The sequence below is a fragment of the Durio zibethinus genome, chromosome 26 (assembly GCF_047325235.1).
Source record: "Durio zibethinus cultivar Kanyao isolate XHJ-2024 chromosome 26, ASM4732523v1, whole genome shotgun sequence".
NCBI lineage: Eukaryota > Viridiplantae > Streptophyta > Magnoliopsida > Malvales > Malvaceae > Durio > Durio zibethinus.
In genome coordinates this window covers 6694918-6832472 of record NC_143187.1, presented here as the reverse complement: position 1 = coordinate 6832472, position 137555 = coordinate 6694918, and the positions used below count along the sequence as shown (strand labels likewise).

At 32.5% G+C, this 137555-nt stretch overlaps 21 protein-coding genes and 2 pseudogenes across 36 annotated transcripts in view; 13 read left to right on the top strand and 10 right to left on the bottom strand.

Moving 5' to 3' along the window:
• The window catches only part of LOC111318650 (fe(2+) transport protein 1-like), a 2365-nt gene extending 2147 nt beyond the window's left edge, over positions 1 to 218 (top strand). The window contains 2 exon segments of the mRNA XM_089755298.1: positions 1 to 60; positions 62 to 218. The exon segment at positions 1 to 60 is cut by the window's left edge and continues 207 nt beyond it. Coding sequence (XP_089611424.1) covers positions 1 to 60; positions 62 to 100 — 99 coding nt within the window. The 3' untranslated portion in view covers positions 101 to 218.
• A 1665-nt stretch (positions 219 to 1883) lies between these two features.
• On the top strand, positions 1884 to 5616 carry LOC111274796 (E3 ubiquitin-protein ligase RSL1-like). 4 transcript variants are annotated; one of them, XM_089755033.1, is made up of 6 exons: positions 1963 to 2180; positions 2260 to 2342; positions 2429 to 2523; positions 2662 to 3158; positions 3513 to 4273; positions 4898 to 5616. In XM_089755033.1, exons 4-6 carry the CDS (start codon positions 2739 to 2741, stop codon positions 5277 to 5279), a joined length of 1563 nt encoding a protein of 520 aa, XP_089611159.1. In that variant the 5' UTR covers positions 1963 to 2180; positions 2260 to 2342; positions 2429 to 2523; positions 2662 to 2738; the 3' UTR covers positions 5280 to 5616. The 4 variants fall into 4 exon arrangements, with proteins under 4 accessions (XP_089611157.1, XP_089611159.1, XP_089611160.1 ...); XM_089755034.1 differs by lacking the exon at positions 2260 to 2342; XM_089755031.1 differs by adding an exon at positions 1884 to 1936 and having other exon boundaries at positions 2056 to 3158.
• A 1477-nt stretch (positions 5617 to 7093) lies between these two features.
• On the bottom strand, positions 7094 to 9933 carry LOC111274798 (O-fucosyltransferase 23-like). 2 transcript variants are annotated; one of them, XM_022859712.2, is made up of 2 exons: positions 9262 to 9933; positions 7094 to 8731 (listed from the first exon to the last, which is right to left on the bottom strand). In XM_022859712.2, exons 1-2 carry the CDS (start codon positions 9369 to 9371, stop codon positions 7414 to 7416), a joined length of 1428 nt encoding a protein of 475 aa, XP_022715447.2. In that variant the 5' UTR covers positions 9372 to 9933; the 3' UTR covers positions 7094 to 7413. The 2 variants fall into 2 exon arrangements, with proteins under 2 accessions (XP_022715447.2, XP_089611161.1); XM_089755035.1 differs by having other exon boundaries at positions 7094 to 8925; positions 9262 to 9831.
• Positions 9934 to 20124: 10191 nt separating this feature from the next.
• Positions 20125 to 22527, bottom strand: LOC111318648 (pyrophosphate--fructose 6-phosphate 1-phosphotransferase subunit alpha-like). 2 transcript variants are annotated; one of them, XM_022921521.2, is made up of 3 exons: positions 22389 to 22527; positions 21232 to 21396; positions 20125 to 20582 (listed from the first exon to the last, which is right to left on the bottom strand). In XM_022921521.2, exons 1-3 carry the CDS (start codon positions 22425 to 22427, stop codon positions 20460 to 20462), a joined length of 327 nt encoding a protein of 108 aa, XP_022777256.1. In that variant the 5' UTR covers positions 22428 to 22527; the 3' UTR covers positions 20125 to 20459. The 2 variants fall into 2 exon arrangements, with proteins under 2 accessions (XP_022777256.1, XP_089611990.1); XM_089755864.1 differs by lacking the exon at positions 20125 to 20582 and adding an exon at positions 20789 to 21096.
• A 129-nt stretch (positions 22528 to 22656) lies between these two features.
• On the bottom strand, positions 22657 to 23478 carry LOC111318647 (egg cell-secreted protein 1.2 pseudogene; annotated as a pseudogene).
• Positions 23479 to 23778: 300 nt separating this feature from the next.
• LOC149511286 (uncharacterized) lies at positions 23779 to 24913 on the top strand. Its single transcript, XM_089755520.1, has 2 exons — positions 23779 to 24271; positions 24357 to 24913. The coding sequence occupies exons 1-2, from the start codon at positions 23914 to 23916 to the stop codon at positions 24482 to 24484; spliced, it is 486 nt and encodes a 161-aa protein (XP_089611646.1). The 5' UTR covers positions 23779 to 23913; the 3' UTR covers positions 24485 to 24913.
• A 5239-nt stretch (positions 24914 to 30152) lies between these two features.
• Positions 30153 to 34737, top strand: LOC111274794 (protein argonaute 2-like). Its single transcript, XM_022859703.2, has 3 exons — positions 30153 to 30741; positions 30974 to 32153; positions 32810 to 34737. Exons 1-3 carry the CDS (start codon positions 30288 to 30290, stop codon positions 34269 to 34271), a joined length of 3096 nt encoding a protein of 1031 aa, XP_022715438.2. The 5' UTR covers positions 30153 to 30287; the 3' UTR covers positions 34272 to 34737.
• A 549-nt stretch (positions 34738 to 35286) lies between these two features.
• Positions 35287 to 40054, top strand: LOC111274795 (protein argonaute 2-like). The gene is made up of 3 exons (XM_022859704.2): positions 35287 to 35722; positions 36236 to 37403; positions 38250 to 40054. The coding sequence occupies exons 1-3, from the start codon at positions 35392 to 35394 to the stop codon at positions 39691 to 39693; spliced, it is 2943 nt and encodes a 980-aa protein (XP_022715439.2). The 5' UTR covers positions 35287 to 35391; the 3' UTR covers positions 39694 to 40054.
• A 5306-nt stretch (positions 40055 to 45360) lies between these two features.
• On the bottom strand, positions 45361 to 48580 carry LOC111274793 (uncharacterized; annotated as a pseudogene). The gene is made up of 5 exons (XR_016334148.1): positions 47335 to 48580; positions 47074 to 47224; positions 46011 to 46978; positions 45776 to 45923; positions 45361 to 45562 (listed from the first exon to the last, which is right to left on the bottom strand). The product of XR_016334148.1 is annotated as an uncharacterized LOC111274793 (transcript).
• Positions 48581 to 57765: 9185 nt separating this feature from the next.
• LOC111274791 (BTB/POZ domain and ankyrin repeat-containing protein NPR1-like) lies at positions 57766 to 62684 on the top strand. Its single transcript, XM_022859699.2, has 4 exons — positions 57766 to 59148; positions 59526 to 60279; positions 61027 to 61221; positions 62137 to 62684. Exons 1-4 carry the CDS (start codon positions 58600 to 58602, stop codon positions 62397 to 62399), a joined length of 1761 nt encoding a protein of 586 aa, XP_022715434.1. The 5' UTR covers positions 57766 to 58599; the 3' UTR covers positions 62400 to 62684.
• Positions 62425 to 63670, top strand: LOC149511285 (uncharacterized). The gene is made up of 3 exons (XM_089755844.1): positions 62425 to 62563; positions 62699 to 62749; positions 62928 to 63670. Exons 2-3 carry the CDS (start codon positions 62729 to 62731, stop codon positions 63285 to 63287), a joined length of 381 nt encoding a protein of 126 aa, XP_089611970.1. The 5' UTR covers positions 62425 to 62563; positions 62699 to 62728; the 3' UTR covers positions 63288 to 63670.
• A 1399-nt stretch (positions 63671 to 65069) lies between these two features.
• On the bottom strand, positions 65070 to 67386 carry LOC111274790 (Mitochondrial transcription termination factor family protein). Of its 2 annotated transcripts, none has more exons than XM_022859697.2 (2): positions 67149 to 67386; positions 65070 to 66981 (listed from the first exon to the last, which is right to left on the bottom strand). In XM_022859697.2, the coding sequence occupies exon 2, from the start codon at positions 66948 to 66950 to the stop codon at positions 65214 to 65216; it is 1737 nt and encodes a 578-aa protein (XP_022715432.1). In that variant the 5' UTR covers positions 66951 to 66981; positions 67149 to 67386; the 3' UTR covers positions 65070 to 65213. The 2 variants fall into 2 exon arrangements, with proteins under 2 accessions (XP_022715432.1, XP_022715433.1); XM_022859698.2 differs by having other exon boundaries at positions 65070 to 66852.
• A 7865-nt stretch (positions 67387 to 75251) lies between these two features.
• On the top strand, positions 75252 to 75771 carry LOC149511284 (uncharacterized). The gene is made up of 2 exons (XM_089755141.1): positions 75252 to 75398; positions 75448 to 75771. Exons 1-2 carry the CDS (start codon positions 75252 to 75254, stop codon positions 75769 to 75771), a joined length of 471 nt encoding a protein of 156 aa, XP_089611267.1.
• A 4258-nt stretch (positions 75772 to 80029) lies between these two features.
• On the top strand, positions 80030 to 82246 carry LOC111318646 (putative aspartyl protease At4g16563). Its single transcript, XM_022921518.2, has one exon. The coding sequence runs from the start codon at positions 80147 to 80149 to the stop codon at positions 81578 to 81580; it is 1434 nt and encodes a 477-aa protein (XP_022777253.1). The 5' UTR covers positions 80030 to 80146; the 3' UTR covers positions 81581 to 82246.
• On the bottom strand, positions 82158 to 86243 carry LOC111274789 (ras-related protein RABF2b-like). Its single transcript, XM_089755302.1, has 7 exons — positions 84809 to 86243; positions 84005 to 84082; positions 83748 to 83915; positions 83202 to 83250; positions 82960 to 83037; positions 82606 to 82695; positions 82158 to 82516 (listed from the first exon to the last, which is right to left on the bottom strand). The coding sequence occupies exons 1-7, from the start codon at positions 84845 to 84847 to the stop codon at positions 82416 to 82418; spliced, it is 603 nt and encodes a 200-aa protein (XP_089611428.1). The 5' UTR covers positions 84848 to 86243; the 3' UTR covers positions 82158 to 82415.
• A 1533-nt stretch (positions 86244 to 87776) lies between these two features.
• LOC111274788 (uncharacterized) lies at positions 87777 to 90582 on the bottom strand. 3 transcript variants are annotated; one of them, XM_089755300.1, is made up of 2 exons: positions 88887 to 90581; positions 87777 to 88467 (listed from the first exon to the last, which is right to left on the bottom strand). In XM_089755300.1, exons 1-2 carry the CDS (start codon positions 89572 to 89574, stop codon positions 88121 to 88123), a joined length of 1035 nt encoding a protein of 344 aa, XP_089611426.1. In that variant the 5' UTR covers positions 89575 to 90581; the 3' UTR covers positions 87777 to 88120. The 3 variants fall into 3 exon arrangements, with proteins under 3 accessions (XP_089611426.1, XP_089611427.1, XP_089611425.1); XM_089755301.1 differs by having other exon boundaries at positions 87787 to 88443; positions 88887 to 90582; XM_089755299.1 differs by having other exon boundaries at positions 87787 to 88483; positions 88891 to 90582.
• Positions 90583 to 92258: 1676 nt separating this feature from the next.
• On the bottom strand, positions 92259 to 94769 carry LOC111274787 (signal recognition particle 19 kDa protein). 3 transcript variants are annotated; one of them, XM_089755814.1, is made up of 4 exons: positions 94617 to 94769; positions 93862 to 94054; positions 92967 to 93066; positions 92259 to 92599 (listed from the first exon to the last, which is right to left on the bottom strand). In XM_089755814.1, exons 2-4 carry the CDS (start codon positions 94036 to 94038, stop codon positions 92466 to 92468), a joined length of 411 nt encoding a protein of 136 aa, XP_089611940.1. In that variant the 5' UTR covers positions 94039 to 94054; positions 94617 to 94769; the 3' UTR covers positions 92259 to 92465. The 3 variants fall into 3 exon arrangements, with proteins under 3 accessions (XP_089611940.1, XP_022715428.1, XP_089611941.1); XM_022859693.2 differs by having other exon boundaries at positions 94595 to 94747; XM_089755815.1 differs by lacking the exon at positions 94617 to 94769 and adding an exon at positions 94222 to 94374.
• Positions 94770 to 96148: 1379 nt separating this feature from the next.
• Positions 96149 to 106305, top strand: LOC111274785 (protein ROOT HAIR DEFECTIVE 3 homolog 2-like). 2 transcript variants are annotated; one of them, XM_022859689.2, is made up of 22 exons: positions 96149 to 96586; positions 97269 to 97335; positions 97478 to 97580; positions 98054 to 98124; positions 98989 to 99052; positions 99141 to 99206; positions 99320 to 99367; positions 99484 to 99546; positions 99651 to 99707; positions 100034 to 100192; positions 100278 to 100346; positions 100434 to 100525; positions 100854 to 100932; positions 101613 to 101778; positions 101926 to 102050; positions 103844 to 104106; positions 104195 to 104291; positions 104370 to 104537; positions 104624 to 104728; positions 104841 to 104935; positions 105272 to 105368; positions 105744 to 106305. In XM_022859689.2, exons 1-22 carry the CDS (start codon positions 96433 to 96435, stop codon positions 106029 to 106031), a joined length of 2496 nt encoding a protein of 831 aa, XP_022715424.1. In that variant the 5' UTR covers positions 96149 to 96432; the 3' UTR covers positions 106032 to 106305. The 2 variants fall into 2 exon arrangements, with proteins under 2 accessions (XP_022715424.1, XP_089611886.1); XM_089755760.1 differs by having other exon boundaries at positions 96149 to 96692.
• On the bottom strand, positions 105585 to 110369 carry LOC111274786 (Haloacid dehalogenase-like hydrolase (HAD) superfamily protein). Of its 3 annotated transcripts, XM_022859691.2 has the most exons (11): positions 110044 to 110354; positions 109587 to 109636; positions 109389 to 109452; positions 109136 to 109184; positions 108964 to 109032; positions 108663 to 108721; positions 108460 to 108540; positions 108125 to 108279; positions 107942 to 108026; positions 107117 to 107260; positions 105585 to 107023 (listed from the first exon to the last, which is right to left on the bottom strand). In XM_022859691.2, the coding sequence occupies exons 1-11, from the start codon at positions 110304 to 110306 to the stop codon at positions 106921 to 106923; spliced, it is 1122 nt and encodes a 373-aa protein (XP_022715426.2). In that variant the 5' UTR covers positions 110307 to 110354; the 3' UTR covers positions 105585 to 106920. The 3 variants fall into 3 exon arrangements, with proteins under 3 accessions (XP_022715426.2, XP_022715427.2, XP_089611887.1); XM_022859692.2 differs by lacking the exon at positions 105585 to 107023 and having other exon boundaries at positions 107122 to 107260; positions 107804 to 108026; positions 110044 to 110369; XM_089755761.1 differs by lacking the exons at positions 105585 to 107023; positions 107117 to 107260 and adding an exon at positions 107472 to 107602 and having other exon boundaries at positions 107804 to 108026; positions 110044 to 110369.
• Positions 110370 to 113912: 3543 nt separating this feature from the next.
• LOC111274782 (transcription factor JUNGBRUNNEN 1-like) lies at positions 113913 to 115278 on the top strand. 2 transcript variants are annotated; one of them, XM_022859688.2, is made up of 3 exons: positions 113913 to 114143; positions 114344 to 114651; positions 114758 to 115278. In XM_022859688.2, exons 1-3 carry the CDS (start codon positions 113939 to 113941, stop codon positions 115139 to 115141), a joined length of 897 nt encoding a protein of 298 aa, XP_022715423.1. In that variant the 5' UTR covers positions 113913 to 113938; the 3' UTR covers positions 115142 to 115278. The 2 variants fall into 2 exon arrangements, with proteins under 2 accessions (XP_022715423.1, XP_022715422.1); XM_022859687.2 differs by having other exon boundaries at positions 113914 to 114143; positions 114341 to 114651.
• A 598-nt stretch (positions 115279 to 115876) lies between these two features.
• On the bottom strand, positions 115877 to 121884 carry LOC111274781 (nucleotide/nucleic acid binding protein). Its single transcript, XM_022859686.2, has 15 exons — positions 121696 to 121884; positions 121484 to 121591; positions 121270 to 121384; positions 120420 to 121108; positions 120180 to 120311; positions 119329 to 119418; positions 119101 to 119224; positions 118360 to 118683; positions 118046 to 118110; positions 117568 to 117742; positions 117382 to 117486; positions 117192 to 117293; positions 116932 to 117105; positions 116401 to 116532; positions 115877 to 116321 (listed from the first exon to the last, which is right to left on the bottom strand). Coding segments are annotated over exons 1-15 (2511 nt in total). The 5' UTR covers positions 121698 to 121884; the 3' UTR covers positions 115877 to 116147.
• Positions 121885 to 126806: 4922 nt separating this feature from the next.
• LOC111274193 (phospholipid-transporting ATPase 6-like) lies at positions 126807 to 133225 on the top strand. Its single transcript, XM_089755413.1, has 11 exons — positions 126807 to 127553; positions 127667 to 129144; positions 129253 to 129363; positions 129503 to 129779; positions 130444 to 130532; positions 130692 to 130776; positions 131129 to 131338; positions 131637 to 131702; positions 131986 to 132084; positions 132174 to 132365; positions 132494 to 133225. The coding sequence occupies exons 1-11, from the start codon at positions 127167 to 127169 to the stop codon at positions 133142 to 133144; spliced, it is 3645 nt and encodes a 1214-aa protein (XP_089611539.1). The 5' UTR covers positions 126807 to 127166; the 3' UTR covers positions 133145 to 133225.
• A 752-nt stretch (positions 133226 to 133977) lies between these two features.
• On the top strand, positions 133978 to 137116 carry LOC111274780 (uncharacterized). Its single transcript, XM_022859685.2, has 4 exons — positions 133978 to 134198; positions 134289 to 134391; positions 136034 to 136217; positions 136710 to 137116. The coding sequence occupies exons 1-4, from the start codon at positions 134115 to 134117 to the stop codon at positions 136864 to 136866; spliced, it is 528 nt and encodes a 175-aa protein (XP_022715420.1). The 5' UTR covers positions 133978 to 134114; the 3' UTR covers positions 136867 to 137116.
• Positions 137117 to 137555: the final 439 nt, after the last annotated feature.

The window sequence follows — 137555 nt, the reverse complement described above, 5'->3', positions numbered from 1 at the left end:
GGTCCAAAGTTGCAGGCTAGCATTAAGCTCGAAATAAAGTCCTATGCTGCAATTCTTTTAAGGCGCTGGTGGCATGTCTCTCATGGCCAAGTGGGCTTGATCATGGTAAAGAGAGAGATTTGATACAGATATAGGAAGAAAAGAATGCAAAAAGAATAAACCATCTTACCGTGTTTTTTGCAAGTTGACCTTTCCAGGTAGTTAGTTTCACTGTTACATTGTGCGCTTTGTTTTTTGTGACCCTTTCATCATGTATAACCACCAACCAAGGAAAATCAATTCCTCTCTTTCAGTTTGTTCTTGCTATATTAAGATCTTTCAGTTGACTTTTTATTTTATTTATTTCATTTTCTTCGTGCCTGGCTATATATATCTACTTGCCTTTACAGGAAAAGAAAGGTCAGAGACCAAAGCCTTATGATTTAGGTTCTTCAAAATAAACTAAGCTAGCATGAATGGAATGAGTTAAAGTTCGACTTCAATATATATATTTATTTGATGGGTAAGTGAATCACTTCAGGTTCTTCAAAAAAACCTTCATAGTCAAAGGTACGCAGGTCAGCCAAGGGAACCGAGCCCAGGGGATATGAACCCACACTGTTTTTCCAAGTTGCTGCATTCAGGCCCATTAATATGGTCAAGTTTTTTGGATAAATACTTTGTGACCCGCAAACAGGAGCTTGGGCCACAAATTTTATGGTTGGCGAAGGGATCTAAACCTGCCCAACATTCACAATTTGACATTCACATCAGAAACTCAACATAATTTTATCGGTGATCTGATGATATGCAACTCAATCCAAACGTTTAAATGGCCACAAGCTCATGCTACTTTCATACACAAAAAGCAACACCCAGTTTTCTATTTTGTATGATTTTTTTTCTTGTCGATTATAGAAGTAAATTTTCTACTAAAATCCAAGGAAGGGCGGTGGATTATGATTATTTTCTCATTTTTCAACCCTGTTGCAGTCACTTTTGCAGATTTATTTATCCCAAATATAAAAAATTGTATTGGGGTTGAAAAAGTCAAAGCAGAGTCACATTTTTCTCGTCAAACGGACAAAAACCGTTTGCATAGATTTCTTAAGCCAGCGTTTTCTCTTACTGGTTGAGCATCTTCATCCTTGTTTATTGCATTATCCAATAGCTTTTTTTTTTTCTTTTTCTAGGAGAAAATGACATTAAAATCTTGATTTTATTTGGTGGATTGAGAGAGAATCCCAACAAAAATATTGAAAGCAATGCTTTCATTTCCTATTTTTCATCCTTTGTCAAAAAGAATAGATACAATATTTTATGGTACCATTTTCTATCCTTTTGAAGTAAAAAATACTAAAAAAGATGCTTAGGGAATCATTTGAATAAAACAGATTACTACTAATACAAAACTTTTATCATCCACCAAAAAATGAAATTTGAGATCAAAATGGTATAAATTCTTACTTGATTCTCTTTATATCTTATACACCATTTTATATACTATACATTTTAAAAAAATAAAAAACACCACAAAAAATTATGACAAGATGATCATTTTAATGTAATTTTTATATAAAAATATTGCGATTGAAAAATAAATTATAAGTATTAAATTTTTAATTTTTAATTTTTAAAATATTATTTTTAAAGATAATTGTATGAATTAAATATGTAATATTTTTTAAAAAAAAAATTTATGAAAGAATTTTTTTATGCAACAAAGAATATTTAATAAAAATCAGATAATTAATTAATAATAAACCATAAAACAAAGTTTTAGTAAATTTTAACCTTTTAAATGTGACTTTGTTTTTTTTTTTATTTGAAATATGTATATGTGACATTATTTAATGTTATTATATGGGGATTCTAGAAAACTGAAAAAAAAAAAAAATTGTATCTAAATCAAGCAAGAACAAAAGCATGCCAGCAAAGCAAAAATCCCAAAGAAAAGGTCTTTCCTTTTCTCTTACGCCATTTACACCACAACAAATTTGACCGATGGATTCTTTTATCTTTTTTTTCTTTTTTTCTCTCCACATAATGATCTTTCCTTAATCTAACTATTATCAGGAAAATAAAAGGTAAAAGTTTTTTAAATGCTTTGGCAAGCGGTGGTTTGTCAGAAATTAGGGTTTTTAATGACCTTTCGCAAGGCGGCCCATAAATTCCTGTTCCAGATAACGTTCCAAGCCATGGTATGGAAGTTTCATTTCAAGTGATTGATACCCTTTTATTTGTTTATTATATTTTTTTGTAATTTATTTTACCCTGTAGTTTTGTAGAAAATAATGGACAGGTATCGCTTTGTCAAGAGACTTAACCTTTTTTTTTCTTACTGGGGTTATTGGATTATTGAGGTTGGTTCTTTTAAAAGTGCCAAGTTTTTATTTTTTTGGGTCCGAGCCTGGAGCTTTGAATTGATCTGTTGATGGGTATTTGTTAGATTCTGACTTGGAATCAGGAACTAGAAGATCAGTTTTTTGTTTGTGGATCTCTTTTCTGATTCAGCTGGATTTTGGTGATTAAATCTGGGGCATGGTCAATTTCCTTGATGGGTTCTTTTGGATTTTGTTTTAGAAATATGAGCCAGAAAAGATCACTTTTTTATTTCTTTTTTTTTTTTTTAGTGACATGCAAAATTGAGATGGATTTTTTATCCTAATTGGTTTTGCTTAGGTTTGGTATCAGTAATTACTTGAAGTGGAAAGATTAGCAGATTTCGTTTCAATTATCTGGAGGAATTGGTCTTGAAAATGGAGGATCAAGAAGTTTTGCCTGATGAGTCTTCTTTATCCTTAGTTAGGGAAGTTAGACTAGAAGAAGATGAGGAAGACTTTCGGAGCTGTTGTGAAGATGAGGAGGTATGGAAAGAAACTGAAGAAGTGATAAAGGAAGAACAAAGGGAAGAGCTTGATAAATTTTCAGTGAAGATGTTTTTCAAGGGCATCTCTTTAGCAGAGACTGGGGACTCTAGTTCTGGCTTTTCAGGTATTGGGGTGGTTATGGAGAGATCAGCCGGTAGTCCTGTTATTCAAGTGCAGAAAAAACTTGACTTTTATGTAGAGGAATCTGTTGCTGATTATTTAGCTTTAATGGATGGTTTGATGGAGGCTATGCAGAACAAGATCCGCCGTGTATATGCTTTTACTGATTCCGGATTGTTATATGATCAGGTCAGTGAAGATTGGCATCCCCATGATGTTCTTTTGGTATCAAACATTAAAGATTGTCTCGTTTCTTTGACACTTAAATAGTTACTTTCATCATATGATATCACAAAACCTTTCTATAATGTGAATTTTCATTTTGCTTTCTGCCTGGCTACATTTATAAATCCACTTCATATCTGAAGAGCTAAAGATTCGAACCTCCCAAATCCGCTGTATCCTTTTTTTTTTTTTAATTTGGAGTTATAGAATATGGCTTTAGCTAATTTTTTATTTCCTGATTTTAGACTTAGAACTTTCAACTATGCTGAAAATTTTTATTTCCTTAATCTGTGCTTTACTGAAATGAATTTCTGGCAGATTATGTGCAAGGAGAAACTTGATAATCCACTTTTGATAGCACTGAGGGAAAGAACCCTAGAACATACCCACAATTTGGAAGAGTTTCTTCTGAAACTTGTTCCAAGCGGCAATGTTTTGAGGCCATTGCAGCTAGCCCAAGTAGCCATAGGAGTCATATCTTCTCCTGCCAAGGGAGATAAATCACTTGAGAATTGTTCTATCTGCTGTGAGGACAAGCCATCATTGATGATGATCACCATGAAGTGTTCCCATAAATTCTGTTCTCATTGTATGAGAACTTATGTAGATGGTAAACTGCAATCGTCCCAAGTCCCCATCAGGTGCCCTCAGGTAAGATGCAATTATTACATTTCCACTGCTGAGTGTAGATCTTTTCTTCCACTTGCTTCCTATGAGTTTTTAGAAAGAGCCCAAGCAGAAGCAAATGTTCTTCACTCTGATGGAATCTACTGTCCTTATGCAAATTGTTCTGTCTTACTTGATCCTCGTGAATGCTTGTCAACTAGGGCAAGTTCATCTAGTCAATCAGATAGTAGCTGTATCAAGTGCCCAGTTTGTCAAAGGTTTATTTGTGTGGAATGTGGAGTTCCATGGCATTCGTCAGTGAGTTGTGAAGAGTATCAGAACCTCCCTCTTGAGGAAAGAGATGCTGCAGACATTACCTGGCATCTCTTGGCACAAAACAAGAGGTGGAGGCGTTGCCAGCAGTGCCGTACGATGATTGAACTTACCCAAGGTTGCTATCACATGACATGCTGGTAAGATCCATCTTCTTGTAATAGCACTTTGTTTATTGGAAAGAAATTAATTGAGATTGATTAAATAAGGGGCTGATTGAACCTTGTGAAATGAAATTATTTGATGCTGATCTCTTTCCTGCATTGGAATTTTTTACATTGATTGCAATTTTCTTTGCTTGCTACTGAGGCACAATTTTAATTGCTGCACCTGAATCTAATTGCAGGCCATGCAGTTTGTAGCATCTTTGAATTGTAGTTTTTGTTTTGTGCAGCGATCTAATCATATGACCAACCGTATGGACTTTTTCTGAATGGTAATTTGGTTGGAACTATGACGTGAGTGGGTGGGCTAGAGAGACAATATATGCTTAGAGAGTCTCTTGATGTTTGGACTTAAACTTTGTTGTGTATATTTGGACTTTATTCGTTGTCCCATGATATAATCAAGTTATCCTTGACTTAACTTCTTGGTTAATGGAGTTGATCATCCTTTGATCATGCAATTTTGTATGCTTGCGTCGAGCTCTTGTTTGTCCACATGTGAAGAAGTGTATCTGTATGTTTTGCACGCACATGTCCTATATGAAAGTCGTTTCTTATATGGTCCTCGAAGCCAAATTTGCTTCCATGTCTCCTTTTCAGGTGTGGGCATGAGTTCTGTTATTCTTGTGGTGCCGAGTACAGGGGCGGTCAACAGACCTGTCAATGCGCCTTTTGGGATGAAGACAACACTGAAGACTCGGTCACCCATTCTGTACAAGAATCAGAACAATGGGCATGGGAGACTTTCAATTCACTCCCTATGATCATGGACGCATATTCAGACCAAGAAAGATCACAGCTTACACTAATCCAAAGGTTCCTCGCTGGGGGTTTTAGTCTGAGTGACCATCATCCATATCAATCCCCACCCCGCTGTACAGATTCCTATGTAGATGCGATGAAGGACATCCGTCAGCTTCCTTGGCTTGAGAGATTCGTCTCTGTAATAAGTGACAACTACGACGAAGACTATATCCAATGAAGCTAGTGTAGATCATTCCAATGTTAGGTAATAGACTGTATCAGTCCAAGTCCAACAAGGTTTACAAGAGAGGCAAAGAGTTTCTCACTCTATTGGCTCCATTTTCATTTACACAAATTTCTTGAGATCAGCATTCCTCCCACTTTATGTATTTCTTGTCTGTCATTAGTTACATGCTGGAAGATAAAATACCCTGGAGGTCTTTGCATAAGATTAAAGGGAAGATTCTATGCATGATAGTTGCTTCTTCGAAAGAAAAAGAGAGATGATAGGTTTAACATCTTAGTAATGTCACCAAATTAAAAGAAAGTTAATGAAACAAATCTTTTCATTTTGACATGCTCTCTCTCTCTCTCTCTCTCTCTCTCTCTCTCTCTCTCTCTCTCTCTCTCTCCTATGAATGCCCTGGCATTATCAGTGCCAAGAATACTGTTTTGATGAAACGAGTACCATGGACTTGACTAGTACCATGGACGCACAGCATCAATTATGCCAAACGAGGCCCATCACAATCTAGGTATATCTCAAGAAAAAGCAAATCCAAATTTTTGCAGGTTTGTGTTTTTTGTTCGTATATTCTGCATATTATAGATTCTTAATTGGGAATAATGAACATTGCATAGCCTTCCAAGGTCGTTCGAGCTAGGCTTGGAGACGGGGGCTAAGCAAAACCACATGCAATTTGACTATCCTGCAGGAATCACTCTCGAGATCACCCTTCAGTCATTCATCAGGATTTATCTTATAAAAGGATGAGAAATGGGGCTAGACTTCCTTAGTTTTCTGCAGATTTTTTACCATAAAATAGTATTTCTGCTGCATACAATTCCCACTTTCTTTGGCTTGATTATTGCGTTTATAATTTATTGAGGCTGTTCATAGTAAAAGTTGCAACAGAGCTTCTGTTTTTTATAATTTATTTTTCAGTGGGGTGGCACGTGCATTTTGACTAGCTCGCCTAGCCTAGTAATTTATCCACCACCCACCATTTCCTTTTTCTCTCGACAGCACACGAGATTCCATGGAGTCGTTGACAAAGTGCTCTCGGCAAGGATAGCCTGAATACTTCGAATCCAAAATCATCTTCTGATAAAGTTTTCCCCATAGTTCACATGCAAATCAACAATTCCATGTGGCTCAAAAGTCAAATTCTGCAGTAGAATGCAACCAATATGTACTAGATTTGGGATTCTATTTCACTTGTTTTGATTACAGGCCATCGAAGACCTTTTTTCGGGTATATATATGGCCATGAAAATACATGGACAAACACATATTACTATGTTAGGAGGCAAAAGAGAAAAAATGAGAAGATTCATTAAGGACAAAAGAGGATTTGACAAATGAACTTACCAATTAATATTGAAACAGAAGAGAGCAAGAAAGTCATAAGCAATGATTTAGACAAGACATTAATGAAAACCCTTAAACACTCGTTCAGTGTACAACTCATCCCATCATAATTCATAACTGAATTACGCGGATTAAGCCAAAAAGAAGGACTAGTTGTGCCAATTTGGACCTACACAAAGAAATAAAAAAAGAAGACCAATTCTTTGATTGTTGTGGAGGCAAGTAGGCAACAGAGGTTGGTGATTCACTTCACCTTTCCACTCTGTTCCCATCCTTGAATGGTGGAAAGAAAAAAAGGAATAGTAATAATAACTAAACTAAAGCAAACGACCCCCAAAAAGCTCATAATTCAAGTCTTATTAAGGGAAAACATTTAGTTTGAAAAAACAGGAAACCAACATAATAGAAGATTAAGACAATTTATAGCATTAGTTTGGAGGTAATCCTACAACGAGACTAGGTGAAAGCTTATCCATCTTTTCATTTGTCAATATATACCAAGAACAAGTAACCACAAAGTTTTGTGAGGATATTAATCAAGATGAATATGTTCTCTATGAACAAGATGATATATCAAAGAAAAGAGAGCAAAACACCAAGATTACAAAAATGATAAACTCTACCTATTTCGGTATTCAACTGTATCTTGATATTCTCTCCTATTGCTTTTCTTTACTATATCCTTCAAGCCATTCAACCAGCAGTTCAAAAATGCTGGAAATGCAGTGATAATACCACCTGAAACTTAGGAAGTGCAGCAACAAATTATATGCGACAAACTTCAACATGAGATGGCATTAGAACCGTAACTAATTGCTTTGAGACTTGAATCAGACATATTAGTCATCCATATCTGAGGACTATTTGATTCCCCTGGTATATTGTATGCATAAGATGGCCACCGAACATCGATGTCACATGAGCTTGTAATGCCCATTCTGATCATCTTTTGTGTTCTCTCAAGAACTATGAGGCTAGAAAATGTGGAAAAACTATTGCCTACAAAAACATCAGCCCTTGAGCACACCTCATAGTCAATTGCTGACTGAATGAGATATGGATGCTTCTTGTAAATTCCATCAACCCCTAATTTCTTCTTCTCAAATGGATGCAATCCTTTCTTCCAACCACCCAATACTGAAGAATCATTAAGGAGGCTATCGGCAACAGCAAGATAAACTACAGTTGGAAATTCTAAGCCGACAATGTTCCCCACTCTTTCCATAATTTCTTGCTTGCTACTACAAATTTGGCTTATGCCTGATCTTTGCTCTAAGTTCTTACAATGAATCATCCAGTCTATTTCTACCCTCATATGGACTGCTACATAAGGAGCGGGTGGCAGCGAAGAACCCTCTGCATCAAAATTGTTTTGTACTGTCTCAGTTTTTCTCCTAAGCTTTCTTCCTATCTGCCTAATCTTGGACACAACTCTATCTGCTTCTTTTGCTATCTCATCAACCAAAACTAAGCACTCAAAGACCCTTGCATAGTCCTTAACAGGCCAATGATCATGCCAAAGAAATGGATTCTTTCCAACAATTCTAATCACTTCATACTTATCAACAGGACCTCTGCTGCTTTGCTTCAACTGCTCCAGGTCTCTCTCAACTGTCCACTTTCTTCCACTTCCCTTTTGGAGATCATATACTGGTGTTTGATTCTTAAGATCCGAGTAACGACCCAATCGCACAAACCCATTACAAAGAGAATTAAACCTTTCAAATTGGAAGACTTTATCAAAGGAAATTGGCTGCAAGCGGTAAATTTCTTTGTAGAAAAGCGACGCACTTAAGCTAGGCATCAAAAGAGTTCGGTTCAGCATTCTAGCAGTTAGACAAGCTCTTGCAAATGCTATCTTCTGATTATTTAGTCCCCACACAATTTGAGGAACCTTCAAAAACTTATCTCTACGAATCCCAACATCAGAGTTCAACAACAAAGAACGGCTTAGAATCAAGTCCAGATTGTTCCATTCCATCACACCATAGGCAGAGAATGAATGGAGCAAGACAGCTCTGAAAAACAGAGCAATAGTGACCAAAGCAAGAAGTTTGCATGTTACAGAAGTCAAATGGCAGCCGAATAACCTCGAAAGCCTACAGTTAGAGGACAAGTCCATTTACAATTCAGAAACTTACAGCCTTCTCATAACCAACCTCATTAAAAAGAGACCATAGGACAATTTAACAACAGATTTAGCACATAGCAAGTCATATAATCACTATAACCGTCGAAATTACAGGTATCTAGAGTTGAGAAGACACAAAAAATGTTGCTTTGATATTAGAATCTGCACAACTTGGAAAAGAAATTATCATCAGAATCCATTTATGACAGAATTGTATGCTTGATTGACATAGTTGTAAAACAAGCTCAATTCAACTCTAAGAAGAAGAAGAAAAGTAAAAACTTAGATGCGAAATGCAAGCCAAGAGGAAGCCCACGTGGTACCATATAATAGGAGTTCAAATAAGAACAAAAAACCAATGAAGCTTATCTCTATATCAGCCTAACAAATTAAAAAAAAAAAGAAAAAACAGATAGTCCAAAAGAAAATACGCGTAATACAAAATCAAAAGCAGTGTTGAGAGAGACAGAAGATAATGAAATTGGCTAAAGGTGTTACCTTGCTTTGAAATCTGCATTTGCCTGCCACGGGAAATCCATATGATGACCAAACAAACCTGAATTCTGAGCAAGACCCAGGAAGGAAAAGAAAAAAAAATTGATGATCATTCATGAGAAAGAATCCAGAAAAGACTGAATTCCCTTGAACCAAAAGCAAGCCAACCCATGGCCATCACCATCATGACACCAAGAAAACCTCATGAGAACATCAACAGATGATTAAAAAAACATGTCTTTTTTCTTCTTAGTATTATATTTCAATAATAATAATAAAAAGAATGAATTGACGACCATAATAACTTTTAGAAAAAAGGATGGGAATCTAGTGGGATAATTGTGGGAAAATAGCAAACAAAAAGACTAAAGAAGAAGGAAGAGCAAAGGAGTCAGAAGAGATCAGGTTTTGCAGGCTGGGGAAATTATAGGATCATTGATAAAATGCACTTTAACTGTCCCACAGGTAAAAGCCAAAAGAACATTGCGAACAACATTTGATTCATTTGTTTTTCTTTTTAGCCTCTCAATATATCAATACATATCGGGTCCAAAATGTGTGTAACAGAGCTATAAATGAAAATAAAATTGGGAAAAAAACGGACACTTCACCAGTTTTTCATTCTTTTACTTTTTCCGAAATACTCATTTTTTAAATCATCACAACCTGTCGAGTGTACAGTTGGGATCCGGGGAAGGCCTTTGTGTACATTCCCCGTGAGTTCTGAGTTGGAAATTGAAATTGCCAATACTACCCTTTTCTTAGGAGTACTTTTGCATTTTTTTCCCTTTAAAAATACTCTTTGATTGTACGATATTAAGTTGTGGTGGGTAAACTATGGTTTAGTTGCAAGTTGGAATGAAATTCCGAAGCCATGAAAACATTTCAACGCAAGTGGCAGGGGTAATAAACTGGGTTTATTCAACGCTAACTTCTTGCTAATTGCAACTTGGATTAGTTGGGTAAAGAGTTTAAACATTGAGAATTGAGCCTAGCAGCTTCCACTTCGACTTTTAATTCTCTGTCAGGTAGCATAACCAATGTAGTTTCCGTCTGTTGTTGTCAGATAGAACAAGGGGTATTTAGTTGAATTTGAATGTAGATTATTTGATCGTGTCACGTTTATTTTGAATTTTTTTTTTATAAGAAACAAAAATAAATTAATTATAAAATATTACGATACATAGCATATCTAATTTTATCAACGATGATTAAATTTTTAATAAAAAAATTCATTAAATATTATATAATTAATCTTGTAATGATTAAAATTATTATAATAATTGTTATTATCAAATCAGACAAGATATTTCATAGAAGAAACTCTTATTCTTAAAATAAATAAATAAATAAAATTCAAGAGAAATGGTTTTCGATAATACAATTCAAAAATCTGATCTAAATAGCAATTTCTTTTACAAAAAGTATGTCGATCTAAAAATAATAATAAATGTTAAGATTGAAATTTTATATTATATCATCTTTTATACGTAAAAGTATAAACTTCAAAACTATTAAAAATGAATAACATAAATATTTTTTATAAATTTAAAGAAAAAAACAATTTTATCTTTAAATTTCTAATTTTTTTTCTTTATGTAATAAAAATTATTTTTCATTAAATATATAGCATTTATTAGTTAATTATTTAAATTAATCCAAAAGTGTTAAAAGTGAATAACATAAATATCTTTATAAATTTAAAAAAATAAAAAATTTACTTTTAAATTTTTAGCATTTATTCATTTATTTAATAAAGATTATTTGTCATTAAATAAGTAGTTTTTATTTGTTAATTATTTAAATTTAAATCAATTAAAAATTTAAAAATAGAATTCATATCAAATTAAACTATATTAAAAATTTATTTGTGAGATATAGTGAATATGTTATCAAAAATTAACCCAAATTTACTATTATCTTTTTTTTTAATGATTTTTTTGTTCAAATTCATAAGTAATAATTTAATTAAATTCATATAAAACACATTTATCATCTTATATGGTCTATTGCATACTATGAGTCCGTGATATTAAAAAAATATAGACAAAACCTATCCTCTGTTGCTCAATTAATTATTATTTTAATCTAAATTATTATATCATCACGTTTATGTCCCAAAAATATTTAATTTTATCTCAAGTAAAATATATAAATTTTTTTTCAAGATATAATCTAATTTACTCTTTATCTTCTTTAATAGTACATATATAGAGTCTTAAATATATTTATATTTTTCATTTATTTAATTTAGATCAATTAAAATTAAAGTTCAAACAAAATTATTAATTAAATTATCAAAAAATTTTAGAGAAAGAGTAATACATGTATTACGGTAAGTTTGTATGTTTGATTTTTTTATTTTTTTAATAATAAATATACATTTATATGTTTAATGATTGCAATAGTTAATTTATTTTGCTATAATATTTCTAATCACTCTATGCAATCATGCCTTAACATTACAATGCCTAAATAAATATTTGCTTTATGAGCATAATCTCCCGTATATGTTACTAAACTTAGATTTTATTTTGTCTTCTATAGATTGATTCTATATTACATCTAAATTAATTTCAGACAATCCTTATTTTTTTTTATTTTTAATTTCAAATATTTTACACTTAAGATATTTTTATGAAATTATAGTCAATATTGTTAAAAATCATTAATCTTGAAGAAAATAAATTATTTGATATACTATTAGTCGAGTTTTTTTAATTCCACAAGTGGATTAAAAAATTAATACATCACCTACTTATTTTTTCACTTAATTTTTTTTTAATATCACTCACTTATTTTTTCAATTATATTTTTCTAATATATTTTAAAGCTTAAAGGGTACGTATATTATGCTACTAATTTCAATTGTAAAATTTAAAAACTCTACTATCAATATATTTTATAATTTTTTTCTTGAATAATATAATTTTATTTTTTTCAATTAAGAATGCTCTAAAATATAAAATTATTTTTTTCAATTAAGAATGCTCTAGAATATTTTTGTATTCTAGCATTTATTTATTTATTTATTAAAGATTATTTGTCATTAAATAAATAGTTTTTTATTCATTAATTATTTAAATTTAAATCAATTAAAAATTTACAAATAGAATTTATATCAAATTAAACTATATTAAAAATTTATTTGTGGGATATGATGAATGTGTTGTCAAAAATTAACCCAAATTTACTCGTATTTTTTTTGTAGGATTTTTTTTGTTCAAATTCATAAGTAATAATTTAATTAAATTCATATAAAACACATTTATCATCCTATGGGCTATTAAATACTATGAATCCATGATATTGAACAAAATATAGACAAAACATATCCGTTGTTGCTTAATTAGTAATCATTTTAGTTTAAATTATTATATCATCACGTTTATACCCCAAAAACATTTAATTTTATCTTATGTAAAATATATAATTTTTCTTTTTCAAGATGCAATCTAATTTACTCTTTATCTTCTTGAATAGTACATATCATGAGTCAATAAATATATTTATATTTCTCATTTATTTAATTTAGATCAATTAAAATTAAAGTTCATACAAAATTATTAATTAAATTATAAAAATATTATTGAGAAATAGTAAGACATGTATTACAGTAAGTTTGTATGTTTGATTTTTTTTATTTTTTATAATAAATATACATTTATATGTTTAATGATTGCAATGGTTGATTTATTTTACTATAACATTTCTAATCACTCTATGTAATCACACCTTAATGTTACAATACCTAAATGAATCTTTTCTTTATGAACATAATTTCCCGTATATGTGAATTATTTCTAAATTTATATTTTATTTTATCTTTTATAGATTAATTTTATATTACATCCAAGTTAATTTCGGCCAATCCTTATTTTTTTATTTTTAATTTCAAATATTTTATACTTAAGATTTTTTATAAAATCATAGTCAATATTATTAAGAAACATTAATCTTGAATAATATAAATTATTTAATATACTGTTAGTTAAGTTTTTTTTTTTTTTAATTTCACAGGTGGGTTAAAAAATTAATACATCACTTATTTATTTTTTCACTTAACTTTTTTTTTTTAATATCACTCATTTATTTTTTCAATTAGCTTATTTTAATATACTTTGAAGCTTAAAGGGTATGTGTGTTACACTACTAATTTCAATTGTGAATTTTAAAAACTCCACTATTAATATATTTTATAAGTTTTCTTGAATAATATAATTTTCTTTTCAATTAAGAATGCTCTAGAATATTTTTATATTTTGATAGTGAAAAATATTTTAATCACATAATTAATTATGCACATTTTGTTGAATGATCAAAGTTTTATTAGTTCTGTAACCAATTATTATATTCTTTAAATAAATAATGTTATAGTTTATTTTCTGTTATTTGTTTATATCTTTAAGTATATGATTATTGATTTGTACTCTTATCATGAAGGCATCTATTTAATAATTATTTATATTTTATGAGTATTTTTATTATAGATAAATACATGTATCATCTATGATATATACATATAAAAGTGCAAACTCCAAATGATATTAAAAGTGATTTTTTAATTTGTTAGACTTCTATTAATAATACACTACATGCCAATTATGCATGTTCAACGGATTATTCAATTTATTAAAAAAGGAAGACTTACAATTAAACTCATTAGTTGCACGATAAAAATTTGAAGTATGAGGATGCGAACTAAAATATATTTATTTATACAATCTTACAATTAAGATAAAAAATTAATTCAATTGATAATGTTAAATTATATATATACATAAATAAAAGAAATTAATTAATTAATATTTTAGATATATCCTAAAATTATTAAATTAGTCTTTTTATTACCTAATAGGTCAATGTATCATAATATATATGAAAATGATAAAAAAAAAAGTGTTAGATGTCAAATAATAATGTGACCTTTATTTATTTTTATTAATTAATGTGTAAAAAGTGCTCCACTTGGAATTTAGCCAATTTTATTATAAAAAACATTTAAATTTTAGCTAAATATTTAAAAAACTCACAGATGTATACATACTTTAGATTTTATAGCCTACCTTGACTAAGATATTTTATAATTAAGAAGATCTTTAATATATATCTATATTATATATAAAATTTGATAATTTGTTAAATTATCTCTATTTATTTTTATTTAATATTTTCTTATTAAAATAGTTTTTATTGGTTAAGTCATTCATGCCTCAATTAGCACAAGCAATACGGATAGAAGGCTTAAAATAGTTTTTCTACAAATGAATAATTTAGTATTTGTAATATATTACACCTATCAATATGATTTACACAATCAAATTAATTATAGAGGATTTACTGGTAAATCAATTATAGCTTAGTGATAAATGTATAATAATATAATAGTAAATTATTGATAATTTTATTATAAATTAGTGATAATTTAAATAAAATCAATAATAAATTTATACTAAATCAATGATAACAGTATAGTAAAATATGAATAACTTAATAATAGAATAATAATAACTTAATTGTAAATAAATAATAATTTAATAGTAAATAATTAATAAAATAGTTGTACGATAACATAATAATAAATACATAATAACATAATAGGAAATAACAAATAACTTAATAGTAAATGATTTATACATAATGGTAAATGTATAACACATAGTAGTAAATTAAGGATAACTTAATAAAAAATAAGTGATAACTTAATAGTTAATTATTGATAACTTAATGATAAATCAATGATAACTTAATAATAAATAAGATTCAATTTAATATTCCCTCCATCCCAATAAAATTGTCACATTTTTATTTTTGTTAGTCAATTTTTTTCAATTTTAATCACCTATTATTGTTTACTTATTATTGATAAAAATATGAAAAAAATATTTTAAAAACTTTAAATGAAGTGGTTTCTAAATATATTTTTGTAAAATTTAATTTATTAAAATATTTAAAATATTTAAAATAATAGATGTCAAAGTTAGAAAATTTTAACCAAAAAAATCATAAATAGCTTAGTAATAAATAAATGATAATTTAATAGTAAATAATTTATAACTAAGTAGTAATTAATAATTAAAAATTAACAGTAAATCAATATAACTTAATAATAATCATCAATAAATTAATAGTTAATCAGTAATAATATAATCGTAAATGCATAATAACTTAATAATAAATCAATTATAACATAGTTGTAAATACATAATAACAAAGTTGTAAATTAATGATAACTTCATAAAAAAAATGATAACTTAATAGTTAATCATTGATAATTTAGTAGTAAATCATTGAAAACTTTGTAGTAAATTAGTGATAGCATAATATTAAAATTAATTTTAGTTTAATAGTAATTAAATTATAAATTTAGTAGTAAATCATAAATAATTTAGCGATAAATTAATAATAATTTAATAGTTAATCACTGAAACTCAATAGTAAATCAATGATAACAAAGTAGCAAATGCATAACAGTGTAGTAGTAAATCATTAATAATTTATATGTAAATTATCGTTAACTTAGTAATAAATCACTAATAACATAATAGTAAAACACTGAAAACTTAGTTATAAATCAGTGATAATTTAATTATAAATCAATGATAATTTAGTTGTAAATTAGTTAATTATTAATAACTTTATAGTAAATCATCAATAACTTTATAGTAAATCATCAATAACTTTATAATAAATTATCAAAAACTTAGTAATAAATCATTTATAACTTAGTAGTAAATCATCTATAATTTAGTGATAAATTGATGATAATTTAATAGTAAATTAGTGAAAGATAGTAGTAAGTGACTAGTAATTTATTTGTTAATTAGTAATAACATTTTTTTTATACTTAAAGTTACCGATGATTGAATCTTAGTTATTAGAAAGAAAAAATGATTAGGATAAACCTAACATAAGCTTATTCATTTAAAAAATTTAATAAAAAAATTCTAAATTTGAACGAAACAATAATGTTATGTTATATAAAAAGAAAATTATCACATATATTGTAATTAATTGATAAAATTAATAGTAAATCATAAATAACTTGGTAGTAATTCAATGATAAATTAGCAGAAATAATTGATAACTTAATAGCTAACTATTGAAAACTTAGTAATAAATCAATGGTAATTAGTAAATGCATAATAATATAATAGTAAAAAATTGAATTTAGTAGTAAATCATTAATAACGTAATAATAAGTCACTTATAACTTAGTTGTATATTAATGATAATTTAGCAGTAAATTTATTAATCATTGATAATTTTGTAATAAATCATTGATAATTTCATATTAAATTAGTTATAACTTTATAATAAATTACTAATAATTTAGTACTAAATCATCAATAACTTAATAATAAATCATTCATAACTTAATAGTAAATCATTAATAATTTAATAATAAATCATTGATAACATAGTAATAAAACAGTAATAACTAAATTGTCAATCAATGATAAATTTTTGTAGATTTGAAGTTTTTAGGGATTGAACTTTGGTTGCTAGCAAAAGATAAGTAAAAACTTATTAATAAATTATTTATACTAATAAATCATAGTTAACTTACTCATAATTTATTGATAACTAAATGCTAAATCACTTATAATTTAGTTGCAAATCAATGATAATAATAAATCAATAATAATTTATTAGTAAATCAATTTTAGCTTAGTAGCAAAGTCTAGATAACTTAATAGTAAATTATTCATATTTTAATAATAAATTAGTTATATAACTTAGTAGCAAATCATCGATAACATATAATAGTAAATCATTACTAACTTAATAGTTTTTTTTGTTGAATATTGATATAGAGCTATATTTTTTAATATGTCTAACATATTTAATTTATTTAATAAATTATACTAATTGCCATTTAATACTAAGGTATTGAGTTACAATATTTGTGGATATTGTACACATATATAAATAATTAAAACAATATTTATGTACCAATTACTATAACAACATATTGTTATTAAAAATATCAAAATTTGAAGTGAAAAATTGGAATAATTTTATCTATATTTGTATGTTATTGATTGTCTATTTGATAAGATATTAATAGTAGCTAGATTAACACTATATCTTTACTATAATAAATTGTTGTGTTTTATGGTATTATTTATAACATTGATAGCAATTATACAAAAATTATTGTTTTTAAAGATATTTTTAAAATGAAAGAGAAAAATAATGAGTATAAATTTATTGGAAAACACTATAGAAAAACTACCAATTAGTTATTTTCTCAGGTACATAATATTTTAAATTAAAATATATGATCTAATAATACTAATAATAGTATGAATTCTATAAATCATAATTTTATAACAATATCGTTTGAATAATGAATTTTTTATATGATTTATACTGGATATATAATGAAGTATTTATCGAATAACGAAATTACTCCTTTTTAATTAAAAAAGAGTTCAAATATTAAAAATATATTCACTATCAATTTTAAAATCTAAGATTTAAAACATAGTTTACCTTCAAAATATATCTTTTGATATTTGTCTTAAATACGTTATATCTTATTAATTTTAAAATTATGATACTTCATTATTTAACAAACAATAATAATATTGAACCAAAGTTAATTGAAAAAAATATTTCAATATTTAAAGAACAACATAAAAAACTATTTGATTATGATAAGGTATGCCTTTAAATAAAGTTTGTTATTTAAACTCTTAGTATAACATATTTTAATAAGTTATGTATATTTAATGGCTTTTTAAGAGATTAGTATTCGATACTAAAAGTAATTTTAGTCAATATCCCTTGTAAATACATAACTAAATATCATTGATTATTATATCGAAATACTAATAGTTTTTTATTACTTCATATATATATTTAGAATATATTTATAAATTAATTTTTTAATTAGTAAAATTCATGTAAGTATGCATTTTTTTACTATAAAATGAAATTATAAAATGATTTATGTTACATAAATAAGTACATGTTAAAAACAAAAGTTAGTAATGAAAAAAATATATATATATGTACTTTATTTCTAGCAACAAAAACTTTACAACAAATTGGTTTCAAATCAAAATAAAGAATTTAAATTTTTAATAGCAAATAGATGAAGTAATAGTTTAAATTAGTTCGGCAATGATCAATTGCCTAAAATTTTATAAAATTGAAGATAAAAATCCACCATTAAAAAAGCTTTAAAAAGCTCAAGAAAAAAACATAAAATAGAGAAAAAAAAATACAAAATCTAATTTGATTGTGATAAAAGACAATCTTTTATAGTCGAATAATTAAAAAAAAAAAAAATATATATATATATATATATATAATGAAGATGATGACTTAACACTAGAAAACTTAAAAGAAAACTTCTAAAAAGAATCAAAATAAAGAAAGATTAAATGTTTATTTTTTATTGGAATTTTAATTTTAATTTTTTGTTATATTTATTTTTTTAAACTTAAATTTACATTTTCAATTTAATTTACTATGATGATAATTATTTTAATTTTATTATTATAAATTATTAAAATTATTACATTATATTATAATTATAATTTGGTTAACAATCATATGCATCGCCTTTGAAACAAAACTAGTATTAATTAAATTAAACTCTAAATTTTATAAATGGTATGACAACTCAAGGTTCAATGTCTAAAGCCAAAAAATAGTGTTAGGAACTCTTTATCATGTCCATTTTTGACATCTCAAAATTGGATATCTATACTAAATCCAAAAGCTTTTCATTATTATTAATTGTGTGACAGTTGCATTGATTGTCACTAGAAAAGGATTCAGCACTTCAACTTATTTTCGAGATATCATTAATCATTTTGAAGTTATTCATTTCCAAATTGTTCAATATGAGCAAGATGATGGGGTACATATCTATAATCTGAATATTTTCAAGTTATATACAAGTATCAAAATTAGAATGGTGTGGAAAAAATGGAAATACACTTTGGGGGAAGGGGGGCTACAGTATTGTCCTTTTATAGGGTAAGGGTAAAAGAGAAGATGCTTTAGAGTCTATTCTTTATTGTGACGACAAGCACAACTGGACCATTGAGAAAGGGGGAGAGGAAGGCCCTAAACAAGGACACATAAAAAGGATATTTATCTACTCATTAGCTTTAAGAAGCATTGAGGAAAAATGAAATGAAAACGATCGGTGTCCCATGTGAGGCTGCTGTCCATTTTGGGATGTCGCCAATATAAATGGGCGCACACTCGTGGGGTATTTTCCGGATGAAAACTGACACATCCGAACTCAACTCTGCAGCAGCCGGCATGTGCTTTGGTTTGGTTTGGTTTAAGTCTTAGGCCTCTGTGTTAGGTCAGCCAGGGGCATGTCCTAAAAGCTACAAAAGCTAAAACTCTACATCCGAGAAAACTCGGCTCACATTTTTAGACCGTGGCCTGATTATATGCCCCCAAAACTGGATGTTGGGGGCTGCGGGCCCCCTTTTGCTTGGGTATCCCCCATTCCTCCGAATTTTGCACTCATGGCCCCTCTTTTCAGTTTTCCTTTTCTCCTTGGCTAAAGAACCTTTGCTCTGTTCCTGGTAAATCATACTTCCAGCTAGTCCCTTCGTCCTGGAGTAATGGATTAGTTTTTGGACATTTGATGGAGTAATACTATAGTGCTATATATCCTATTCTGGCACTCCAAAAAAAAAAAAAATTCTACTTACGTACCTTTCATCTTTATCTAAAGATTTGGTTCTTTGAGAAAATTTCTAATCTTAATCCATTTGAAATTAAAACTGTTACTATCATTTGCACCATTATTAAAGGGAATATTTTGAATATTAAAACTCACCTCTACCTACCCCTCACCAAAAAGAGAGAATAAGTTGCTCCAAGGAAGACAGCAAGACAAGTTACTACTCTATTTATTTCAATAATCGGTGATAATTGAACAATAATCAACTATAACTCTGACAGCTTGTGATGCATAATGTTGTGTGCTGACAACCAATGTTCTTGGATGACGCTAAGCATCTTTGAAAATATCTTTGCTTCTTGGATAGAGTTTATTGTAACTTGATCTAGACCTCTGGGAGACTACAAATGGTGGAACATAAAGTTTAATACGGAGATACAGACATGAAAATCGGCAACATGCATTTTCATCTAATGGAATTGCCGGGCAGATTCCTCCTTTGTGTACAACAAGACGATGGGGTTGGATTAATTCTTGTTCAAAGCGAGGAATGGAGCTTTGGAGAGGACATGTAGGTAAGTATGCTTACTAGCGAGGATATGGAATTCAACGCCACCTTTAACACTTCTTGTGAACAACCTGGTTTAACCATCCTCTTCACCTGAGACATGCCAAGCTCCAGGTTAACCTCACGTTTAGACTTGTCTTAAGTTACAAAGGTTTTTAATATACACAATTTGATAATGTATCCTCACAAGGAACAAAACTAGATATGCCCAAATATTTCAAAAAAAGACCTAGATATGCCCATGCTGTAAAAATCAGAACATTGCAGTCAAATCTTGATATAAAAGATAGACAGAGATATAAGAAACTAAGCATTCTCAATAGGGAGTAATGGAAAGAATCTCATTGAGTTTAAAGAGCATGATCAGTCAGACTGTGGACCCATTAACTAGAAACCTTATATTAAACATACTTCCAAGCTGAAAATATTCATACTTAAACTAAACATGGTAGTACTCCTAATCAATGGGATACTTCTAGCTACACAAATCTTCTTTCTGCCCGTCAGTTGGGCCAAAAACTGTTTGCCTCGCAAAACTTATTTACAGGCTGTCCTTCCTCGCTAACTTTGTGCAAATTCTCAATTTCTCATGTGTGATCTCAGAGGCCTTGAAGAAAGGTAGAATTCATGTTTGTTAGACACACACATTTACCAACTAGCCACACTCTGAGAATTAACAGAATTTTACAAACGAAAATTTTAAAAGATGAAAAAAAGAACAGGTGAATGAAAAAAAAGGTACCATGTCAAAATAATCCTGAAATTCCTTTATCTTTCTGATGTGATCTTCATCCTGTCTGTGCAGATCCATGAACACCATACTGGACTCTGGTTCCTCCAACAATGAGGATCCTGCTCCTCGATAGAAGTCATCCATCATATTGCTTATGTCTTCTGATTCTTTTTTCTGCTCCCAGGATAGACAATAGTCATAGAAAGTCTAACAATGGTATATTGCATTAATCACAGTATTTTGGCTTTTATCTCGTGGATTTAGGCAGAGCTAGTGCCACCAAACTACATATGCTTGCTTGCTATTGATTAGGAATAGAAGAAAAGGCAAACCAAATAAATAAAAAGTGAAGAAACAAAGAAAGAGGATACACCTCAATAAGGATTGTGTGCGAGTTATGTCAAGAATAAGACCATACTCCATCCTCCCATGCATAGACTTAGTGAAGGAGATGTTTATGTCTATTTCAAGCAAATTTGCGACTTTGGTTTGCTTGAGAAACACAGAATTTAGTTCACTAGCTCAAGGAGTTGCACATATTATTAGACGATACCTTATCAATGAAAACCAAAAAATGAAAAATCTGTTCTTTCAGCTTAGCAAGTTGTCCAGCCTAAGGATTTATGAATTATGACCCAACACAGAAATCTCCCTGTTACTGCAAATGTGGACTATGTACCAAACCATCTTACACCAGAGAAGGTCACTAAAATCTCCCATATCACAACAATTATTCCAAACAGGCCAAAAACTCACCTCAGCATCTACTGCATCAATGGTGTTCCATGTTCCATGGTAACATGCTAGTTAAATAGTAAATTTTTAAAAACCACCATGAAATCCTCAGATTCTAGCATAAAACTATGTAAAGGAATAAAAATCCCATTCAAGTTAACTCGTGTAGAATGGTCTTTATCTTAAACTAACTCAGTATCAGAAAACAAATCAGTCAAACACCTTGATGCCAATAAAAATAAAGTACCATGCTTTGCATACGCAGAATAGGTATGCATGATCCAGATTAAATAAAACCCAATTGAGGAAAGTAAAGATTTGGGTTCTTTCTGCTTTGCACCGTTGTATCAAACTGATAGAGAGAAAGTTTTTAGATAAATAATTAAATTTACCAATTAAACTGAAAATTTTCAAGCTGAATGAGAAAGTACCAGCTTCGTTGAAGAACCAAGAGTTTCAAAGGAATCCATTTTCGTTTAAAAGACTTGAACTTTCTTCAAATTCGGCAATCCGCCCCCTCCAGCTCCACCATGTAAAAGGCTCAAAGCTGACAGTTTCATGTCTTTTCTTTTCTTTTCTTTTCATATTTAATCTTCCCCTTAGCCAATCACCACGTAACACGGGTAAAATATCAAATTACAAGTTTATCCCTTATTTGAGTGGGCTTGGCCCAGGAAAACTCACCTCGAGACCATATTGGGCTTCATTTGAAAGCCTTCTGTAAATGCAGAAATTTCAAATAAATGTGACAGGAAGAAATAATATTCATATTCAAAGCATGCTTTATTAAGCATATTTTATTCTTAACATTTGCTAATCATCAAATATTATCAAGAGAGAAACTAAATCCACTTAGGGAACAAGTAACTTTGAGGAACCAACGGATCGTGGTGACTGATCATCTTCATGGTCGCAGTAGCCTTCAAGAACGTGGGTCTCTTCCTTGGTAAAGCCTAGAGCATCGATCATGCTCGGCCAGCATTGATGGCTTATGGTACGAATTGCTTGGCAGCAGCTGTGTCCTAGGTCGGTCTCACCGTTCAGGAAAAACATAATGAGCTCTCCAGTGCATGATTGGAGCTGAATCAACGAGTCCCAGCAGTTGGTTGATTCCTCATCCAACTTCAACCGAGCCATGAGGTCGGTTGTTGTTGTTGGCTCGAAGTCGTCCACTTGCCTTGCGTTGGCCATGAAAAGCAAGCTCAATGCCAGCAGAAATGCAAAAAAGAAAACCCTGAAGGAAATGGAAGCCATTTCTGAGACTGAAAAAGATAGAGAGGTAATGAGATAGATTGATGTGGGAGAGAGATGCGGAAAAGACCATGTGAATTGTTTTGGTTTATATAGGGATGGAACCATTTATGAAGGAAAACTCAGGAGTCTAAGGAGATTGTGCTTGTGTTATTAGAAGCTGATGAGACTCATCAGTTTTGCTTCATGAATGACATCTCACTACATTGCAATTGAAGATGTAAAACCTTTTAATTTAACCAACAGTTACTCAACTTTTTATCTATTTGAACTGGAAAGTTATGGCATGAACAAAATAAAAGAAACTATATTTGTAAAAGAAAATTTGGCGTGTTTTTTCTTAAATCGGAAGGATCGCATTGAGCTGCTTAGAGCCAACATCACCATTTCTTTGGTAAGTCAGTCTACGTGACATGATGGGGTTGTTCCGTAAATCGATACAGAATCTTTGTAATTTTGAGCCAAAAGCAAAGCAGAGGACGATCTTGTTGGACTGTTTTTTCGGATTTTATTATATTTCAAAAGAAATTAAAAAAAAAAAGCACAAGCCAATTAAAAATTAAAAAAATGAAGAAAAAAAAAACTTATATTAAAAAGGTTTTCGTAAACAAATAAACAAATGAAGTTTTTTCACAGGCAAAAAATGTACTCACCAGCTTACTAAAGTAAACAAAGAGAGCTGGCACGTACTTGTCTGAGTGAGCAATGTGGGCCACAAGTCCATCGACATTTTCATGTCATTGGTTATTTCGCCTTGGCTTGCGTTATCTTTTGCACTTTACAAGAAAGACCATTGCTGCAAGTAAAGAGGATTGTAAGACAAGATATGAGCTCCTCCATGGGGGAGGGAGCGAAGCTAGCCACTCTTGTCTTCCAACCAATTACAGCTTCAAAGACGAGCTGCAGCCTGCAGGCTTCGGGCCAGCCGCTCATGTCCCTCCTTTGGGGGTTGGTCCCGCAGCGCCAGGGTTCAAATCCTGGGTCCTGCTCTATCTTGCGGGTTTATCCCCTATTACCATAGAAGTATGGGGGTCGATCGGTTGCTCCCTTGTTTTGCCGAGAAGTATGGCGCTCTTCGTTTCTCTTTTCTGATTTTATTTTAAGCTCGATGTAATATTCATCTTTTCCTTTTTAATTTTTGGGTATAGGAATATATTTCCAAATTTTAAGTAGCATGAAATTTGGAGATATGAGGCTGACCATGAAAGCCCACCCAAGCCAAGCACAGTTAAAGAGTTTGTGCGTGAATCTAATGTTTCAGAGTCAAGACAGTTGATGCGTGAATCTAATGCTTCAGAAATTTCTATTATTTCTGCCCTTCCGTTTGTTTCATACATGCAGCCTGAGGATCAGATGACATCAGATAACTCATATATATATATATATATATATATGTGTGTGTGTGTGTGTGTGTGTAATTCTCTTTATTTCGCATTCAAAACTTTGGGTTTTGGTGATTTTAAAGAGGAATCTTGTCTGTTTCAAACAAAAGTATCACTAGAAGCAGGAGATCTAGCCAACTAGGTTGTCATTGTGGAACAAAGAATGAGCAATGAGAAATGGAAAAACCAAGAAAAAAGTATATGTGTTTGATTATGTATGTAATTTCAGATTTCTCATTTGATCATGGTACTTTTGATTGTATATTTGATGATATCTTTTACTTTCTTATTAGAAAATTTAAGAAACGTAATTTGAGTTTCTATATGTCAATGGTGAAGTGAAATGAATACACAAGTGAAAGAAATTAATCACGTCCTTCATGAATAAATATTGGGGAACACCGATAACATTTGTTGAAGAATATCACATATATCATTTGTTGGAGAATATCACAGCTCTGATATCATTTGTTAGAGAACATCACAGCTCTGATACTACTTGTTGAGCTAAAAGCTTTCAATTCAATCACACCAGCGGAAGTGAAATCAAACAATAAATCAAACATACAAGAGACAACAATTTAACGTGGTTTGATCTAACTGATCTACATCCACGAATGAGAAACAAAATTCACTAATTGTAGAGAATTACAAACATACATCAAATCATCAATCTCACTCAACAATCAATACTCATAAGACACTCTCAATCTCCTCTAGTCTTATGAAGTATTCTCAACTCAAACAAATACAAACCCAAACCATTGTGCACCCTTTCAACATAACCAAACACATACCCATATGCTCTCATACATCATACCTATGTGGACCCTCTCAGTCTCATCTAGTACACTCACAAACAAACATATACATCCATAAGACGTAAAGCTCCAATACTCCTATGAGATGTCTATCCCATAAAATCCTACAACTCTCTTACATTTTTTCTCATACCTAATATTGTAGAGACTTCACCTATTTATAACCATACAAATTTGCCCATTAAGAATCCCTCTCTTTTTAGAATTCTTTTTCTGTAAGTAAAATTGCCTATTAAGAATCCCTTTCCTTTTAGAATTCTTCTCTTTCAAGTTAAACTTACCTATTAAGAATTCTTTCTCTTATAATTCTTCTTTTGCAAGTCTTTTTATCCATCAAGCAATATCTGACAAATCTCAAACAAATCTCTAACAAATCACAAACAAATCTCTTATGAGATTTGAGTTAATATTCTCAACATAAAACACTTATATGTTTTAACAGGACAAAACAATATTTTCATATTTAAAGTTAGAAGAAAGAATCTGTATTTTGTTATTCATGTCTAAATTAAATTTTAGGTCTTTTTTTACTCCTTTTTATTTAATAAATATTAAATATATGTATATTGAGTTTTTTTTTTTTTTTTTTTTATAAACTTAAGAAATATATTGTGATTTAAGACGCAATGATTTAAGGAGAATTGAAAATACTTTTTAAGGTTTAAAATATGACACATAATTATTATCTTTTTTTTATTTTAAATCGTTATTGTTTTTTTCAAATTTTTTCTTTTATTGCTTTTCTTCTCCTTTGTCAGCAATCCCCTCTTTCTCTCTCTTTTTTTTTCTTTTATCTATCAATTGTTCCAAAGTAATTCTCTGCAGCTCATGTTACGTCCACTTGAAAAAATTTTGAAAGTTTTGTCCTTCACTTGAAATTCACCATTTGTAAAACATCCATTATGACCTGCATCACTACCAGGATGTTTTTTATTTTTCTCGTTTTCCTTTTGTTAACCCTTTTTTTTTTATCTGAAGTACGGAAAAGAACACAAATAGAGGAAAACACAATGTAAGACAGCTGTAAAATGTTCAAAATCCCTGGTGATGATCATATAAAAAGGAGGAAGAGCCAACCTTGGTATCAAAATTTGATAAGCCTATCAACACTCCATAAAAAGATTACTTTTTTTAGAAAGAGAAAATAATGAAATGCTGACAGAGCAAAAATCGAAAAAAAAAATGATTTTCAGCATAAAAACAATAAAATAATTCATAAGACATTTTTAATTTTAGAGTGCACTTTCATGCCTTACTAAATCATAGTGGTTATTTATGAAGTTAACCCATTTTTTTTGTATGACTTATAAATGGAGTTTATAAGGTAATTGAATGCTTTAAAATTATTTTTAACTCTAAGCATCATTTTTCAAGAGAATAGTCAGAAGGCAATCAATTATTGGTAAAACTAAAAATATGTCCATTTATTTATTTGGTGCTGTTTGATATTATTTTTATAAAACATTATTATAATAATTTAATCACTGAAATTTTCTTATTGCTAAGATAATCTTATCATTTATAATATAAAATTATTTTATTTTGTTAAGAATTATTAATTTTAAATAATTAAAAATTACTTTGTTTACTATTATTAAATATCAAACATTATTTTATTTGAAAATATTAAAATAATCATGCACATTATAATAGTTAAATAAGTTAACGATTTCAATATTATTTAAAAATAATAATTTATAAAATATTAATAATATTTTATTTATTTCATAATAAAATATAATTAAATTATTAAATTAAAAATATATATTTATTAATAGGTAAACTAGTTTTTATATTATAAATTATGTTAAATTATTTGAATTAAAAAAATAAAACCAACCTATTAAAATCAAAAGATTATATTTATATATAAATTAAAAATTAAAAAAATACACAAATTATTTTTAAACTTTTTATAATGAATATTAGTTTGTAAATGTAAAAATTTATAATATAAGATATGTACAGTTAGTTTTTAGAAAAATCAAAATTTTAATTCACATATTAAATGAGTAATATTAACTATTATTAATTTTATAAATCACTTAACCATAATAATAAAAGCTTCTTACCTTTTTTTTTTTATATAAAAATTATATTACTTTCCAAGGTAATGATCTAATCATTTTCAATAATCTAATACCACTATCACGTAATAATAAATAATTGTAAAAAATGATAATCTAATCACTATATATAAATTTACCATAATTTTCTGAATGATTACCTCATACCAAATAATAAAGATGATCCATTTAAATTTTATAGTAATCTACACTTAGTAAATAAATCATCGTATTTGGTAATAATTTATAATTTTTACATGAAAATGATCTTAAATCACTTAGGTGATAAGATCACTATGTTAGAAAGTAATTTAATTTATAATCTAAGGTAATATTTGATATCATTTTCAATATTACTATGGTGATTTAGTTACCAAGATGATCTATAATCACTTTGTTTGATTATGACTCATTAATTCGTAGTAATTAAATATCATTGCATTTAGTATTACTAAAAATCAAATATTATTTTTTTAAAAGTACCAAAATAACCATTCATATTATAATAGTTACAAAATTAATGATTTCAATATTATTTAAAATTAATAAATTGTATATAAAATATTAGTAATATTTTATTTACTTCATAATAAATAAATTAAATTATTAAATTAAAAATATATTTCTTGATAGTAAACTAGTTTTATAGAATAAGTTATGTAAAAAAAATATTTGAATTAAAAAATAAAACTAATATATTAAAATCAAAAGATTATATTATACATGAATTTAAGAAATCAAAAAAATCATACAATATATTTTTGAACTTGTTATGATGAATATTAATTTAAAAATATAAGAATTATAATATAAAGTAATAACAATTAATTTTAAGAAGAAGTTAGTTTTTAATTAACATATTAAATGGTAACTATTGTTAATTTTACATATTATTTTATTTTGGTGATAAAATTTTTTTTCTCATTTAAATGAAAATTAGATCAATTTCTAAGATAATAATCCAATCACGTTATTGATCCAAAATCACTGTCATGTAAAATAATTAAATCGTTACTAAATTCGATGATCTAATGCATAGATCATCATGATTTTTTTAGTGATAGTAAATTTTATAATAAGAAAGTAAATTCTAATATTATTTTTGATTAATTTACCCATAGTTAATATTACCTAAAAAAGCCGGTCACTAAAAATTATAAAAAATCATATTTTTTAATCATTTATTCTAAAAATGTTTTATGTTATAAATTTATATTAATTAAAAAAAATTATTTAATAAGTTTTTGAGAAATTATCTTTATCACATATTATTTATATTTTATAATTTTCTATAAAATAACATTTAAGTATTTTATAAATTATTTATTCAATAAATATTAAATATTTTATACTGTATGATTTATTTTTTCATATAATATCAAGTATAATAATTTAAAATATAATAATTTAAAATCACTTTAATACTTTTATAACATAATAATTAAATCACTATAGTAACCTTAAAAAATACTTTAGTTATTTTAAAAAGTTTCCCTCAAACGCGTAACAGAAACTACAACACAGTCAGGGCTGGCTCAGCTAGCCCCAGTAAAGGCCGGAGGTGCAGCGGAAAAAAGAATCCCAACGTGGCGTAATTGTAACCTAAGTCTATGCCAAGTCGACAGCCCAAATTAAATGATATTCCTCAATTAATTATACATTAATTCGGCCGAAAATCATAACCAAACCCAGTACATGATTTAATTAATTAAACACAAAATCTAAAAATAATCTAAAATTAAATGATCTGAAATTTAAAACTTTGATTTATGAGTATGACACTCTTCTGTTTGTCAGGACCTGAAGATATTCAAATCATACCTTGTATAAAATTCTTTTTTTTTTTAAATTTTTTTAATAAAAGATAATCAAACCAGAATTAATACTCAGTTGTCATTAGCTATTACAGATATAAATGTGTTAACCCTCCCATATTTATTAGCGACATCATGGAATTCTTGACATGACACTATTTAATGTTCATAATAAATGTCAATATCCATTTATTTCATGTTCATTGGAAGTAAATTTTACGTATTTAGATATTAGTAAATATCTTACTTTGAGATAATAATAATAACAATTATTTTTGGCAAAAAAAAATTGTTAATTTAAATTATGTTTTGTCAATACGACTTAAAACCAGTTATACTTTTCTTGAAATGAACCTTTTTAGGGTTTTTTTTTTTTAATGAGTGGGCTAATTAAACTTATTACTATAATTTAATACAAAAATTTTATTTTTTGATATTTAATTTAAACTTGACAAATATTTTTTAGTTAGTATATTATAAATAACAGCTTTCAAAGTTAATAATAATTGTGCAAAAGTAACATCTTAATATATTGTTTTAATCAAATAAAAATCTCATAATATAACTTTAAAATTGGATTTTTTTTATCTTATATTTTCAAGGTAATAAGTTATGAAATCCTCCGCCCATTCCTCACACTTTCCCCACATTCCGAAACGTGTCCAAGCTCCACCTTCCTCGAACCCACCGAAGTTTCTGGAATTTATCAGATTTCTTTTCTCAGTTTCCCTCCACTTTCCTTAATATAGCGTATGATTATTTTAATTTCACCTAATCTTTTACCAACTGTTAAAGCAAAGGTATTTCAGTAATTTCACTTTTCCATCCCCTTTATAAGAATCCACGATTCTTTGCCTCCTTGTCCAGTTTACTCGAAAAACTATCGCCAACTTCCATTTTTCTTTCTATTTTCTTTTTGTTTGTATGATCTGGTGGTGGTTGCTGAGTGAGTAAAGCGCGAGTTCGAATTAATCCCTAGTTGTGCTCCCGTGTCCAATGGAGAGAGGCGGCGGTTATGGAGGAAGAGGAACTGGTGGACGAGGTGGTTACCGAGGAAGAGGAAGAGGAAGAGGAAGAGGAAGAGGAAGAGATGGCAGCGGCGACCAGCAGCTGCCGCATCAGACTGTTTTAGCTCGAGGACAAAGTGGGGCCCACTGGAATCCAACTAACACTCAAGTGGGTCCTTATGAAGGAACGGAACAGGGCGGCGCCGCAAGAGGTGGTTACACTGGTGGTGGTCACGGTGGCATTGGTGGAAGGGCAGGGTGGGTCCCTCGCCCTCAATCGGAGAGACCGGATTATAGTTATGCGGGGGAATCGGCCAGAGGCGGTAGCGGTGGACCTGGCGGCGGACCATGGGGGAGAGCGCGGAGGCCTGCTGCTGCTCCATCACCGGGGCCTCAAGTTAACGAACCGGCATTGCCTCTTAGTCCTACACAACCTCTCCCTGGTATAAATCTTTTTCATCTGACTCTGTTTTCCAACGGACCAAACTTTTCTTTTATGTTGATGAAGTTGGACATCAATTATTTTAACATAGCAAAATAAGGTCTTGCATTTGATTATCTAAAGTTCTGTAGAAAAATTTGCTAAGACTTTAGGCTTGATTTTTATTTGTAATTAATGTTTGGATTTGAGGTTTTCTTTTGAGAAATATTTTGCCTTTTTTTTTTCCATTGCAGAATCTGTCGTTATGAATGTTTCGGAGCAGTTGGCTTCTACATCATTATCTCCTGAGAATAGGAATAGACATAATCCAATTATGCGACCAGATAGAGGTGGAGTAGCAGCTGTCGCAACTGTTAGGCTTCATGTCAATCATTTTCGGGTCGAGTTCAATCCTGAGAGTACCATAAGGCACTATGATATTGATGTCAGGCCAATGGAGTCTCCCAGGCATGGTCGCCCTGTGAAACTATCGAAGTCACTGTTGTCTACGATCCGGAAAAAACTTTTCACTGATAATCCTTCTCAATTGCCACTGTTGATGACTGCATATGATGGTGAAAAGAATATATTTAGTGCTGTTCGACTACCTGAAGGAGAATACAAAGTGGAATTGTCCGAGGGGGAAGACATGAAGTCTCGTAAATTCATGTTTTCTATAAAGCTTGTGAATGAGCTCAAGCTTTGCAAGTTGCGGGATTACTTGACTAAGAACGCCTCCTCAATACCTCGTGACATATTACAGGGGATGGATGTAGTTATGAAGGAGAATCCAGGTTTGCATATGATTCCGGCCGGTCGAAGCTTCCATCCTGCTGAATCTAGTCCAGAAGATGATCTTGGCTTTGGCATCACAGCATCCAGTGGAATCCAATATAGCCTCAAACCCACATTCCAGGGTCTGGCACTTTGCCTGGATTATACTGTTTTAGCATTTCGTAAGAGAATGCCAGTTATAGAATTTCTAGTGGAGCACATTTGTGGTTTTAATGTGAATAATTTTGGAAGGTTTAGGCGAGATGTTGAGCAAGTGCTGAGAAACTTGAAGGTTACTGTAACCCATCGACTTACCAAACAAAAATATCCTATAGTTGGGTTGACCACTCATAATACCATCAATATTTCATTTCCAGATGCAAATGCTCCACAAGAGCGTATTAGACTTGTTGATTATTTCAGGGAGAAATACAATAAGAATATCACCTACTTGGATATTCCTTGCCTAGATTTGAGCAAGAACAATCGGATGAACTATGTCCCAATGGAGTTCTGTGTCTTAGCTGAGGGGCAGGTCTATCCAAAGGAGAATTTGGATCGAGAAGCAGCCTATTTATTGAAGGAGATATCACTGGCAAAACCACATGTAAGACAGAGCAAGATCTGTGGAATGGTTCGATCCGAAGATGGACCTTGTGGGTATGTATGCACAACAATTGAGCCTTCTATTTCTTTGTTTGCTTTCACGAGTTGTCTGTTTTGTTGCTTTCGTTTGTGACAAAACATTTTTTTTCTTTGTTATTGCAATTATTATTTTCACAACATTAATTTTCTGCTTTATGACACGATGATAATTCTTGAACTTTTGAGCAATGGGTTGCATTTGCTCTCTGTCCTTTCTAAAAAATTGTAATTAATTTTTTGGTCTATATCCAACATATAAGTTAAGGCAAACATCGTTGTGATGATGTAATTGTTTAACATGCTGTGAAGCCAATTTGACTAGCCTCACATTCAGTTGTGAATTTCATGCCATGATCGTGAATACTAGTAGTGAGCCACCATTGAAATTTTCTTTCTTGCATAAGTGCCTTGATCAATAACTTTTGCTTATGCTCTTGATAGAAAGTGTACATGTTAAAGTTATTCTTCATTTCATGCTTAAGAATTAAGATGATTATTTTGTTTGTCTGATGCCTGGGTATATATGAAAGGAATATCCTATATAATTGCTATCTGAAAGTTGCATGTATCATCCTATACTAAAACCATCATATTGGAAAGGTCACCTGTAATATGAATTTGGCTTTGCATTGTTTTTATTGTCTTCTGAAAATCTTATTTATTTCTGGCAGTGGAAACATTATCCAAAATTTTGGAATTGAAGTCGATACTAGGATGACACCAGTGATAGGACGTGTGATTGGGCCTCCAGTTTTGAAGCTGGCTGCTTCTACTACTGGTAAATTGATGAAGATAACAGTTGACAAACTCAACTGCCAATGGAACCTGGTTGGAAAAGCTGTTGTGGAAGGCAAATCAATTGAGCGCTGGGCTGTGATTGACTTTAGCTATGCTGATCGAGCCAGACTGAATTATGATTCATTCATTCCAAAGCTGAGAGAAAGGTGTAGGAGTCTCAGGATGAAAATGGAGGAGCCTCTTTTATGTCAAAAGACTCGAATGCAAATATTTTCTGATGGTAATGCACTTCGCCAACTACTTGAAGAAGTTACTAGTCGAGCTTATAAGCTTGGTGGAGGAAATTTGCAATTTCTACTTTGTGTTATGTCGAGGAAGGATGATGGCTACAACTATCTTAAGTGGATCTCTGAGACTAAAATTGGTGTGGTGACTCAGTGTTGTCTGTCCAACCATGCAAACAAAGGGCATGACCAATACCTTGCTAATCTTGCCCTGAAAATCAATGCCAAGCTTGGGGGCAGCAATGTGGAGCTGAATGACAGGCTTCCACACTTCCGGGGTGAAGGCCATGTTATGTTTGTGGGAGCAGATGTTAATCATCCTGGCTCTCATAATAAGACTAGCCCATCTATAGCTGCTGTAGTGGCCACAGTAAACTGGCCCGAAGCTAATCGTTATGCAGCAAGGGTTCGTCCCCAGAGCCATCGCAAAGAAAAGATACTGCAGTTCGGGGAAATGTGTTTAGAGCTTGTTGAATCTTATGCTCGTCTAAATAATGTCAAACCAGAAAAAATTTTGCTCTTTCGTGATGGGGTCAGTGAGGGGCAGTTTGATATGGTTCTCAATGAAGAGTTAATGGATATCAAGAGTGCATTTGGGAAAATCAATTACTTTCCTACAATCACGCTTATTGTTGCTCAGAAGCGGCACCAAACTCGTTTCTTTCCAGAGGGCAAGAAAGATGGGGGTCCCTCTGGTAATATTTCCCCGGGCACAGTTGTTGACACTCAAATTGTGCACCCGTTCGAATTTGACTTCTATCTTTGTAGTCACTATGGAAGCATTGGTACTAGCAAGCCCACCCACTACCATGTGTTGTGGGATGAGCACGGGTTCTCTTCTGACGAGTTGCAGAAGCTTATATACGACATGTGCTTTACCTTTGCTCGGTGTACAAAACCTGTATCTTTGGTACCGCCTGTATACTATGCCGACCTTGTTGCTTATAGAGGCCGGCTTTACTATCAGGCAATGATGGAAAAACTATCTCCCCTTTCGGCCTCATCCTCATCTTCATCATTGGCATCGTTATCATCACTGTCGTCTACAGCTTCATTCCATGAATTATTTAAGTTGCATGCGGACCTGGAAAACATGATGTTTTTTGTTTGACCGAAGCAGGATCAAAATTCCCTTTGACAATGGGTTAAATGGCCAGTTTTGTTTGAAAGAAATGCCCTGAACGCAGGTTTACTCCTTTCCTAATCCCTAGTAAAGGGGTTTGTGCGTGAATCTAACGGGTTTTAAGGCTTCTAGCATTTCCTATTTTATATTGTCAGTTTTTACTGTGATTTGGGGAGTTTTATATTAACTAAAAGATGGGATTGAATTTGCGTTTGTTTTCTTTTTCCCCGTCTTTCCGGAAATTCTAGAGTTGGTTTTTATGTTGTTGGTTGCTTTCTTTACTCCAAAGCAACTTGAATAGGGGAAAGAGCACCTTGAACAAGGACTATGATGTCCTTTCGACTTCGTTTGTTAGCTATGCTTGCACCTTTTGTTTATTTCTCTTCTTATTTTTGTGTTTCACTATGATGTACTTTCGACTTCGTTTGTTATCTATGCTTGCACCTTTTGTTTATTTCTTTTCTTATTTTTGTGTTTCTTTCCTTAATTGCGTAATACATTTATACAGTTACGTTGGAAGGAAGGAATATTGATCAAAAGGAAAAATGAAAAGTTATTCATCCTGTTATTAGCTTGATCATTCAACAGTTTTTTTTTTTTTTATTCCTACCGCCACTAAAGGCACAATTTGCAGCATTCAGGAAGATTTGATAAAAAAAAAAAAAAAAACAAATAACAAAAAAAGAAGTGAGCGATTTCAGTTTTGTTTACTTGAAGAGTCGATGAAAAGACGAAAGAAACTCCCATTCTTCGTGCAAAGGCGAAATGCATCGTTGGTTTATTATATATTTTTTATAAAAAGGTTTTTTATTTTTTAAGTTTAGAAGAAATGTTTAGATTCTAAAGAAACTCGATTCTCAGGTTCCTATTACCCCTTTTATTCGTTCCTTTGCTTAACGCGTTGGATTGTACGGACTGAACTGTAGAATCCTTGTATCCCAAGAAAAGCATAAACGAGTTGCCGCCAAAGTCTATATATTAGATTCTCACCCCTGTCCTGCTCATTCTCACACTTCGGCATTTGCCTTCTGTTTACAAAAAAAAAAAAAGTTTACGCAGTTGTTTGAGAGAGATCAAAGTACTCATTTTTAGATTGTTTCTTGTTGTAATGGAGAAAGGTGGGTTTAGGGGAAAAGGACGTGCACGTGAAGTTGGTGGAGGAAGAGGTAGAGGTAGAGGTAGAGGTAGAGGCAGAGGAAGAGATGGTCAGCCTAATCATCAGGCGCAGCTGGGAAGAGGTGCAAACCAGGGTTGGAGCCGAGGTCAGGTTGGTCCAGCCCAAAGTGGAGTCCAGCAGGATCGTGTTCATGTGAGTCCCAGCCATGGCGATTGGACGTCCGGTAGAGGTTGGGGAGCTAACGGTGGTCCTTCTTTTGCTCAAGTTCTGTCAAGGGAAACACCCAAACCTTCTTCTACTCCTCCTACAATTGTTGTTTCTGGTATGAGTCTTTTACTTTAGTTTTTCCTTTTTATTGTTATGGTGTGTTTGTGAAACTGTGTTTCTAACTTGGAGTCATCTAGAGCCAAGGATGTTGAACCCCCCTCCAAAAAAAAATGTAGGGCCTAGGTTTATAAAGTATGAGATAAGGGTTTGTTTTCTCTTGTTGCAATCAAGAATTCTTACTGAGATAGCCTGACTGATCAAGCTTGATTCTCACAAAGCATGATGGTAATTGTAACACATATTAAGTTCCTTTTAATTATTCTTTTTTGCTCAGCTCATTCTTGATTCAACTGAAGGGATCATGGATGAATAAATATTCCCTTGTTTTAGTTGTTCATTGTATTCCTGTTTACAAGGACGTTTTTGCTCTGTTCTTTCTATTCCATAATAAATTTCAGGTAATTGGCTTGGGTTTTTTTTTTTTTTTTTTTTTAATGCTGTCAAATAATAGTCTGCTTATAATACATTAATTTTCTACAACTCAATTTCAAAACTTTCACCTTCCCAGATCCTGTTGTTCCTGCAATTGCATCACCGAAAATTTCAGAGGGGGTGCTGCCTTCGTCATCATCTCCTAAAACTGAGGATATACTTTTGCCTATCAAACGACCTGATAATGGTGGCACGCGTGCTGTTAAGAAGCTTAGCCTTCTTGTCAATCATTTTCCTGTCAAGTTTGATCCTGAGAAGATCATATGGCACTACGATGTTGATGTTAAGCCACAGGTGGCTCTTAGGAATGGGCGTCCTGTCAAAGTATCAAATTCAGACTTGTCTTTGATACGGAGACAGATGTCTTTGGATGATCCTAAACAGTTCCCTTTGGAAATGATTGCTTATGATGGTAATAAGAGCATCTTTAGTGCAACAGAATTACCTAATGGAGAATTTATTGTCCAACTCTTTGAGTCTTCTTATCTGGTGACATTAAAGCTCGTGAAGGAGCTTAGGCTTTCTCAGTTGAATGATTATCTTAGTGGGAAAGGCTCATCAGTTCCTCGTGATACTTTACAAGGGATGGATTTGGCAATGAAGGAAAATCCAAAAAGACGTATGATCTCCTTCAGTCGTGGTCTCCATCCTATAAAATTTCATCAAGGAGTTGACCTTGGGCATGGTATCATTGCATCTAGAGAACCTAAACATAGTTTGAAGCTGACTTCTCAGGGTTTAGCTTTGTGTCTGGACTACTCAGTATTGCCAGTTCGAAAGTCGGGGCCTGTTATTGCGTACCTGGAGAAGCAGATTGATGGCTTTAATGTCAATGAGTTTGGAAAGTTCAAGGATGAAGTTGAATTAGCATTGAAGGGGCTGAAAGTTTATAAAAGTTATCTGGACACCAATCGTAGACACACAGTTGCTGGATTGACTTCAGAGGATGCAAAAAATATTTCATTTTGCATTGAAGACCAACAAGTCAGACTTGTAGATTACTTCAAGCAGAAGCATAGCAAGGATATCATGTACAAAGATATTCCCTGCTTGGAATTGGGGAAAAAAGATGGAAGTCATTCTGTACCCATGGAATTATGTGACTTAGCGGAAAGACAGAGATATCCAAAGGAGTTGCTAAATATAGATTCTTCAAGGAAGCTGAAGAATTTGTCATTGGCTTCGCCCTCTGTTAGACAGAACATAATATGTGATATGGTGCGGGATGAAGATGGGCCTTGTCGGTAAGTACTGATAAACTTCAAACTTTCACTAGAATTTGTTTGTGGAAATTTTTTTTTTTTTTTGCATTCAAGTGTAACTGGGTTTTCTCATAATTAGTTTGGAGAGATTGGTAAACCTACATACCATCTATTGACTGATTGCCTAACGCTAAAAGTTGAAACTTATGGTGCACTTGGCTTATGTTTCTTTGCACTTTTTTTTTCCTTTCCTTTTTTAAGTAATGTTTAGTTTATGAACCAAATAACCTTTTTTATGATTCGTGATACTGCACCTTGTTTAATGTTTATGAAAAGGAGAACAAATGCTCAAGTTACTTATGAATGACTACACAAATTGATTAACCATTGTTGATGTATCTTTGACAATATTTTAGATGATTTGGAATTGCTTTATTATCCCAATTGCATTCAGGTTATTTCTGTGTGACTTCATCTGTGTTCTGGAATTGAAACCCCTGTAATTAGCTACCTATTTGGAGTAAGGACCAATATAACTTTCTAGCAATATGAGATGTGACTATTGGGAACTAAAAGGACTTTCAAGTGGCAAGAGCCTCATTAATAATATATTCTTAGCAATCTTATGTGTGAATCATATAAGCTCATTGGACATTAGTTGGATGGTATACAAACTTCATGCCTCTTCTACTTGCTCAATTTGAGTATTTAAAGACTGATTTTACAATTGAAATATGATATTACACTTTTCTGCTGCCTAGTAATACATGATATTCCTTGCTGTACTGGACTGAGACTTGGAATATACCTGATTAATAAAAGAATGTGATGTAAAGGCCTTGTTCATCAGTTTTTATCTGGATTCTTATTATGTTCTACTATTGGCAGTGGGGAAGTTTTGCAAAATTTTGGAATGGAAGTAAGCATGAACATGACGAAAGTGGCTGCTCGTGTTCTTAGCCCACCTGAGTTGAATGTTGGTGCTCCTGGAGGGACGAAGAAGAAAATAAAGCTTGATAATGAGAAATGCCAGTGGAATCTCGTTGGTAAATGTCTGGTTGAAGGAAAACAAATTGATTGCTGGGCTGTGCTTGATTTCACGTCTGCTGAACCAAACAAATATAGACTGAGGCCTACAGACTTCATTCCAAAGCTTATAAGTCGGTGCAATAATCTTGGGATGCAAATGGGGGAACCTCTCAATTATCAGATGGCTAGAATGGACAATTTAAATAGTGAGGATGTGCTTCAGAAGGTGCTTGAGAATATTCAGCGCCTATCTTATCAAAATGGGAAAGGGCGTCTACAGCTTCTTCTTTGTGTGATGGCTAGACAGCATCCTGGCTACAGTTGCCTTAAGTTTATTTCTGAGACAAAAGTTGGTGTAATGACTCAATGTTGTCTGTCTACTTTCGCCAACGAAGCAAAAGACCAGTATATTAGCAATCTTGCTATGAGTATTAATGCCAAGCTTGGAGGCCACAATGTGGAGATCGTTGAACCCCTTCTCCGTTTTAAAGGTGAAGGCCATGTTATGTTTGTGGGTGCTGATGTCAATCATCCTGGTTTTAAGAACTCAACAAGTCCATCAATAGCAGCTGTTGTGGCTTCTATGAGCTGGCCTGCCCCTAATCGCTATGCAGCAAGAATTCTCCCACAAGATCCTAGGTCAGAGAAGATTCAGGACTTTGGGATGATGTGTTTGGAGCTTTTTGACTCTTATGTTAAGTTAAACAACATCAAGCCAGCCAAAATCATTATATTTCGTGATGGGGTTAGTGAAACCCAGTTTGATATGGTTCTTAATGAGGAGCTAGCTGGTGTCATGAGAGTCTTTCAAGCAATGGGTTACTTCCCAACCTTCACAGTTATTGTAGCCCAGAAAAGACACCACACTCGTTTCTTTCCAGAGACCAAGGAAGATGGTAGTTCCTCTGGCAATGTGCCTCCAGGAACAGTTATTGACTCAACTGTTGATCATTCTGGGTTTCATTTCCATCTTTGTAGTCAGTATGGTAGCATTGGGACTAGCAAGTCAACACAATACCAAGTCCTCTTCGACCAGCATGGTTTTACTAGTGACCATATCCAGCAGCTTATACATAGCATGTGCTTCACTTTTGCTCGCTGCACCAAGCCTGTCTCCTTGATACCACCTGTGTACTATGCTGACCTTGCTGCGTATAGAGGTCGGCTTTATCAGGAGGTATTGGATGGACGGTTTCAATCTTCATCTTCTTCAGCATCACCATCACAACCATCAGCTGCTGCTTTTGATAAGAGCTCCTACAGGGTCCATCCTGACCTGCGGAATTCAATGTTTTACATCTGAAAATGCCTCTTAGAACTGTCCCGTGATAAACTCCTTTCCAAATCAGCCTAGTGAAGGAGTTTGTGCGTGAATCTAATCGGTTTCCAGTTATGTAGTAAGTGTTAAGTTCTGCATATATCCTCCAAGTTGTCATGGTTTATGCAGGCCATGGAATTTAGAGGATTTCTATTGTTATGTTTTTATTTCGAGCCTTTTTAATGTACAAAAATGTGTGTGAACCCAGTGATGTGTTTGAAGTCTTATGTAAGTATTTTCTGGGCATCTTCCTCTTCTTCAGTTAGCTTAGCATTGCCCTGGGGATTGAGTTGAGATGCCTAAAATATTACTATCCTATGTGTATGAATAAATGAGGTTTGTGAAATTGATGTATAAGCTGGTCAACTAATTGCCTTTTACTTTTGCGCCCCTATCTTATTGTTATAACTACAATATACCCATATAACTCATTAATATGTTAATCCTATTAATTCAAAGAACCAACTTGAATATAAATTTTTGGAGTTATAGAAAAAAAAATTGGACCAAAAATTAGTCCAAGATATTCAAACATTCTGGTCGGATTTGGATCCAAGGTGATCAATTTTTCAATGAAAAATTTCATAAAACTTCAAGCGCAACATAAAAAGCCATCCTCTTCCATTTAAAATCCTAGTAGCACTGTATATTTAATCCATAAAATATTTCCCATAACGTTTATGGAAAAAATTCTTTTTATTTAGAAAAATTAAAGAAAGTAAAGATAATGATTTTTGAACTGCCTGGTATTTCTTGGCAAAGTTGCAAAAGATGATATTATAGACATTTTGAAAGAGGACTTATATATATATATATTTTTTTGGATAATAGGCCTATGCCTTTGTTCTTCTACATTGTTTCACCTTCTTTTTTTTTATCTGAGGGAAAAAAAAAGGTTCGAATCCTACTCTTTAAACAAATCTTTAAACGAAAAGGTATATAAATCAATGATCCTGACATAATATACCTTTATGCAAATATAAATTTTCCATAGATTTCGAAGTTCCTGGAGAATTTCTTATTATTTTGTAATTATACTTTTTAATAGTGCCAGACAAAAGGAATTCTATGAATTTACATCTATATCTTACAGAAAAATATATATAGATTCATAGCTGTTGAAGTTGGTGCGTAAAATTGTTTCTATTTGCAGCCAATAAAATAATAAGGTTTGACTTCCTTTGGGAATGGCCAAGGGATACAGACATAGGCAAAGCTTTTAGTATAACTATCTTTCAGTCTGATAAGATTTTGAACTTTAATGCTTTGGTAGTGTTTTAAATCTCAATTTTAGCGTGTTTCAAAACCAGGGTTCACCTCTAAGTTTTCTGCAAAAGGAGCTGCCTGCTGTCTATTTTCATAGTTCCTATAAGAAAATTACTTTTCTGCCACTCTGCCCATGAATTTTTTCTCTCAACCCCTTCAGTTTGTCCATTTCTCTACGGGATACCATGCGATGATATCTAAATAATTTTTTGGATATTAGTTTTGTTTCAGCTTGAACTGTTTGTCTATTAATGTGGGAGTCAGTGAAAGGTAATTATCCAATCTTGCATCTATGCAATAAATGTTGGAAATAGTGAGAAAAATTACACAACCGAAAACATTTGAAATTGGATAAGTATTATTTGATGGATAAAAAAATTTTTAAAAGAAAATTTTTTTTTAAAATAAAAAAATTGTTTGATAGTTAAATTTATATATTTATAAATAGATAGAGTATTTTATATATGAAAAAAAATGTAAAAAAATTATGAAGTTATATAAGGTAGACATTTTATAGGATTATAGAGGATTAATGTTTTCATGAATGTATATACTTGAGTAAATTAAAGAAAAATAAGAAGATTACAAAGTTATAGTGTACGAGTACGTATAAATATATGTTTGTTGAAATTGAGAATATTTTATAAAATTAGAAGAGATGAAAAAAATTTATAGATATTAATTATGAATATTGATTGATATAATTTATATATTTATAATTCTTTATAATTAATAGATCTTTTTTTTAAGTGTAAACATAAATCGATTGAAATAAATCACATTACATTATTATATCTTTTATGAATAATTAATCGTTTGATTTTGTTTTTATTTACTTGAATGTTTAATTGATTATAATTTTTTAACTTAATAAATAATATTAGAGCTGTTGTATCCTAGCAATAAAAAGATAATGATAAACTGTGAAATTAATATTTAATACCATAGGCTAATTTTAAGTTTCCTTTATTCTGGATTTTGTCTTTTGTTTCTCACATCCAAGATTCTGTCCGCAAAGCTTGAATTTTGTTAAAGATAGCCTAGAATATGAACCAGGTTGAGTTGCTGTTCTTTATGTTTAGCCGCCATAGATTTTTGAAGCCTAGGCTCACATGTCAACCATGTGTGCTTTTTGCCCTTGCTCATCGTTTCTTTATACGAGACATCCTTGAAAAGTGCTATTTACATCCGTTTGCTTTACCTTAAAACAAACAAACTGCTGAAAACTTCAACCTTTGGGGTGCCTACCATTGCTGACGAGGTGTCCAGGTATTAGCTAAACAGCACAATTCATTAGTAATAAAGTTTAAAAACTTTTACAGAAGATCCAAGCAAATTTTTGGACTGTAAGTAGATGAGGTTAGGTTAGGCAAAACCTTCGAACTGGTGATTGAAACTTTTAATTGGAATTATTCATTCAAGTGCTTTTCTAACCTTTTCCCCTGTGCAAATGACCTATGGCAATGGGCATTGTGCTGGAACTGTTTCAGCCGTGGTCCATTACATGGATGCCTTCGAGTTTGGGTTCTCATGTTCAATACAGAAAAGCTTTTGCTACCGTTTGGTGGTGTCAGACATGTGAAGCTGTGGCAATTCAACAGGCAGGGTTGCTGAAAACATGAGTAAGGTTATTCAGAACTGGAGATTGGATAAGATAGGTTTTCATTTTAGTTGCTGCTGCCATTGTATTATTCACTGGTGCCCATTTTTTCCACTAGAGGACACCACCACAAACTCATTTCGTTGGATTTATATGATGATATCAATTGAATTCAAACATCCACTGGCTAGTGGCCATGTGCCATGACTGAGGAAGAGATTTTGCAGAATTTGGGACAAAAAGAAATTTTGAGATAAAGCAGCTGGACGGTGGAATCACTAGTCATTCTAGCCAATCAGGCAAAACAGTGACATTCCACGGAGATAGGATGGTGACAACTGAAATATGGCCATGTATTGTGAAAGTGGGGAAATACTCCTAATGCAAAAAACCAATGTCTGAAAAATGAAAACCATATACAACAGATGAGTATTACTTGGTCACAAAAACCAGCCTAATGCAGAATCAAAATTTTTATTACCAAAAAGTGTGGTCGTACCTGTCAATTCCTGGTCACTAAATTTTGATATTTCTTAGTGCATCTTAGCATTCATCATAGTATTCATAGTAGGGATGTACTTTGATTTAGGGTTTTATTCTGGAAAAAAAAATAATTACTAGCATGTAAATTAGTAAAAGTTTCAGTTTTGAATTTCTTTTTCTTTTTTTTTTTACCATTGTTGAATTTAATTCTAACAAATACTATAAATAAATAAATAAAAAGATTACAACCCAGACATTGCCAGATTTTCCATTGTGATAATTGTTTTATCACAACCCTACTTCATCGACTTTCAAAGCAATGAGAAAACATTTGTAAAACAAGAAACCAAAGCCAATAAATTCTTATCTGTTATTTAAGTTGAGATATGTATCATATACCTAAACTTAGTAATCTGTGTGTTCGTGTTATATATATTTTGTGTGATATAACATAAAAATTATCGTATTATAATTTGTATAAACACAACAAATATAAAATAAATTTTTTAGTTTTTAACAAACTCATATGTAATTTTTACTAAAATTTTAAGTTATATCTTTTTTTTGTATCGTTTTAATATCATGTAATCGTTGTATATTTAAAATTCTCAGTATAATATAAATTATTTGTTTTCTTCCCCGGAAGAAAACGGATTTTGCATATCATTAAGTCTTTATTTGGGGAAATCATCTATGTTGATTAGATATTCACATGTCTGTAAATCACTATATGTCAAGTAAGATCCAATGTGCTATAATAATGTTGCAACATTTACATACACTCTCAAAAGATGGAAAGGAATTTGAAAAACTACAACTAATCTTCCTCTGATACTTACTCCTTAGAATCAAGACTCCAGATGATTTCTTGCATTTCTTTAACTGGCAAAACCTTCTAGGCTTCTATCTCAGGCTACCGATGCCTCGCAGTACTTGTGATGGTTGACTAAGTTCATAAGCTATACTTTTGGCTAATGATTGCAAAGAGGATTTATACAAGTTTCATCCAGCGACGAAAGGATGGAGGCATATTCTATCAAAGATTAACATATTGAAACTGTTCAGAAGGGATCAAAATATAGCAATACTAAAAATACAACTGATAAGAAAAGTATTGAAATTCCATTTTCTGCCAGCATATAATATTTAACACAGAATGATTTGCCAGAAGTTTGCCAAAGTGATCTTCATTGGAACTTATATTAATTTACGAGATTTCACTTTTAAGTGATTCAAGCATTTAGGGATAAAAAATTTCATTGAGGATGAGAATAAGCAAAAGGATATTGAAATGCTTCTAGGATATAAGGAAATACTAATTGTCCAGGGCTAGCTTCGAAAATGTCTGAAGTTTACGATACCTGAACTTTTTATTAGTCGCTGCAACGAGAAAGAAGCAAGCACCCTTTCCTCAAGTGCTCGATTGTAATTTGAGGATTCTAGTAACTGTGGCACAAGTATTGAGCATGCCATGGACTGGAAATTTTGATCTGTAACTGAATGGAGAAAGCTGCTCGTCCAGGCAACTGTTAAGAGGCTAGCTCGTGCTAAACTAGGAATGCCCTTGGCCATAGAATTTGAAAGAGCGGCCAAGAATCTCTTAGTGCCAGTATTTAGCAAAGCAGTTGCTGCTTTTCTTTGCCAATTTTCTATTGCTTCCTCCTCTTCATGCTAGTGATTGTCGAACAAAAAGGAACAAACATTAGAAAAAAATAGATTAAAGAAAGAGTGTCTGTACTCTGTAGCAATTCTAACTGTACATGAAGCTTGACATGTAGCAACTATATAGAGTAAAAAAATGAAACAATTAGCCTGACATAATATTCTAGCATGCCTACATTCATGTACTAATTTGAACAATTTCATCTTCAGCTAGAAAATTCCTGCTACTGCACATATTTGTAGAAAGGGATTTGACTAGTGTTTGATCAGTTTCATTCAGAAGAATAAGTTTGATCTAAATCAAATAAAGCTTGTTTGCAAGTTGAATCAGAAATTCAGCAGGACAAAGTAATTTATAAATATGAAATTGTGGTTAGTTTCGGAATGTTTTATATCATGAAGTTAGTAATGAATCAACAAAGATCCATCTTGACTGGCTCTAGCCAGAGCACTAGGATGTGATTCTTTGGTAGATATTGATAAGGAATAATTTTTCTGTGATTTCTCTTTCTTTTTTTTTTATGTTGTTTTTCTCAATCTTAATTAAAATTACTTTCAGGCAAGAAACTTTTTACTATTTTTAAACAATCACAAGCTTACCAAGATATTATCAACTATTTCCTTTCCATGAAATGAGTACCCTAAGTTTTCATGAAAGCCTGCTTGCTCCAAAAGCCAACTTTCTGTTGTTGCCTCCCCCATGTAAGAAAAACGGCCTCCCAGCATCATGAGAGCTCTGGCGGATTGTTCTTGAATTTTATCATTACATTTTTCACAATCTAAAGCTTCTATAATTACCTCAACTGCTTCTTCTCTGTATACACTGCACCTCAAAGGATCTCCCTGTAAAATGACTGTAATCCATGATTTCTGAATCAAAATGTTGCATAATTATACCTTTTTTTTTTGGTACAAGATGCCATACTGAATCCTGAACAAACTAAAGTTAATGGAAGAAGATTGAATATCTGATGGATACGATTTCTTTCAGTCTTTGATAAGCATGAGGCATTAGTTTTGGTATATAAAGCTGTGAATGGCAATGAAATTAATTACCAGAAGGTCAAGCTGCAATAAGATGGCTGCAACCAGGGGGCGTTCTTCTGGTAGAGCTTTCTGCAGGCATGTTAATAAGATATGCATGGTATTCAAGCCTCCCCATCCATTCAGAAGATCATTTAAGAATTTTGTTACCTGTGTTCTTCTGTTAACATTCCCTAGGTCATCAGGATATGAATTCAAAGTTCTGGAACTAATAAAAAATTCATGGTAAACGTAAACGGATTGGTACCTGTTTAGGCAGAGTAGCTCACTTAGTAAGGCAATAACAGATCCATTAGAATCCGTACGGTTCACAACAATAAGTTCAATTAGAGATGCCTTGTTCAATTTGTCAGATAAGTAGTTTCGACAACTTCCATCAGCTCGAATGCAGCAGGATATGATCAAGGCAGCATTAGTCCTCTCGAGAACACCACCTATCTCAACATTTCTTATCAAAAGGCTCAATCCCCCAAGAGAAACCAGTTGACTTGCATTCTCTAAGTTTCTATCTTCATTAAAACCTGTTAAAAGTTGGTCTAGGAAATAAAATGCAGCCACTTGAGGACTACACCTTACTGTAAATAGAGTCTGCAGCTGCTCTCCAAACTCTAAAACTCTAAGGACTAGGGGAACCCACTCCGTTGATATCATCTGTTTTGCCTTTGGCTTTAACAAGTAAAGCAGCACAGCAGCTTTCAAAAATAGACTACTATTTCTTAACAGTCTTAAGAAGATTTCAAGCTGTGGATCTGAGTTAAGTATTATCAGCCTTTTCACCTCACTCCTAGCAACAAATTCTGCTAAAATTGATATTGCTAATTCTAGAATTTCATCATCACTGGAAGCAAACAAAACCTCGAGGATTCCCTCTATGACAGCTGCTTTTGCTAATGCAGCTTCTATGGCAGGATCACCATGTGATTCTAACCATGCTTTGATTATTGCCCGGATTGAAATTTCGCAATCACTTAGACTATCTGAGGAGGAAATGGTAGCAATGGCTTTACTTGGATCACTCGAAGGAAGATGAATGCTTTCCGCCTTTCTCATTGAATTATTTCTGACAACATTTTTGCTATTTACCAAGCATTCTGTTGTCGCACTCTGGCAGGTAAACAGCCGAAAGTGGTCAGATTTCTGTGTCTCAGGCCGTAATTCAGTTTTCGGAGCTCTATAGATCTGGCTTGATGACCTTCTACGTGTCTTCGTCTTGTTCTGTCAAAAATTTGAAAACATAAATGACACTCTCCAATCTAGCGGTAACTTAAATAAAAGAATTACAGTTTTCACAAAGAGAAAGAATTACCCACATGAACATAATTGAAACCGTTGTAATCTTCTTCATCTGTACATTCATTTTCCTCTGCCTCGAGGCGACTTATATCCATTGATGCTCTGATTCGATGATCAAGTTCCATGGATGGTTGCTGCTCAATTGAGGCGCTAAACACAGTTCGATACCTTATGAACATTTAGGCAATTAAGAAACATGTAAGAAAATCAACATAATTATGATCAATTCTTAAATGCTTAAAAAAAATGATTATAGAGTATCTAAACTAACAACTTACAAGTTTTTGTCGATGGAAGAATGCGAAGTATAAGAATCAGATAATCTCCTTCTTGATGATCCATAACTGGGACTTGATGGCAAAGGCACTGTAGGAACTGCTGGGGCTTTAGCCCCAATGTTAAGCCACTTTATATAGTACGTAGCGAACTTAGCTGTTCCCATATCCATTTGGTCATTGTAGAGCTTGTTTAAAGCTTTCATTCTCTTCTCTTTCTCACCATAGTCCAAGTCAGAGAGAAGTTCGAGTTCTTTGTGGTACCAAACCTTAAGGTGAAGAAGATGGGGAAGGAAAAAATGCTCCCATAGATCTGGAAGCAAGTGGGTTCTTGCTAGAAAAGCCGAATCACAAAAAACTTGAAGCAAATGTCTAGCGGAAATCCTATGATTCTTCTCGAGCTTGTAAACTATAGATAAGTATAGCTGAGCACATGCTGAGATATGAGAATTGGGAACTCCGCAAGTTGAACCATTCCTTGATTTCTTAGAATTCAAGGAAGCAACGATGCTCAAAAGCCGAACCGAATGCGTCAATGATTTCATTCTAAGTTCCTTTTTGTTCCCTCTATCTTCTACTAACTTGTCGATGCTCTCAATAGCAAGTTCCATATTCACAAAAATCCCATTATCCGAACCATTTTTTCTCCTCACTAAGCAAGAGTTGCACTTTTCTTTGATCATTTCACGAAACCTCCCATCTTTAATATACCTACCAGTGTAGCCACCAAGTATAGATATCACAGCTTTAATGGCAACTTCATCGATTGCAGGCTTATCTCCCCTAGGAGGACCATCCTTTATCAATGACTTAGATTTTGGTCTATCCGAATCCGACACCCTTCTAGATGAAAAAACTGAGGACCCATTTGGGAAAACAGTCTTCTCAGCCTTGTGCTTTGATTTTTCCAAGCTTTTTCGATCATGGCAAATATATATAGGCAGTGCTATGGACTCATCTGGCCTGGCAGCAATTCGGTTTCTAAGGCTGATTTCTTTAGGATTCTTCAATAACTTCCCTCTCTCAAACCCTTCGTCCGTAAGCAATTCTTGTAAAGAAGCCATCTCTTGATAGATATTCAAGCTTGGTCTTGAAGAAGCAAAAGATTAATGGAAGTCAATCTATAAAGCTTCACTGACATTCTTTCAAGAACCAAGAATTAGAAGATAAACGCAACGTCAGCTATAGAAGAAACAAAAGCGAGAAAAATGCGTGAACGAAAAAAACAGAGGAAATAAAGGCAGTGGTCATTTTGTTTGTGTCCCTTCTCGGCCGTTTAAAAAATACTATATTTTTATTAGTTCCAATTGTACAGATAAAGGTATGAATGTATTATTAGAGAATCTTTATGAATCGATGAAAATAAATTTCTTAATATTATTTTCAATTTTAATTTTATTTAATTTAACTTTGAATTTTAAATATAAGATTAGTTTTACATATAACAATAAATTTAATTATATTAAATTGCACGCATTATGATAAAATTTTTTAGATAATAACTTTTAAACAATCAGCAAATAATTAAATTTCATCAATATTACGAAATTTATCTAATATCTAAATAAGAATTCTAATTACATGACTAACATTAAATTTTTTTTATAATTATTAATATAATTTATCTGATTTATAAAAAATAACTCACTAACATTAAAATATTTTTATCATAAATATTAATAAATTTTATCTAATTGGTAAATAAAAATTCTAATAACTTCCATTAAAAAATATTATTTTTTCTTAATTCTAATAGTCTTGAATCATTTATAAATTAATATCACAAGAAATTCAATTATTTATATTTGTTTTAGTAATTTTTATGAAAATCTATTTTTCAATTAAAAATTAATTAAATCAGACAAACTCAACATCATGTATTACAAATAATTCACTTGCGATGTACATATAGAAAAATCTAATTATTAAAAAAAAAATACAAAACAATAGCATGTAACATTACATACAATACACGATATATATATATATATATATATAAGAGCTAGACCAGACCGGTTTAATCCAGTTAAAAGACAGTTAACTTCCCGCCAAATGGGTTTAATTTTGTGAACCGGGTTTGAGAGGGATTGAAACAATACTAGTGTCAGATGCCCGAATGTAATTAATTATTGAAGGAGTAAATGGGCAAGAGATCAATGGTACCAAACAAGAAGACAGCATATTTTGGAAATGGGTAACATGTGATCTGCTTATTTAAATGGATCCCACTTGATAATCACTCAATTTGAGGTGAGAAGATTCTCATACAAAACAACTGGTTGATATTTTTATGAGATGATGTTGGAGTATTTTCTGGTGCATGTAAGAGTAGAAAAATTATGGGTTCCATTAACAAGTTTACTTGACTTGTTTGAATTAATTTATAATGTTTTTTTTTTGTCGAAAAAAATTTTAAGATTACTTTATTTTTAAAGTTAGAATAAACTAACAATTTATAAAAAAAATTATAAATTTTTTGAAAATTTTTAAATTTATAAATAACTTTCAACAAAAAATCATGAGATTCAAATCTACATACTTCACATTGAAACCATAAACCTTAATCATTTATGCCAATTATTTTAATTTTGGAATGGCTTTTTAATCCTAAACTATATCAATTAGAAATTTAATTGTATTACTGCATTGGAAAGTGTGGTGAGAAAGGATTGGTATGGCGATGAAATGTCAAAATCATGCTTTCCAACAAATTCTAAATTTAAGTTAAAGATTGAACTTTTTTTGTGCAAGTATTCATATATAATTTCATATGTTTTAAATATGATGATTTTATCTTATTTATTTATTTTTAAAAATAATAATTTTTTTCACAAAATAAATTATAATTTGAGTATAAAAAAAAAGAGATTATAATTATTAAAATTTACTCCAAATTTATTAGATATTATTTTTTATAATTAATTATATAAATTAATTAAATTAAATTGTAAGTTCAACAATATAAAATTATATGCAAGGAAGATAAAATCAAAGTTCAATAAGTATATATGATATTTTATTATTTTCAAACTTTAATTAATATAGAAAATTTTGTTTTTGTAAATTGTGGTGGGTACAAACTAGAAAAACAAATGTAGAAGAAAAGAAATTCATTTAAAGAAACATAATAATCGTTCAGTCAAATTTAAATGTTAAAAAAAAAAATCATAAACTTTATGCATTAAAAAAACTGAATGGAAAGGAAAAAGATCAATGGCTTTAGATCAAAGGGTACACAATTCATGGTCAAGTTTATTTCATAGTGGGAAGAAGCAGCACAATAAAAAGATCATTTGTGGTGGGAAAAATTGTACCGTTGGATGGTGACCTATCAACTTTATGATTCACGAGACAATAAATGGACATTTTCGAAGATTATTTGTCTATTAAAGTAAGGTTTACAGTTCAATTCAAATCTGATAAATTTTGATTTGATTTTATAAAATCGATTTTTTTAAAAAAATTAAATTTTAAATCGAATCGAATATTATTAACAAAAAAATTAAGATTGGATCAAGTTCGAATTTTAGATAAATTTGATTCGATCATATATTATATTAAAAATTATTTTTTAATTTTTATTTAATATATATTATATAATTATATTTAAAAAATAATATTTTATATTGTAAAAATAATATTTTATTAATTTCTAATTAAATTGGATCAGATATAATTTATACAATGTCGAATTAGATCGAATCAGATTTGGATATAAAATAATAATAAAAAAATTTTGAATCGAATTTAAATTTTAAAATTATAAAATCAGATCGAATTTGAAACGAATAAAAATTTATCTTGATCTAATTCGTTGTCAAACTTTATGTATAAATGAAGTCCAAACAACGCACGCAACTCTTGACGATAATGGAAAAAAATGGGACTCAATCAATTATTGACAAATTATACGATTAATGAATAATTAATCTCTGGCCTACCATGGATTGTATAATTAAGCTAAAAATTAAAATAAAAAATAAAAAACTTTGTCTATACAAGTGGGGAAAAAATTTATAAATAAAGGACAGACGGGGAGTAAGAGAATATAATTTTCAGGAATCTTTTTCAACATTTTGTGGTCTTTTTTATTCTATTGTCTTCATCCTCCTGTCATTTCTCCCTGTCATTTTTTTTTCTTGGCAACTTGGACTTTTTTTTTTCTAGGTTTTTCTCATTTATCAAACCGGGTTTATCAACTTTTCTCGGTTCGTTAATTTCATCACACCAAAAGATGGTTTCCAAAATGCGTGAGGGATGGGCCAATAGCCTAATCAAGTTCTAATAGTACTTAGTTTCTGATAAATTTTGGATATGATTTAATTATAATTATAAATTTTAGTTAAAATTAAATATTTTAATAAAAACCAAAACATTTAAAATAAAATATATATCTATTTATTATAATTAAAATTTTATAATTGTAACTAGGTCATGTAAAAATTTTGTAATAACTTTCACGGAATCAATTTTTTTTGTAAGATTAATACTCTAGTCTAAGTCTATTATGATCCACATTTTGCTTGAATCGTATTATTAAAACTTTTGAGATCAATGTAAATAATTATCATGTTATTAATCAATCGTGCTTTTTTTTTTTTTTTTTGAAATAATTGAACTTCATTTGTGAATGAGTCTAAAATAACGTTACAAACTGAAGAAAAATAATTAGAAAATAATTGTGGTACAATTTTTTTGGCATTTTATTGCTACTTAATTAAGCATATCGACAAAATGCCACCTAGATTTTGGCCCGTTATAGCAGCCAAGTATATATTCCATAAGGGTGACTTGGCCTTGGCCATATTGTGTGCAGCAGCCCGGCCGCACAAAGGAATCTAATTAACACAAACTCCCCAGAGAAGATGAAACCTCAACAGATGTTTTTCTGATCTCTTGCTTCAAACTAGTAACAAGCATATTTTTTTCAAGTACCACCGAAGAAAAATGTGGTTTGTTTGTGCTGGCATTTGGCTCGAATTATATTCAAAGAAAGTAAAAAAAAAAAAAAAAAAAGAAAGAGCTAGATCATATTTTTTAACCATTAATATATGTATTAATGTTATTTAATAATTATTTCAAATTCATCAATAATTACGTGAGTTATTGATAAAGAAATTAAGTTTTAAATTCAAAATTTGATAATTCAAACACCAAAAATAATAATTTCAAATTCAAATCTTAATCCAAATGTTCAAACATCAAACAGAAAAAATTCAACCCCATTTTCTTCTTTTCCCTTTTTTTTTTTTTAATTTGGAAATTGGAATCTAGTAGGCTCATATATTATATAGTTTATATCACATTGAATGTTGTGGACCAAGAAGCCCATTGAACAATGGGTGTACCTGTCAAGGTTCATACTCCAGGCCTCAATATTTCTGCCGAAACAAAAAGACACAAATCCTTGTTCCTTATTCCCTAATTTGCATTATCAACTAATGAGAGGACAATTAAGAATACTTGTGTTCAAAAAAAGAAAAGAATGCTTGATTAAAACGAATAAGATAAATTAAGATTCTCAATTAAGCTTTTTAAGCAAGCCTGGAATTGCAGTGGATGCATAGTTTACCCACTTAGTGTTTCCTTTATACTTGGTTATGCATAAAATTAAGATCAACATAATTGGAATCCAATGAAGTAATCATATTCTTAATGTGCGGTAGGATGCGTTTAGCCATCTTTACATTTTATGTAATTAATTTTGTATAATCTTTTCTAGTCTCGTAAATCTCATCTCGTTTTTTTTTTTTTTTTTAATTTAAAATTGAAACTTTTAAAATAAAATTTTAAACTTTAATTGATTTGGTGGCTGGGTGGATACCTCGAAGACGTTATAATCAACTTTATTGCTTTTGTTTAGCATTGAAGCTCATTTGGTTTTTTTTTTTTCACCCATGTATACATTTTTATCATGACATGAAATGGACCATATATTATTTTAGATAAGTTCAGTGATTTAGGTATTTATATTAAATAAAATATTAAAATTTATATATTTATATTATATTTTATATAAATTTTATATATTATAAGTTATATCAATATAAAAATATTAAATATATTTTTATTTTATTAAATTTATATAAAATTATTACTTAAAATTTAAATAACATCATTTTTATATTTTATTTAATTTTAGGTTGGTGGATTTAGTTTTGGTAGATTTAAAAAAAAAGTCAAAAGTGAAAACACCAATGATTTGAAAGAGAGAGAGAGAGTGAGAACCGATAAAAGAGAATTGAGAGAATAAATCCCTAGGATTTTTCCAGGGAACATCCTGGTAAAGCTGCAAGTGGTCAAAAAGTGTTAAAAATGGGAATGGGACACGGAAACCAAAGTGCGGCATATATTCACCTTCTTGAAATTTCCATTATTCTAAAAATAAGATTCTTTGGTTTCTTTCCTTTTTCTCTGCGTAAATACCGTGTCTAACCAAGACCATGAACAAATTATCAGATAAATTAATAGAAGACTTTCAGATTAGCATCTAGTTAAACACATTTTTTATTTTTTACGGTAAAAAAAAAAGTTAAAGTTTACATTCTTTTTTAAAGTAAAAAAAAAAAAAGATAGAAATTGAAGGGTGCCTTGCAAGTTGGCCTAGCTATAGATTTCATTTCTGGTCAGGGAAAGTACGTAAAACAACTTTATTTTTTGTAAGAGAATCATGTAATCTAATTAACTTGTTTATTTCACGTTTTAATTATTGCTTTTGAAATAGCATATTATTCAAGATAAACAACTTTATAATATTCTTCTTTATTTCATTCTTTCTTTTTCTTCATCTAAGTGATCGTGAATATTAAAAACGTATTTTTTAAATTTGTTAAAATTTAATTTTAATATAAAATTAAAATTTTAATATTTTATTACTAAATTAATGACTCTTGATAATATGTACTAGTTACCTAGTAAGTTGTTTTTTTGGCCAAGGGGGTTTCCTAGTACCATAGAACTATATATTTTACAACTCCAAGGTTAGATGTTAATTTAGGTACAATAAAAATATATAGATTTATCGAAATAAATTAATAAAATTTAAGGTTTTTTTTATTATTTTAGCCTTGATTTTTCAATTTTTAATTATTTAATTTAATATTGCCTATTTATATGTTGATAAATATTTTTATTTTTAATTTTAATATTAAATATTTAACTTAAAATCAATTGTTAATAGAAAAAAAAATCTAATTTTTTTCATATAACTTAAATATAAGATGATAAAAAGCACAATATTTAACATATGTAACTATCACATAATAAATTTAAAGGAGTGGTAAGAATAACGAAATAGAACTTGAGGTATAATATCATATTAAATATTTAATCTAAAATTAATTGATAATAAATAAAAAATTTCAATCTATAGTCTTCAAAAACATTTAATCTAAAATTAATTGATAATACTAATAAGAATTAAAACAAAATTATAGTCTTCAAAGTTTTAAATTATTATTAGACATGCCAGGTTTTATTATATGTTTAATACTTTTGTATATTTCTTTTTAATGTTTTGTCTTTTGTTGACTTTTAGGTTAAAATGCTAAAAGAGATCATGAATTTTATTATTTTATTTAGATAAAATTTTATACTTTTATTATATTCAAATATATATTTTTTATTGGTATCCAAATATATCTTTATTTTAAATAAAAAATTAATTTACATTAAATGCTTATTTAAATATAAATTAAAAATTAAGTGCTTATTTGTATATAAATTAAAGTTTAAAAATTTATTTGAATGCAAAATAAAAGTTAGAGGTTAATTTAGGAAAAACAAAAATATATAAATTTATCAAAATAAAGTAATAAAATTTAAGATTTTTTTATTGTTTTAACCTCGATTTTTCAAATTTTAATTATTCAATTTAATATTATGTATTTATATGTTGATAAAAATTTTTATTTCTAATTTTAACGTTAAATCTTTAACTTAAAATCAATTAATAATAAAAAAAGAGATCTAATTTTTTTCATTTAATTTAAATATAAAATCATAAGAAACATAATATTTAACAAATATAACTATCACATAACAAATTTAAAAGAATGGTAAAAATAACAAAATCGATTTTAAGATTTAATATCATATTAAATATTTAATTTAAATTAATTTATAATAAATAAAAAAATATAAAATATAATATTTAATAAATATAAAATAATATCACTTTAACATTTAAATAGTATTTTTTTTAGGTAATCATTGTGAATGAAGGATCAGTCAATTTTTCTTTGGAAATTAAGTGACTCGTTTATAATTAATTCACTGATTTGGGTCATATATTTTAATCATAATAGTGTAGTATTTTTTGTGGTGTTAAAGTATCAAGCGTCGGATAGCCCTCATTTCACAAAAAACAAAAGGTCAAATAACATTGAATGCAAAGACTTCTAAACACTTTGATCGGAAAATAATTTAAAAAAAAGAAAAAAAAAAAACTAATAAACGAAGCTTTTCATTTTTTGTCAATGGAACTGTGAAAGGAAGTATCATGGAAAGCAATGGGTGCTTCGATTCCTTTATCTCTCTCTCTCTCTTTGCCGACATAAAACAAATGCATGCACGTTTTATTCACTCCTCACTTCGATTTGAACCAATTTTGTCGTTGTTATATGCTTAATAAAAAACTCTATGCATGCACATATCTACAGTAAATTTCTTTTCATTGTTTCCATTCACTGAAAAATTGATTGCTTCACGGAATTAATTTATTATATATTCTAAGTCGTCACAGTCTTTCTCTCATAAGTCAGATTAGGTTTGAATTGAGTTATATATGACATCAACATTATATATATTTGTTTAAATTCATCTCGATTCAATAATTTGTACCTTAAATTTTGTTCAAACAGATCCAGATTAATAAATAATATAATTTAAATTCGTTATTTTTTGTTTTAAATAAAAAAAATAAAATTTTATTTAATATTTAATAATTTTATTTTTATTAAATTTTAAAATATAAATAATTTAAGATATTTTTTAATATTTACATAATAATGTTATATATATTTATCATTTATATAATATAAGTTACATCATATATAAATATAAAATAATAAATATTATCTAATTAAAAAAAAACTTAATTCAAATTTTAAATATTAAAGTTAAGACTCATTTTATTTTAAAAATTTTTAACAAATTTAATATTTTTTTTCAAATTCTATCAAACATGAAACAAAATTTTGAATTTAAATAAATAATTTGACCTTACCTTTTAACCTCTAATTCAAATGTTTGATATGTGTGAAAATGAGTGAAAGGATACCATTGAAAGAGAAGACACTAATAAGAATAATTTTATAATCTCTAATAATAAAGAAAATGAATTTAATCAGTTAAAATTATTTTTTTAATGAAAAAATTTTAAATTTAAATTTTATTGATAATTATTTGTTAAAATTATTTAGAATACATGATTTATAATAATTTATTTTAAATTATTAAATATAATATATTTTATATTAATTTAAAAAAGTAAATAATTTATTAACCTTAAATTTTTTTTAAAAAAATAATAATAATAAAAAGAATGAGACCACATGATAAAGTCGACAGGTCAATAGAAAAAGAAGAAAAAAAAACAAAGACTTTATTATTTTTTTTATTTATTTGGTTGGTTTGACACATTATTAGGCTTAAACAGTGTAAGTGAAGAGATTTGACTTGAGAAAAAAAAAAATTCAAACACATTTCATTGCAGTGTCGTGATGTCGGCAGCCGGAATATGAGAAAGACTACGCTACGCTCCCTTCCATCTGTCCCTTCAGTATCCAATGAATAGTATAAATGAATACGTGTGGTTCAAATTTTCGACTGACCTAAACAATGGCTATATTTATTTATCATCTAAAGAATTTTGATTAATATTTTATTAATAAAATTATTTATTATTTCAAATTTCATTTAAAAGATATTATTAATAAATTATCTAATTTTTTAAATATTTTAATAATTTTTTTTAAAAAAACCTTTTATTTTGTCAACTGAACTAATCCAAGGGAGTATATAATTTTACTTATTATTATACTATATTAAATATATCAATAATTATTATTTTTCAATGAATATCAACAGTTATTCAAATTTTTATTGAATTGGCACAAAGCTAATAATTATTATGGAAACAACCACCAAACATATCCTAAATTTGTTATTGAAGAGAAAAATTTATAAATTTTTTTGTCATGAAAATTTATAAAAAGCCAAAAGATTATGTTTATCTTTTTGGGTTGAAATGAAATAAATAATATTATCGATAAGGAAATTTTTGTAAAATACCTTGAATGTGTACACAACAGCCGCTATCCCCTCACAACGTTGATGTCATTGATTACGTCAGTGGAACCCAGCTCCAATTTACCACGTCATCTTCAACGTCCTCTGAACGACTTCATCTCTCTCTCTCTCTCTCGCTCTGACAATCGAAAGCGAAAAATGAAATTTCCTAATTATCATCATTTTTCGGAGGTGGCGTCGAATTTTTTTTTTTATTTCAACTATTTTCTAGATTTCTTTTTTTTTTAGTTTTTTTACCCTTCTCTTTGACTCGATTCTCTTCTCTCCTCTTCAAGTCTTCCCTATCTTTTTTACACTTCACATTTACAGAAACGCAAAAAAAAGAAGAAAAAATCAATTCCTCTCTTTGATCTTTGCCAAGTCTCTATTTTTGTTGCATCTTTATAAAGTAAATTATGTAAATATTTATTGGGTTTTCTTTTTCTAGGATCTGATTCGTGATCTTCCTTTAAAATATTTGTCTTTTTTTAATCTTTTATCTCTTCCCTTATTATGTTAATTATGAGGTTCTGGAAATTCAAGCAAGTTTGAGTTTTTATGCATTCATATAATAGTTTTCTGTCATGGGATTCGAAAAAAATGAAACTATCAAAAAGAATTCAATTTGGGATCTTCAGTTTCAGCCTCTTTGTTGTGTAGAATTATTGCAATGATATCAGTTTAAAAGAATTACTGAAAGGAAAGGACTCGGTTTTGTGCATGATTTGTCTGAATACTTGTTTTCTGAAAAACCCAGATAGCATTTATTGTTATTTTTGATAATTTTGTTTTTGTTTAACAGTTTTTTTTTTTTTTTTTGGATTTGTACACAGTTTCTTGTTTACTGTTTTTAATTAACTTCTAGATTTAGTTTGTCCTTTTTTTTTTGGTTAGCTCAATAGCAATAGAAAGTCGGGTTTTTGGGACCAAAGTTTTGATCTTTCTTCATGAATTAAGCAAGATTTGACTAAGATTATAATGGCTTATTTATCTGAGCCATCTTCTTCTTTGAGCTTCAGTTCATCTTCGCATCTGTCAAATGGCTCAAATACTCACAACATACCCTCCTTTTCTATTCCTGAAACTGGGGCTAACCTTGAAGTTATAAGTTTGACCAAGCTCAGCTCCAACTTGGAGCAACTCGTTGTTGGCGACTGTCCTGCTTTTAGTGATTCTGATATAGTTGTTGAAGATGTTGCTGTTGGTGTTCATAGATGTATTTTAGCTGTTAGGAGTAAGTTTTTTAATGAGTTGTTCATGAAAGGAAATGGGTCTTGTGAGGAAGAAGGAAAACCAAGTTATAACCTGAGCGAGTTGTTGCCTTATGGCAAGGTTGGACTTGAAGCTTTTCAGGTTTTCTTGAGTTATTTGTATACTGGGAAGCTCAAGCCTTCTCCTATGGAGGTTTCAACATGTGTTGATAATGTTTGTGCTCATGATGCTTGTCGACCCGCCATTAATTTTGCCGTGGAGTTGATGTATGCATCTTTTATATTTCAAATACCGGAGCTGGTTTCACTTTTTCAGGTGAATGTGGGATTATCCTGGTGATAGCTTTTAATTCTTTTAGCAAATTTATTTACTTGTTGAGAGCCTCAGTTTTTACTGTTGACTTGGTATAATGGCGTGATCTATCATAGTAATAGTTTTCAATATTCAGTATATTGAATATGTATTCACTATAAAGTTAAATTGGAGCTTCTGATACCGTGAATGCTTTAAAAGATGATTACCTTTTCATCCTTCAGTTAATATGTAAAAAAATCATTATGTTAACATGGTAATTGAAATGAAGAAGCATGGATAGATTTTGACCCCCGAATTTACCCTTTTACTAAACAACATTTTTGGCTTGATTGGACCAAGTGAATGTCTACTAATTTCGTTTTTGTATACATTTGCAGCGACGTCTTCTTAATTTTGTTGAGAAGGCTCTTGTAGAAGATATTATCCCAATCCTTGTGGTTGCTTTCCATTGTCAATGCAGTCAGCTTGTTTCTCAATGTGTTGATAGAGTGGCAAGGTCAGATCTTGATAGCATTTCTATTGAGAAAGAGCTTCCTTATGAAGTCGCGGAGAGTATTCGATTGCTTCGCCACAAGTGTCTGCCTGACAATGAAGATAATGAGGAAGCAGCCGATCCTTTGCGAGAAAAAAGAATTCGGAGAATACACAAAGCATTAGACTCTGACGATGTCGAACTTGTTAAACTACTTTTAACTGAGTCTGAAATAACTTTGGATGATGCTACTGCTCTCCATTATGCTGCAGCATACTGTGATCCCAAGGTTGTCTCTGAGGTTCTTGGCCTGCGCCTGGCTGATGTTAATCTACGAAATTCTCGTGGTTACACAGTTCTTCACATAGCTGCAATGCGTAAAGAACCATCAGTGATTATGTCACTTCTAGCAAAAGGGGCCTCTGCTTCAGAATTGACGTCGGATGGACAAAGTGCTGTTAACATCTGCCAGAGGTTGACAAGACCAAAGGATTATCATGCAAAAACAGAGCAAGGGAAGGAAACAAATAAAGACCGGATATGCATTGATGTCCTGGAGAGGGAAATGAGGAGAAATCCAATGGCTGGAGATGTTTCTGTTACTTCCCATACATTGGCTGATGATCTGCACATGAGACTTCTGTACCTAGAAAACCGAGGTATTACTCTATGTGGGGATTTCATGTGGCTCTATATCTCCACTATTGGTTTATCAGATTGCATTTCCTGAAAGTTCATTAAATACTGGAGTATGGTTATTGTCAATATGAAATTATTGATAAAGTAAAATTTTTATGAATATGACAATTTCTGCATTGCTTAATATGGCTTGACATGGGATATCAAATTTGTGCTAATAGTACTGCATATGTAAAGCAAGCAAACCGTATCCCGGATAAATAGTACTTCGTATGTTCTCTTCTTTTTGAATATGCTTAGGAAATTTTGAAGTGTTAGTAAGCCACATATTAGTTTGTATTTCTTCATGAAAAAGTCATACTTTCCCCTGCGCATATAGCTGAAGATTCCATAATGAATTCTAACTATGTTAGAGATGCACTTTCTTTGGTTATCATTTTAGGACAATTAATTCTGGAAAACTAGCTGAGCTAAAGGTGTTAGATCTTATATGTGCGGTTTTCATTTGTGATGTACCAGTGAAAGGCTCTATTTGTTAATTGAAACAGTATGATGAATGAAATACTTCGTAAAAGTTGGGCTTCCTCTCATTTGACTTTTATATAGATTTATGTATGCAAACATTTTCTCTTTATAATTTGGTTTAAGAAGTAGTTTTGGTCCTTTGGATGTGTACTTTCACTTAAAATGCATTCATTCTGCAAGTGTCCCTATTAGAAGTTCATATTCTTTAAGAGGATTAGCTCTGAGTATTTTGTCTATGGCAGTGGCATTTGCAAGATTACTTTTCCCTAGTGAAGCGAAACTTGCTATGGACATAGCACATGCTGAGACAACCTCTGAGTTTGCTGGTCTTTCATCGAAAGGTTCTAATGGAAACTTAAGGCAGGTTGACTTGAATGAGACGCCCATTATGCAGAAGAACAGACTTCTTGCAAGGATGCAGGCCCTTATGAAAACAGGTGACTGGAAGTTTTAAATATGATATGCAGGTCTTCCATTTCACTTTTCTATGGCAGCCTTTTATTTGGTTTAGCACTTAGAGAGTAATATTTTTAATGCTCTGTTGAAACAAGTAGTCTTTAGTGGCTATTGCCTTATGGTGTTGGTGACAATAGGATGGCCTGAACAGGGGTCATAGGGTTTGGACAAAAAGAATTGTTCTTCGAGTCAAGTAGAAAGAACATAAATAGATCAAATTACTTTTGAATTTATAAACCAATCGCAGTATACCATCAAAGGGGAAAAAATAGAGAAGAGAAGAAAAATAAGAAGCTGAAGAAAAAAATTTTCTTGCTCCTATTCTCTTTTCGATATTTGTGTGAAGTTGTTCCCAAGTATTTAGTTGTATCTTAGGCTTTAATGGATTTTTATCATTACAGAGTACAGACACTCTTAAATTTTTCTTCAATTCATGTTTGGTTAATACAACCTGCATCAACCTGCAAGAGTACATTTTTTACTAATCTGCAACAATGGTAAAAATTCTCAGATCAATTTAGGGACGTTTCAATTTGTCACGGTTATATTTTTGCAGGTTAGTAAGAAATGTACGGTTGCCCACTGACTTCATATTGTGTTGTTTGAGCACTAAATTAAGTGCAGTTGACATCACTAAGCGGGAAATAAGAGTTCCCAAAAATATTGCATCGTTTATTTTCACTGACCACTATTAGTTTCTGGCCTTAAAATGTCAGTCTACTTCCTCATCTCAGAAAATAATATTGTATTTTGCTTTTTAGTTTCTGAGATCAATCTAAGTCATGTGATATGTCTTTTAAAGAAGAACAATTTCAGGAGATATAAAATTGTTGGAAACTGAAACAAACAAAATTTCCCCGCATTTCTTTTATCTGATCTTTGTGGTTGTTTCACAGTGGAAATGGGTCGGCGCTATTTCCCTCATTGCTCGGAAGTTTTAGATAAGTTCATGGAGGATGACCTTCCTGATTTGTTTTACCTTGAGAGGGGCACCCCGGAGGAAAAAAAAATAAAGAGATCACGCTTCAGGGAGCTTAAGGAGGATGTTCAGAAGGCATTTAACAAGGACAAGGCCGAGTTTAACCGCAATGGGTTGTCTTCATCGTCATCATCATCTTCTTTAAGAGATGCTGGCCCTTATAAGCTCAGAAAATTGTGAATAAATGTAGGTTGTGCCTACAATGAGGAATGATTATCAGAAGCAAAACGCTTTAGAGTTTTGATGAAGGTTTCTCATGAGAGGAACTTATAAGTGTTGACTACTTCTGTCTACAACTTTTAGCCGGGACAACTTGTTATGTAATCTATGCCTTGCTAATAAAGGTAGCAAAAGTTACATACAATTCCAAAATCGATAGGAGTGTTATGTTCTTTAGTGACTTAGAGAACTAATGATAATAGAAATTTTCAACTGATTCATTAATCTTACCCTTTTTTTTCTGCATTTGGAATCCATAGGTTGGTCTGGTTACAATTCTTGTTCTAGAGATGATGATAACTAAAATGGAGGTATATTCTTGTTTACATGAAATTATACAAGCGTTTATCTTTCTATGAACAAATTTTCTGATATTGGTTCAAATTTTCTTTCTAAGAATGGGTTGCGACTATATATGTATAGGATGCACGGTGATTCTAAATCCCAAAGATTTTCTTCATGATGTTGATCGTTGTCACTGGATTGCAGATAAAAGTATTGACCCATTTGGAAGGGGGTGGTATGTTCAAGTCTGGGAGATCAATCCATTTGTGTAGCTGTAAATTTAATGTAAAAGCAACAATTTTATCTGAACAAGTGGAGCAATATACACAATCGAAAATGTCTTTACCATCGTATCACCTTTTAATAAAAATTTTTGGTATCTTAATTCACGTTTTCAGCTCATTTTGCAAGCATTTCTTCAGTGTAATTCAAATTCCTTCCATGCTGATTTTGCATGATGGCGTTCGTAACATTCTACTGCAATTACCAGCACTAAACAATTCCAGAACTTCAATTGATACTCCTGTTTTTGGTGAGCGTATCAGATACCTGCAAAAGTCTTAAATCTGTGAAACGAATAAATTGCACCAGAAATATTTCTTAGAAAGTCGGAATGTCGGCTGGTAGTGAACGAAGAATTCTTGGCTTAGCAAAGAGGAATCCACCTTTCATGCAGCAATTTACAACAGAATGAGTGGCTTCTTTATTCTGCACTTTAGATTATGGGCAACTTTTACCATAGACATGCAATCATCCATTCACCATCTGTCCACGGTTTCTACTGTCTTGTAGGCGATTGAGTTGACGAATCCAGCTCAGGGCATTTTGATCATGCTGGTAACTAAAACACTTGGATGTTAAGATAAATATTGTATCTTTTGTAAACTACATCTGGCAAATAAAAGTATTGGCAATAATTATTTAAATTTTATAAAAGATTTGTTAGAGATTGGTTAGATATTATTTGATAATAAAAAAATTTTTTATAAAAAAAGAATTTTAAAAAAAAAGGGTAAATTATTATGGTTATAAAAAAGAATGATCTTAAAAAATTAAATATGTGAAAAAGATATAAAAGAATTATAGAGTTTTATTAAGTAAATAGAAAATTGAGAGTAGATTGAAAATGTCCTTATAAGCATACGTTTGAGTAGATTATAATAGAATTGAAAGTTGACATAAATATGATAGATGGGTGTATATTTGTATATGTTTATGTAGATTGAAAATATTTTATAAGATTAAAGGATAATGAAAAGTCAATGAATATTAATCGTGAATATTTGATTTGATATTTATTTGTAATTTTTTACGAGTAGTGATTTTTTTTTTCTTTTATCCTAAAATATAGGTCGGATTAAATCATATCTTTCGTATGATTGATTATTTGATTTTGATTTCACTGGCTTAATTATTTAATTAGATTAAGACTGTTTATCTAGCACCTGATATCAAACCTAGGATGATACGAACAAAAGGCACAGCAGAAAGTTAAAACTAGCTTTTAACCTCCACAAAGCAGCATGTTGGGATGTTAATGGAGGACAAATAACACCAACAAGCAATTACTAATCAATAACTAAAACAATGTTTCCTGGTAAAGCTTCCAAGGGTGGAATTGAGGTTGAAATCAAATGGCTATCTTCCGAATTGCTCAGAAGTGCAAGATGAGTTCATGGCAGTAGGATGACCTTACTGGCTTGTTTTAAGTTAAGAAGGGCATTCTAGGGAAGCAGAGGATAAAGAGAATATTCAGAAGGCATAATTTGATGAGAACAAGGCTGAGTTTAACTGCACTAGTTTGTCTTCACCGTTATCTTCCCCCTTCTTTAAAACAATGTCCAGATCATAAAAAGTTCCAAAACATTGAAGGTCTACAAGGATGATGATGGCAATGTACGAAAACTAAGCCCTATTGAATATTCCAGGAAGGGAAGTAAAAATCTAGCTGTGTTCGATTCAATATCAAATGTAACTCTTACCAGGAATGTCTTTGCGGGGATGCTTCTCCTAGATAAAACAAAAATTCATCTGTTAAAGCTGGTGGATTAGTCCATATACTTTTACATTGCAATAACATTATTGGCAGTAATAGATTTTCAAAGATTCAATGGACGCCATTTGAAATGTAATCTCGTTCTACTTTTCGTGGGCATGTTAGATACAGTACAATAAATAAACTTGGTTCTCAATTCTTGCACCATTTTGGCTGCTCTTTTTTTTTTTTTAAAGGAGAACAGAACAGAAAATCTTTTGAGAAAGTAGAAGTGTCATGTTAGTAGGGAAGAAAGTTTTCATCGCTAGACACAGGTGCAGAAATGGGGAATCAACCATTGATTTAGCAACTGGAAAGCAAATCGTAATTATAGATAAGATGACAATGAAAATTTTTTATGCTTTGCATATCAGACTCCATTGTCTACAATATTTATCACTTTCGAAGTTAAAACTAAAATTGTATAATGAGTACAAATAATGAATGGAATTAACTTAAATTGAATGTAATGATTTCTTTATGCCCTCCCATTTGGTTGGACCTTCAGGATGGACTTTTACAAAATATTTGACAAATCGTGCATCTGAACAGGCAAGGATAGTGCTCAAGGACAACATGGCCTTGGCTGCTCCTCTCTCCCTTAGCCACACATACATAGAAAATCTGTGATTAATTCTTTCCATATCATAACATAAATATGCTGGAAATGCCACAACAGATTCAAGTGGATAGCCTAACCAGTTCTTTAAGCAATCGATCTTCTTCTCAATTACATCCCTTGACTGGTTAAGCACCATCGGAGCATGTCTAATTAGGTTTTTGACATCATTGCAGTCTAAACCAGCATTTACCAGGCAATCAAACCTCTCCTGCAATTGATCCCCTCTGCCTCGGAACTGCTTCAATGCTTTCAACATCTCATCTGAGTTTTCCAGATAACCCAACCTCAATAAGAATGCTGTTTTCTCAAGATAGTTACTAGGGTCTGTTGAAGCTACCTGCACACTGCTTTGGAACCCTGATTTGGAAGCCACACTGAACCATTTCAGTGGATCTTCCTTTATAATTTGGCATAATTCATCTTTCTTTACATTTAACTCCCTACAAACTGTTTTAGGGCCTTTCAGAGAACATGAACCCATTAGTTCCATATGTGTGGATACAATGTGTACGATATCTTCTATTCCCATTGAAATGTCAAACAAGAAATCCAATGCCTTGCAAAGATTTTTGGTGCATTTAACTGACAAGATATGTGGATTCTGCATAAACAAGGAATAAACCTCATTCATCTTGAGACCTAATTTGAGTAAGCGACCAAACAGTACATAAACCTTCTTCCCTGAACCTTGAAACAACACCGCAGGATTTGTTTTAAATAAATCACCTAACTGCTCCTTGGTATAACCTATTCTATCAAGAAAATTCAGTGTGTCCAGCATTCTGCCCCAATCATACATGCCCTTAACTGAAAGGTACCCTCCAATCTCATCATTCTTGATTCCTAATACTTTAATTCTCTCAAGAAACCCAGCAAATTCAGAATCAACACCACCAACCAAAAGAGATGGGCAACAACTAACAAGCTTTATAACTGTTGGTTTGCTGAGACCCAAATTCTCATAAACCTGAAGTTCCAAAGCCAACACCCCATAATCATATCCAAAAATCTCCCTCGCCTCCTTGTACATTTTACCCATCTTACTAAGAGGAATACCATAATCACGTAAAACATGAAAATTATCAAGCATGACACTATCATCGCTTAGAAAAATCAAGCGTTGTGGAACAAGAGAGGCCAACTCTGAAGAGCTCAAACCCAAACTCTCAAAAAATGGCTCAAACTCATTAATAGGATTGTATCTAAGGAATTTAGTTAAAGACTTTGCCACATCTTTCTCAGGATCAATCTTGAACAACAAACTTTGAAGAAAACGAGGCGAGTTCTTGCTAATATGCTCAGCATCCATGAAGCTAAAGTTCCTAGTAGAATGCAAGTAATCAAATAGCACAACCTGAGCCTCAGTTTTAGCCGCCCGTGAGAAACGGCTAGCAAAACGAGAACTTGATGATTGTACGGATTCGGCCATAGATGCTTTTGGTTTAAAGACAATTCCAGAACTTCTAAAGTACCTAACACCGAGTGAAACAGAACATTGATTCTGAACAAAATTGGATTTCTCATAGACAACAGGAGACAAAACAACAAACATTTCCAAATGGGCAATCATTTCAGACAACCTACAAACCTTTCTACCGATTCTGCATGTAAACATAGCAAGATAAAGATAAAGACACAAAGTTTAGCGAACGAAGCTAACCTAAATTGGTTGTGGGTTTATCATTTTTTGCAATAAAAGTTTTAAATAACAATAGAGAACATGAAAAAGAGAAGTCGTTGGACTACGGAGCAAATTGGGGTTGCTTACCTGATAAAGGGGTTTATCACCAAACAAGCTTTCGTAAGGTTAAGAAAAAAAACAACGGAGAAAAAATGGGGATTTTTTAGAATATTGTTTTAGGGAAATTTTGAGCCCTGTTTTGCCATTTGATAATTTCCTAAATATTAGGGTTTAATTCCTCAGCTAGGGTTTTACACGTTTTTTTTTTCTATATTTTTATTCTTTTTTTTTTTTTGGGCAAAATATTCTATTCTTCTTTGTATTTGTTTAAAATTAAATAATAGCTCTTGTATTTTTGGTACGTATAATTCTAAATAAAATGTATAAAAGAAAATTAAAAGAGATATAATGATTTTTGTTTTTTTAAAGGGTAGGAAAATTCATAAATATTTTTCCAATCGGAAATTTGTCAGAATTTTGTTATTGATATTAAAATTATTTAATATTCTCAAGTTTCTTCATTATGCAATTTGGGTACGCTAAAACATTTTATAAATCAACATAATTTTTTAATAAATGATACTTTTGCACATACTCCTTTGGGAACTTGGGCCTTGAGGCTCTGCTTTTGTTGGAGGTCAGTCCAAACTGTTACCAACCCTTAATAACAGAGCTCATTAAAACTCCATTCTCAGGTTTCAATCAAAGCCCAACTTAGCAGACAGATCCGGTTTGAACTAGCCTAGTCAAATATTTACCATTTTTCTTCTTCGAACTTGTTCATGAAAATCATAATAAAAATATAAATATAAGATTTAATTCAATTAATTCATACAATCATTTATTAAAAATATTATTCAACGTATTTAGGATACAAATTCCTTCTTTGTAAAAAAAAAAAAAAAATTCTTGATAAAACTATGATATTGTTATAAAAGCCTAATAAAAAACTTCAAATCCCCTCTTTTCAGAGATACCTGTAATATAGAGGATGTAATAGCTATGGTGGAAAAAAATAAAACAAATCTGATCTCTAAGTTTTTTTTTTTTTGGATAAGTGATTTTATTTATCTAAAACTAGCAGAATTCTGTTACAATGCAACAATTCGAGAGTCTTTACAGTGTAATTCTATAGCAGCCTATTCTCGCATATTGATATTTAGGTTCCAAACATCACAGTGTTTGGTTTACTGTAGCTTCTATGATCTGGCTTAGTCCGTACAGCCTACTCCTTTTAGCTTCCTTGGTTCGCTCTAGCACCTGTGCTGGTGTTTCTTCCGCTTGCTTGAACAGCTTACAATTCTGTTCTCTCCATATCTGGTAAATACAAGCATTCAAACTAAGCGTAGGATGATGGAAATCAGAGCTTTCCCCTTCATTTTCTTCCTTTGCCCAACTCAGCTCAATAGACCAGCTCTCCACTCTCTTCTGTATCCTGCAAATTTGAAGAACCTTTTGCCATACTTCTTTTGAGAACCCACAACTAAAAAACATGTGATCCCTAGAGTCTTCCTTACTCTGTCACAGGCTGCATCTACCTTCTACCTCCATGTTCCATCCTTTCAACTTATCCTTAGTTGACAGTATTTTTAAAATAGTCATTCATGCTATCGGTGAATGTTTTGATATATAGTACTGAAACCATGTAAAGTTATGCCACCCCACCTTCTCCTGTTTAGGTCTCATCTCATTCCACTCTCTTGCGATTGAATAACAATTTTCTGGGAAATCCCATATCTCGACTCCGTTGCTCTGAATGAGTTGTTGTGCTGTTTGCCTAAGTTGAAGCAACTTCTCTTTCTAAGATTATTAATAAAGCTACCAACTAATTATTACATAGGAAATAGAAGATTTTGATTATGGTCCAAATTCTTGATAAACTTGTATCGGTTCAATCTCAAATCGGGATATTATGAAAACCTTCATAAGTAAAAACTTAAACTCATAAACATATTTTGAAATAAAATTATGAGATTTTTGAGTTAAATTGATCAAAACTTATGAGATGGGTACAAATCTACATAATTGATATGAAACAATCATGTAGTAATTATAACTCTCTCGTAATTGTATTCTAAAGGTTAATACTATAGAAACTATTATATTTGGTCATTACGAATATTTAGGTTTTAGGAAGCTTACCAATTAAGGCAACTAATTTCCATCATAACTTCACTACCTATAGAGAATTGGAAATTCTGAGAAATTATTCCGCCAAAGATTTGTTTATTTTTTTTACTTCTATGAAGTATAAATGATAGAGAAAAGGTCAAAATATGAGAAAAAAAAATTGGACTCTGATCTAATTTTTTGAATTGGTGGAGAAGGTTATATGTCACGTTTTGAGACTAAGATTCAACACAGTCATATTATTTTAATACTAAATTTTCTTTTTTAATCATTCTAAATTTTTTTAATAAAATAATCAGTCAAGTATAATTCATAACTTTAATCCAACTAATGATACATTTTTATATATTCAAATATAAATTATATAAAAAAAAATCATTTCATAAGATCTCATTGACTAATATTATCTCTAATAACTAAGTAATCTTTCCTATTTTGATCTTCTAACTTCTCACAATACTAAGGCAATTTATCATTTACTCATCTGTAAAGAGAAAAAAAATGGAGAATGAGTAAATCACAGCTCAGCAAGTATAAATTTACACATTTTATCAGATCAAGTATCGTTTTCATACATATCATATAGATCATTCAAAATATTTATCAAATCATAATGTCAAAACATTTCAAAATCATCATTTTATCAAACATTTTCATAGATTATAAATCAATATCAAAACATATTAATTCATAAATCATTGCAAAATATACTTCATTCAAATATCATAATCAAATCAAATCAAATCATGAATCAATCTTTAAAAATATCATAAATCATCATTATCATTTATTTTTAGTTAGCTACAATCACTGTTATAATCTGTAACATTGATTGTATCAATAATTTCATCATCAGATCATTGTTAATTATTATAACTTACTAGCCTGGACCTAATGTTAACTACTATAACCCATTAGTAGGGTTGTACGATCATGTCTATGCTAACTACTATTACTCATTAGTTAGGATTATAAAACTAATTTTGGTGTTGGTGATACCATTTTTCAAGGATATAATACGAAGCTATCATAAAATTATTATTTAAAAATAATATGATTTTCCATTTCATTCATAAATATGATCTATCATTTATATAACAAAAACACAAAATAACTATATGCTTGATCTTATTTTCATATATAAAAAATAAGAAATAAAAATATTTATTCATTTAGAAACTATATATACATAAATTAAAAAATAAGCAAAGTATATGAAATTCTATTTATCTCTTTTCGATTTTACCACTTAATTTTTTTTTCAAAAATAATTAATAGCCTATTTAAGATCATTTCAACATATCAAAAATTACTCAACCCTTTTTTGAAATCATTTATACTGAAAGTAACTAAGTTATACAAGGGTTAACTTAATTAACTGATACTGATAGTTTGAGCTCCTTTCACTAAAAGAGTTGTGTCTCAAAATATCTAACTCGAAATTAAGATCTTTTTAATGCATTAGAAACCAGACTCGATAAACTTTTTAACCCTATTAGCCCATCTCTTAATTTCATATAGATTAATTGTAATAATTTTTGTAATCCACATTATATGCTGTTATTTGACAGTATATATATCTTTTAATAAAAATTACATATTTATTAATAGGAAACTCCAATTCAATTCTACTTGTTTTATTGAAAAATAGACGCAATAAGTTTTTTAAACATGTATCGATCAATTCTTAATTCCTTGTATAAACTTTAAGATAATTTTCATAATTCAACTCTGATGCTACTTTCATACAGCCTATATATCTTTAAGTTAAAAATAGGCAACTCTTCATAAAAAACTTGAAACCGACTTTCATTTGTTTCATTAAAAAGTAGATTTAACATGCTTTCCATTGATATATAATAATCATAGCAATATCTAATCCCTTGATATAGAATATTATTTTAATCCACTGTTGTAAATAATAGCATCTTATCAAAAAATAAAATTTCTCCTTTAACCTTTAAATATCTAAAATCATTAAATCTTAATAACACGAAGTAAATAAAACCTAATAATTTACCCAAATCGATCATGGAAATTAATAAAAGATTTCATAATTTTTTTAATTTTTTTTTAAAACCTTCAACTCTAAATAATAGCAACCAACATGATATATTTCTTAAATAAAAAGATAGCATATACTTTACTTTAAGGGATTAATCCAATTATAACATCTGATTTCAAATCTTTAACTTGATTTTTTATACTCTCTAATCCTAAGCAGGATGAGAAAAAAAAGCTTTGCTTTTTTTTTTTTTGTTTTACAATAAACAAAGATGGTTATGTTTTCTCAGTCACTTTTTCTTTTATTAATTGATTTCTTAATAAATTATAGGTTTTAGTATTAGTTTAATTCAATTATCATCTGGGCTAAGGTATTACATTATAAATTGTTCCAACTGAATATACTATTTCAATAATCACTCAAATAGTTGTATTGTACTCAGTCTGTACGCCTACACCAATTTTTATGAACACGATTCACTAAAGATTTCTAAGAACAAGTAATGGTTTAAAGCAAAAACGTTTGATAATGGTTGAACATAGAACTCTATCAATCCCTATGCTTTTTTCCCACATTTTGTCAAAACTATTTTCATTGGAACAAAGTTGTTGATATCACATTTGAACTATTAAAGTTATGCTAGTACTTTAAAACAGTAACAAAAAGTAATAACTAAGAGCTTAATATTGAAAAAGGAAAATTCATGTCAATATATAATATAAGATGTGTAATGCCAGTACCAAATTGCTAAGTTATATTCATTCATTTGCATGAAGAAAATTCCATATTTGATCTGCACTAAAGATTAGACTCAATGTACATTGTTGTTATTGTTTATAATGTTAGTGGAGAACTTCTCGTTTGAGTTGAAGATGCTCCAACCCATTTAGTCTTGTCTCACTATCACCCACAGATTAATTCGAAAGAGCAACTAAGGGCCATAAAACTAGAACCTCAGTAGCCAGTACTAAACCAACCAATCTCATAATTTTGACAACAGCTCAACATTCCAATATATTCCATGTTCATGATCACTAGTTTCTTGTCTTGGATATAATATTAAGGCAATATTTTCATTGGAACAAAGTTGTTGATATCACATTTGAACTATTAAAGTTATGCTAGTACTTTAAAACAATAACAAAAAGTAATAACTAAGAGCTTAATATTGAAAAAGGAAAATTCATGTCAATATATAATATGAGATGTGTAATGCCAGTACCAAATTGCTAAGTTATATTCATTCATTTGCATGAAGAAAATTCCATATTTGATCTGCACTAAAGATTAGACTCAATGTACATTGTTGTTATTGTTTATAATGTTAGTGGAGAACTTCTCGTTTGAGTTGAAGATGCTCCAACCCATTTAGTCTTGTCTCACTATCACCCACAGATTAATTCGAAAGAGTAACTAAGGGCCATAAAACTAGAACCTCAGTAGCCAGTACTAAACCAACCAATCTCATAATTTTGACAACAGCTCAACATTCCAATATATTCCATGTTCATGATCACTAGTTTCTTGTCTTGGATATAATATTAATGCAATAAACTTTCTCAATCATTCAGTCTTTTCGAATCCTTTTTCTGGCTCATCTTTGTAGTATTGCACTAAAAATTCTTTGCCTACTCACTTTACTTCTAGCATATTGAAGATTTTCTGATAGACACAAAACCACAAGAATATTCTTCTGCAGAACTGTCTCATTGTTCAATTTGGCAATGGGGTTCTGAATATGCCACTATTGATTCACCAAAATACTAGTTTTTTTGCCGTGTAATAAAAAATAACTAAATGCCTTTCATGCATAATTCCTTTCCTCTATATTTCTGTTATATACTTTCATTTCGTTTATTCGTTTCATGATCGATACCAACTGAATTCTAAACCATTCTCTGGTGCAACACTTGCATCAACATTGATAGATAGAACACCAAAAACCGTATCAGCTATTATCTGCTTGGAACACTATTGCAGTAACCTTAATACTTACCATAAGTTACCTAATAATGTCAACAGTTTTCTTCTTAATTTGTTCAAATAACCACCACTGCAAAGGGTGGTTTTGCTCTGAGATTACTCAAAATAGATGTATAGACTTTTTGTACTTGGAACTCTGGCCTAACTTAATATCATAATTTTAGTCCTGCAGATATTGGTCAATTATTAAAGCTTTTAAGGGCATGCCTATGTTAAAATTGAGACAACATTGACCAAATTAAGCAATCAACTGAAGTGATTTACAAACAGATATTTAGGAGGAAATTTTTGGTCGTAGCATAAGCTTCTGCAACTCCTAAAGCATGGCTTTCCTTACACAACTGAACTAGGCCAACAGAAACAGGCTACGATCATCGATATTTGGTGGCTACAGGAAGTCATTGTTCTCGAAGTTTCTTCTCAATCCTAGATAAGGGTTGGCAAGAAATAAGCGTTAATGGTTGCTGAGGCAGACAATGCGTTAGGACAAATCTTGAACATCATTTTAATATTTTAAACTTTTGGTAGAAGAACAAGGATGGCACGCGAACGTGGTATTCTTTCTGTTTTGTCTTTTTTTTTTTTTTTTTGTTCTTTTCTCTTTTACTTTTCCTTATTATATCAATATCTATTATTGCAGTAGTTCTACCTTGTCTATTCCTCTATCAAATAGAAGGAAGATAGATAAGTGAAATTAAATAAGTAGGTAGCGAGCTTTCAATTTAGATGCCACATTTCCTTGACTAGTTGTTCCCTTCTTGATTTCAGCATAAAATTGTTGAACTGACCAGGTTTTAAACTTTCAAAGCCTTGCAGCTTGTTTTTGTTTTCTTTTTTACTAGGAGTTCAAACATGATGACTTGGTCCAAGTGACCAGCCGCATATCCATATAACCGGGTAGGATCAGTACGGTAACTCAAATAAAAATAAAGTTATACTTTTTAAGCTCTTTAATGCATTACTTTGCTGTAAGAATCCCTTAGAAAGTTGAATAAAAGACAATCTAAAACAAGTGAAACCAGTCAAGATACTTGCAATATTATTAAAAAAATTTGAAGTTTTCTGCATATGCGGTCCTTCACATGAAATGCAGGCCATTACTTTTACATTTTAATATCTGAAAACAAACAAACTTGTTATAATAATTGGGCAAGTACATTTCATGAGTTGTAGCCCCAATAAAAAAAGTACTACTAATGTTTTTGAAAGTAGTCTGATATTGTAATCCAACATCATTTAGTAGTAAATTTAGAGATATAATCTTGCCAAATGAAGCAAAACGCATGTGACGATTATATGTTGTGTGACGTTTGATCGATCGTGAGTTTATGCTTAATATATACACGCTGGAGTTTATGGATCTTTGTGTCATATCCATGTCATATTGTCTGCAGAAAAGAAGGATTTGGTCCAAAGAATGCTCTATTTACAAATTAAAGCTCCCAAATCCGCATTGATCCATTCTTTTGTCGTAAAGTGGCATGGAGGCCACTATCTATCTCCTTTGATTCTGTGAGCCCCGGCCAGTGACTCTATCCAAGGCTAAACTTAAAAGTTAAAAGGCAAAGTAACCTTGATTTCTGCTGTAGCTTCATTCCCGTTAGAAAATTAACAAAATGGGACTATTTTCAATCTCCTTTGAAAGTTTTCTGAATCAAATTGGAGACTAATCAGATGAAATTTTCTAACCTCATTCTTTCAATAGAAAGAAACTGTTAGAAGATGTGTTTAGGACTGTTAATGTGGATTCATTGAATGTTTCATGTTGTTCCTATTTTTCTGGTGTTGGTTATTTTTTTTGTTATTCATGCTGGAGGTCATGGCTTAATCTTAGGATTATGATTTTAGTGGGTAGTTATTAATTAGGCTTTAAATTGTAATGTTTCTGATGTTAAGAAATGCAACAGTGAGTAAAGTTTTCTTTGTTTCAAAAATAATAACATTTGGTATCAGAGCTTTCTTCTTAAGGGATCTGTGTGTGAAATTGACGCGTCATGAAAGCTGAAGCCAGTTTCTCCGCAATTGCTCCGACGGTGTTCGACAGAGACAACTACTAGATTTGGGCAGTACGTATGGAGACATACTTGAAAGCTTTAGATCTTTGGAAAGCAGTGGAAGAAGACTATGAAATTTCTGCACTTCCAAACAATCCCACCATGGCACAGATTAAAGCACAGAAAAAAAAAGAAAACAAAGAAATCAAAGGCAAAAGTCTGCTTGTTTGCTGCAGTCTCATCCATCATCTTCACTCGTATCATGTCTCTGAAGTCAGCAAAAGAGATATGGGATTATCTCAAGAATGAATATGAAAGAGATGAAAGAATTAAAGGGATGCAAATCTTTAACTTGATTAGAGAATTTGAACTTCAAAGAATGAAGGACTCCGAGACGATTAAAGATTACTCTGATAAGCTTCTGAGTATCGTAAACAAAGTAAGGCTTCTTGGATCTGAATTTATTGACTCAAGAATTGTAAAAAAAATTCTTGTTACAGTACCTGAAAGATATAAAGCAACCATCACTGCATTGGAGAATACAAAAGATCTGTCAAAAATTTTCTTAACAGAATTGCTTAACGCTTTGCAAGCATAAGAACAAAGAAGACTGATGAGGGAAGATACAACAATTGAAGGAGCTTTGGCAGTCAAGCATCAAAATGTGGCCAAAAGCAAAAGAAAGAAGAAAAAAGATTTTGAAAGAAATGGGGTAAGTACTGCATCAGCCAATGCAAAAAGAAAGAATGAAAATCAGAAGAAATCCTATTCACCTTGCCAACATTGTGGAAAGAAGGGTCATCCTCCATTTAGATGTTGGAAAATACTTGATGCTAAATGCACTAAATGTAATCAGATGGGGCATGAAGCTGTTATTTGCAAAAATAAAATTTTGTAACATGGTGAAGATGCAAAGATTGCTGATCAAGAGGAGGAAGATCATCTGTTCGTAGCTACATATTTCTTCGGCATCGAATCAAGTGAGAGTTGACTTATAGATAGTGGTTGTACTAACCACATGACACATGACACATAACACATGACAAGGATCTATTCAAAGAACTAAGCAACGCAAACTCATCGAAAGTTCGAGTTGGTAATGGCAAGTACATAACTGTGAAGAAAAAAGAAACAGTTGCAATTTCAACTTGTTCAGGTACAAAGTTCATTTCTGATGTATTATATGTCCCTGAAATTGATCAAAACTTGTTAAGTGTTGGACAACTAATTGAAAAGGGTTATAAAGTTATGTTCGAAGATAAAAGTTGCTTGATTAAAGATGCAGTTGGCCAAGATATTTTCAAAGTAAAAATGAAAGGAAAAAGCTTTGCTCTAAATCTATTGGAAGAGGAGCAAACTACTTTTTCAATAAAAAAAAATATCACTGAAGTATGGCACAAGAGGCTTGGGCACTATCATCATCAGAGGCTGCTGCAGATGAAATCTAAAAAGATGGTAAATGATTTTCCAAAACTTGATGATCATATTCCAAACTGCAAAGCACGTCAGTTTGGAAAGCAAAGTAGGAAACCATTTCCCAAGGCAACATGGAGAGCATCAAACAAGTTACAATTAATTCATATTGACATTATAGGCCCACAAAGAACACCTTCTCTGAAAGATAGTCTTTATTATATTACATTCATTGATAATTTCACCCGTATGTGTTGGATCTTCTTTTTAAAGTACAAGTCAGAGGTGGCTCAAATCTTCTGAAACTTTAAATCCAGAGTTGAGAACGAGAGTGGCTGTAGAATTCAAACTCTCAGATCAAACAATGGTAAAGAGTACACTTCTGAAGCATTCACTCATTTTTGTGAAAAGGCAAGCATCCAACATCAATTAATCACTCCATACACTCCACAACAAAATGGAGTAAGTGAGAGACGAAATATATTCATATTGGAGATGGCATGATGTATGCTACATGAGAAGAACCTGTCAAAGCAATTTTAGGTTGAAGTAGCAAATACTGCTATTTTTTTGCAAAACAGGCTTCCCATAAGAGCAGTGAAGGATCAAACACCCTTTGAGGCATGGTATGGTTATAAATCATCTTTGAATTTCCTTAAAATATTTGGATGTTTGTGCTTCACTTATGTTTCACAGACCAAGAAAGATAAATTAGATAAAAGAGCACTTCTAGGCATCTTCATTGGCTACAGCTCAGTTGCAAAAGCTTATAAAGTTTTTCAGCCATAAACTGGAAAAATTATTATAAGCAGAGATGTGCACTTTATGAAAGATGAAGAATAGAACTGGGATGATGTAAAAAAGATGAATCCAACCTTAAAAGAGCACAAGCTCAAGTTTCCTAGCATTGGAGTCTGGAAGAATGAAATGGTGGATGACAGTCCTATCAGAGGTACAAGACTACTTTTTGATGTTTATCAAAGATGCAATATTACTGTGTGTGAACCTACAAATTATGAAGAGGCCAAGACGGATCAAAATTGGATTGTTGCAATGAAGGAGGAGCTATTTATGATTGAAAGGAATGAAACATGGGAGTTGGTTGATCGACCCCAAAACAAAAAAGTAATTAGAGTCAAATGGGTGTACAGAACCAAGCTTAATGCTGATGGCTCAATTAACAAGTATAAAGCTAGACTCGTGGTCAAAAGATATACTCAAATACTCGGTGTGAACTACTCAGATACCTTCGCACCAGTTGTTAGACTCGACATTATCAGGCTCTTACTCGCCGTTGCAGCACAAAAGAATTGGAAAGTGCACCAATTAGATGTCAAGTCAGCATTCTTGAATGATTTTTTGCAGGAGGAGATTTATGTAAAACAACCAGAAGGCTATGTCAAGAAAGGAGAAGAAGATAAAGTTTATCTTCTTAAAAAGGTACTTTACGGATTGAAGCAAGCTCCAAGAGCCTGGTACAGCAGGATTGATGAACATTTACAGAACTTGGGATTTGTCAAAAGCTTATCTGAATCAACATTATATGTCAAGCACAATGGAGCTGACATTCTTATCATCTCACTATATGTGGATGACTTACTTGTGACAGGAAACAACATAAGTATTGTGAAGAAGTTTAAGCAATAGATGATGGAGTTTTTTGAAATGACAGATCTTGGATTAATGACCTTTTTTCTTGGAATGAAAATCAAACAGAATGAACATGAAGTCTTCATTTGTTAAAAGAAATATACCAAAGAGATTCTGAAGAGGTTTAAACTCGAAGAATGTAAAGAAATGATGACACCAATGAACTTAAAGGAAAAGCTCTGTAAAAAAGATGGAACATAGAAGATTGATCAGGCATATTTCAGAAGCCTGATTGGTTGCTTAATGTTTCTCACAGCAACTCGGCCTGACATTTTGAATGCTATAAGCATTTTGTCTCGGTTTATGCATTGTGCAAGTGAATGGCATCTCAAGGCTGCAAAGAGGGTGCTTAGATATGTGAAAGGCACAAGTGATTTTGGCATTAAATACATAAAGAGCAAAGAGTTCAAGCTGATTGATTTCTTAGATAGTGATTGGAGAGGTTCCATTGATGATATGAAGAGCATTTCAGGCTACTGTTTCATACTTGGTTCTGGTGTTTTCTCATGGAGCTCGAAAAAACAAGAAATTGTAGCTCAATCCACAGCTGAAGCAGAGTTTATTGCTGCAACAGCTGCTATTAATCAAGCTTTGTGGCTAAGGAAGATTTTAATCGATCTTAACTTAGAGCATGAGGAAAGCACGAAGATTCTTGTTGACAATCAAGCTGCCATTGCTATCTCTCAAAATCTTGTGTTTCACGAGAAAACTAAATATTTTAATATTAAATTATTCTTCTTAAGGGAAGTACAAAAAGATGGAGCTGTTGTTCTTGTCTACTGCAAAACAGAAGATCAGGTTGCAGATGTTTTCACCAAGCCACTGCCAGTTAGCAAGTTTGAATTTCTGAGGACAAAACTTGGTGTTTGCAGCTCCTAAAGCAAGGAGGAGTGTTAGAAGATGTGTTTAAGACTGCTAATGTGGATTCATTGAATGTTTCATGTTGTTCCTGTTTTTCTGGTGTTGATTATTTTTTTTGTTATTTATGCTGGTGGTCACGACTTAATCTTAGGATTATGATTTTAGTGGGTAGTTATTAATTAGGCTTTAAATCGTAATGTTTCTGATGTTAAGAAATGTAACAGTGAGTAAAGTTTTCTTTGCCTCAAAAATAACAACAGAAACAAGCAACTCCCCCATAAAAAGCTTTTTTAATTAGATTATTGTCAGAAATATTACACAAGAACAGATTTCGAAACTCATATTGTAAATTATAACACTTGATAATAGTAGCATTCAAGCAAAGAAACCCCTTATTTTAAGCATCTTAAAAAGGTTTAGCACATGCATCCAAAAAAAAAGGCATGCCTTTCATAATAGCTTAGCTGCTGAAACTGGTTTCTTCTAAAGAGCAGCTGTTTCATTGATTAGCAAAGTACTATATGTAAATAGTGCTCGCCACTATAGTCAGCGTTAAGTTTCAAGACATGATAATATTCCTTGGAAGCTCCTACTTCACATGAACTGAAACATGGGTTCCTCTTTGTTTTGCTTGAATCAGATAAACAAAACTTTGATACCATATAAAACATATTATAATATTTGGCATGGACACTTCAACTAGCTTCAAAGGGGATTTTGTTTGCCGAATTACCTTGTAACTAATTATCTATTCGAAGAGCGCCGCTTGCCTTCCATTTCTGCTTCAACTAATACCCAGGCAAAAAAAAACTTTTGTTTTCTTTCGTCTTTGATCATAATTCATGGAGATGGTGGTGGCCTGGTGGAGATGAATAAGGATCACGCGCACTCCACGTTCAAAATACTACTCACATTGTTCTATTCATGCAACATCTGTTTATACATAGCCTAATTTCAACCATAAATTAACCAGGGTTTTCCATCTATAAATACTACCCTCTTTCATTAGATGCAAGTCATCTCAGAACACAAATAATAAACTGTTTCCAATGGCATCATCTTACTCTACCACCACCATTCTTTTACTCCTACTCATTGCGTTCCTCAGTTTCAATCAAACCCAAGCTGGGAATAGAAACCCTAATTCAGTTGTTCTTGGTCTAACACGTTCTAGCACTTCCTTTCCTATACCTAAACCCCCCAAATACTCAAGAAAGAGACTTTCAGAAGTATCAGATATGATTGAACCATTGAGGGCAGTAACAGATGGATATTTGATAACTCTAAATATAGGAACACCTGGACAGGTCATTCAAGTATACATGGATACTGGGAGTGACCTGACTTGGGTTCCTTGTGGTAATGTATCCTTTGATTGCCTGGATTGTGATGACTATAGGAACAATAAGTTAATAGGTACTTTCTCCCCTACGCATTCTTCTTCAGCTATTAGAGACTCATGCGGTAGCTCTTTTTGTATTGATATCCATAGCTCTGATAACTCTTTTGATACATGCATTGAGGCTGGATGTTCATTAAGTACCCTTCTCAAAGCCACCTGTTCTAGGCCCTGTCCGTCCTTTGCCTATAGCTACGGTGAAGGAGGACTAGTCGCAGGGATACTAACCAGGGATAACCTTAGGGTTCATGGTAGTAGCCCCGAAATCTCTAAGGACATTCCCAGATTTTCTTTTGGTTGTGTCGGCTCTACTTATCGAGAGCCTGTTGGCATTGCAGGGTTTGGTAGGGGTGTACTTTCTCTACCTTCACAGTTAGGGTTCCTCCAAAATGGCTTTTCTCACTGCTTCTTGGCCTTCAAGTATGCCAACAATCCGAATATTTCAAGCCCATTATTCATGGGAGATGTTGCCATATCTTCCAATGACAATTTGCAGTTCACCCCAATGTTGAGAAGTCCCATGTTCCCCAACTACTACTACATTGGTTTAGAGGCCGTAACTGTAGGCAATATTAGTTCTGCTGAAGTTCCTTTAAACTTGAGGGAGTTTGATTCACAAGGTAATGGGGGAATGTTGATTGATTCAGGTACCACTTACACTCACCTCCCTGAGCCATTCTATTCACAACTTCTCTCAATACTCCAATCAGAGATAACCTATCCTCGAGCCACAGATGTTGAGACGCAAACAGGATTTGATCTCTGTTATAAAGTTCCCTGTCCAAATAACAGATTCACAGATGATCCTTTCCCTTCAATCACTTTTCATTTCTTGAACAATATCAGTCTCGTTCTGCCCCAAGTTAATTACTTCTATGCCATGAGCGCTCCAAGTAACTCAACTGGGGTGAAATGCCTATTGTTCCAAAGCATGGATGATAGTAATTATGGACCAGCCGGGGTATTCGGGAACTTCCAACAGCAAAATGTGAAAGTTGTCTACGACTTGGAGAAAGAGAGAATTGGGTTTCAACCAATGGACTGTGCAGCAGCCGCAGCCTCTCAGGGACTTCACAAGAACTGATTTCATGGGTAGTTAATGGTAGTTCTTGCTGTTAGCCAATGGTGCAGCTCTTGGCCCACAAAATAATGAGGCACGACAGTTTCTAGATTTTAATAATGTGTTGTAACTGCTGTCTTCTTTTTCTTTTTTTTTTTTTTTTAATGTAGTTTGCACTTGATAAGTGTACAAACTAGATTTTGTTGCTGTAAGGTTTTGGATTTATTAAGAAAAATAAGCTGCACTTATTATTAAGAAATTGGGTTCCACTTAGAACTCCATACAGTTGAGAACAGAAGCATAAGCTTCTGTATAGATTTCCTTTAACCAAGTTCAGGCTTCAAAGTTATCTGCCGCAGGAAGAACAGATACACCCATGTTGGAACTGGTTGATTGGTATTCTTTTGCATCTTCCATAAAGTACTAGGTTTAAATGAAGCTTTAAAATATTCAATTCAGGAAAATGAAGCCCCACCCGTTTAAAGCCTAATTGCAAAATTTTATACTACTGCTTGAATGTGAAGACAAAGGAAAAGTTCCCAAGTCCTTATGACGAGACCACACAAACTACTATTGAGTTTTACAAGCTACCAGCTGCAGATGGAATAGGAAATGGCATATTTATTTGAACATGCAGGTTGTACAATGGAAGTGAAACATTACATTACCACACTTTAATTACAAGAAAAACCAATCTCCAACCCAATGAACGGTTGATATCAATGCGTGTAGAAAACATGCATGTACAGTTCAGAATGAATAGTACAAACAAGGTATGTAAGGAAAGATAAAACTTCGATTGTAGAGTGCATTACAAGAGCTACTTAGAAGATACAGACAGGGAAACAACAATTGACGCCTAAGAGCAACAAGATGCATTAGCTGTCCGCTCTGCAGGTCTATCCACGAGAACCATTCCAGCAGAATTTTGTGCTGGCTGCACTCGAGGTAATCTTTTAGCTGTACGAAATAAAAATCAGTCAATTGCCAATTAATAAAACAATTACTGCATGCTTTTGGGAAACTTAACAAAATAACAAATAAAATACCTATTTCATAGAAAATGTCATTGACATTGGATGCAGTCTTTGCAGAAGTTTCCATGAAGAAAAGACCATTCTCCTGAGCATAAGTTTGTGCTTCCTGCATCATCAAGGAGAATAAGAAGTCAAATTGACATTCGCATGTAGGTTGAAGTCAAAACAAAATTGAACCACGAATCTATTTGACTGGTTGACATTTTACCATCAAGAGAGAAAGGGTTGTTTTGAAACGTCAAAAAATTGTAAGTAGACAAATCCTGGCAATCATTTTACCTCAGAATGCTCAAAATTACTGGTTTCTGGTAACATTATAATGTTTAAATTTGAAGGCAAAATAGATATGAAGTCAAAACGGATAACTTGCCTCTGCTGCAACCTTCCTTGCATCTAGAACATCAGCTTTGTTCCCAGCAAGTGCCATTACCATATTAGGATTGCCTTCAGAGGGGAAGGAAAAGAAGAAATCAACAACATAAACTTAGAATTCAATTACTCATGGTCCTTAAATAAACATGTCATAAGAATAAAAATAAGAAAAAACAAACTAGATATATGACGATCAAAAAGGATGTTGTCAAGGAATAGAAAAGGCAAAATACTACCTTGTGCTTGAAGTTCTTGGACCCATTTTTTGGCTCTCTCAAATGATGCCTACAAAATAAAAAGAGAGAACACCAATCTTAACAAATTTACACCCATCCCAAGAGAATCTTAGTTTTCCTTCAAATGACAACCTTCAGATTTTTAACATCCCTTTAAACCAAATCATAACATGTATTAACATGATTTTGAAGAAGATACCAGTAAGCAGTAGTCTTGATTGAGGCATCAACAGGACAAAAACTCAAAAGAAAGTAATGTATAGGCTCTATTTGGTTAGTGCTTTTTGCTTTTCTTTGTAATAGAAACTGAAAAACAATAAAAAAAAAAAAAAACTAAAAACAAAGGGCAAATAATAAAAGATAAAAAATAAAAGCACCAACCAAATGGAACCGAAGGGAATTTAAGTAACTATGTATGACCTACATTATGTGCTCCCAAAGTTTTAATGCTTCATCTCCCGTAGTCACATATTGAGCAATAGGCCGCTTAGTGGTTAGATGACCAAACCACGTAGAGAAGACATTAGTTAGCCATCATGAACTTACTTGATTTGTTATATCATACACAATGATCGCAGCTGCAGCTCCTCTGTAGTACATTGGTGCCAAGCTATGGTACCTCTCTTGACCAGCTGTATCCCAAATTTCAAACTTTACGGTCACATCATTCACAGCCAATGTCTGGGAGAAAAAAGCTGCACCTATGGTTGATTCCTACATCATTATAAGATAAATGTCAAGCTACATATTCCTAACTGAATTTTTTAATCAATAATGTTCTAATAAAAACCAATAACACCAACCTGAAATTCAACAAATTGCCCTTTAACAAAGCGTAACACAAGACTAGACTTTCCAGCTCCAACATCCCCAAGTAGAACCTGAAGAATAAAATACACATTAACAACTAATACATGTAACAAAAACATCAGTTCAAAGTTCAAACCAAAGACAAAACTTAACTTTCTGGTATAAATACAATAATTAGGCACTCAAATTCTAGAAATATTTGGAAACATCATCGCAAATGAAAACAGAAATATTTGAACATATTAATAATATTTGAAACTAATGAAATGAAGTAGCTGATATGATATCAACATAATATCCACAATCTGAACAAAAAAAAAAACCCAAAGAAATTATGCATAACCCTTAAGCATATTCTCGTAAGTCAGACAGAATCAAAATTTTAAAAAAACCTCTAGATTTAGAAATGATAAAGCAGAGAGAAAAATGCAGAATTCAGACGATATTTACTAAGATTTAGTACTTGCGAAACTTAACTGACCTAAACAGCTGCATAGAAAGATATCAAAAGGGGAAAAAAAAAAAAAAAAAAAAGAACCTCCAGGATCAAAGCAAAACCCACACGGGATTTGATCGGCTCTAAAACAAACCAACAAAATCCAAACAATATTTTGCAAAAATAAGCCAAACCCATATCAAAATACATATTAAAATCATGCATGATCAACAATTCATCAAGACCCAGATCAGAATTCAGAATCTAAAGCAGACCCAAAGCACAAATACTAGTAATAACAAAAATAAAACTTAGGAACAAGAGGAGGGTTTAAGATCAAAAGAGATAGAGAGAAACTGACTAATTTGGCATTGATGTTCTTGTTTCCAGTGGTGGCCATGAGATCCTCTGTGATCAGATTTATGTTCCAAATAAAAACAGATGAAGAAAAGTTATGCAGTAATAAAAAAAAATTGATAGTTGGAGCTTGTTGGAGGCGTTGACGAAGAAGAAAAGGGAAGAGAGAACAGGGATGTAAAAGCCAAAGGCTAAAGGCAAAGGGAAGGATCCTCCTCAACCTTCAAACCAAACCAAACTCTCTTGATTTCTTTCTCTTACAAATGACTTACAAACAGTGACAAACACGAAAGCTACCGCTATTTTGGTTTTCTTTCTTGCTAAAATACTAGAAAAAAAAAGTCTATATTTTCATATTTTTCTTAAATAAACCCGTGTACTTTTGATTATATTCAAGCAAACCCTTATTCTTCGAAATATAAATTCTTGTCGCATTGGATCCATTATTGAATGACTCTTAACAAGCTTCGGCTTTGTGAATCCAATTTGGGTGTATGTCTCTGGTTTGGGATTTACATCTAATCACAAAGAAACCCAATCAAGTTTCAAGGACCATAATCCATGAGGAATGGGGCATTTAAGCCCTACAAAGAACAGCACCTGACACAGAGAAAGAAGGGTTCACCACACTCGGAGTAAACAGTGATCTACATTGCCAATTTGCCATAGGCCAAGAAAATGTAGGATTATTAATCCTGAAAGCCAAAATGGTTTCTCAACTTTTCTATATAAACCAGGCAACTAAAATAAACTGAGGAGATAGCCCATGGGACCTCAATCTGGTCCTGTTTTTTAACTCCGTAATAATGTGCAGAACATCAAGTTCTGAATTCAACCTTTCACGAATTTCCCAGACTTGTTTCCCCAATAATAGAACAAACCGTAACAGAATACTGTGCCAACTTCCAACTAGAGAATTGGTTTATATTTTGTTATAACCTCTCATTATGTAAATTTGGTGAAGAAATCAAAGTTTTGAGATACGAGAATAATGAATGAGCTGTTGATGATTTTAACAATGATCATTTGTCAAATTTTGATGCAAAATTGATCTCAAGTTCTGAAATTCTGCACCAAAGCTTCTCAATGCTCCTCAATTTGCATGACAAACACCTTTGAATCCCATTTCAAGGTGCTTGGAAATAATGTAAGACACTGCTTCAACCTGATTGCATCGGACCAAGTGTCTAATCTCTAGGGTCTAAAGACAAGACTTCTGACATTTTCTTAGGACAAGAATTCTGTTTAAGAACATTCTCCAACCTGGAGAGGTAAGCTATTGAGCAATGGCACCATGGCTAGAAATGTTCATGTTCTTGAGGATTCTTATTCTTTTTTTTTTTCGTCTTTTTTCTTAGTATGCTCGTCAGATTAGAACAAAAGCATTTTTGGACCAACAAGAAGCAATCAGATTTGGGCTTTTTTTTTTTTTACCTGGAGTCTCAGCACAAAAATGGCTTTAGTAGTTATAGTTGTTTATCCTTTATTGATGATAAGGGCAATCTTGAAAGGGCATGGTCCTCCATTTCGAATTCATGAAGAGCATCAATGGGGTCCTCCATGACAATCAGTTGCATTGAAATTCTCAAGTACAAGAACCCTTTTTTCTATCTAAAATATGAACATTTCAACATTTAACTACAACCAATGTATACTGTGTTAACAACTGTTACCCAGTCGATGGAGTTAGCGAAGTTGGCAAGCAAATTGAATGGTACTATCCTTATCCATATTGTTATCTTCGCCTTTGAATTCTGAAATTATTTGATATTTAAGTTAGAAATAACTTTAGTACTGAGAATTAGAATCTACTAATTGAATGAGATTTCTTGCACGAAGAAGAAGATAAATACTTGAAAATAATAATGAACTAATATGTAGCAGAACATTTTATTAATTTCCTCCAAAAAAAAAAAAGAGAAAAGGAGATTAAACACAGTGGGATGGAAGGGTCATTGTCTTTTTGTGATAGGGAGGGGGTGGGGAACGTGAAGCTGCAGTAACATTTCTACCAAAAGAACAAAAAATGCGAAACAGTGAAAGTGTAGCAAATGGCCAAAATAGAGGGGAGGTACATAGTAATTTGACCGATGATAACACAGAAAAAATGATGGAAAAGTTGAAAATGCCGACTATTTCCTGGCGTTCATCATAACACTCTATAAAGGAAAAAGGCAAACTTTGGTACACACACCCTTCTGTCATAAAATTACAATCAAGCCACATCTTCCTTCCTTTCTCTCTCGCTTTGAATTCTCGGTGGAAAATAAAGAGAAAGAAAGAAAGGCTCAACTTTTGCCATGGCCCACAGCCTTGTCAAGAGAATACAAGACTACCTCCAATAATAGAACCTAGAATGGCATTTCTGTAATTTTATTCAACTGGCATGACATCCCTCAGGATTCAGAGATCCATTGACTGGTCGCCTTTGACCAGTCCCAGAGAAGTACTGCTCGCTGCCCAGTTGCTGCAACGTTTCTCTCACATTTCTTCCTCATAAATGATAAGATGAGCAGCTTCCCTATTCCACTTCCCTACCATGGCATGTGTGATTCACACTCCAACACTGTATCAGAATTATGAACATGGGAAAGAAAGGGTTGTTGGGTTTGTTCTGTAAACAAGGGGGAGTAGGGTTGATATTCCCATATCTGTCATAAGTAGGAATCTCCCTGTGCATTTTTTTCAAAGATGGTTTAACTTACACTCTTACACTGCCAAGTCTGTACCAAATTAAGCCAACTTAATAAAAGTTTTAGAGTTTTGTATGACAATCTAGGTGTCAAGCACTTATGAAGTGACCTACCACTTTTAATATCAAGGACATTCATAATCAAGTTCAATGAATTGAAGGATTTGGATGGAGAAGATATCATTTTCTCAATCGTTCAATGTTTAAATCACTTTAAAATACAGCAAGAGCTGTAATTATCAACATGTAAAGTTTACATCATCTGATCAACAAGAGAACTCTGAAGAGGAGTGCATAATCAACATTCAAGCCATATATACAGTATACTTTCCTTGAAGATAAACCCAAACGCACAACAATTTGCATATACTTCACTTTTGGTAGTGTTACAACCAACCCTACTTTGTGTTTAAACACAAAATGAGTGTTTAAACACTTCACATGAAAGAGATAGAGTTTTAATTAAGACATAATTAGAATGACCAATGGAAGTAAATACAACATAAAATATAGATCACAAATGGGATTACCAATTACTATATGCAACTACCAATGTGATTAATTAATCTCTCCCTGTCTTAGATATATTATTGGATAGTTTACACTTTTTCATCAATAGGAGAATCACTTTGGAGCTGACTGGTTCTTGTGGGAAGCTAAAGCAAGGATAGAATTAGCAAGCTTGTTAATGGCATCAACCAGGCCATCAATGCCAATTTTATAGATCTCTGTCTTAGATTCCTCAATCTTTAGTCTTCTCTCAAGTAAACTAACAAGATCTCTATGTCTTCTCTCCTCTCTTTCCTCACTAGACTGGATGGCTTCTGCTATAATGGAAGCACTTTTAGAGATTGCTGTGCCCACTTCGTTTGAGTTGTTTGCACTAGCGGTGCCACTGGTGCCTTCACCATTACCTCCTGATCTTCTCCTTCTCTTTGATGCTGAGTCTGAATACTCACTCGTATCAGAATCTGAGCTATCACACATCTCCAAAACATAAAAATATGGAACCAATAAAATCAATCAATACTAACTGAATTCATGACACATGAAAACTATCAAGATGAAATCAGCCAAAGTCTCTCACCCCTTCTCAGAAAATGAAGCACAAAAATAATGCTATTAAAAGGCACATTTAATTAGTGCATCATTATGCACGGTAGTCTCTAACATGGCATGCCAAAATCATTGAAAGTGGTACAATGCAAAAGAGAAAAAAATGCAAACCCCTCAAGATTAGTATGTAGCAAATTGAAAGCAACCCATTATAAGGGCAATGAAAAACGTTGCAGAATTTTATGATAAATAATGAAAAAATGCAATGTGAGCAAGGCAAGAGAGAGAGAGAGAGAGAGAGAGAGAGAGAGAGAGAGAGAGAGAGAGAGAGTACCTACTGTGGGCAATGGCTGAGCATATGAAAGGGGAGGTGCTTGTACAAGTGGGGCAGGAGCAGCTGCTGATGGCGGCAGATGTGGCGGGGCTGCTAGAGGTAATGGAATTGCTGCTGGAATAAGAGGTGGAAGTTGATGTTGCAATAGAGGAGGCAATGAAGGTTGCACACTAGTAACTGGTCTATCCATAACATATGGCATGTTGAGAATGAGACCTGACCCACCAGCAGCCACCACCCTTTGACCTCCTTTCTTCTCCACCACCTCCTCCAAACGCTCATATATCTGGGGCAACATGTTACTCGGCAAGTTCTTTTGTTTTCTTTCATTCTTCTCCATCTCCCAATAAGATACTTCGTTACTATTATTCCCTTCTCCTCTCTCAGCTATTCTCCTTTGGTACTCTCTCACCTTCTTGTAGTCCCTCATGAGATTATCCCACTTGTCATTGCACTGGTTTTGGCTCCTCATACACCTTTTTCCCCAACAATATTCTTCCACCCATTTCCATCTCAGCTCTGTTGGTTTGCCCCTCCCTTCACTGTCCCCACTTTTCTTCGTTCTTCTCTCATCATCCATCTTCTTTGCCTCAATCAACACCATTGTTTCATTAACAGTCCAGTTCCCTTTCTTGTATTCCCTCATCACAATATTGTTACCACCTTGATCAGCCATCACCAAATGCATGCAACAACCTAAAAAAACATAGGGAGACCGGAGAAGGGAGAAGTTGGAGCTATCTATCGCTCGGAAAAAGGGAGCAAGATTAACTCTTTTTACAAGAAAAACCTGAAAAGAATGAAAATTGGGCCAAGGGGGTCTAATACTGAATACTCTGTCTTTTGCTCTCTTTTTGGACGCCTGATTTGATGTTGGGTAACAAAGTAGTCAAATATCACAAAGATTGCCAATTGAGGCAAAGCAATTAACATGGGTTCCACCGAATGAAAAGGATCAGTGACTCAATAGACATCACTCTAAAGACAAAAATAGAAAAAGGTCATGTTGTTTTCATGGTTTTGATGATTTCTGGAAGAGAATTATATGTTTGCTAATATGTAAATGAAAAGTAGAGAAGCAGCAAAGCCAAGTTAATCTGCGCCTGTTTTCACCATCAATAAGATATCTCTTCTTTTGCTCCACTTTAAACCTTCATCTCCTTTTTTGTGTGCTTGTTTCTTGGTTTGCACTCTCGGCTCTACCCTCCCCTTAAATTCATCAAAAAAAATCTTCAAAGTTTAAAGTTGAAATCTAAAACTACTTATTCAAGCCACTGCCTCACCACAAAGTGAGGGAACGAGAGACAGAAAAAAGGTGGAGAGAATGTGTTATCAAGCGTACCATTATAAGAAAAGGCCAACCAAATCCATTCAAACTGACACATCAACAAGCCCCAAAAAATTTCACAAAGGGAGAGAGAAAGAGAGAGTTTTTTTTTTAGAAAGGGCAGATAATTAGGGGTAGAGAGAAAGATATAGTGTTGCCTGCATTAGGAAGAGCGTCGCCATGAAAGACCACACATGTAGCTAAGCCTATAAGCCACCAATTATCACTCCCTAAACAAGATCAGGTAAGAGATATCTACATTAAAAGACTAAACAACATGGCTAAGTACCCTAATCATTTGGTTAGGCTCCTTGTACAAGTCCCATGCCTCACCATGCGAGAGACAGCGAAGGAAAAAATGGATTATTACATAAAGACCCTTCAAGGGTTTGGACGGCGCGAAGAGTACAGTTTGGTTTTGTCCTTTTGGGAATAACACAGATGTCAATTTCGTCTTTTTGGGAAAGACATTTAAAGCCCTTAGTGCCAGATTGGCAACCTTTTCTGCTTTTGTCTACCAGCCAGCTAGGACCAGCAAAGGGGTACCAAATTTTTGCCAGGGGTCACTTTGGTTAGGGTTTTGACCAAAGAGAGGACGAGCCATGGGGTCATTGAAGGCTCTTGACTAGTATCTTTCGTTCTAAGTTTTTGGACTCTAGCCTGCACTTGTCCTTTTAGCTGTACAAATACAACTTATGGTAAACCCCCTATTGTTATTCATTTGCCTTTGCTTCTCTCTGTTCTGTGCCGATTGTTATTTCAACTTTGATTTTTAATATATAAATTTACAGCTCCATCAAAAAACTAAAGTTTTTTAGGACATCCAATTCAAACCAAAGTTTTCACAGCATAGATTGTTGACTGCTACAATGAAATTGTGGCAACATAAAATAATCTGATGACAGTAATGTGACTGTAAAAAAAAAAAAAAAAAAGAAAAGGCCACAATGAGAGCAACATCTTGAATGATAAAGAGTAAGGCCATCAAAGCTGTTGTGGGACTCCCTCTAGTATTAAATTTTGGGGACAATGATGAAAATGATAATGAGATAGGAAATATCCACATACACTAGATATCACAGTACTTGAATATTTACAACAGTTGCATTAATAAAGCAACATTTATTGCAAGTGCATGGATTCATACACTTCAAGATTTAATGTTGCTTATTTTGGATTTTCAAAAGTTGATTTCCACAAAACAAAATGCTAAATGATTTATCAAATTTTCAATCCAAATTGATAGTATTTCTTTTTTTCTTTTGGCCAACAAATGCCTAATTTGGTTAGAAACCTTTTCAATTTAGTATAATTGCTAGATTTTAACCATTGCTAATTTTGTTTTCCCCTTCAATTATTGCATTACAATCTTTTTTTTTTTTTTAATGAAAACGTTGTACACTGTCTGAACTTTTGCCCAAGCCTGCAGACGTAGCAATGACAGGTTGGTTCGTGGAGTCAAGCCCCTTCCACTAGCAATTCGCTCACCATATAGCCTTTTTCTTTCCAATTTTGCACATTTTAATGGCCATACTTCTTTGACTTTGAAAACTAATTATGGAACAAAACTTCATAGATAAACCATACCAATGAGTTAATAGGGTTGGGTTGGACGTACTGAGATATAAAGTATCCGCTCTGTGAAGAGACCGATTCTTTCTTTTGCATAGATAGACTTTAAACACTCGATTCTAAAGATATCGAACCAAATAAAGATCAAATTTTTTCACTCTTATTCAATATCCAACCATCCATTCCGATATGCATAGATATATAATATATACACATCTCACCATATCACTGTCCATTACTCGCATCTATATTCTACAGCCACCCATCATTCAACAAGTGTTGTTGCAAAAAGCAAACAATAGGATTAGCAAAATAAAGAAACCAGAAAATTTGAAAAATGAAAGAAAAAGGGTAATACTTTCCACGAGCGTTTATGTGAAGTACAAACACTGGTAGAGGAATATTGTGAGGGATTTAAGTTTTACTTATATATTTATTTAATTTAACAATCATATGTCCTGTAAGCAGCCATTTGAGAAGCCAAACCCTAAAGAGCACTTAAGTCAAGGGTTCAATGATTGATGTATCAAGAATTTGAGGAATTTGTTTGGAAACATGTAACTTGAAGACGTTTAACTTGATGGGAAATTTAACATGTTCAAGGGAAATCCATCCAAGAGTTGGACCACATAAAAAAAAAAAAAAAAAAAAAAACTTCTGCTTCATTAGGAGTGCAGAAGCTATCGCTTTTTTCTTCCACCCTTCCCAGACTTTGAAGGCCCAGCAGTACTTGATGTGGATGGAGCTTCCTGCTTCTTGGTCCTCCCAGGATGTCTAGGTACCAACTCCGCAACATGGAGCATCAGCTGTTTTCCTGCAATATATCCAAACAAATTATGTAAGTAGGATCTTTCATAGTGGAGATCTCTCTGTTACAATTTAGTCAAATCCATTTTGGCACTATTCTTTTATCCTTTTTAATTAATGAAACCAATAAGACAAAGGAAATAGTTCCCCCTTAATGATCTAATTTGGAGAAATGAAAGATTGAAAGTGCCTTACTTCAAATGAACTTATGCAGCAGCATAGGGGCAGGGGAACAACTATCAAATAACTCACTTATGAACCCAATTTATACTCCCACACATGTTTCTATGAAAATGTATAGCATTTTTCAAAGAATTCAATGTATTATTCTACAATCCGGCTCTGAAATGGCATAAGGATTATTTTATACTTACTGGAGGAAATGGCTGGATTGCATAAAGTACCATCTTCCTTTTTCAATTGGACCCTCACTCTCCCTCTCTGCATGAAATCACGCGGGTATGCCTTATCAATCTGCAATAGTCAGAAAAATCATCTGTTATATTTATACAACCATGTAGCAAGAACAAGTTTGTTTAACTATTAACAGAGTAACAAATCAACTAAGCACACAGCAAGAGTGAGCGGGGAAGATATTTGGCATTTGTTTTTTGAGTGCCCCAAGTTCTTCTACAAGTCAATAGGCATATTGTTATTTTATGGGATGCAGAAATAATTTAGCTAATAAATTGCTCTAAAGGTAGCAGGTCAATGACATTAAGGTCAACCTTGAACCTTCTTTTCAGGTAAATTGATGGCTGGGAAAAAAACGTTTACAAGTTACAAAATGTCGATAATGGTAAGTCTGAAATGTCTAATATAGGCTGATTTCTGAAACTGGGCAGAAGGAATATAAAAAGAAACAATGGGTAAGACCCACTACTCTCAGATGGATCCTTGAATTATGAAAGGAGAAGTGCATGAAAAACCCAAAAACCATGCTTGTGGCATCCTTTCCTCAGAGACATAACCGATTTAAATCCTCAAAGAATGCAATATATAACGTTGGTGATCGCCCTTGGTTAATTTTGAATGTCACTGAGGGAAATGCATATATTTGTTAGAACTGAGAACAATGTTGGTGGCTGTCCTTGGTGAATTTTGAAATCATTGAGGGAAATACTTATAAGTGACTCAAAACCTCAAGAATCTAATCAAGCACAAAAAGTTCATATTAGAGGCTTTCTATTTCTGGCCTAGATTCCACAATGAAAAAGGTACACAAAGTGGATTGAAATAATTGACATCACAAATGATACAAAAACAAACCTCAATGGCATTCGCAAGTTTGAGATGGCTGCAGCAATCAGCGATTTCAGCACAAGTGGGATTTTCACATGCTTTGGTCAAGCTGATTCGTCTACCCTCAGCTACCGTTTTCTTCGAATTAATATAAACAGGATAGAAAACTACCCATTTCTTTATGTTGGGGATATCTCCATTCATCTTCTTCTATCCGAATCTAACAACATATCACAGAATTCATCAAGGATGTTACATGCAAAATAGTTCAGAACTAAGCTTTATATGCAGAAATTCTTAATAACCACGTTAATGGCATCACAAAAAAAAAAAAAAAAAAACGAATCTAAACCTGATAACCAGTAACATAGTAAATAAATCAATTACCAAAAAGCTCGTAAAACAAAATCTTATAATTCTACCCTAGGAAATCAGCAATGGTAAACCAGATAAATCCTAACAATAGAATCCCAAAAGGCCCTGCTTTTTCTTAGGAGAAATCTCAATAAACAAGCGAAACCCATTTTTTTAAGACAAAGAATCATTTTGAAATCAAATCTCTAATCAATTTCAATTATATCACAAATCACCTGTAAAAATCAAGGGTTGAAAAAACAAAATTGAATATTGGCAAAACCGTAACCCTAAATAAAATTCAATTCTTCAAAAGGAAAATACAAAATTTTGTCTCGTTGTCCCTCAAATTTATTGATCCAAAATCAAGAGCAATAACCGTTTTTTAGCAAAATCGGAAAGTAACTGTTAAAAGGTTTCTTTCTGACCTGAGTATCCGATCCTCGTTACGGGTGGCCGGCGGTAGAGTTTGGTGGCGCTTGGAAATTTGGGGTTACTCAAAAGTCTCAACCTGCTAATTTCTGTGGAATAAAAAACTGCTGCATAAAATAAAGTTGATACGACAGCGTTTAGTAGCAAGAACTATAGCAAGTGCATGAATAGGTGCATGCTTTGACTGTTTTGGTTTCAGAATTAACATGCCTTTTTTTCCACTGATAATTAAAATACCATTTATTTAATGGGGCATAATTTTGAAAAAAATAAAAAATAAAAAATAATGTTTGAATTAATATTCGATACATTATCAATATAAATTTTTAATTATATAAATAATATTAAAAATTTGATACATATCTCATTGAAGATGTGTCACCTTATTTTATTTGTGAAATTTAAAAATTTTATTAAAAATATATTTAATAATTTCTCATAATATTTCATAAAATTTCTTTCAATAATTTTTTTGTTAGTAAACCCTAAAATAGGAATACTTCTTTTATCTCATTTTATTTGTTATTGTTTGATTTTTTAATAAATTTAACTTTGATTATTATTTTTTAAAATGTTATATTCAATTAAAATGTAAAAAATATGTTTTGAAATTATTATTTTTAATTTTATAATTGTATTAAGAAAGTTTATCAAAATTGAATTAATTCGACTTCAAAAAAATAATAAAACAATCTTTTTGAAATGAATGAAGTAATAATTAATAATTTAAGTTTAATTGTATTATAACTTTCTCTACATGTTTATTTACATGAATATGAGTTTTTACACATATAAATTAATGTTGAATATAAATTGCATTTAGTTTCATAGAAGCTTTTATTTGCTTTTGCTATTTAAATTAAAGTATAAAGTTTTTTTTTTTTTTTTTTGGGGGGGGGGGAGGGGGATAAAGTTATTCTAATGAAATTGAACATCGGAACGTCATATTAATAAGATGAGCAATGTTTGAGTTCTTAATGAAATTTTCCGTAGTCCATACAATTGATTAATTTATGATTGAGGCATGTTTTATCCTTAAAAAAAAAAAATACAAGATTCACCTAAATAAATCACTTTATCCATTAATAAACTATTGCATTAAAAAAATTGAATGTATATTTTTCAATAAAAAACAAATAGCAGTTTGAAAAATTATGTGGATGGAATTTTTAAAAATTTATTAATGAAATTAAAAGATTATTAATTGGTAAATATAAAAAATAAAAAACACATGTTATAGTACAATAATCCGCTTGTGAAATACAAAAATTATAAAAATATATAAAATTAATCCATTTGTTCAAATTACATAAAAAAACATTTCACATATATAAAAATGCATAAGACAAGATCTATTAAAACTAATTAATTTATTTATTTAGTCCATCAAAATCCTGACCCGATTCAACCCACCTGACCAAATGAATTTCCATCATTGCAATTATCAAATTTCCATCGTTGCCAAAAAGTAAAAAAAAAAAAAAACAAAAGAACAAAAAACAAAAAGCAAGAAAGCAAAAGACATTCTGGGCAACCCCGCAGACTCCGGTCACAAGCATAAAGACTGCTTCTCTTTGCATCCTTCTTCTCTACTCTTCTCCTTTTCTATAGCCTGTCTTCTTAGATCCGCGAAACCTTAACCATCAAGAAAAGTTAAAGAAAAAAGCTTTGTCTGCAGTATCTGATTCTTCTTCACCAAAACCAAGAAAAACGAGAACCTAATTCGTTATTATTTATTCTGTGTTTAGAGATCCATCTTTGATTCTTCTCTAGTTTTTTTTCTTTTTTTGAATCCTTGATCCGGTTTCGGAGATGGCGGAAATAGACCATTGTTGCTCGACGCAATTGATCGACGGAGATGGAGGGTTCAATGTGGCTGGACTCGACAACTTCATGCGGACCACTAAACTCTCTAACTGTGGCCTCTCTTATGCCGTCGTTGCTATCATGGGCCCCCAGAGTAGCGGTGCTTTGCGTTTCGATTCGTTTAGACTAGAGCTTTACTTCGTTTTGTTTCTTTGACCTGCACGCCAATTTTTATTTCGTTGAAGTTGCTCGGATTAGTTATCATTGTAATTCTAGTAAAAGATTCAAAATTTGTGCAACACTTATTTTATTTCAATTTTGACCTACTTGAATACTTCATTTATGCGAGCAACTCGAGTTTCTATACTGGATTCTCTTATGTTAATACTAAAATGTGACTGAATTTTTAGTGAAGTTGATTCATTGTGTTTAGTTGAATTCGGCTTTTGTGCATAATTATTATCTCTGTGGGTGAATCTTTGCATTCAAACTTTTCTAACCGTGCTTTTCTCACGATCTCTAATGTAAACACTGAGCATGTCTGTGAAGTTTAGCGGATTTTGGAAGAGAAATTGCATGCTAATATATTGAATATTAGTGATTACCATTTATCCTTCCATTATAATTTTTTATACGTAACTGTTAGATTCTTTCAGTTTTCTCCCTAAGTTCTGTTTCATTGGTAATCCCGTTAGATTAATAACGCCTGTTGTAATATTTTCTGAGGCACATGGAATATAGGGATGGCATCCTACATCTTTAGATCTTTCGCTCTCTATACAACTTATTGCTCATAAGGGTGTATGTCTTATAGACTAAAAGGCTTTGTCTTCTCTTGATAGGGAAGAGCACCCTGTTAAATCATCTTTTCCATACAAATTTTAGGGAGATGGATGCGTACAGAGGAAGGTGTGTTCTTTTATCTGTCAACTTTTATGGTTTCAAAAGAAATAAATATTTACACTTATCTTATTGCTCTGTTATGTACTCTTTCTGCTTTTATTTTCTCTATCATATGATAGATATGTAAATTGATCTAATTTGATTGCAGGAGTCAAACTACCAAGGGTATTTGGATTGCACACTGTGTCGGCATAGAGCCTTTCACAGTTGCCATGGATTTGGAAGGTACTGATGGAAGAGAAAGAGGCGAGGTAACTAGCCTTTTTTAAAATATTTTTGCTTGTTGAAGATAAAAGTATTTGTATCAATGAAGCAGGCTTTATAGTGGTTTCATTTTGAAGGGGAAGGCTCTATCAGTAAGAACACAGCTTGAATCAAATTGATTGAGTTCAATGTCCTCAGAATTTGTTTTATTTTGGCATGATATGGTCATATAAGCATGTACTGGCTAGGGCATTAACTGAATGTATATCTCAAATCCTATTTGCCGTACCTCGCCTTATTCCCTCAGCCAACCTACCAACACACACAAACACAAAGACTGAAATGGAAGCATTTAGGTGTTTTGATTTTGTAAAGGACACCTTAATTTATATATGACTACATAAAAAATGCCAATTAATTAATTATTTCAACTGCAGTTTTGTTCATTTATGTTCCATTAGTTACATTTCTTTGTCACTATTTGTACACTGATTTTTTTTTTTTTTTATTTTATTTTCAGGATGACACTACATTTGAGAAACAAAGTGCCCTTTTTGCCTTGGCCATTGCAGATATTGTGCTAATAAACATGTAATTATCTAAATAGATGCTTTAATGGCTTGTGCATTTGATTGTTACTTGCATTAGGTTGGAGCTTACAGGGCTCAAGCTATGTAATCTGTAGAAATCTTGGCAATGAACCGGCATTAGACTTTCTAGAGAATGACTGGGTAAAAGAATTAAGGGTCTGTTGTCTCAAAAGTGAAATTTGCTGCTTATGTTTCTGGATTTTATAGAACACTACTTAACCTATCATTATGTCTTTTCTTTGTATTTTGTTTTGGATTTATTGGTATTTTATAGCCTTCAGTTGATATAGAACGCTACTTAACCTATCATTATGTCTTTTCTTTGTATTTTGTTTTGGATTTGTTGGTGTTTTATAGCCTTCAGTTGATGAACATCACCTGCACATTTTTAAACTTTCACCAAGAATGTGTGAAGCAAGATTTAAAGTTCTCAATATCTTGCATGTATGCAAACATCAATTGATTGGCCTGACCAGGTTGTCCAAATTCTAGCAGTAGAAGGAATGCCTATCTATATGGCAGGATGAGTTGCCTCCATTGCTCTTTTGGGCTCTGGTGGTGGTATTCTTTTTTCATTTCTTGTTTTGATCACAAATAAATCCTGAATTAGAAATAAATAATGTTATAACATGTTAGTTTAAGTTTATCTTTAGGAGAATCTGGAATATAGCTCCAATTGTAAATTTGATCCATTGAAATAGATCATAGTTCTTTTCTCATCATTGTTTTTATCCATTTCTTTTATATCCTTTTGGTGCTTTTCAATGGTCTTGTGTGGGTTTGGCTTTTATGGCATCTGATTTTTTTTTTTAAAGGATGCAAGAAATAAATTTAGGTATTAATCAGATATTAGATATTGATATAGGTGGTGTCATGATATTGGTCGGGAGCACGCTGCCAACAAACCACTTCTGAAAACAGTTTTTCAGGTACTCTAGTGTGTACCTAATTCTTTTGTCCCCTGGATTTCTGCTTTGTTTATTGTGCTTAATAGTCTTGTTGCTATTCATAATCTAGGTTATGACACGATTATTTAGCCCCCGGAAAACAACACTGCTGTTTGTTATACGTGATAAGACAAAGGTATGGATTAATGCCTTTTCATTTTCTTCTAAACTAATTTGTGATACTTTCTGGCTTTATGCTAAAACCTTTGAGATATACTTTTTAATTTTTTTTTATGACTGTTTTTGTAGACCCCACTTGAATATTTGGAGCCTATCCTTAGGGAAGATATTCAAAAGGTAACATTATGTATAGATTTCTCTATTTTCTTCCTTTCTTCCTTTCTTCCTCGCTCTCTCTCACTCTCTGTCTGTCTATCTTTTATTAAAATTTCAATTGGTGAGGATTACTGCAGATATGGAATGCAGTTAGTAAACCTGAGTCCCATAAAGATACACCCCTCAGTGAATTCTTTAATGTAAGAAGATGTCCTTTTTCCTTTTTGCTTGTCACTTTTGTATTTTACTTGCATATTACTACATAGTTATAAGCATTATTTCACATTTGAACTTTGACATGAAGGTGGAGGTCACTGCTTTATCAAGCTTTGAAGAAAAAGAGGAGCAGTTCAAAGAGCAGGTAGTCTTTCACTCTCTTGTTAATGAAGTTTTATCTTGCTTCAAATTATTTTCTATAATTGACTTTCAGAGGCTGTTGTTAAGTCTTTTCTTGTTGCTTAGTTTAACCAAATAATTGGGTTTTGGGCATCATGATCCCTTTTCTTTCTTTGTTTCCCCCTTTCAGTTCATTGGAGTAGGCATGATAAAGAGGGGGGGGGGGGGGGGGGGGAGAGGGGGAGAGTGAGTAGAATCCTAGACCTTGATGCTAAACTAGCATTTTAATTTGTATTAGATAAAAAAAAGGTTTTAGAGCCTCGCAGTCTCATCTGATATATTCTTACACAGGTTGCTCAACTAAGGCTGTGCTTTTTCAATTCTATTTCTCCGGGAGGACTTGCTGGTGATAGACGGGGTGTTGTCCCTGCCTCTGGGTTCTCTTTTAGCGCACAAGAGATATGGAAAGTTATAAAAGAGAACAAGGATCTGGATCTTCCTGCTCACAAGGTTTTCTCTTCATCCTTTTTTTTCTATCCAAATAGCATTTCTTTGTTTATCATATAAGTAAATGTCTTTCCATCATGTTCATCAGGTAATGGTTGCCACAGTTCGTTGTGAAGAGATTGCAAATGAGAAACTCCTTCACTTATCCTCTGATGAGGTACTTTTACGACTATCTTTCTCTTAGGTCTTACTTTGACTGATTGAATACACCATTTTAGTAATGGCTTTAGTAAATTTTGTGCAGGATTGGTTAGCATTGGAAGAAGCTGTTCAATGTGGACCAGTATCTGGCTTTGGGAGAAAGCTGAGCTCTATCTTAGAAACCTACTTTTCAGAGTAAGTTTATGTCTCTCTAGAATTTTGAGTAACAAATTGTTGTTTCATGTATCTCTATCTCAATTTTGAATTGTATGCAAACAGATAATCTTCTGGTTTAAATAAAGACCTGTAGTAAAGACTTTAAGTGTACATGGCTTTAAGTGTACATGTTATACTACCAGCCTTTGTAACTTGAAAGGTTTCTTCACTCATCAAACTTCCATGGTTAGCTTGTTGTTGTTTATTGAATTAATGGTTTCATAAATTCATGATTCATATTGAACTGCTGTTCTCTTTCCCGCAAGCTGTAATCTTTCTTGTACACTTAAAATTTCTTTCGACATAGATATGACGTGGAGGCATTCTACTTTGATGAAGGTGTAAGAAATGCAAAACGGAAACAACTGGAGTCAAAAGCTTTAGATGTAAGTACTGTATACTTCTATCACTATGATACTTATTTTGTTTGAAAAAGTAGATTGTGTATCTAGTTAACATTCAAGCTTTTAATATTTAATTCTAAGCAGTTTGTAGTATTCACAAATGGTTATTGGGTGTTAACAGAGGTGCTTGAAGCTATCCTTATCTAGGCAATTGCAACTGGATTTCTTAATACTATATCTTTTGAGGATGAAAGGTGTAATAATCTCCAGCTACTATGACCAGTTTTCTGTTTGAAACATGATGGTTTGATTATAAGGCCTCATACATGTATTAAGTCTTGCAAGACTTAAAGCATTATAAGACCTATCTGACATATGCTTTAATGATTAAACATAATGTTTAAAACTTCTGACACTTAAGTTTTGCAAGGCCTCATATGCATTAATGGTTAAACATAATGTTTTAAAACTTCTGACACATAAGCATTACAAGGCCTCATATTCATTAACAATTAAACGTACTATTGTTGCTGGCTAATCTGTTTAAGTTGAAGTAAGAATTTTCCAGTTGTTGCTCGTTCATTAGCTTTAGGATTGTTTTCATATGTGTAGGGTTTTCTAATGGTTTTACTGTATGTGTCATAAAAGTAAGCTTGTTGGAATTTTTGATATTGTAAAAAGTCTTCCTTTCTCTGATTGACGTATGCTTCTGAATTGAGCAGTTTGTGCATCCTGCTTATCTTAACCTGTTGGGACATTTACGCTTCAAAGCACTTGAAGATTTTAAGTCTAAATTGGAACAAATGCTGAACAAAGGAGAAGGATTAGCAGCTTCTGCTCGTACATGTACCAAGTCTTGTATGCTTGAATTTGACCAAGGATGTGCAGGTAATGTAATAAAATTTTGTCATACCCTTGTAGCCTAATGAAGTATGCAAAGCAAGCCTAAATTATAATACGATCTTCAGAAGTACTGCTTTAGTTTTATGTTCAACTTGTTTATCTGCCTTAACAGTCTATTTTCTCCTCTTACAGACGCTACCATCAGACAGGCTAATTGGGATGCTTCTAAAGTAAAGGAAAAACTTCGCCGTGATATTGATGCCCACACATCATCTGTTCGAAATGCAAAATTGTCAGAATTGATGGTTACCTATGAGGTAATTTTATTTAGGGATAATTACACTTTTAATTCTAAACGTTTGTGAAATTTTCGCTTTCAGTCCAAAACGTTTAAACTTTCCTATTTTAGTCCTAAATGGTATCAATTTGTAACACCTTTAGTCCTAAGGTAATTTCCAAACAAAACGGGCAACGGAAAGCTGACTTGGCATTAATGGCGCATGGGTGTGGGTAGCTTGCGCCGCTAAGGCAAAATATAAAATAAAATAAAATGGAAAGCATTTTCCTTGTACAAAATTTTCATCAAACTCGATTTTTTTTTTTTTAATTTTCTAGCAAAGAGAATAAAAGAAACATTATCAAAGAACAAAACAAGAGATCAATAGAACCTAAGACTATCAAAACACATTGTAATCATCTGGAGAAAGGAAAATGTTTCTCATGAACAAAGTAACTAAACCAAAAAAAAATTGAACAATTACCCGTTTGGTTTTCCTTTTAACCATAAGGTAGTGTTTGATATTGGATGATCACTCCAAAAATCATGGTGATTAGATTACTATGTTTGGTAAGCATGTATTAATTTTATATGATGGTGATCTTGAATCATTGAGTGGAATTAGATTATTACTTTGAAGAGTAATTTAATTATTATATAAAAATGTGAGAAATTTTTATCACTGAAATGATATGTAAAATTAATAATAATTAATTTTATTCATTTAATATCTAAATTAAAAACTTACTGCATTTTAAATTTGTAATTATTTTATAAATTTTTATATTTTGAAACTAATATTCATTATAATAAGTTAAAAATAATTTGCATTTTTCTTATTTGTTAAATATCTTATATATAATATAATTTTTTTCTTTTATTATGAATTTAATATATTAGATTTATTTTTTAATTGAAATATTTTTTACATAATTTATATTATAAAAATAAATTTACATAGTAATAAATATATTTATTCATTTAATAATTTAATAATAATTTATTATAAAATAAATATTACTAATATTTTACAAATTATTATCTTTTAAACAACCATAAAATTATTGATCAGAGAGCTTGTGATAGATGACCATGGTGTTGAAGATGTTGACGACTTTGATGGACGCTTTGTGGAGGGAATCTTAGATGAAGGTGGGTTGGAAGTCATGAGAGAGGAAGAGAGGCTGTGTGAGTTTTCGGGGATGACAATGACAACGAGAGAGAGACAGGGAGAGAAAGGACGTGAAATGAAAATGGAGAAAGAAAGTGAGGCTAAATCAAGAGAGGAAAAGAAAAATGATAAGACAAGAAAGGAATGCCGGTGCTTGCCTTCTTGTTGATGGCATCAGCAGTAAAGAAAGGTAAGAGGGAGATAGAAGGAGAAGCAAAGCTAGAGATTTGGAAGATAAAAAGACGTAGAATTGGACTTTGACCATTCATTTCTTTTCATTTTCATGTTTTCTTTAAAAAGTTAATTTATTATTTTATTTTATTATTTAATGGCCATGTTGGACGAACTATCCATCTGGTATGCCACAATTTGCTACTTGTGTACTGTTAATGCATGTCAGCTTTCCGTGGTCAAATCCCTTTGAAATTTGACGTTAGGACTAACAGTGCTAGGATATGATAAGTTTTGGTACTGAAATAGCAATTTTCAAATGTTTAGGACTGAAAGAGAAAAGCCCCCAAACATTTAGGACTAAAAGTGTAATTATCCCTTTTATTTATTATTTCAATATTTTATCCTCTTTTTCATCTATAGATATTTCTTCTACTGTGCACCATTGTTTTATCAAATAAGCAAAATGTTGACATTTTATTGTTGCTCAGAAACAACTTATTCGATCACTATCTGAACCAGTGGAGTCTCTATTTGATGCTGCTGGACGAGACACCTGGGCTTCAATAAGAAAGCTTCTTACACTTGAGACCGCGATTGCTGCATCTGAGTTTTCAACTGCCATTTCTAGTTTTGAGTTAGACCGATCTACAGTTGAGAAAATGCTGCAAGATTTGAGAGATTATGCGAGAAATGTGTTGGAGAAGAAAGCAAGAGAAGAAGCTGGAAAAGTTCTGATTCGCATGAAAGATAGGTAGAGAACCTTAATTTTCATATTCCTTATTATTGCTAGTATTGATTAGAATAACCTGTTGTATTTATTGCTTGGTTGCATGTATCAGGTTCTCAGCTGTCTTCAGTCATGATAACGATTCAATGCCACGAGTTTGGACTGGAAAAGAAGACATTAAGACAATTACTAAGGATGCTTGTACCGCGGTAATTTCCTGGATTATTTCATGAGTGAAACTTTCAACATATCACCATAGGGACTTTTAACTATTGTTCTGTTTGCAGTCTCTGAGGTTGTTATCTGTTATGGTTGCCATACGGTTGGATGAGAAACCGGATAAAATCGAAAACATACTGTTTTCGTCCCTAATGGAAGGAAGCGTGGCTGTTGCATCTTCACAAGACAGAAGTATAACTACTTCTGACCCTCTTTCCTCTAGTACATGGAAGGAGGTAATGGTTGGGTTGTTTAGTTTTGTAATATAATATGTACTTTTATCTAACTGAAGTTCCTCATTTAGAAGTCACACGTGTATTAGGTTTCTCCGAAGAATACCCTGATTACACCAGTTCAATGCAAGTCACTATGGAGACGGTTCAAAGCAGAAACTGAGTATACAGTTACTCAAGCTATTTCAGCACAGGTACTTGTCTAAGGCTATTGGTTGCTACTCATGGTACTTGTGAGGGCAGGTTGCTACTCATTGAGTAAATACTTTAGGCTCTCTCTCTAATGATTTTATTTCTTTTCGTTAGGAGGCATACAAGCGAAGTAACAACTGGTTACCTCCCCCATGGGCAATTGTGGCAATGGTTGTTCTTGGATTTAATGAATTTATGCTCCTTTTAAGGTAACTTAATCTAATCTAGAGTCCATAGTTCATCTCTTCTTTTTCCCCCCTCTTTTTTTTTTTTTTTTTCACTTCTATCTTTGCTGGGCTATGCATATAAAGGGGGGGTAAAGACCCTGGCCTTTAACAGGAGCTGGGGCTAGAACCCTAGTCCTGGGGAACTGCTACAACCAAAGGCAGTGGGTGAACCTACAGACCCATGCCCTGGGCTTAGAATGGATATTCATCTAGAGTCTGATTTCTAGCACAGTTCAAAATACTTCTATGGGTTTTCCTTTTTTTTTAACTTTCTACTATCATTTTAATTATTGTGCTAATAATGTTTCTCTGAAACAGGAATCCTCTCTATCTATTGCTTCTATTTATTGCATATTTACTCTCAAAAGCCATGTGGGTACAGATGGATGTCCCTGGGCAGTTTCAACATGGCACTGTGAGTATGAAAGATAGAATGCTCTCTATTTTTGCCAAATGTTCTTGTAGTTATGACTTGTGATTTACTGCTTCGTGAATGTGCACACGGCATGTGTTCCTTCAAAATCCCACTTGGCTTTTCGGCTTGCAATTGAAACATGACCTATAGCATACTTATGTAATGATGAAATTGGTGCTTAAACGTTTTACTGTTGGTTTATGTCAATATATGATGTTCTCTTTTGTTCTTTGGAAATTCTATCATTATTCAGCCAGACTTGTACATTTGAGATGAGACAGAAGATCATCAGGACCTATTTTCTAGTTGCCTTGCCCAAATTAGAAGAACCTTGTTTTCAAACTGAGTCAATTTATTTGTTTGCCTTCTTACCAGCTGGCTGGGCTAATCTCTATCTCATCAAGGTTTCTTCCCACCGTCATGAATCTTCTAAGGCGACTTTCTGAAGAGGCTCAAGGCAATCAAACTCCTGAGGCTCCCAGGCAACAATCATCACTGGCTTTTGAGAGTTTCTGGAATCAAAATCAGCTAAATCCAACAAGCTCAATTCCAGAGTCATCTGTATCTTCCAACATTTCAGCATCTGATGGTGGTATTGAGTACTCAAGCCCTAACTTAACGCGGAGAAGAAATACAAAAATTCAAGAAGCAGAGCTTTCTTAATAAAAGCTAGTCTTCCCATGTAAAACGTATACCAAAATAGGTTTAGCTACTCCCTCATTCAACTTAAAATTTTCTTTCTAATGAAAAATGGGGACATAATATATGGAGAGGGAGAGAGAGAGAGACGGTTTTTTTACATACGTGACAAAAACAATCCAGGATGCAGGATTTGGCTGTGTCCTAGGCTCTATATAGGTCAACACCAAAGTTGTCAGGGAGATTTGCGTTGTACACTTTCTCAGAAATTTAATCAATGATATTTCCTTTCTTCTCACGTGACAGTCCAGGATATTTCTGGCTGAAAATAATTCGATGCTTTAAGTTGGTTTATTCTTGCAACTAGCCGTTGCTGCTCCTATTCCACCCATAGATTCACATTTGATCTTTCTGGCATGCTGGAGTGTAATAAATTTATCGGCCGGTACATTGTTCTCTGTTAACAATTTCATTCCTAGGAGCTATAGGCCTATTCGCCTGTAAAATCCTTTGTTCTCTGTTGGTGAACGAATGCGGCTAATTCCACTTTTCTTCCCATTGGGCTCCTATCTACGCAATTTTATTGTCTTTCATTTATGTTTGCAGTGGATATGTCATTTGAGCTACATGCCTATAGGAATTTCAGCATGAAGTTTCCAGCTATTGAGATTAACGGTTTGCAGCAATCCTTCCTTATGAATATGTCTACTTTTTAGAAAATAAGATCAACGTTCCTGCAGTGGTAACTCAATTTTGGAAAAATTTATGCTTGACAAATGAAGGTGTGGTGATGCTACAAAAGTTTTCATTGGATTGCATTAAAATTAAATGCTAATCAATAATTTATCAAACTAGAGAAACAAAAATAGCAGCCCAGGCACTTGGTTCAGATCACAGCACTTCATCTCAACAGTCATGACCATCTCTTTTTGCATAGTTTAGAGATAGTCAGATCCGCACCTCCAAACCCATCCATTATAGCATTGGCGGAAGGGAACTCTGCTCTAGATGTGAAACTACCAAAGAAACAAGTGATGAATTACATCACATACTTGAAAAGAGGCATGAATTGCATCACATAATTTACAAGGTTGAGAAGCAAGCCTTACCTGCTCCTCAGCACAACACGGGGCATGCCTATCTGCTCAGCTGCAGCCACTCCAGATTTGCTTCCTGCAATCAGGATGCAATTGTAGACAGGTATCCCAGCCATTTCTGCAGCTGCACGTAGTGCAGCTACAATCTTTGCCAAGCTGGATAGCATTCACAATATCAGATTGAAGTTCGTAATGCTAAAGACAAATGATTGACTTGGTACATCAAACATGGAAATGCTACCATGATTTTCTCGACTTTCATTTCCAAGAAAATAGTTTACAAGTCAAAACATTTCTCATTTACATTCTCCCTCAGCTTTAAAAATCATGGAAATTTTGGTATATTTATATCCGTCTCAACAATTACCATTGACTAGCAACGTTCTTGACAGTTGCTAATGATGTTTACAAATGGCAGTTGTTGATGGTGGTGGTGCTTGACTAGTTTGCAAGTGGTGAGGTTAACTTGCCGCGGAAGACTAGGACTAGGTTTTAACTCTGTCAAGAAAGTTATTTCAGCTTTTGAAGAATTGCAAGTACTCTTTTTAATTCTTAGTATCTCACTTTGACACAAATATTTTTCCCATTCAATTATTATCTTGCATTTGGTGCATTCAAAGAATAAACAAGAGCGCTAAGAAATAAATCAGAAAAAGTAAAGCTATAATCAAGGACCTAAGTGGAGCACAGAATTTACACCTTAACAGGACTGGAAATTATTCCAAACATGTAAAGCAACAGTTACATGAATTATGAGTTGTTGATTTCCTTTCACTTTGTCTGCCTCTGTTAGAAAAAGAAAGGGAAAGAACAAAAAGAGAAAAGAAGTGGTCTGACCCTTCAGATGAGCTGGTATCAATGTTAACACTCACTTTCAGCATGGATGCAACCTCCTTTGCTATTCTTTGTTTCTCGGCAGAAGCTGGCCATAAAGCAAGAAAAACACCTATTTTTACCAACCAGCTGAATTGAAAGAATGCGTATCAATTTTTTTACCAAACAAAAGGACTGAGAATCTACCTCCTTTTCTTGCTTCCTTAGCTAGTTGCTCATCCAAAGACGAAGACATTCCTTTACCAAACACAAGTTGACCATAAAAACTCTTATCTACTTCCTCATTCCCAACAACTTCTATTTTTGAGAGTCGTTCAGGACCAAGCTTTTCAACTATAGATCTAATGTTTTTTGGCATAAAAGGGAAACATTAGCAAGCTCCCAGGCAGTCAACAAAGCATCTTCAACTCTAGCAAATAGGTAAAGAGAAAAGACTAGCAGCAAACTTGAATCAGAACAGAATTACGTCTCTTATATTCCAAAACCAACACAGTATAATAATGGTGATCACTAGAACATACCGAGCAATTTTGTCCCCACTTTTACTGTAGGATGTTAAGACGATCACAGGTATTCCTTTGTTGCATGCATCATCAATAAAACTGCAAAAACACATGGCAAAACCAGATTTAAAGGGTTAATGCCAAGCAGGAAAAGTAATTTTCAGAAATGAATAAAACATAAAAAAAGGGCCAACATGCAGAATAACTAGATTACAACGTACTCCTCAACTCCAGGCCGTAAAGGTAAACTTTTTAACATCAGTTCATCCAGTGCATTTTTCTGCCAATAACAAGAAGATAAATCCATTAGCTAACCTTGCTAAACTATAAGCGCAAGCTAAACATGATGGCAAGAAAATCTTACACAATTACAAGAAAGATTGTGTAGAAAAAAAAGAACTCAAGACTTTAACAACAATAGGATTAACGGTTTTATGGATTGAGAAAATCAGAAAACGGATAACAGAAGCACAAATACAACCATGAAAAGTTATATCCTTTCTTTATCACATTTCAAATTACCTTCTCTCGTAATACGTTTTTCACAAATGGCTCCTGCTCACTTGTAGGCAATGAAGTAGGCCAACCAATCTGCCAAAGTACAGGCGACTATAAGACAGATAATTGGTGTGATAACATGCAAACATACAAAGCTCACCTCTAAGCATTAATGCTTTCAATGATGAGGACCTACCCGGTTAAAATATAGAATCAGCATCCTTTCTTCATTACCAGCACTTCTCCTGGAAGGCAATCACAAAATGCCTCTTAACAAGATTCATAGTGTCAATCATGTTTTCCAGTATATACCACAGTGTAAACCCAAATCAACTCCCATCCGGTGCACCTTAATAATGAAAATCAGTTCATTCATAGCATACACAAAATGCACTAATTTTGATGATAATACACAAAAAAAAAAAAGACTATCTTCGCTGAGATTTCACCTTAAAAGATCCGAATAGACAGGTTCAGTCCAGTTTGCACAGTCAAGCCCAAGCTTTTGAAATGCTGGTAGTATTAGAAAAAAAAAGGTAACTTAAGTAATAAGCATGTCATTTGCAAATGATCGTGAAGCTTATTCATTGAAGTATTAACTTAGATCCTTTTGCGCAATAGACATATGATCACTTCAACTGCCGCACCTAAATTGAAGGCTTGGCGATTGCCCAAACGATATGCATCCATAAGGACCCTGAAAAGAATTAAAAATGCAAAATTAAAAAAAAAAAAAAAAAAGAAAAACCACAAGCAAGAAAATGAATTGTTTGTCATTACAGTAAGATACTGGAACACGAAAGTGAAGACATTTAAGGTTAGAACCAGGAAAGAATAATCCAATTAGGAACTGAAACATTAACTAGACATAAGGAAAATAAAAAAATTTTCCAAAAAAGGGCTCAAGTAAATTAGAAGAAAACAGCGAGAGATAGCAATCTAGGTTTACAGTATACATTACAGATGGGCAAATACAGACCACCAATTTAATCAGATGAATAACTGATTTGGAAAAAATAAAGGAAAAAACCCAGAACAAGAAATGTAACTAAAACGAGAAAACACTATATTAAAACCAAAAAGTTGGCCCTATAAATGAATTACCCATCAACTTCAAGAAGAACAGCCAGTTCCTGAGATAGGTTTTGGTTTTGGGCACTAGATGGTGAGCTGAAAGCAGTAAAGCCATTGAATTGCAGATTTTTTCCGTGAAAGTTAAAGTTTTTTGGGAAAGTAGAGAAAAATGAAGGAAGCCAACAATGATTGCTTTTAGGAAGCAGACAAAGATTGTTATTGTTAACAGTTGCAGTTACGGTATTGGTTGGTACGCGGAGCGTGTAAAGTATCGGACAAGGAGCGGCTTCCATGTTTGGAATTTCTTATGGTTTCAAGAGAGTCGGTGACTGCTATTCGTTACAGCTTTTGTTTGGTGCTCTCTTTCTCAAGTTAATTTACCATTTCACCCTTGTATTTTCCGTTCCTGAAATTTACCCAAACTAAATTTGGGCTCAAACGGAGCCCAATGCAGATTAACGAAACCCCACCCACAAAACTTGATTAATTGGATTTGGGTCTTTATGTGAAAGCCCGTTAATCCCCAAAACTTTAAATACGAAAAACAAATATTTTCATTGAAACGTCAATTTTCTTGTTCAACCGGTCGGTTCAATTAGAAAGAAAAAGATGACAATAATAAATTCATGATTTTGATATTAAATAAATATCAAATATAGTAAATATTTAATAAAAATATGTATTTAGCTTAATGTTATGCCCTTTAACATAAATTAAAAGATTAAATATTCAAATCCAACCATGTACAAAAATTTTTTTTAAAAATAAAACAATAAAATAAATCCTAAAATCGATTTTGTTTGGTTTTATATAGGTTGAACCAATTTTTGTTCGATTTGTCAAAAACTTATTCTATGTACTCTTTTGGATTGGATTAACTATGGATTTTCAGTTCAATCGATCCGATGAGTTTGTTTTTTTTTTTTTTTTTTTAAATTTTTAAATTTTACAAATAAAATTAGGAATTTTTTGGTCAAAAATTAATGAATTATTATGAGTTTTTTTTATTATTTTAATTTTTATTTTTATATACTTTTAAAAATAAATATATATCATTTTACTAATATCATAAATGAAGTTTAAAAACTCTACTATACTGAAATAGATAAATTTTTTTATTAAATAACATATATAAATTATTTGTTTGATTAATCTTTTATTTATAATGTTTAAAAAGCAGAAAATAAGTTGAATTTGAATATTACTCTTTCATTAAATGGATCAACGATTATTATATCATACTTGATTTTCGTTATATGTATTTTATGTCTATGCATTCGCAAGCACATACCATTTTAGAAGCAATTTTCCACACAGATGATCAAAACTTTTAAATGCTTTTTATTTTCTACAATAAAAAGCATAGAAAACTTGTGTTTTGAAAATTTTGATAAGATATGAATTTGGTACAGCAAATTGTCATTATTTCTTGATTGGGTGTAATTTTATCCTCGTATTTTTTTATTTTTTTATTTGAGAATAATTAAAAATCGACAATGAACGCATATGAAAATAAATTTTTTTTAATTTTTAAATATTTTTAATTAATTAAAAAATATAAAATTCATTAAAAATATGTGATAAATATAGTTGACATGTGAAGCGAGAAAATTGAACTTTTTCCCTTTGATAAAAACAGGAAAAGGTGCAGAAATTTTGATCACATTAATACTTTCACATGGTCAAACAAGGACACCAAAATAAGTAAATTATGGAAAATGAGTTTCAAAATTTCAAAGCTTCGTGCTTTGGGTTGTGCAATAACTATTGGCAGCTCATGCAAAAGAAGTTTCTAAAAGCCAGCAAGTTGCTGAGGTATTAACCACTTTGAACATTGACAATTTCTTCCAATATAATTCTTTTTTAATTGGTAATAAAAGCATTTTGATGCATGTATGTTTGATTACAACCCATTTTTAGACTTTTTCATTTGTCGGCATTGGTGGGGGAATACAGAAGATCAAATCTTACCAAGACCTAAAAGGATTTTTCATTCCACATGTTTATAAAAAAACAAATACCCTTTCCCCACTTGTTCACATTTTTCACTTACAAGTGAAATTTCATATATCATGATAATAATAATAAAAAAATAAACTAAATCTTATTTATTATATTAATTTTATAATTTAAATTTAATCTGATCAAAATAAAACTTTGAAAAAGGATAGGATATGGTTATTTTTAAAAATAAAGAATAAAGAATTATGGATAAATTCAAATAATTTTTTTTAAAAATCCAAGCTATTTATACATAAGCATTTGCTTTAGATCTAATCGGAGGATTAATCGAATTGATTATGAGAATATAAATTTAATTAATCAATTTATTAGTGAACAAGGAAAATTTATGTATATTATTTTTTAACGTGTTCAATTGGAAGCTTTCTACAATGCTAATTATTTGTTTTATAGAAAATCAAAGACTTATTTCCTCGTTTGGGTATAGTTGGAAAGCAATAAAATTAAATAATTACATTTGAATATTTGTTTCATTATTTTAAAAAGCACATGGTTTTGCTAAATTAATTGATTTAATTAAGGAATAATTAGAGTTTTTATTTGTTAAAATTTGACTTTGGGTGCCAATAATGATTCATTGATTTTATTAAAAAAATAACATATGTATATCAACAACGGGAAAATTCCATCTCTATGACAATGACTGCATAGCATGATCTTTAGCCTATTATTTTTTTCACTGCAATGATATATATTTTTGATACATAATCAGTGCACAAATATTATATATTATTAATGAAATTGCATAATGATATTATAAAAATTAATTTTAAAATTTTAAAAATAAATATATTTAACTTTAAAAACATTTTAAAAATTAATTTTTAATAAAATTTTATTACAAATTTATTAATAATATATATTATTATAAATCGATAATATATCAAATATTATGTATATATATGAAACAATATGGACGAATAAAATATGGAATTCAGTTTTTTTTTTTTAATTCTCTGTGGCCCCGTGACCTCTTTTATTAAAAAAAAAAAAAAGTACTGCAAAGCTAGACATCACCTCCAAAACAGCCGTTGGTTTATTATATTTCAGTACAAATTAACCATGAAAACCATTCTCTTATATTGAAAGAAGCAACTGCATCTTTAATTTTACAAAGTACATATGAAAAGATTTCTCGGACACCAATTAAAACCCAATAAAATCATGGCGTGCGTAAGTAATCTTCTGATTTCTTGATTTCAAACTTGTCAGAACTTAGGTATATTAAGATATTTTGGGCTCAACGAATCAGATAGTAAAATCTTTTGAAGTTTATCAAGATTTCTGGAATTGATGAAATCCCATCTTCTCGGGAATCAAACTCATTCTTTTCAAAGGATTTAGTAAAAGGTTACATCACATATATGTTGCTTTAGCAGAGAGGAAGATTGGAACTCGATTCCGATGAGTATAAAATGCATGTATGACATATCTTGCTAAAGTTCTTGAACCCCAAGACTATGAACAATTGGACCGTATGGATGTATCTCTTATCGTCTGCTCATAGTCCATTTGTTGAGGACAAAAATATCTATGTCCTGGAATGAATGGGAAACCGAAAAAGTGAAACCAGTTTCTCATTGTGGAATGCTACAAAGTGGATAGTCAGTTTTTCATCCCCAGGGGCAAACTTTTAGTCAAACTAGTTGTTCTGTTCTAATGACTTTGTCTTTCTCTTGTTCGCTGTTTTGGGGCCAAATATTTTTCAAATAAAGATTTCAGTTGTCCTTTGGTGAAATGTCTAACCACCAATTTTCTTTTTCAACATAAACTAAAGCCTTCAATTATGAAGCAAGCGCTCCCATGTTTCGGTCAAATACTGTGACTTTGACTAAAAATTAGTCTCTTCTTATAACATAATATAAGGTCTATTGCATGCTCGAAGTGGTAAAGAACACTAAAGATGGAGATAGAAATGGAGGTGGAGAAGATGATTTCTTCAGGTGACAATGAAGATGAAGATGTTGTGCTTCCTGGTTTTCGTTTTCATCCTACTGATGAAGAGCTTGTGGGGTTTTATCTTAAAAGGAAGGTGGAGAAGAAACACTTTAGCATTGACCTAATCAAACATGTTGATATCTACAAATATGATCCTTGGGATCTTCCAAGTATGATTCAATATTTTCTACTTTCTTTCTTTACTGTTTCTGAAACATATTGAAAATAAAAATTTCATCAAGCTAACTATTTTTCATTCCCTCTGATTGTTGAAGAAAATGGATTAAAGGGTGTCGAGAAATTTAATTTCACGTATAATAAACTTTATTCTTCATACTTTGGTGGTTAATTACTGTGGATGGTGCAGAAGTCAGCAAAGTGAGCACTGTTACAGAGAAGGAATGGTACTTCTTTTGCAGAAGAGGTAGAAAATACAGGAATAGCATAAGGCCAAACAGGGTTACAGGGTCAGGATTCTGGAAAGCTACTGGTATCGACAAGCCAATATATTCTGTTGGAGGATTTAAGGATTGCATAGGCCTGAAGAAATCCTTAGTCTATTACCGGGGAAGTGCAGGAAAAGGCACCAAAACTGATTGGATGATGCATGAGTTTCGCCTTCCAACCGGTCAAAATCCTAGTCTCTCAAATAATAATAAGGAGAACTTGCCAGAAGCAGTAAGATCCATTTCCTTACCATAAACTTCTTAATTAGTTAATCTCTTTTGAAAACCTTTTTCTTTGGTTAAAGCTAATTAAATGAAAGATTTTTTCTTCATTGCAGGAAGTTTGGACACTTTGCAGAATCTTTGAGCGTGATGTTTCATGTAGAAAGTATGCATCAGATTGGCAAAATAAGACGAATAATCATTCCAAAAAATATACTACTACTAGCAACTCCAGAATATGCAGTAGTATAGAGACAGACAATAATGTCAAGGTTAAAAGTTTTGGAGTTTTAGATGATAAGGTGATTGAAAGGAAGCTTGTCAATGATCATTTCCCTGGAAGGAGCCAGTTCTTTGCAGGAACAACTCAAGTTCTTCCATCATGTTTAAGCTTTTCTAACCCACATGGAGATGAATACTTCGGGCACCAGAACTGGGATGAGCTTAGGCCAGTAGTTGACTATACCTTAGGTACACCACTGCTATATGGTGATTTATAGTCACGTTGAGGGATATTATATATATATATATATATATATATATCTTATCATCGGTACTCATGGGATATATCACTTCGATCTTTTTTAATAATCCTGAACCTGTCTTACAGATATACACCAATCAATTTTAAGTTGGATCCTCTGGTTTTAGTGTAGAAAAACTAGATGCAGACAATAATCACACAAAATAATGTCGAGAGAGATAGGGATTTTTTTTTAATACATGGGAACCAGTAGCGGATTAGTGTGTTTAGGATCAAAAATAATTTAGAGAAAACAATCTGATCTAAACTTGGTTTAATAGTGAAGTTCATTAGAACATGGCCATGTCTCTTCTTGGTTTTAAATTGCAGCATGGTCCAAGGGCAGATACATACTGGTCGGAGTTACTTCCAAAGGTCGAGCGGCTACGGGAGTTGCTAGCTGCTACGGTTGTCACACCCTCTGATGTTCTTTGCTTTTTTTCTCTTTTCTGTCTTGGGTTTTTTGTTTGGGTGTAATACTTATCATCCTCTTTCAATGTGAAATTACTACTGTACTGTGTTGAAATAGTGTAGTGAACGTGGCTAACAGAAAATTAAATGCTATTTCCCTTTCTCAATTTTTTTTGTTTTAATTGCTTAGCCAAAAACAAGCAATGGCTATAACTTTCGTTTTATTGTAAGTTTTTTCGTCAGGAAACAAATATGGTTGAGTTTAAACAATTTTTTTTAAAGATAGAAAAAAAATTCCATGTTCTCAAATTTAAATTTCGATTTACTAAATATCATTTTTTAAAAATAATTGCATAACTTAATTTACATACAAAACTACCAATATTTTACACTTAGTTCATTCGCTTTTCAGTAAAATAAGAAAAAAAAGGCAAAAGAAGTCTACAAAATTGATGCTAGCTTCTAGCAAGGAAAAATGAAGCAAGCGTAAAACATATAAAATAGGAGGGAAGAGATGGGAAGAAAAGCAGTTCATCTACACCCCATTGCATCACCACGCTTCATTGGAACTGCTAATCTGCGATCTTTTCAAACTTCTTTCTGCCATCATCCAAGATTTCCATGTTCTTTCTCTTCTTGGATAACCTAGTTGGATTTTGAAAACCATTCTGTTCATCAGTGAATTGAGCAGCTGTTCGTGCCCGTAACTCTTCTAAACTCTCACCTTCTTTTGCTCTTTCTAGCACCTAAAAGTCATATACAGCAATTATGTTTTTGTTCCGGAAACAGGATGTGCAACTTTGTTAAAGATGCGATGTGACTTACCAGATGACGACCGTAAAGATGGGTGCTTGAGAGTGCTTGAAGTGCATTTTGTGCCTCTTGCTTCGTAACAAATTCCACAAACCCAAACCCTCTATGGTTCCCAAACTTCATTGGTAACCTTAAGCTCTTGATCTAAACAACCAGAAGGGAAGCTAGGGTCAGCCAGACAAAAATAGCACTTTCCAATGTCTAGCAAACAACATAAATTGCAAAATTTTGTTAAAAAATCAACATAAAGCTGGTTCAAGTTGTGACTAAATCACTCTTGTAAAGTTTCTCTTTTTTTTTTTTTTTTTTGATAAAGTTCTTTTACTATGCAAAGTTCCAAAGGAAAGTTCACCATTCACTACTACAATCATTCCATGACTAAGATACTTTATTTTCTAGCTTTTTGGTGTTAATAGTTAACTCAAAAAAAAAAGGTATGCACAGAGCTATTGAAAACATAATGATAACAACTAGTGTTAGTTGATAATGTGGAGATGTAGTCTTCAATCATTCATAAATTCAATATACTGAAGCAAACCATACCTGGCCAAATGGGCTAAATAACTGTCTCAGATCTTTTTCTGTTGCTTCAAAAGCTACATTTCTTACAAGCAACTTGGTTGAACTTTTATCCTTCTCAACATTTTTTACTGCCTGCTCTTCTTTTTTGGCATGACAAAGTTGCAAGATAAGAGCGTGCCCGTCCAAAATAGTTCCCTAAAAGAGAAAGCGGTTATCAAAATGCTGCACTTGAAATTGTTGAAACTATGCTTTTGAAACTCAATAATCTTAATTGTAATTACCTGTAAGTCTCTGCAAACATTTGTTGCCGTCTCCACTGAGTCAAACTCAATAAAACCATAACCCATTGAGACTTGCTTGCCATTCTTCAAGTGCTTTTTTACCTGCCAAAAGAAAAGACAAAACTCATAAAGTTCAGAAGGACAGGTTCAATTCCAATGTAACAAAGGTTTCGAATACCCAAATAATTACCCTGATGCTCTGTATTCTTCCTTCCTTCACAAGTTCAGTGAAATGATTCCTCAAGCTCTCTTCAGAAGTCTTGAAATTAAGGTTCTTGACAAATAGAGATCGCGACTGAAGTAGCAAAGCGAAGTAATAAAAGCATATTATTTAAAGCATCAAGGGAAACAAAGGAGGAAAAAGGAAAGGCTGAACCTCAATTCTATCAGGATCAACATCTGCATCTGATAATCCTTCCACATGTTGCTCCAGAATTGCCCTTTTAACATCATGTTCACCAACAGCAGCATTATTCTTTTTGTCACCCTCAGAAGCTGAACTCTTATTAAGAACATTGTCAGGAGCCCACTCCAAGTATAAAGGAGCATCCCTATACATGAAAGAAAAACAATTTTAGGTTCCTTGAATACCAATTCCAGGTTATGCGAAGGTTTAAATATAGAAACCACTATAGTGCCTAACAAACATATATAGAGTAATCCAGAAAGAAACAGTTAAATTTAACAACCACTAAATTTAAGCAAGCACCAATTAAAATCAAAGACATTGCAAATGTCTGGAGATAATTTGAAACTTAACCAATATTTCTCCAAAAAAAATTATACTAATAATATTTTCCAGAACTGTTATAAAGAGAGCCATCTGATGACCAAAAGAATGGGGAAAATCTCACTTATAACGTTTGTATGCTAAACCCTTAAATGCTGCACGAGCTTCGGCTGGTTCTAGGAAAACAACCTGAAAGCCACCAAAAGCATCAATAAAAGAGGAAAGAATCATATGCCTCTCAACAGCCACTTATCCTGCAATCAATTCTGCCAGTTCTTACAGTTTACATGTTTCCACATCATAAGATTTAAAAGGAGAAAAAAAAAAAAAAAAAGAGAAAAGACCCTCTACCCCTGCAAGAAAGAGCAGAAAAAGTTCTATGTAGAACCCTAAACTAGAAATCAATATAAACGATATAATTAGAACATATATGCATACCAGGGCCAATGTTTTTGTTGGAGGGAGAATGATCTTGTCTAAACTCCCAAAATTTCCAAACATCTTAGCTAGTTCACCATCTGATGAGCCATACGGCAAGTTCTTGACTACCAGAACATGATTGCTCCTTTTCATGCCATCAGTTTTGCCAGCAGCAACTTCCTCCAAAGAAGAGATATTTACTCCAGCATTTGCAAGGAATTTTTTTGTCTCTGCAATCACTTGAGTTTCCCCCAAAGCAATACGCACAGCTAGATCATCGGCTTCTCGATCAAGTAACTCACTCTTACTAACACCATATTTCCTAGCAATGTTTTCAACAACCTATTGATATGCAAGGAAACCGATGAATAATGTTGTAATGACCACATAAAAGTACTTCAGTGAAGTATAGCCAAAGACATAAGACTACTAGTATCAGTAGGCAAAACAGGTTAAGACAAAAAGATATTCCAAAGATGTAAGACTACTATTATCAGTAGGCAAAACAGGTTAAGACAAAAAGATATTGTTAGTGCAGTAGAACAATTTCAATATTCCTTGGTAAGATTTCCAACATCGTCAACTCAATTAGTCAAAGGGTGTGCGAATGCTATTTCAAGATCAGTCAAGGTCCTTTTTGGTAAGACAATCGAATGGGTAAAATTTGGAACATCTTTTAAATTCAATTAATAAATGGAATCTGCCAAGGACTAATCTCACTAAAGGGAAGAAAGAGTTCGATTAATCGAAAAAGCATACTGTGTCAGGGCGCATGAATAGACTATTCCATGCTCTTGTGTCCCCACTAGCTTCAGATGCCTTCCTTTCTTCCTCCCTCTTTTGCTTGAAAGTTTTTGAACCTTGGTTCGCAGAATCATCGGACCTGTAGAGAAAGGTATGTTGGATTAATGAACATAATAAAGGGAAAACAATGATCATTTGAAACCAAAAGGGCTAAAGGGAGTGATTACAACTGCGGATGCTTACTCTTGTTTGCCTGTTGGCTTTTTTAGTTTTGCTGGCATTACATGCAATAATCTACCCTGAAAAATTGATTTGTCCACTTCTTCAAAAGCCCTGCAAAAATTAATCAGGCAATAAGATCCAGAAGGTCATAGAGGATATTGTTAAAAGATTGCAAAGCATGAATATATCCCTAAAAAATGTAATAAACAGAAAACAAGGAGACTTTATTCTACCAACCCCTTTGCCAGAAAATAGTAGGATGGAAAAAGAGCTACAGACCACAAAAGGCTACTTTTTTTTTTTTTTTGGTACATAGGATTGTCATAGCCCATGGGGGAAGGGTAGGAAGTCCTGGTTCAAAACCAAAACCTCTATGTCCTCCTAAGAGCTCCTTAGCCATTAGGCCAAAGAAAAGGAGTTGAGGATAGAATAGGCTACATTTTACCAGCAACACTGCAAGGAAAAGGCTTAATGGCCACTTTTGATTTTCAATTAGTGAAATAAGAGAACAAGAGCAAAGATAAGAGTCAGCCTTCATTTAATCTTTTGCAGATGAAGAAGCACAATGGATCTTATAATTTATAAACAAAACTAGAGTAGAAAACTATGATTATTTCTACTAGTTAATGCATGAGAAGCCTTAGAACTGAAAAAATTGATGCACCCCGGAAAATGAGCATTACCTATGCAAGCACTGAATTCAAATTGACAACAGAAAATTACAGCACTTAGAAGCTACACTAGAAAACTTATTCCTTGTATGTTTCAATCATGAGGCTTCAGAATGAATGTATTAACACACCTATAAATCAATTATTACCAAATTTTGAAGTGTCAAAACCACCACTAAGACAAAATATTTCAATAAATACCTGACTGCACATTCTGGAACCTTGTAAAGAACGTATGCAATTCCTTTGGAACGTTTAGTATCTTTATCAATAACAAGATGGACTTGTGAGACATCGCCAAATTTGCTAAAGAATTCTGTCAACTCATCTTCACTGTTAGATGAAAATCAAGAGATGAAGAAAATATTACTATGAAATGCCTGCAAATAACAGTAGAAAGAAAAAAGATAAAAACAAAGGCGGCTGTGCAGAAAAATTTACGTTGCTGTATATGGCAGGTTACGGACAAAAAGTCGTCCATTCTCAAGGACTTCTTCTCTATCATCTTTCGAGCCTGAAGACGGGTTGCCTGGATCAAGAATTTCACCATCAAGATCTTTGGGCAAACCCTCTTGGATCTGATCCTGAATAACATTCTCAAAGAGGGCATTGTGTTTTCCCATTTGATCACCATCATCATTTTCCTCATTGTCATCATTGTCTGCATCTGACCAATCTTTCTTTATTCTACTCCTGAAATAATCCATATCTGAAATGACCTCATCACGAGCAACATTGTCTGATGCTTTGGTTTCATCATCAACTATCCCAACATCGGTTTCATCTGTGTCAACATCCACTGGAGCTGATGTCTGTCTGCCTTCCTTCTCAGCTACACATTTTTTCTCGGTAACTTTGCTATTCTGGTTTGCTGGGGTATCAAGTACAATGTCATTTTCCCACATTTTTGACCTAACCCTTGGCTGCATAACCTGAAGAAACTCTTGAAGCTTCGGGTCATCATTCTCACTGTTTGCAAGAACCTTTTCCCCTCCTTTAGAATCAATTAAGCTACAACTTTTAGCCCCAGCTGTCTTTTTTCCAGTTTCAGTAACATTCTCCTGTTTCTTATTCGAAGAATACCGACTCCACGGACGTGGAGTGTTCAGATCCCCAACTTTACGTGCAATCTGAAAGAAAAACAAAATAAAAGATGTTGCTTCTTATCTTACATGTCAAAATCAATTCAGTTTGCAGTAATTATATCTTCTTACTTTCTTTAGCTACATAAAACAACATTAATAAATTATGGCAAACCCTTTAAAAATTTATATAAAAAAAGGCGGCAGACCTCGCATATGATTCTAGAAGTATCAAGATAAGACTTGTTAAAGTATTTGATAGCTTCCTTAGCTTCTTGTTCCGTACGGTACCCTATAAATGCAAATTGTCTACTCTTTCCATCCCTGATAAAAAATTATTAAGAAATAATTAAAATTACAGTAAAATTAAAAGGAAAAAAAGGTTAAAAAAAATGAAGAGAAAGAAGAAGAAGTGAAAGTTACTTGGTGCGCATAAGCTTGGCGTCAGTAATTTCTCCTTTCTGAGAAAAGAATTCTCTTAGCCGATCTTCCGCCACATGTTTCGGAAGATTTTTCACACATATTCTTGACCTTCAAAGACATAATTTAAAAGAAAAAAATCAAATTCGAATACTCTTCAGTAATTCAACAGAGAACCGGAAAAAGAAAAAAAAAGAGAAAAAAAGAAAACTTACATATTCTCTCTGGAATCGAGCTAAGATGTTTGGGCGCCGCTTATCGAGGGAAAATTTTTAACTTGTAAAAGCCGAAGAGCAGGGAAACAAACGGTGGCTATGTCGGTGGAAGTTGAAACCTTGGAAGAGGAAGAGAGTCGAAGAAGGGCTTCTTAGTTCTTAAGCCGAAGCTCTTCTAAAATACGGGTCAGTAAAAAGCCGACGACTGGCACTTCTATTTTAGAATGGTTTGAGTCCGAAATATTAAAGCCCATTTAAATTTTGGGTCCACCATCTGGCAATCCTTTTTAGAGCCTGCCACAACCCAATCAAATATTAATTATTTTTTACAAGAAAATATTTTTTTAAATAAAAAATAGTTTTTCTACATGTAGTTTTGCCAGAAGTAAAGCAAACCAGATAAAGGTAAAAAAATTCAAAATCGATGAGTTTTGGTTTGATTTAATCTCTTAAGATTTTTTTTTTTTAATTTAGTATCAAGTCGAATTGGGTGGCATAAAAAAAATTTAGGGTTGGATTTTAAGTAAATTTGATTCGATATATATAAAAAAAAAATTTTTAATTTTATATTTATATTAAAAATAATATTTTATTAATTTCGAATCAAATTCAAGTATAAAAATAATAAAAATTTTATCAAATTAGGTTAAGTTTAAATTTTATATATTTAAAATTAGATTGAGTTCAAAGTGAACAAAAATCTCACCTCGATTCGATTCGTTGTCATCACTTACCATAACAATGTTATTTATTGTACCTAATATTTACCATTTTTTGTTGCTACTACTATTTATTTATTTATTTATTTTTGTTAATAAGCTTCTTTGCTCCGCTTGTTTGGTTAGCTAAGTTACCATCAAAGTAATATTTTATATTAAATATAATAGTTAATAGTAAATTTCATGAATTCTGGTGCATTGGAAATCTAACTTACCAACTTTAAAGAGTATTTTTAAGATATTTGTTAGCAATATTTTTTATTATATTTTTATTATAATTTATGCTTATGTATTAGAATTGAAATACGGAAAGTTTGGATGGTAACGAGAGAAAGGTAATTTTCTTTATTTTTTAATTAATTACTCATGAAAAAAATGGTAAAAAGAGAAAGAAAAATGTTTCGAGATTAAAGAAAAATAAAGATAATACTCATTAATATATAATTTTTATTAAAAATTAAGTTTAAATTATTTTTCTAAATCAAAAAGAAAAATACATATACAAATTTCAAAAATTTTTCTAAATATTACATAAAATACATTGACATCACGATAACAAAATATAGACACAAAGTCCCAATTAATTTCTTTTATTATCATTATATTAGAATTTGTATTATCTTGAAATGTTTGATTAAATTTTATAGCACTAGAGTGATTGATCTCAGGAAATTGGTTGGGAAATTTTTTAGTGTGTTCATTAAAATTTATGTAAATAACATTGTCGGCAAAAGGGAGAAAAAAAATTGTCCCATGCCATAAACTCACATCAACAAAAAAAAAAAAAAAGATGTAGATTTTGAAACGAGTTTTTCGGGGAATTCCAACCGCAGAAAGCGTTGGAAAGAAAGCATGGGCCACAGCCTATAGCCAAGTCAATGGCTTCTTCCTCGTACATGTCGTGAAGATCTTCTGCTACTAGCAGAAGACCATCTCAAGACACTGACAATCCCAAGAATCCTGGACCCATCCATCCGGACCTAGATCCGACTTCGACTCCAAAACCCTTCATTCACTTTCTCGCTTTTGGGCTCATCATTTTCTCGCCCTCCATTTCTTACCCGCTTCCCGTTTCCGTGACTGCTCGGACCCTTTCAGAAACTGGGTCCCTTTTAACTACCGCTCCTCTTCTTCATCCACCGTAAAACTCGCCAACGATGAAGAGGACGGGATGATACACGTTGTTTCATGAATGAAATGTTTGGACCTTATAGTCTTGGCAGTTCTTGCCAACTCAACTCTTTCAAGTTCAACGTATCATATCAAAATTGCTCTCTTGGCTTTTTTTTTGGGTGCAAATATTGAGTTGGATTCTCATTTGCCACTGAATGATCCTTAGAGCAATGTAATTCTTGGTTTTACAGCGCTAGTGACTAAATCCAAAGATATAATATCAGTTTTTCTGCTTTTCGTTACTCTTTTTCTGTGCTTTCATAAATATCCAGATACCCAGACTTAGATCACTTTCATTTCTACTATGGGTATCTATGACACCATATGTGAAGGATGCATGTATGCCTGACTTAAGTTTGCTTTTTGATTGAAGCAAGGAAATTGGAAGGGTTTTTTGAGGCTGTCTGAATTGGAGTGACAGGTTGCTTATTCTCCCCTTCTTCTCAATACTACTGATGAAAATGCTTACAGTTATTGTTGGTGAACTGCCGTAATATTCTTCTTAATATTTATCTCCAGAGAATGATTATTTCCTCTTTTGTGTTTTATATGCAGGAGTAAAGAAAATCCAGCAATAGCATTGGCAGTCTACAACAAGTATATGAAACTTTCAAATTCCTGGTTGGTGAAGGAATCAGTATCACTAGAAATCACTGAAAAGAGTATGGTCATTCATTACAATGGGCCCAAGATTGTTTGCTCTGAATCAGGAAATGACACCATTCCAGAGTACTCATCCCGTGGAAATTTATCGATAAAGTACCTTCCTTCAATGTCCAATCAGATATTGGGCAGCTAGAACAACTTGTGCCAATCTTGTAGAAATCTAAAGCTGAACGAAATATGGATTCAATATCATGTATCGCGTGGTCTTAAATGCATGATCCAAATCAAGCTCGAGGACATTGATGGCAGCCATTTACTGAAAGTGCATTTTTTTTCTTGTTATTTTGAATACAATCAGATCTATGGTTTGTGATCATTGATGTATTTCAGCAATGTAGATATGACTAATTTTTTATTCAATGAATTTGTGATTATGCTTAATTTGAAATTCTATGTAGGTTCAATACCGGTCGTATAATAGGTATAACATTTCGTTTACTTGAATTAAATTAGCAAATGTGTTTCTTCTTCTTCTTCTTCTTCTTCTTCTTCAGGTGTTGGCATCCGACATTCTGTTATGGGTAAGCAATATCAAAAAAAGAAGTCAGGTGATGAACTTAAAAGCACATGACCGATAATGTTTGTAATTTGGTAGCTTTGGATTGTTGTTGTTTTATGTGTTTGATAAAAGGACATTTCTTTAAATTACTACATCCTCATGGAAAATATCTTCATTTAACATATTGAAAATCATTATTATCACATTAATTATCACAATCAACTATTGCGCAAAGGACCTAGTTGACAAAGTATTTCTCCTATATTTATAATTCTCTATTATTTGAGAATTCATTTCAGCATATTACATTGGCATGCTTCCAAGCAGCACATGCCACCCATGCCAGCCGGCATAATAAACTCGTTACATAATTTCTTATTGCAAACGGCATTAGGATGCTTAATAGAAGCCGGCGGTCACCTACTTGCATTGTTCTATCTATTCAAATGTCCTTTGTTTATAGCTATCAATGCAAATCAGAAATCTGTGAATCGATTTTTTCAGATTTTTTTATGTTCGGACCAATTTGTTTGACGACTCATCACCTTGCTGCCCTAGTTGTTTTCCCATGGAGGTTTTAGTTGCATTGATACACTCAAAGGCTCGGTTCATTGGTTTAATTAGTTGTTGGTTTCTTTGGCAATTCGGCAAGCTTTATGACAGTGGGTCCCTTTGTTTTTTAACCTTTTGGCTACTATCTAGGCAAAGTTTCTTGAAAGGCGGGATTGAAGGAACCTTGATATAATAAATACACATGAATTAATGCAAAGATGACCTTTTTGTACACTTTGGCTGCTTCTCAATACCATTCCCAGCAACAAAATTTATGATTTTGGCTTGAAATGTAGAAAAGTTAAAGAGCCATTTCAAATTTATGACTTTATGTAGCTGTTGAGTTGAGGCCTACTCTGTGTTCTGTCACATTTTTTTCTTCGCCAAAAAAAAAAACTAAGGGGTAAATGTCTTCCATGGATTCTATCTCTAGTTTGATTGTACATTACTTGTCAATGGAGTTTTAAGTTCTATAGAAAAACAGCTTTGATACTGAGGGTAATATAATACATGTACTGAAATCAATAATATGAATATAATAATATTCGGATGATTCTATGGAATTATTTTAATCTTGAAGACAAAAGGGTTGGTTGACAACTGGACATTGTAGAAAAGGAAGAAAAATCAGACATGAAGTATATCGTTTTGTGAATTGGAAACTCGAATCTAGAGGCAGATGAACACGATGGAGTTTAATTGTGGTCTTTTAGGCTTTGCCGCTTATTCTAATTTATAATAGTTGACTCAGTTTTGGTTTGAAAGAAAAAAATAAATGAAAAAAATTCTTCCCAAGATTCAATTCTCGAATCTAGAGGCAATTCTGATTGATCATGTAAAAATCAAAGTTGACTGCCTTCTTTGAACATGCAGTAAGTTACCATGTGTTTTTTTGACCGTTTGGGTATTTTGAAGCATACTCAAAGGCAAGGATGATTTGCATATCTGGCTCATTTAGAAGGGTGGTGAAATATTTTAAGTTCAGTGAAGGAAAATGAGAATGTTATTAATCCGTGAAACGCGGCTCGTTGAAGGCCTGCTAGATCTAGGAAATTCCGAACTCCAGCATTGGAAGCGTCTCTTTACATAAAGTACAATCATAGAATTATTAAAAATTATCACAACCCTGATAATATTTGTTAGATTAAAAAACTTTAATCTAATCATATTAACAGAAATAAAATCAAATAATCAATCAATTATATAAGAAATATTAATTTAACGTGATTTAGTTTAACTGACTTATGTTCATAGATAAAAAATAATATCTACTAATTGTTGTAGAAAATTATAAATATACATAAAAATGTATCAATCACTCAACAATCAATACTCATAGATCCTCTCAATCTCTTATAGTCTTATAGAATATTATTAATCCAAATAAATACATACTCATATATACTATTTCAACACATCCAAACACATACTTTTATGTATCTATACATCGTGGATCCTATCAATCTCCTTTAATTTACTCACAAACAAACTTATGCATCCATAAGATGTAAATCTCAAATAAATTTCTTATGCAATTTGAGTTATTATTCCCAACAAAAATTGCCTAACATAAAACTAAGAGAAGGGGACGGTTAAGAAAAGACAAACTTCTATGAATTTTGTACATGGTGTATATATATATCTATGATGACAATCGTTGGAATCTGTAGTTTCTTTGTTGAAGGCCAGGGATCTACAGGTAGAATGAGCAACAAAAATCACATTGTTGGGCAATTAGATAATGGATCAGTTTGAATTTTGGCTTATGTTAATATGATTTCCATAGCCTTTTTCATCTAGCTGAAGAGGGAGCTGGAACTTGTGAAGTGGTTGAGATAGCAGCGTCAACCAGGAGAAGGAAGATGGGGATGGTTAGATGGAGCAAACTGTATTCTTTTGCATGCTTGCGAACCTCAACATATGAACCGTCTGCTGCTCAAGAGCTCATCGGTCAGCCAGGATTTTCTAGGGTGGTTTTCTGCAACGAACCTCACCGACACAAGAGAAAGCCTTACAAATATCCTTACAACTATATATCCACAACTAAATACAACGTTCTGACTTTCCTTCCAAGAGCGCTTTTTGAGCAGTTCAGAAGAGTTGCCAATTTCTATTTTCTATTGGCAGCAGTTCTGTCGCTTGCTTCTTTGGCTCCTCTTTCACGAGCAAGTTTGATTGTTCCTTTGGTGTTTGTGGTGGGAATCAGCATGCTTAAAGAGGCCGTGGAAGATTGGCATAGATTCTTGCAGGTAACTTCAAGTTAAACATTTCACTTCTTTTACGCCTTATTTGTTTCAACTTTTACTACAGTTTTCAATGATTCTTCCAAATATATGTCATGTTGTTTGAAAACTATTTGCAGGATTTGAACGTAAACAATCGAACTGTAAAGGCTCATGCGAGCAATGGAGAATTTGTAGATAAATTGTGGAAAGAACTTCGCGTAGGAGATGTTGTAAAGGTTAATAAAGATGAATATTTTCCAAGTGATCTTCTGTTACTATCTTCCAGCTATGAGGATGGCGTTTGTTATGTGGAGACCATGAACCTTGATGGAGAAACGAATCTGAAAATTAAAAGATCCTTGGAAGACACTCTTTCTCTGAATGAGGATGAAGAATTCGGTAGATTCAAGGCCACTGTCCGTTGTGAGGATCCAAATCCTAATCTTTACACCTTTGTGGGGAATTTAGAGTTTGAGAATGAATCACATCCTTTGAGCCCTGCCCAACTGCTTTTAAGAGATTCAAAACTCCGAAACACTGATTACGTTTATGGAGTAGTAATCTTCAGTGGACATGATACAAAAGCAGTACGGAACTCCACAAGATCACCATCTAAACGTAGCCGGGTAGAGAGAAAAATGGATCACATCATCTACCTTCTTTTCTCAATGCTTCTTTTGGTTTCCTTGGTTTCCTCCATTGGATCTTCACTGTTAATGAAGCATGACATGGATGATTGGTGGTACCTTCAGTTGCCAGATGACAATAAGGTCCCTGACCTTGAGGGCTCTGACTCAAAAAAAGAAGATCGTTTCTTCGATCCATCAAAGCCGCTAAAATCAGCTATTTTACAGTTCATACGGGCCCTCATATTGTATGGCTACTTAATCCCCATTTCTTTATATGTCTCAATTGAAGTTGTTAAAGTTTTACAAGCAATGCTTATTAATAAGGATATAGAAATGTATGATGAAGCAGCATGCAAGTCAGTTCAAGCCCGGACGTCAAATTTAAATGAAGAACTTGGTCAGGTAGAAATGATACTGTCTGATAAAACTGGGACTTTGACATGTAATCAGATGGAGTTTAGGAAATGCTCAATTGCTGGAATTTCCTATGGGGGTGATACAACTGAAGTTGACCTTGCTGCATCAAAAAGAATGAATGCTGATTTTGAGGCATGCCAGTTCAGTATTGGTGAGTCCGATAGAATTAGCCAAAGCTTTGAAGTATCTAATTTTAGTGCTGAAAAGGCTGTTCTCGGATGCCCAGAAGTTCAGGATAATGCAAATAAAGGGATTTCAAGACTGTCTAGAACTGAGGAGGAATCTGTTATCAAGGGTTTCAATTTTAGAGATGACAGGCTTATGAACAAGAATTGGATCCATAGATCCAGCTTATTGGAAATTACAATGTTCTTTAGAGTCATGGCTTTGTGTCATACTGGCATACCTATTGAAGATGATAAAATCGATAAGCTAAGGTATGAAGCAGAGTCACCAGAAGAAGTGGCTTTTCTGATTGCGTCCCAAGAGTTTGAGTTCCAATTTTGTAGAAGAACTCAATCAGTGATGGTTCTTAAGGAGTTTGACCCTTCTGGGAAAGAGGTGGAGAGGTATCATTTGCTTTTACAACCTTTACTTTGCTTCCAAAGGTTTCCTTATGCTTGAAGTGGTATCTTTCAAATTGTAATGCCAAAATATGATATCAAGGTTATCTTCAGGGAGTACAAGCTACTGAATCTGTTGGAGTTTAGTAGTTCGCGTAAGAGGATGTCAGTCATAGTGAGCAACGAAGATGGTCAGATATTTTTACTTTGCAAAGGTGCAGACAGGTATATCTCACTCTACGAACAATTTTCATGTCAAAACAACTTTAAATACAGAACACAATGACCAGAAACTTTGTTAGGATCACTCAATTGAAAGCAATATCTCTTATCTCATTTTTTTTTTCATTGGTTGGGTTTTCAGCATAATCTTCGATAGACTAGCTGATAATGGAAGGACTTATGAGCAAGCAACAACTTTGCACCTTTCAAATTACGCAGAAGATGGTTTTCGAACTCTAGCATTCGCTTACAGGATAGTTGAGGCAGCCGAGTATGAATGTTGGAACACAGCATTTACAAAAGCCAAAACCACAGTTGGTCCTGAAAGAGAAGAATTACTAGAGAAAGCATCGGAAATGATAGAAAAGGACTTAATCTTATTGGGGGTTGCAGCTGTTGAAGACAAGTTACAAAAAGGGGTCAGTTATCTTCCTCTTTTGTGATCATTTCTGTGTTTTTCTGCTTGTGTTGAAGAGGAGATTCTAAAGAAAGCATCTAACATTACAAAAAAAAAAAAAAATTGGACTACTATAATTTGGGGGTTGCAGCTACTCTCAATGTTGCATATTCTCAAGCTTAAACCAAGTTAATTTATGTAGATGGGCACTAAAACTTCAGAAAAAAAAAAAGGGTGAAAATTCAATTGGTCTTGTAAAATGCCAGTAGGTGGTTTTCATTTATAATAGTAATAAATTCTAATAAGAATATTGAAGTTATTTTAAACTGTCTAAATTGGTGGTTATTCAAATTCTTTAGTCATTTACAGAACACAGCTTTTTTGACTGCTCAATAAGAAAATGCCACTAGAGGTGCAGGAACATTATGAATCACTCTATAATAGAAAATTAATTGGCTAATTCTGATTTTCCAGCATGTAAGCAAAATCAAAACTATTATCATTCTAATTGTTGGACTTGCTGCGAAATTCAATACACCAGCTGCGGCCTGCGGCTCTCTGCTTGTTGCTTTTGCTAGTTGATCTACCAGAGAGACGTTTTTGTGAGGCTCAAAAATGCATTTCTGTTTACATAATTCAACATTTTTTCCTGCGACTAAGTTCTTATTCCATTTACAAACAAATAGGTCCCAGAGTGCATAGATAAACTTGCCCAAGCAGGGTTGAAAATATGGCTGCTCACTGGTGACAAGAGGGAGACTGCAATAAACATAGGGTGAGGCTTATAACAATTCCATATCTTTCTGCATTATTTTGGTTAAGTTCTTTGTTTACTGGAACAAAGTACCATATCAAATTGAAAATCAGTACCTTTTGTTTATTTCTTTGCCTTACTTAACTATTAATTTCTTATGGGTCTTCCCCAATTTGGCAGATTTGCTTGCAGCTTACTCCGTCAGGATATGAAACAATTTCATTTGAGTTTGAGCAGAGAAGCTGAGTCTAATAACCAAGTAAAGGTAAAAGTTAACTTGAAAAAGGGGCATTATCTGACATATGATTGTATGTGATCACTCTCCATATCAGTTTTGAAAAGAGGGAAAAGAACATGGATACTTTCACTAGTTGTTCAGACTGAAAAATTCCCTTCAATTTGTACGCAAGCCATAAATGAAATAAGTATAACTAAAATTTGGTTCTTGGTACAACTTCATATTTTCATAGGCACTCGACATTTTATGGTAGAGAATATTCATGGTATTAGAATAACATTTTGCCAAGGCTTCATCCAAAAGATATCTAATGCATTATCTTTCTGAATTGGTCAAAGTTGAGTTGGTAATAACAAGACTGCTTTTTCTAGCTCTGCAGGCTATGAAAGAAGAAATTTTGCATCAAATTGAAAATTCTTATAAAGTGATGTGTGAAGAAAGAAACAAAGAGGCTCCATTTGCTTTAGTTATAGATGGAAAAGCTTTTGAAATTGCCTTGAGAGGGGACGTGAAGGATGAGTTCTTACAATTGGCTGTTAATTGTGCTTCTGTCATATGCTGCCGAGTGTCCCCAAAACAGAAAGCTTTGGTATGGCATTTGTCTTTGTTTCCTAAGACTTTCTGAATGATAATTACATAAATTTAAAAAGGATATCGAAGAACCAACTTGTTCTCATAGTTGTGTTAGGCTTTCAAAAGTACACTGGTAAAACCAAATCAGTAATCCAGCAACTGACCTAATGGCTTCAATAAATTTTGTAACACTGCTACCTTTTTTTAACGATACAGGGAAGCCAATCTAATTCAATATTCATCCTCCTATGATATTCATTTGTGTTTGTACTTTCCAATATTACTTAATTAGAGCTTAAACCGGGAAATTACAGATCACTCGATTAGTAAAGGAATACACAGGCAAAACAACTCTTGCAATTGGGGATGGGGCAAATGATGTTGGTATGATTCAAGAAGCTGATATTGGAGTTGGGATCAGTGGTATGGAGGGAATGCAGGTAAGTTTTCATAATTCATTCTGATAAATAGATTGGCAAGGAATCTTTACCCTTCAGCACTTTTAGTTCCATTCTTACTCATGAACTTACGTTGGCGAAAGTAAAATCTGTTAGAAAGTGTTCCTCGAGAACAAATAAACTAAAAGGATATATATGGATGAAGTGCAAATATTCAGTTCCTAGTACATCTAAAAGTTCTTTTTTCATGGATTATCACACACAGGCAGTCATGGCTAGCGATTTCTCACTACCTCAATTTCGATTCTTGGAGAGATTACTTATAGTTCATGGGCATTGGTGTTATCAGAGAATATCAAAGATGGTAAATCTTTCTTTCCAATTATATAATATCATATTTTGTATGTTTATTTCAAGACTTAATTTTCATGCTCTCCTGGTGACTTGTTATAGGTTCTGTACTTTGTCTACAAGAATGTCGCATTTGGCCTCACTCTGTTCTACTTTGAATTATACACAAGTTTCTCTGGCGAGGTCTTGTACGATGACTGGTACATGACAATGTTCAATGTGCTGCTGACGTCCCTGCCCGTCATAGCATTAGGAGTCCTGGAGCAGGATGTTTCATCCGACGTATGCTTGCAGGTAAAGTAACTAAACATAGCCACACAAGGGTTGATCTCAGAAACATTAACTGGTTTTCTCAACTGTTCTACTTTTGTGCCAAAACCTAAAGTTCTTTTAGCAATTCTGTTTCTTCTGAAATGAAACAGTTTCCAGCCCTTTATCAGCAAGGGCCAAGGAATGTACACTTCAAATGGAGCCGCATAATTGGCTGGATATTAAACGGGGTGGTTAGTTCTCTTGTCATCTTCCTGGCAAATATTTACATACTCTCACCCAGTGCATACCGACAAAATGGATACGTGGCAGATATCAGTTCTCTTGGTGCCATAACATACACCTGCATAATCTGGACAGTCAATTGTCAAATTGCTCTAATTACCAGCCACTTCACTTGGATCCAACATCTCTCCATATGGGGCAGTATCTTGTTATGGTACATTTTCTTGGTACTCTATGGTGCATTGCCTCCATATTTATCAGGAAAAGCATTTCATGTCTTCATTGAAGAGATTGGACCAGCACCCTTGTACTGGATGGTTACCTTGCTCGTCGTCATCGTTTCTCTTCTTCCTTACTTCATACACATTGTCATTCAAAGATCATTTAATCCCATGGATGATCATATCATCCAAGAAATGAAGTACTGCTTCAGGAAAGATGATGTGACTGATAATCAAACGTGGATAAGAGAACAAAGAAACTCCCAGAGGTCTACTCGCATTGGTTTTTCAGCAAGAGTTGATGCAAAAATTGTCATTCAAAGAACAGTTGCATCAAAAGAAACTATCAATCTATAGATCAGTGACAAACAGCCCCATATATAGATCAATAACTACTAGTCCCTTTTCCTTTTTGTATTTTAGAAGAATAACAATCAAACTTCCTCATTCTTTCATTCATTCAATGATTGAATGTAAAATATCAATTGTTTTTCTGCAACTCTTGTTATCATTCTTTTTCGGCTTTTTTTTTTTTTTTAATTCCAGCCATTAATAATTAAGCTCTATGAACTATACCCAAAAGGAAAAATAAATAAATAAAAGAACTGCTTACATGAAATATTCATTAATTAACTGTTTCATTATTTTTTTTTCTTCAAGGTTATTTACTTTTTTACCCAAAAACAAAGAAACTCCCAAGCATCTCTGCATTTCTATTAAGGTTTATTCATATTTTATGTCTTATTTGAAAACAAAAAATTTAATTTTTTTCATTTTTAGAAATAATTATCAAAATTATCATTCCATTTTTTAATAAATATTTTTTTTAATGGTAACAATTACTACAAGTTTTTTATTAACTCCCATTTTTGTAATTTTATTTGTCACACAAAATATAACTTTCTTGACAATGTCAGTAGTAATGAAGAGATGGAACTTTTGAGCGGCTGTGATGCGCTTCTCTTACTTTATTATCATGTTAATCCAACGGTTCTGGTTTATGGGATATCAAACGAACGGCCAGAGTTGTAAAAGCACATGTGAAGCGCTCATGAATGCTAGCACATAGCAGAAGCCACCGGATTGGGAGATCTAATTGACATTTTATTGGGCCAAGGCCCAATTTCACATAATAAACTTTTATTCGGCCCAAACTATTAAGATCAGAAAAACCCTAAAGCGTCTTCTTCAATTCTCGTTTTCAGCCTTGCCGAGGTTTTACAGTTTTCAACAAATAGCAAAATCCTTTACCGAGCTTGTCCAAAATACTCGGCACATTGTTATTTGAAACCCAAAAAAAAGGAGCAAATTTATTCGTTGCGTTTATATGGGAAAAGAAAAAGAAGAAATTTTTGGAAATAATAGCATTGAAGATGTCAGTTGGCTTTGTTCCCTTTCTGAATCCGAGCTTGTAAGTTATTTTCTCTTTATTCTTTTTTTTTAGTGAAAATATGTAAGTTTATTGAGAATTAATCCAAAGCAATCTGAACCCAATTTGCAGGATTTATTGATTAGCTTAAAGAAGCTAGCCTTGAAACGTGCTAGTGTAATTGGGCATGTTCAACTAGCCAAGAAGTTTGATTTGAAGATGCTTCGAGCCCTAGGTGCTTTTTCTTTATTTCCTTGCATTTTTTTTGTTCTTGAAACTTAAGTTAATTTGATAATTTTCTTTGATGGGTAGGCCTTGCTTTTGTGGTTTTTTTTTTAATGATGTTTGGAGAATTTTGGATTTTCGAATTCATGGCATCTTGGGTTGTTTTTGTACTAAGCTAATGGAAGCTGTATATTGAAAGATAGTGGTTTTGGCTCATTCTTCATGCAGTCTTATTGGTTGCAACATTTAGCACTTTTTAGAGTGAAATTTTAAGTTTCTTTGTTTCTCAATGCATGTTATTCGTTTGCCTTCATGTTCATAAGTCGTTAATAGCATTTTGAGATACCATACAAAGTCTTTTAGGGTCTAAACCTGAGCTTTTGATCCATTTCCTTGTTATTGTGCTGCAACCCCTTTTTATTTTTCAGAGAAAATTTTTTACAATGCAATTAGAGTATCCTGTAAATTAATAGTCAGATGTTGATACATGGAGCTTTAGATACAATTGTTTGTTGAAGTATTAATGGTGTTTTTGTTCACCAGCTACGAACAAGATAAACATTTGACAATAGTTTCACCTTCTTAATGAATCACGCATATTGCAGTTTTATTTCGTGACACTAATGTAATAATCTTCTTGCGTATGTGTATGCATGCATGTTTTGATGTTCTAAGGGCAACTGCAGTAGTTAACTAAGTGATGCTGTACTGGCATGTTGAGTAGGCCTGTCGACTTTATGCCACTTAAGAAGTCAGTTTGATCCAAGAATAACTGTTCATGGTGGTGATGTAGGTCTTGTAATTCTGTCTTTCTTTTGTTATCCTTTTAGGCTTTGCTTGGTAGGATTCTTACATTAAGCTACAAAATAGGAAAGTGGTTATGAAACTTAACCATTTGATTAACAAGTTTTCCATCCTTCTAACCAAGCAAAGCCTTGATGTATTGAACACCTTGTGGAAAAAAGAATAAGTTAATCTATTCGACTGTATGTATTATCCGTGCTACCGTCCAAGGTTGATTCATTTATATTTTCCTGCAGTTGATTGCTTCATTGAAGCCTTGAACGAATTATATAAATTTTGCTTTGCTGATTATCTCTGGCTGAGAAGTGTCTTATGGCCTTGTGTTCGACTGTGGGGACTCACACACCTCTATTGCTATCATAGTTTGGAATTGGAATTTCAAAGCTCTATATGGCCTAAATCTTTTCTGTTTACTCACATGATATTCATAAGCTAGAAATGGCTTAGGCTTGCCTTGTAACCTATAGAGTCGGAAAAGGCACTGAGTATAGAGCAGCACTCTTGCCTTGTATTTAAACTTGACATATGTGATTTATGGTTGAACCAACATTTGGAAATGCTTTTTATAAGCCTTTTTTTGCTTTATTTGCTATGTGATTTTTGAATGACATATCTTAGTACTTTTGGTGAGAACATAGGGGGTTTGATTCTAGAACCTTGTATATTTTCCATTGCATCCCTGTTCTCTGTAAGGCTCTTACGATATTTCAGTTTCTCTGCTCTGTGTTATGTATCAATTCCATCTAGCCTCCAGTTTTTGCTTCTTGTTCCATTAGATGTATAGTTGATCTTGATTCTTAAATTCTGAAATTTTTTTATAACTAGTTTCTTGTGAACCTTCTTTTCAGGGTTCATTTTGATGGAATGTCTCAAAGAAAAGGTCAAGGACTTGTCACTTATTCCTGTCATGGTTGAGTCTGCTGCATTTCTTGATTCTTCCAATTTATTAAAATGTAAGCTTGATGATCTGATGAGCATTGAAGAGCTAAAGGAATGTATTGCATTTAAAACAAGAAAGGAATTTTGCAAAAGGTATGTTTAGATTTAGATTTCCTAGTTAAGAATGCATCCATGATTCTTGTACCAACAATCATCATGATGTTCACGTTCTTAGTTAGCATTTGGGTTAATGGAGTATAACAATTGGCCATCAACAAAAAAACAAAAGTTAAGGAAGATTTTTTTTTTAATGTTGCTTAGTAATCTGATAGGGCATATTGCGGAAGTCTGCTTTGAAATAATGTTAGTTAATGTTGGAACTCAAATTATGGAACTTTGATAGAATCTGGAAAGCTGTCCTAGACAAGGAATTAGTTTCTTATTTGGCTCACTTGGAGCTTGGTTATCTTCAATTCCAAAGAATTTTGATATTTTGAGTAAATAAATGAGTCTTATGTTTTTTATATATCTTGTCATAATTTGTTGTTGTAGAAATCTGCTCGGATTAAGTCTTATGATCAGTTTTTAATTCCTTGATTTTCTCTTTTTTTTTTTGTTTGCTTTTGTTCATTTTTTTGTGCGAAGACCATGCGGAAAGGATCTGATTATTAGAAGTAGTAAGAGATCTAAATCAGAAGATCTGGAAGAAGAAACAGAAAGCCAGCAGCAGAAGGTTATTACATCTGATCTCGTCAATGTTGAAGATACAGTAAATGTCATGACTGATGAGGTTGATGGTTAATACATGATCACATTCTTTTCAGATTTCCTTTTTGGCTGCATGTGTTCAACTTTTTATTGCAGTTCGTTTCTTTTATTTTCTCCAATGTTTATTATCTACAAAAGTACAATCTGCAATATATAAAAAGTTCTGCAACCTCATCACCTGTAGCGAAACAGAACCAATATTGTAATCGTATATAGCGAGAGTTTCAGGGAAAAGAGCATGGTTTTTAATGTTAAATGGAAATTTGGAAGTGCGGTTTATGTAATGTGCTAAATGTTGTGGATTATGGGCAAGGCTGAGCATCTTTTGTTAAATCTAGATGCTTTGTTTGAAAATGGTTTTAAAAGTTTAGATTGGGGAATCCACAAGGAATTTTGGAAGTCCAAATGTAAGGTTTCAAATTATTTTTTGAAATAAGTATTTGTGAAATTCAACTCAATTACAGTTCCTTTCTCAAAGTTTAAAATCTTATATTTCAGCCAATGGGAAGATCATGGTACTTTAAACATAAAATTTAGTTTAATTTATTCGTATAATCATTTTTAAAAAGTGACATCTAGTAAGATTAAAGATCAAATTTCAGTTTGTGTAATTTTTTCTCTTATCTTTAAGTTGCGAAATCTTTTGTATAAAATATAAATTGTGGTACTTTGAGGTGCTAGCAGGTTCTCACTGCTTTCACTTCTGGGCAATTAAAATAGACA

Excerpts from the sequence above, each read along its gene's own strand:
- LOC111274782 (XM_022859687.2), top strand. The coding sequence starts at position 113,939 with ATGGAGATAGAAATGGAGGTGGAGAAGATGATTTCTTCAGGTGACAAT. Across the intron at positions 114,144-114,340 it reads TGATCCTTGGGATCTTCCAA|AAGTCAGCAAAGTGAGCACT; the intron begins GTATGATTCAAT and ends TGGATGGTGCAG. Across the intron at positions 114,652-114,757 it reads AGGAGAACTTGCCAGAAGCA|GAAGTTTGGACACTTTGCAG; the intron begins GTAAGATCCATT and ends TCTTCATTGCAG.
- LOC149511286 (XM_089755520.1), top strand. The coding sequence starts at position 23,914 with ATGTGGGCCACAAGTCCATCGACATTTTCATGTCATTGGTTATTTCGC. Across the intron at positions 24,272-24,356 it reads CTCCCTTGTTTTGCCGAGAA|GAATATATTTCCAAATTTTA; the intron begins GTATGGCGCTCT and ends TTTTGGGTATAG.
- LOC149511284 (XM_089755141.1), top strand. The coding sequence starts at position 75,252 with ATGGAGACATACTTGAAAGCTTTAGATCTTTGGAAAGCAGTGGAAGAA. Across the intron at positions 75,399-75,447 it reads TCAAAGGCAAAAGTCTGCTT|TCAGCAAAAGAGATATGGGA; the intron begins GTTTGCTGCAGT and ends ATGTCTCTGAAG.
- LOC149511285 (XM_089755844.1), top strand. The coding sequence starts at position 62,729 with ATGATGATAACTAAAATGGAG. Across the intron at positions 62,750-62,927 it reads TGATGATAACTAAAATGGAG|ATAAAAGTATTGACCCATTT; the intron begins GTATATTCTTGT and ends ACTGGATTGCAG.
- LOC111274795 (XM_022859704.2), top strand. The coding sequence starts at position 35,392 with ATGGAGAAAGGTGGGTTTAGGGGAAAAGGACGTGCACGTGAAGTTGGT. Across the intron at positions 35,723-36,235 it reads TCCTACAATTGTTGTTTCTG|ATCCTGTTGTTCCTGCAATT; the intron begins GTATGAGTCTTT and ends TCACCTTCCCAG. Across the intron at positions 37,404-38,249 it reads GATGAAGATGGGCCTTGTCG|TGGGGAAGTTTTGCAAAATT; the intron begins GTAAGTACTGAT and ends TACTATTGGCAG.
- LOC111274781 (XM_022859686.2), bottom strand. Across the intron at positions 120,312-120,419 it reads AACCTGCCATATACAGCAAC|TGAAGATGAGTTGACAGAAT; the intron begins GTAAATTTTTCT and ends TTCATCTAACAG. Across the intron at positions 116,533-116,931 it reads TATTTAGCCCATTTGGCCAG|ATCAAGAGCTTAAGGTTACC; the intron begins GTATGGTTTGCT and ends CTGGTTGTTTAG.
- LOC111274785 (XM_022859689.2), top strand. The coding sequence starts at position 96,433 with ATGGCGGAAATAGACCATTGTTGCTCGACGCAATTGATCGACGGAGAT. Across the intron at positions 99,207-99,319 it reads TTATACGTGATAAGACAAAG|ACCCCACTTGAATATTTGGA; the intron begins GTATGGATTAAT and ends CTGTTTTTGTAG. Across the intron at positions 100,193-100,277 it reads TGGATCTTCCTGCTCACAAG|GTAATGGTTGCCACAGTTCG; the intron begins GTTTTCTCTTCA and ends CATGTTCATCAG.
- LOC111274794 (XM_022859703.2), top strand. The coding sequence starts at position 30,288 with ATGGAGAGAGGCGGCGGTTATGGAGGAAGAGGAACTGGTGGACGAGGT. Across the intron at positions 30,742-30,973 it reads TCCTACACAACCTCTCCCTG|AATCTGTCGTTATGAATGTT; the intron begins GTATAAATCTTT and ends TTTCCATTGCAG. Across the intron at positions 32,154-32,809 it reads TCCGAAGATGGACCTTGTGG|TGGAAACATTATCCAAAATT; the intron begins GTATGTATGCAC and ends TATTTCTGGCAG.
- LOC111274796 (XM_089755031.1), top strand. The coding sequence starts at position 2,739 with ATGGAGGATCAAGAAGTTTTGCCTGATGAGTCTTCTTTATCCTTAGTT. Across the intron at positions 3,159-3,512 it reads CCGGATTGTTATATGATCAG|ATTATGTGCAAGGAGAAACT; the intron begins GTCAGTGAAGAT and ends AATTTCTGGCAG. Across the intron at positions 4,274-4,897 it reads TGCTATCACATGACATGCTG|GTGTGGGCATGAGTTCTGTT; the intron begins GTAAGATCCATC and ends TCTCCTTTTCAG.
- LOC111274791 (XM_022859699.2), top strand. The coding sequence starts at position 58,600 with ATGGCTTATTTATCTGAGCCATCTTCTTCTTTGAGCTTCAGTTCATCT. Across the intron at positions 59,149-59,525 it reads AGCTGGTTTCACTTTTTCAG|CGACGTCTTCTTAATTTTGT; the intron begins GTGAATGTGGGA and ends ATACATTTGCAG. Across the intron at positions 61,222-62,136 it reads GCAGGCCCTTATGAAAACAG|TGGAAATGGGTCGGCGCTAT; the intron begins GTGACTGGAAGT and ends GTTGTTTCACAG.
- LOC111274780 (XM_022859685.2), top strand. The coding sequence starts at position 134,115 with ATGGGAAAAGAAAAAGAAGAAATTTTTGGAAATAATAGCATTGAAGAT. Across the intron at positions 134,199-134,288 it reads CCCTTTCTGAATCCGAGCTT|GATTTATTGATTAGCTTAAA; the intron begins GTAAGTTATTTT and ends CCCAATTTGCAG. Across the intron at positions 136,218-136,709 it reads AGAAAGGAATTTTGCAAAAG|ACCATGCGGAAAGGATCTGA; the intron begins GTATGTTTAGAT and ends TTTTGTGCGAAG.
- LOC111274786 (XM_022859691.2), bottom strand. The coding sequence starts at position 110,306 with ATGGAAGCCGCTCCTTGTCCGATACTTTACACGCTCCGCGTACCAACC. Across the intron at positions 109,185-109,388 it reads GTCTATTCGGATCTTTTAAG|GAGAAGTGCTGGTAATGAAG; the intron begins GTGAAATCTCAG and ends ATTGCCTTCCAG. Across the intron at positions 108,027-108,124 it reads TAAGGAAGCAAGAAAAGGAG|CTTCTGCCGAGAAACAAAGA; the intron begins GTAGATTCTCAG and ends CTTTATGGCCAG.
- LOC111274790 (XM_022859697.2), bottom strand. The coding sequence starts at position 66,950 with ATGATTGCCCATTTGGAAATGTTTGTTGTTTTGTCTCCTGTTGTCTAT.
- LOC111274798 (XM_022859712.2), bottom strand. The coding sequence starts at position 9,371 with ATGATCATCAATTTTTTTTTCTTTTCCTTCCTGGGTCTTGCTCAGAAT. Across the intron at positions 8,732-9,261 it reads AATGCAGATTTCAAAGCAAG|GCTTTCGAGGTTATTCGGCT; the intron begins GTAACACCTTTA and ends CTCTAACTGTAG.
- LOC111274787 (XM_089755814.1), bottom strand. The coding sequence starts at position 94,038 with ATGAATGGAGATATCCCCAACATAAAGAAATGGGTAGTTTTCTATCCT. Across the intron at positions 93,067-93,861 it reads AACTTGCGAATGCCATTGAG|ATTGATAAGGCATACCCGCG; the intron begins GTTTGTTTTTGT and ends TGACTATTGCAG. Across the intron at positions 92,600-92,966 it reads CAATCCAGCCATTTCCTCCA|GAAAACAGCTGATGCTCCAT; the intron begins GTAAGTATAAAA and ends GATATATTGCAG.
- LOC111274788 (XM_089755299.1), bottom strand. The coding sequence starts at position 89,574 with ATGCATTTGGTGATGGCTGATCAAGGTGGTAACAATATTGTGATGAGG. Across the intron at positions 88,484-88,890 it reads ATGCTCAGCCATTGCCCACA|ATGTGTGATAGCTCAGATTC; the intron begins GTAGGTACTCTC and ends TATGTTTTGGAG.
- LOC111274193 (XM_089755413.1), top strand. The coding sequence starts at position 127,167 with ATGGGGATGGTTAGATGGAGCAAACTGTATTCTTTTGCATGCTTGCGA. Across the intron at positions 129,145-129,252 it reads TCTGGGAAAGAGGTGGAGAG|GGAGTACAAGCTACTGAATC; the intron begins GTATCATTTGCT and ends GGTTATCTTCAG. Across the intron at positions 131,703-131,985 it reads TTGGGGATGGGGCAAATGAT|GCAGTCATGGCTAGCGATTT; the intron begins GTTGGTATGATT and ends TATCACACACAG.
- LOC111318648 (XM_022921521.2), bottom strand. The coding sequence starts at position 22,427 with ATGGATTCCTTTGAAACTCTTGGTTCTTCAACGAAGCTG. Across the intron at positions 21,397-22,388 it reads TTGGTTCTTCAACGAAGCTG|AAAAAAGAATCAGAAGACAT; the intron begins GTACTTTCTCAT and ends TCCTGGGAGCAG. Across the intron at positions 20,583-21,231 it reads TTCAGGATTATTTTGACATG|GTGAAGAGGATGGTTAAACC; the intron begins GTACCTTTTTTT and ends GGCATGTCTCAG.
- LOC111318646 (XM_022921518.2), top strand. The coding sequence starts at position 80,147 with ATGGCATCATCTTACTCTACCACCACCATTCTTTTACTCCTACTCATT.
- LOC111274789 (XM_089755302.1), bottom strand. The coding sequence starts at position 84,847 with ATGGCCACCACTGGAAACAAGAACATCAATGCCAAATTA. Across the intron at positions 83,916-84,004 it reads GGCAATTTGTTGAATTTCAG|GAATCAACCATAGGTGCAGC; the intron begins GTTGGTGTTATT and ends ATAATGATGTAG. Across the intron at positions 83,251-83,747 it reads TGTATGATATAACAAATCAA|GCATCATTTGAGAGAGCCAA; the intron begins GTAAGTTCATGA and ends TTTATTTTGTAG.